At 46.5% G+C, this 135351-nt stretch overlaps 1 protein-coding gene, 1 long non-coding RNA gene, 1 other non-coding gene and 1 pseudogene across 4 annotated transcripts; 3 read left to right on the forward strand and 1 right to left on the reverse strand.

Moving 5' to 3' along the window:
- The first annotated feature begins 14005 nt into the window (after positions 1-14005).
- On the forward strand, positions 14006-15211 carry LOC133257071 (E3 ubiquitin-protein ligase makorin-1-like; annotated as a pseudogene).
- A 9637-nt stretch (positions 15212-24848) lies between these two features.
- Positions 24849-54916, reverse strand: LOC133257073 (uncharacterized). Its single transcript, XR_009739393.1, has 3 exons — positions 53810-54916; positions 25579-25759; positions 24849-24985 (listed from the first exon to the last, which is right to left on the reverse strand). It is a non-coding gene; the product is annotated as an uncharacterized LOC133257073 (long non-coding RNA).
- A 60-nt stretch (positions 54917-54976) lies between these two features.
- On the forward strand, positions 54977-111559 carry UXS1 (UDP-glucuronate decarboxylase 1). Of its 2 annotated transcripts, none has more exons than XM_061432551.1 (15): positions 54977-55137; positions 68810-68837; positions 70043-70091; positions 71065-71108; positions 75056-75116; positions 88047-88227; positions 94729-94833; positions 97069-97128; positions 98694-98815; positions 101899-102018; positions 102518-102561; positions 105896-105956; positions 107568-107625; positions 109306-109409; positions 111355-111559. In XM_061432551.1, exons 1-15 carry the CDS (start codon positions 55044-55046, stop codon positions 111484-111486), a joined length of 1263 nt encoding a protein of 420 aa, XP_061288535.1. In that variant the 5' UTR covers positions 54977-55043; the 3' UTR covers positions 111487-111559. The 2 variants fall into 2 exon arrangements, with proteins under 2 accessions (XP_061288535.1, XP_061288534.1); XM_061432550.1 differs by having other exon boundaries at positions 54982-55137; positions 70028-70091.
- Positions 111560-112181: 622 nt separating this feature from the next.
- Positions 112182-112293, forward strand: LOC133257914 (U5 spliceosomal RNA). The gene has a single exon (XR_009739762.1). It is a non-coding gene; the product is annotated as a U5 spliceosomal RNA (small nuclear RNA).
- Positions 112294-135351: the final 23058 nt, after the last annotated feature.

Here is a 135351-nt window from a genome sequence, read left to right on the forward strand (position 1 = left end):
TCTGTGCTGTACAGTAGGTGCTTGTTGGTGACCCACTTTGAATACAGCACACACTGGCCCTTCTTGACCTGCTACCCAACCCCTCTCCACCTTCTGCTCCTGGAGACCAGGCTCTTCTTCATCACAGCATGGAGTCTGCTGCAACTCCACGTTGACCGAGGTTATTAGCTGAGTCATGGGTGACTTTGCCCTGAGACTAGTGGTTCCATGAAGTCAGCAAGTGCCTGTTTTCACCCACCAGCCTGTGTCCACAGCCTGCAATGTAACACATCCTCTACTGAAAATGCTGGTTTTAAAAAACACGTCTCTCTGGTTCGACATGCAGTAAAACACCAATTATTTCTAACAGGCTCATCAGAATGACAGCTCACATTATGTTAGAGCAATCATGTAACATCAGTAGCACACACTGTTTCATCGTGCAATTTTCTTAGAAAGATTATTGAAGCCTTCTAAAATAGCCTTTAAAAAGCCTTTAAAAGCTATGAGCTTTCATATCTTGTGGACACACTGATAAAAAGAGCAAAGAGGGGCCTTCCCTGGTAGTCCAGTGGTTAAGAATCTACCTTGCAACGCAGGGACATCAGTTCAATCCCTAGTATGGGAAGATCCCACATGCCAGAGGAGGGGGCAAAGGGAGGGAGAGGAGGCAATTAAGCCCATGTTCCACAACTACTGAGCCTGTGCACTATAGCTCAGGAGCTTCAACAACTGAGGCCCACCTGCCAAAGTTACTGAAGCCCGTGCACTCTAGAGCCTGTGCTCGGCAACAAGAGAAGTCACTGCAATGAGAAGCCCAAGCACCAAAACTGGAGAGCGCCCCTACTCATTGCAACCAGAGAGAAGTCCACTCACAGCAACAAAGACCCAGCACAGCCAAAAATACATACATAAATAAATACATTGGTGTGACTTAAAAAAATAGAATTGTCAGAAAAAAGAGCAAAGACTAAAAAACTGTATCTTTCCATTACAGGAAATCCTGAAGTGCTTACCTGGGCCCAGATGTCCATGATCACCTCACAGTCTCAACCCACACACTGATGGGTCAGCACCCTCTTCAGGGCGAGGGGTCACCCCTCTTCAGGGCCACAAGTGATACTTGGGCTGCAAAGTTCTTGGTCATGGGGGCTTCTCTGTGCGTTGTGGGTGTTTAGCATCATCCCTGACCTCTATCCACTAGATACCAGCACTGCCCTCCCCTCAAATCAAACAAAAGTGTTTCTAGGCATTGTCATATATCACGTGATGGGGAAGAGGTGAGACTATCTCTAGTTGAGAACTACTGTGATGACCCAGGAACACTGATGCAGACCTGATGTCAGGCACAGGCTAGAGGCTCAGTAAGCACCCCCAGGGGAGCATCTGGCTTCCAGCATAACCATCATCATCATCCTTACTATCAACATCACCATCATCACCATTATCACCATCAGCAGCATCCACATTACCATCAGCACCATCATCACGACAACTACCGTCACCATCATCGCTCTCAGTAATCATCACCATCATCCCCTCCATCACCATCATCTCCATTATCACCATCAGCAGCATCCACATTACCATCAGCGCCATCATCACGACAACTACCGTCACCATCATCGCTCTCAGTAATCATCACCATCATCCCCTCCATCACCATCATCTCCATTATCACCATCAGCAGCATCCACATTACCATCAGCGCCATCATCACGACAACTACCGTCACCATCATCGCTCTCAGTAATCATCACCATCATCCCCTCCATCACCATCATCTCCATTATCACCATCAGCAGCATCCACATTACCATCAGCACCATCATCACGACAACTACCGTCACCATCATCACTATCAGTAATCATCACCATCATCCCCTCCTTCACCATCATCCCCAGTATCATCACCATCATCCTCACCACCACCATCACCATCATGACTTCTCTGTACCTTAGTGACACAGCTCCCTGCCCCTCCTTTCATAACAAAGGATTCCATCTTCCTATCCCAGTTACTTAGGGTGCCTGGGCTTCTCAGCACTTTTGTCACACTGGCAAGAAAGCACCTTCTGAACTCTTTGTGACCCCGTGGACAGTAGCCTGCACCAGGCTCCTCTGTCCATGGGATTTTCTAGGCAAGAGTACTGGAGTGGATTGCCATTTCCTTCTCCAGGGAATCTTCCCGACCCAGGGATCAAACCCAGGTCTCCCACATTGATAGACGCATTACTGTCTGAGCCACCAGGCAAGTCCCTTTTGAGCTCAAGGTTTCACTATTTCAAATCATATGCTTTAGAGGGAAAAAAGATATCAGTCTATCTGAGAGCAAACAGGGAGAATCACCTAGAGCATGAAAGGAAAAAAGTATGAGACCGAGAATTTAGAAAAAGTAGAAAGAGTGTGTTTTCTTCTGTATGACAGTGAGAAGACTCACCTCTTTCACAGGCACTGCTTCTAGGAGCCATCAATATATATACATATCTATATATACATACATCCAAACACATATAAATGAAACAATAGTCTAAACAAAACTTGAAAAATTAGAAAGATGGTAACAATAACCCGGTGTACGAGACAGCAAAAGAGACACTGATGTATAGAACAGTCTTATGGACTCTGTGGGAGAGGGAGAGGGTGGGAAGATTTGGGAGAATGGCAATGAAACATGTAAAATATCATGTAGGAAACGAGTTGCCAGTCCAGGTTCAATGCATGATGCTGGATGCTTGGGGCTGGTGCACTGGGACGGTCCAGAGGGATGGTATGGGGAGGGAGGAGGGAGGAGGGTTCAGGATGGGGAACACATGTATACCTGTGGCGGATTCACTTTGATATTTGGCAAAACTAACACAATTATGTAAAGTTTAAAAATAAAATAAAATTGGAAGAATAAAAAAAAGAAAAAAAAAAAGAAAAATCTAACAAAATTTAAATTCATATATGAAACAAAGTTTCACTTTTTTTAGTCACTTTGATGAATATTGTGTAGCACCATAGATTCTAGCATCCTTTCATCTTTACCTGTTCAATCAAAGTAAATGGAAATGATTTATGCTCACCTAGACTTTACATCTCGGAGAAGCCAATGGCAACCCACTCCAGTACTCTTGTCTGGAAAATCCCATGGATGGAGGGGCCTGTTAGGCTTCAGTCCATGGGGTCACTAGGAGTCGGACACGACTGAGCGACTTCACTTTCACTTTTCACTTTCATGCATTGGAGAAGGAAACGGCAACCCACTCCAGTGTTCTTGCCTGGAGAATCCCAGGGACAGGGGAGCCTGGTGGGCTGCCGTCTCTGGGGTCGCACAGAGTCGGATACGACTGAAGCGACTTAGCGGCAGCAGACTTTACATCTTGGAGAAGGCAATGGCACCCCTCTCCAGTACTCTTGCTGGGAAAATCCCATGGACGGAGGAGCCTGGTGAGCTGCAGTTCATGGGGTCGTGAAGAGTCGGACACAACTGAGCGACTTCACTTCCACTTTTCACTTTCATGCATTGGAGAAGGAAACGGCAACCCACTCCAGTGTTCTTGCCTGGAGAATCCCAGGGATAGGGGAGCCTGGTGGGCTGCCGTCTATGGGGTCACACAGAGTTGGACACGACTGAAGTGACTTAGCAGCAGCAACAGCAGACTTTACATCTAAACATTAAATAAGTCTGGGAAATCAAATAAAAACCAAATTTTCACATTTATATTCATATTCTTTCTCTTGAGAATTTCTGAATATCTAAGTCAGAGCAGTTTTAGAAACACTTATTATAGGATTAAGTTGCTTATAGAGTCACATATTGGCACTTCACACACTGGCAGTTTTCATTGGTTTGTTTTGCTCTTTATTTGTGGAGGAGAGATTCACTTGGGTTTTTAAAGGACAAGGACTCATTTTGAATGTAAAACAACTTTTGTATTTGCAATAAGAAATAGGGAAAGATATAAGCATTCATTAAATTAAAATACAGTTGTGATCGTTTTTAGAGTCTGAGTTGGCTTTTGACATCTATACCTCACTTGCCCAGTCACTCAAGTTAGGTGAACTTATGGTCATTCTTGATCAACCTTTAGGAAAAAAGCAGAACAACGATAGTCACTACTAGGTCCCAAGTGCTGTACTTTACTCTTTTTTAATCCTCATTTACTGAGTTCTCACAGCAGTCCTAAGAGATGGGAATTCCCTTTTAGTAGATAAATCTAAATACGGAAGGCCTGGTTCAGTTCAGTTCAGTTCAGCTGCTCAGTTGTGTCAGACTCTTTGTGACCCTATGGACTGCAGCACGCCTGGCCTCCCTATCCATCACCAACTCCCGGAGTTTACTCAAATTCATTTCCATTGAGTCGGTGATGCCATCCGACCATCTCATTCTCTGTCATCGCTTTCTCCTCCCACCTTTAATCCTTCCCAGCATCAAGGTCTTTTCAAATGAGTCAGTTCTTCGAATAAGGTGGCCAAAGTATTGGAGTTTCAGCTTCAGCATCAGTCTTTCCAATGAATATTCATAACTGATTTCCTTTAGGATGGACTGGTTGGATCTCCTTGCTGACCCTAGCTTTGAAGCCAGCATGGTGCACCATAAATATCCTCCCAAATTCTACTATTCTAACTACTGCACAACTGCACTCATCTCATGTAATGTTCAAAATTTTCCAGTCCATGGGGTTGCAAAGAGTCAGACAAGACTGAGGGACTGAACTGACTGAAGGCAATGTCCTTCCACAACTCTGGCTGCTGTGTGTTTAACAGTAACTAAAGACTCATGACTTAAATGACAGAGCAAAAAAGATTAGCACCGCCTCATCCACCCTCCTTCCATCTGCCCAGTGTCAACACAACAGAGCTTGTAGAAAACCGATCTCAGATCATGAACTCACAAATGACTTCTCTAAATTAACAATTTTGAGAGTCTGTATCTGTGGATACTCATCATACTCTTTGTTGCTGGTGTTCAGTCGCTCAGTCGTGTCCAACTCTCTGCAACCCGATGAACCACAGCCTACCAGGCTCCTCTGTCCTCCACTGTCTCCCAGAATTTGTTCAAACTCTTGTCCACTGAGTCAGTGATGCCATCCAACCATCTCATACTCTGCCATTTCATCATACCCTTGGTCTCATGTAATTCTCTTTCTTTCTGGCACTCACCATCTTTCTAGTAAGCAATACCCTGGTTAATTGTTCTCAAAGAGTTATCTCTCAGATAGATTTATGTCCTTCTTTCTCCCAAATCATAAGGATATAATGACCCCAAATCTTCTTTGCTTCTTAGAATTGCATTTTTTTTTCCCACTGAAAACAGATATACTAAAAAACAAACAAACACACGGCTAATCCTAGGTTTGGCACACACTTCCATAAGAATAAGAACATCTCTGCTGATTCACAAAATACTGTCAGCATAAATTCTCAATTCCCTTTTAAGGGAAAATTCAAATTCCTGTTTCACCTTTGGATAGATTTTAATTTAATTTACTTCCATATTGGGATTGTTATCTTGAAGAACAACAACAAACATCAACTCCTAAGAATTAAGGGTTCTTGTTGCATTTGAAATGATAAGGAAATATGATTCCAAAATGAGCTAAAATTGGAAACTTAATTATTATTCTTAACTAGCACCTCACCCATCACTGATTGCCTCTTAAAAAAAAAAAAAAAGATTTTAAAAATACAACATCGCCACCTAGTGCTGTGGATAAAAATTATGAAAGTTGAAGGCTGGCAGAAATTCCACCTTAAATCCTATCTTCACTGGGAGAATCTAATAACTACATGTACACATAAATAAATAGGAGGAAATCAGCAAACGGTAATACCACGTACAGCATCAAGGTATAGGCCAGACTGAATCAACCAGTAAGTCTTTGCAGGCGACAAATGGCATTTTTGCTGATAGGTTTGCAAATTTCAAAATGTACTTATTGCCTCCCAAATAGACTTCCTGCCCACGTTCCCTCCAAAAATAGTCCAAGCTGCCTATGTTCACAGAGTAGAATATAAAACAGTAACATTGTGGAGCTTAGGAGAGCCTTGGAGGACAGCTCGCCCATTTATACTTTTATGGATGAGGACACTCAGTTCCAGCAAGACGTTGTTGCTGTCATTTAGTCACTTAGTCATGTCCTACTCTTTGCGACTCCGTGGACTGCAGCATCCCAGGCTCCTCTGTCCTTCACTATCTCCCAGAGTTTGTTCAAACTCAAGTCCATTGAGTTGGTGATACCATCCAACCATCTCATCGTCTGTTGATTCCTTCTGCACCCCCTTCTCCTCCTGCCTTCAGTCTTTCCCAACATCAGGGTCTTTTTCAGCAGGTAAACCCACACCTTCAGCCTTGATGGTTGGGCCACTGATCCTGTCTCAGGGATGTCCGTTTACTCAGCTTTCACCCTTTTTTGCCAAGATCAGTCACTGAGTCAAAATGGATGAGATTTGAATCAAGTCCTTATTTTGTTAACTGTATTATGCTAACATTGATGCCTTAGTTTTCATAATTGTTCTAACAGTAGGCAAGATGTTCACATTTAGGGGAGTGGGGTTAAAGGATATACAGAAACCCTTTTCTGCAAGCTTAAAAGTAGATCAAAATGTAAAGATTCTTTAAAAGGAAGTTTAAGCACCATTGAGTGAATAGCTGGAAGGAATGACCCTGTGCCCAGTCCAGGGTCATTCTTGCTTTGTTTATTTTAAAACCTGGTACTGTGTAGGATCCTGTGGGCACAAAAGCCTTTCTCAGTCCCCCACTTCCCCCCGACCCTGCTTTCTTGATTACAGGAAATAGGCTGCATTCAGCCTCTAGGACCTTCCCTGAGTTCCAAAGAGCCAGTTCAAACAGTTGCTAATTAGAGAAGAGAGGGGATGCAGAGACAAGGGAAGAGCAGTCAAGAAACTATAGTGCAGCCTTGGGGGCAGGTCCTGGTTCCCTGTCAAGGGACACACACAACAGTACCTTAGAGCTGCTCTGCAGACACTGAAACCCCCACCAGGTGGGAGAGGTTAATTGTCTGCTGCCCACAAGCAAGGAGACGCCAGACCTGTTGGAACCAGAAGGCTGACGATGCTGACTCCCACTTACCTCACCACCTGCCAATCAGAAGAATGTCCAGAGCTGACCACCCTCTCTGAACCTTGACTATGACACTCCTCACTACCCATCCAGGGCAAGACACAGTTTTGTAGGGCTTTAGCCAGCCATGGCCCCCTTTGCCTGGCAAAGCAATAAAGTTATTCTTTTCGACTTCATCCAAAACTCTGTCTCCGAGAATTAAATCTGTATTGGGGTACAGAGACTGGATTCAGCTTCAAACCTAGCTTGAAAACTTGACTTTGAAGCATGTTGGGTGCGTTAGTTGCTCAGTAATGCCCAACTCTTCTGTGGCCCTATGGACTGTAGCCCACCAGGCTCCTTCCTCTGTCCATGAGATTTCCTGGGCAAGAATACTGGAAGAGGTAGACATTCCCTTCTCCAGGGGAATCTTTCCAACCCAGGCATCCCACATTGTGGGCAGATTCTTTACCACCTGAGCCACCAGGGAAGCCCTTGAACCACATAGTCCTAAAGAAAACACACTTCCAGGTACAGTCTGAGTCCTGAATTAGGAGACACTCTCACAATTTCTGTTCTCAGGCTGTTGCATCCACCAGTCATCCCATTACCATCCGCTCACATCCATCTTTCCCTTCTGTGAGTTGTGTTCTCTGCTCTCTGTTTTATTGGTCTCCTAATTTCACAATAGATTGAGGGGCCAAATCCCATTTTATGTCTTGCCATGCAGGCTACTAATGTCTTCTTTTCTTCTGCCTAATTCTAGCCAACCACAAAACAACAATTTCCTCCCAGAAGGGGAGACTAGTGCAAAGGTAATTCTCTCCTCCTGTGTCAGAGATGCAAGGAGTTAAGGGGTGTGAGTTACCACAATTCAGACACTAACACTACAGGAAGAAGAATATTGTATGGCACACCTGCAGTGTTTACCCCGGGGAGCTGACTCCTCTAAGAGGCCTTCCAGAGAGAATCACCTTCACCTAACATTTCTTTTCATTCTTTTTTTTTTTTTTCGGTAGTGTCTCAGTTATGTTTCTATTAGGTAGTTAGAAAAGAAGTCCAGAATGGCGGTGGCTAAAAGGCAAGGAAGGGAAAAGCCCACGAAAACTGAACAAAGGAAGGTCCAAGGACTGGAGTGAGGACCTCAGGAAAAACAAACAGCACTCCTGGCTGGCCCAATTTACATAGGGCAGGCCCAGAGGGAGGAGAAAAAACATAAAAAGAGGAACCAAAATTGGGCCGGGGCCTCTCTTCTCTTTGCGTCTTTTGGGTCGTCATGCCCTCATGCCTCGAGAATGCACTTTCCTTTACTTTCTAAATAAAACTGGTCTGTAACACAGAGCTGTAACACAGGTCCATCTGAAAGCTGTAACGCTGGTCTGTCCGAGGGCTGTAATGCTGGTCCGTAGCTTCAAATTTTTGTTTCAATGAGACAGAATCGAGGAAATTACAAACTCCCCGACATGACATTTCCATTCTAGAGTATGGAATTACCCCGTTATGAAACATGATGCCATTAGCACCTTATTATTCTTTTTGTTTTCTCTTCCCAGCCTTGTAAATTTTTATTTTTATGTTGTCAAGATTTAGAACTTGTTGCCTAACATTTCTGAAGGAACTCCACAGCGCACCTGGGGAAGGAGGGTGAAAAGTCTCAGTGCAGAGGCAAGAGGATATAAGATTTAGGGAAGCAGATACCTACACACCAGCTTGCACACAGATTTTATTTTACCAAGCATTTTCCACTAATTGGGCTTCCCAGGTGGCTCAGTGGTAAAGAATCTGCCTGCCAAAGCAGGAGACACAAGAGACGAAGGTTCAATACTTGGGTCAGGAAGGTGCCCTGGAGAAGGAAACAGCAACCCACTCCAGTATTCTTGCCTGGGAAATCCCATGGACAGAGGAGCCTGGTGGGCTACAGTCCATGGGGTTGCAAAGAGTTGGACACAACTGAGTACACACACATTTCCCGCTTATTATCTCATTTGATACAGAAAAACTTTGCAATGTATCAGACTTTTTATCCCTGTTGTTCAGATAAGAAGACAGACCTTGAGAGAATCTTCAGTGCATTTAAGAAGGTTCCTCAAAACAAAAAGCAAATTAATGTGGAGCCAGGATCAGCCTCTGTTATGACACAGTCTAGACTTTTCCTACCACTAATTTCTGTTGTTTTCTTTCTTAAAGAGGCCATCTCCATCTGCCCACAATAAGATCCAGGTGCCCACAACGCCAGCCCTCTGCTGAGTGGAAGCCGCCTCCAACCGCCCTCCACTTTCTGCAGGCCCAGTGGCCAGAGCCCCTTGGGCCACAGTGAGCATGGCTGGCCACGTGCTCAGAGATGCTACACACCTGAAAGTGAGCTGAATGAAACTAGATCTGAATCCTGGCAACAGAGATTCCTGCCCGACTAGCTTTCCAACTGATGCTGACTAAGGTTGCTGTCTCATACAAAGATGAATTGCAGGGGCTTTCCTGGCAGTCCAGTGGTTAAGACTCTGTGCTTCCAATGCGTGGGGTGCAGGTTTGATCCCTGGTCGGGGAGCTAAGATCCCACCTACTATGCAGTGCTGCAAAAAAAATAAGAATTTTTTTTAAATCATCATATAATGATTTTTTTTTAAAGATGAATTGCAAATCACATCATTTTTACCAGTCAAATATATGCAGCCCCACGAGATGAAAAGCTCCACACCCACTTCATCCCCATCCTTGGACTGTGCCACTGAGTAGGTAAAAGGGGTCCTTTGGATGGAGGTGTAAATCTGTGCAATTTAAAGAAACCCATTGAAGGCACAGCACCACCCCAGCCACCAAGGAAAGAGCATCAGAATTAAGGTGTTGCCCCTGGATCTCAGATGAGAAATGAGACAGACTTTCTGGTGTCACAAGGGGGAGAACCCTGGGTTTAAAGAGAATCCTGGGTTTAAGTCCAACTACAAATCCACAGGCTCTCCTGGGCTCAACTCTGTCTCCTCCAAGGCGCCCTCTTACCCCAAGAGACTGGTGGCAAGGCTGAACGGAGACCATTTCCAAAGACAGAAGACAAAAAACACTGTTTGGGCTAAAACCGTTAACATACGCTCATCCTTACTGGAGCCTGTCTCCCCAGATCACGTATCTTGCCGTGTTTGTGTAGATACCAGTGCCAAAGCATGAGAGCAAGGAACGACTTGGAGATGCACAAAAGACAAGAGCTGCCCTTATTCCCTCCATGGCAGACGGTAAATGGCATTTCTCACCTACAATTCTTTAGGCAAGCCGAAGGCTGAGGCAATGACTGTCTCACACATCTGGCCTGCACTGCTCCGGGGCTCACTATAAACGCCTTTCAATTTGAACGCACCAGTGAAAGCAGGTGCGCAGAAAGAGAAATGGGTGCTTTTATGGGGCTTTTAAAGTGCTGTGCTCTTTGTTTCTAGAGTTATTGTCTCTGTTCCAACTCTTCCTGCAGGTTGGGCATCTTGATGTTTCATGATGAAGATCGTGGTGGTTCTGGTATGAATACTAATGATGTCTGATCGAACACTGGTTCATTTTTGAGATAACCAGCTAGTGATTTTCATTTGAAAATGGGTATGCAAATAATTTTGGGCTTCCCAAGTGTCGCTAGTGGTAAAGAACCCGCCTGCCAATGCAAGAGACATAAGAGACTTGTGTTTGATCCCTGGCTCAGGAAGATCCCCTGGAGGATAGCAACTCACTCCAGTATTCTCACCTGGAGAATCCCACGGACAGAGGGGCCTGGAGGGCTACAGTCCATGGGGTCACACAGAGTCGGACACAACTGAAGTGACTTAGCACGCACTCACACATACAAATAATTGTATACATCACAGGGAAAGGAACACAATTGTGTTTTTAATTTTTTATGTTAACAATCACTGAACAAAAGCAAAGTGAGAAGTACTTTCTCCGTGCCTTATAGATACGCAAGCTTACCTATTTGAGGACAAGTGGGACACTATGAGCAAACTTGAAATCAGAAAACACAGGAAACTACCCATAAAATTAGCAGATGTTTTCAGGTAATTCTCAGTGATAAAGAGGGAAATTAAAGAAACAGGATTGCCTTGTGGTGGCAGAACTGAAAATTGGCAGAACCTTTCAGGAGGGTGGTTTGGCAGGATGTCTCGGTACCCTTATAACTGCTCTTCCTCTGCAGTGAGTCATGTCTGTTTGAAGAAATAATCTAGATAAATAATCCTGGATGTAGGGAAAGGCTTTAGACACAGTAGTGCTCATCTCAGCATTCTTTATCCTAAGGGGAATATTAGAAATGACTGAGCAGGTATGGGAGACAGACATCATCAAAATGGTGGAATGGGTATTTTCTAAAAATCTTCTCCACAAAGGATACCAATTAAAAACACACACACACACACACTTTTTATTTTGTATTGGGGTATAGCTGATTAACAATGCTGTGATAGTTTCAGGTGAACAGCAAAAGGACTAGCCATACATGTGTATGTATCCACTCTCCCCAAACTCCCCTCCCCTCCAGACCGCCACATAACATTGAGCAGAATTCCATGTGCTATACAGTAGGTCCTTGTTGGTTACCCATTTTAAATATAAAGTGTTGAACACCAATTTTAATAATTACCCACCAGTGAGAGAACCTTTGTGGAAGTGCAGAAGGGTTCCAACATGGCACTGGCACAAACATTGAGCCTTGGGCACACTAGTAAGAGGAACAGCACCACTTTACCAAGTCACCTCTTCCCCGAGGGTCACAGTTCACGGCCAGGACTGAGGTCCACGATCTTTCTCAGGAGAAAAGCGAGAGGAGATGAGTGAATGCCTTTCTTCCAGGTCAGTGCACAGCACTGCCAGGGAGGCCCGTTTCATCCGCGTCCCTTGCAGAACACCGCAGCGTGTGGCATGATGGGGGTGAGGAGCGGTTGGGAGGACAGCAGCCAGAGCTCTCAGACAGCGCCAGAGGGAAGCAGACCCTGCTCTTCACCTCATCATCTCCAACAGGAAGACTCCCACGAGCCACAAGGGACACCCTGCCTGCAACCTCCCCCAACCCCCGCTGGTCCACAAGCACCTCCACGTGCCACACCCTATGCCTGGCTCCCTGGGCGTGCCTCCAGGGGAGGAAAGTGTGAGCCTCTGCAGATGGCTGGTGAGCACATGTAGAAAGCCAGTCAGACTCTGCAAGACTGGGAGAAACACACACACGCTTGAACAGTTGGCACCACCAGAGGGGAAGCATGAAGTTCAGTTTTGCAAGATCTAAAGATACAGGTGTGCTAAATCGTTCAGTGATGTCCGATTCTTTGCAACTCCATGGACTATAGCCCACCAGGTTCCTCTGTCCATGGGATTTCCCAGGCAAGAATCCTGGATTGGGTCGCCATTTCCTTCTCCAAGGGATCTTCCCCACCCAGAGATTGAACCCAGGTCTCCTGCATTGGCAGGCAGCTTCTTTACCACTGTGTCACCTGGAAAGCCCAAAGAACACAATTCTAAGAATTCCTTCCAAAAGGAAACAAGAAGTGTGAAGCAAGGATATCCATAGAAAAGACTGAGAAATCTCAGAATCCTGAGCAAAACCGATGGAAGGTGTTAGTCTTCTGAAGCCAGTGAGTAAAGACTGGAGGAGGTGACTCTTCAAATGCAAAGACAGCAACGCAAGACTTTAAGGAGCATGGAAAAACAAGGAAACATGACACCACCAAAGAAACGGAGATCTGTGATTTGCCAGATAAATAATTCAAAATAGTTGTTTTAAGAAAGCTCAGGGTGCTGCAAGAAAACACAAAAAGACAGTCCAAAATCAAGGAACTGATACACACACAAAATGAGAAACTTAACTGAAAGATAGAAATTATAAAAAAGAAGTAAACAAATTCTGGAGCTTGGAAACTACAGGGAATAAAGTGAAAAATGCCCTAGAGAGCAACAGCAGACTTGACCGAGTAGAAGAAAAAGACCTTGAGAAGTCAAAAACAGGTCACTGGAAGTTTGACCTGTTTTCAGGAGAAAACAAAGGAAATAAAAGAATGGACAGAGGGGGAGAAAGTATACATGAACCATGGGAGACAATTAAAGGAAACATCTACAGTAACTGAAGTCCCAGAAAGAGAAGAGAGGAAGTGCATTTAAAATATTAATTCTTGAGAACTTCCCAAAGCTGTGGAGAGATTTGGACATTCAAGTTCATGAAATTCATAGTTCCCAAAAAAGTCTATTCCAAGATAGCACTGGATTCCCAGATGACTCAGTCGTAAAAGAATCCACCTGCCAATGCAGGAGACTCAGGTTCAATCCCTGGGTTGGGAAGATCCCTTGGAGAAGGAAATGGTAATCCACTCTAGTATTCTTGTCTGGAAAATCCCATGGACAGAGGAGCCTTGTGGGCTGTAGTTCATGGAGTCACAAAGAGTCAGACACAACTGAGCATGCATGTCGGGGGGAAGAGAGCATTAATAAAAATCAAAGAAAGAATTTTAGAAGCAGCAAAAGAAAAATTCCTCATATGTAAGGAAAATGTGATAAGGCTCCAATTAGATTTCTCAGCTGAAACTCTGCAATCTGGAGACGGCAAAATAACATACTCAAAATGAAGAAAGGGAAGACAGTCCAACCAAGAATACTTTACCCAGAAGATGTGTACTTCAGAAAAAAAGGAGAAAGAAAGACTTTCCCAGACAAACAAAAGCTGAGGGAGTTCATCACCACTGGTCCTGCTTCACAAGAAGCGTTGAAAGAGTTCTTCAAGCTGAAGTGAACAGAGGCTAATTACTAACATGAAAATGCAAAGTAAAGGTAAAGGTGAGTATACAATTAAATTCTAAAACTGCAATACCGAGTATGAAAACACAGCTGGATTAAAGGTAAAGGAATAGGCAGTGACAACGGCTGGACTAAGCAGTTCACCTGCAGATGTAGAGATGGGCTGGCAAGGAGGGATATCATGTGAAGACTGAGAGACAAAAGGCATGACAAACAAACCAGAAACCCTGATGGTATTTCAGGCATGGGGTTTGTAAGGAAGGAGACAACTGTCGCTACTCACACGACCTCTCTGACAGTCCATATGGTATAGTGGGCAAGCATTTTCAGTGAGGGTACTGTATTTACAGAGACCGCTCCAGATATGAACATAGCAAGCCACTGAAACAGGAAAAAGCAACTGCTACAGATCTAACTGCAAAGTCATCCCTTGCTGCTTCCTGGAGTCTCTCATCAGTTGGACCAACCGTTGAAATGAATACGGGCAAGGCTGAGTCAAGAAATTCAAATTTTGCAACTGTAGGAACTGGTTCAGAAGACTGAGTGAACACCATCGAGTTTGTTCCAGGGCAGCCCTACTGTGACCAGACTGCCCCTTCCTCCACTGAAGCCCCCCTGCAGGGCTCAGTGACCAAGGAAGACTTGGAGAAGGAGCAAAGTGCAGTGGAGACCAAGAAGCAGCTCTCGCCCTACGCCGCAGTGGGGGATTGCCACTATGGGGAGAACTCTGCGTATCTGCATGGAGACACGTGTGATATGTGTGAGCTGCAGGTCCTCCATCCTGTGGATGCTGCCCAGAGGTCACAGCATATAAAATCCTGCATCGAGGCCAATGAGAAGGACATGGAGCTTTTGTTCACGGTGCAGAGCAGCAAAGACATGGTGTGTGGCATCTGCATGGAGGTAGTCTACAAGAAAGCCAACCCCAGCGAGTGCCACTTCGGGATTCTCTCCAACTGCAACCACACCTACTGTCTCAAGTGTATTTGCAAGTGGGGGAGTGCTAAGCAATTTGAGAGCAAGATCGTAAAGTCCTGCCCAGAAAGCTGGATCACATCTAACTTTGTCATTTCAAGTGAGTACTGGGTGGAGGAGAAAGAAGAGAAGCAGAAACTCATTCAGAAATGCAAGGAGCAACAAGGCAATGAGCAACAAGGTGGGCAGGTATTTTGATGAAGGCCCTGGGAGCTGCCCATTTGGAGCAAACTGTTTTTACAAGCATGTGTACCCTGATGTGGAGAAGGAAATGGCAACCCACTCCAGTATTCTTGCCTGGAGAATCCCAGGAACAGAGGAGCCTGGTGGGCTGCCGTCTATGGGCTCGCACAGAGTCGGACACGACTGACGCGACTTAGCAGCAGCAGCAGTACCCTGATGGCCCTAGAGAGAAGTCACAGAGACAGAAAGTAGCAACAGCAAGCAGATACCGGGCCCAGTGAAGGAACCACTTCTGGGAGCTCATCGAGGAATGAGAGAACGGCAACCCTTTTAACAATGAAGAGGAGGTTGTCACCTTTGAGCTGGGCAAGATGCTGCTTATGCTTTTAGCTGCAGGTGGGGACGATGACCTGACAGACTCTGAAGATAAGTGGGACTTGTTTCACAATGAGCTGGAAGATTTTTATGACTTGGATCTATAGCAGCTCAGCGGGGTGCATGAACTGATCTGCCGAACCTCAGATGGTAGTGGGCCTCCAGGGTGGTGGTCGAGCCCAGGGCCGCTTTCCTAGGCAGGCCTCTCAACTCCAGGTGCTGTAGTAGTCATCTTTACCCAAGGCCTGTCTTCTCAACCCCTCACCTTTCCCCGAGGAGTATGTTGTTTTCTCTGTTTAAAAAAGTTACAAAAATAAATCTGCAAGTTAGTTTTTTTGTAACATGAATTTAACTGTCTAGACAGTTAGTGTAGGTTTGTCCCGTCATATTTTCCACCAGGTCCACACAGTTCGAGGGGAGCGTTTCTGGATTTCCAGGACTCGTTGTTGAGGACCCTGGGTTCAGAAGTAACAGCACTGGCTCCTGCTTTGGGGGTCCAGGAATCGGGTTGATGGGTAAAGGATCTGAACTGTAGCAAGGAACTGCCTTCTGCTCTAAACTTGGGAGGTGGGTACTTGGTTTCTGATGAAATCTGCACATCTGTGTTTTCTATCTGGTCCCTGTCCTGCCTTCCACCCCCTATCCGCTCCCCCACCCCCGCCCCCGTGCACTCACCCTGTGGTGTTGGTCTCTTGTTTCATTGCACACAAGTAATACTACTGGGTAACCAGAACCAGGTGTGAATGTATTTGAGATTTCTACCATGTCTAGGGTGAAAGGAAAATTGTAAAAGAACATGTATGAAAGACGGGAGTGGAAGAAAATAATGCAGAGTTGGAAACTGACTCCCCAAGGCTGATGGACTTGGGATGTGCGAGTGTGACTGCGTGACAAGCTTCGCATTCGCATAGGTGCAGTGTTTGCAGCCTTAGCGAGAAATCTCAGTTTAGTGGTTTCAGCCTCACGGGGCAAATAGATCTTAAAAAACAAAGCAGTTTATTGTTAGCTGTTAATAGAGCAGAGCTAGCTCTGTCTGTATAAACAGAGGAACGGGCTTAGCCATAGAAGTGAACACTATCTGGTATCCCATGTATTAATACAATCTAGGGCTTGGGTCCACAGTTGTGTTTAATGTTGTATGATCTCCAAGACTTCCCAGTCCAAGCACTTTTTGACAAGCCTTTGTCCTCATTTGAGGGTTTTTGTGTTCCTTTTTTTGCGGATATTTGCCTCATTGCATCCCCAACCTTTTCTGCTAGACAGTGTGATTCAAATCTATGTTCTAAGGTGTTTCCTGTAGTGGAGTCATTGGTTGGCAGTATAGTAAGTCAGGCTTGTCCACTAAAAGGGAAAACAGAGGGTGGTAATCCACAAGATAAGCTAATGTTAGATTGTTAGGAGAATCCCTTGATCAGAAATTTTAGCTTTGCATTTTGTTGCTCTCTTTCCCAAAAATAACTTGGAGGTGCCCTGGATGTGTCCATCTACTGCTCTGATGCCTCGGATATCACTCATTCTTTTCATGTTAAGACAAAAAAAAAAAACTGTAATTGTTGCAGAGGTCTTTGTATTTTGCAGCTACCCTTTTGTAAGGGGCACTTTTCCCAAATAAAACAATTTCTAACCCTCCCCCCGCCCCTGCCCCAAAAAGCAAAGGAAGAGAGAAAAACATGCTACACTAAGTGAAAGAAAGAGGAGTGGGTAATTCAGTTTAGGACAGAGTGGACCTCAGAGCAAAGAAAGAAGATTATTAGCTTAGACAGAGGGATTACAATGGCAAAAGGGGTCAATTCTTCCAGAAAATATGACAGTATTTCAGTTCAGTTCAGTCGCTCAGTCGTGTCCGACTCTGTGACCCCAGGCCTCCCTGTCCACCACCAACACACAGAGCTTGCTCAAACTCATGTCCATCGAGTCGGTGATGCCATCCAACCATCTCATCCTCTGTCGTATTCTCCTCTTCCTGCCTTTAATCTTTCTCAGCATCAGAGTCTTTTCCAATGAGTCAGTTCTTCGCATCAGGTGGCCAAAGTATTGGAGTTTCAGCTTCAGCATCAGTCTTTTCAAAGAATATTCAGGACAGATTTCCTTTAGGATTGACTAGCTTGATCTCCTCCTTGCAGTCCAAGGGACTCTCAAGACTCTTCTCCAACACCACAGTTCAAAAGCAGCAATTCTTCAGCACTCAGCTTTCTTTATAGTCCAACTCTCACATCCATACATGTCTACTGGAAAAACCATGGCTTTGACTAGACGGACCTTCGTTGGCAAAGTAATGTCTCTTCTTTTTAACATGCTGTCTAGGTTGGTCATAGCTTTTCTTCCAAGGAGTAAGCATCTTTTAATTTCATGCCTGCAGTCACCATCTGCAGTGATTTTGGAGTCCAAGAAAATAAAATCTGTCTCTGTTTCCATTGTTTCCCCATCTATTTGCCATGAAGTGATGGGACCGATGCCACGATCTTTGTTTTTTGAATGTTGAGTTTTAAGCCAACTTTTTCAATCTCCTCTTTCACTTTCATCAAGAGACTCTTTAGTTCCTATTCACTTTCTGCCATAAGGGTGGTGTTATCTGCGTATCCAAGGTTACTGATATTTCTCCCAGCAATCTTGATTCCAGCTTGGGCTTCATCCAGTCCAGCATTTCACATGATGTACTCTACCCATAAGTTAAATAAGCAGGGTGACAATACACAGCCTTGACATACTCCTTTCCCAATTTGGAACCAGTCTTTTGTTCCACATCTGATTCTAACTTTCGCTTCTTGACCTGCATACAGATTTCTCAGGAGGCAGTTAAGGTGGTCTGGTATTCCCATCTCTTTCAGAATTTTCCACAGTTTGTTGTGATCCACACAGTCAAAGGCTTTGGCATAGTCAATAAAGCAGAAGTAGATGTTTTTCTGGAATTCTCTTGCTTTTTCTATGATCCAAGGGATGTTGGCAATTTGATCTCTGGTTCCTCTGCCTTTTCTAAATCCAGCTCAAACATCTGGAATTTCATAGTTCACATACTGTTGAAGCCTGTCTTGGGGAATTCTGAGCATTACTTTACTAGTGTGTGAGATGAGTGCAATTGTGAGGTAGTTTGAACATTCTTAGGCATTGCTCTTCTTTAAGATTGGAATGAAAACTGACCTTTTCCAGTCCTGTGGCCACTGCTGAGTTTTCCAAATTTGCTGGCATATTGAGTGCAGCACTTTCACACCATTATCTTTTAGGATTTGAAATAGCTCAGCTGGAATTCCATCACCTCCGCCAGCTTTGTTCAGAGTGATGCTTCCTAAGGCCCACTTGATTTCACATTCCAGGATGTCTGGCTCTGAGTGAGTGATCACACTACCATCGTTATCTGGGTCATGAAGATCTTTTTTGTACAGTTCTTATGTGTATTCTTGCTACCTCTTTTTAATATCTTCTGCTTCTGTTAGGTCTACACCATTGCTGTCCTTTATTGAGCCCATCTTTGCATGAAATGTTCCCTTGCTATCTCTAATTTTCTTGAAGAGATCTCTAGTCTTTCCCATTCTATTGTTTTCCTCTATTTCTTTGCACTGATCACTGAGGAAGACTTTCTTATCTCTCCTTGCTATTCTTTGGAACTCTGCATTCAAATGGGTGTATCTTTCCTTTTCTCCTTTACCTTTAGCTTCTCTTCTTTTCTCAGCTATTCGTAAGGCCTCCTCAGACAACCATTTTGCCATCCTGCATTTCTTTTAGGGGGGGGTGGTTTTGATCACTGCCTCCTGTACAGTGTATGAACATCCGTCCATAGTTCTTCAAGAACTCTGTCTATCAGATCTAATCCCTTGATCTATTTGTCACTTCCACTGTATAATCATAAGGGATTTGATTTAGGTCATACCTGAATGGTCTAGTGGTTTTCCCTACTTTCTTCAATTTAAGTCTGAATTTGGCAATAAGGAGTTCATGATCTGAGCCACAGTCAGCTCCCCGTCTTGTTTTTGCTGACTGTGTGGAGCCTCTCCATCTTTGGCTGCAAAGAATATAATCCATCTGATTATATTTAATCAATCTGGTGATGTCCATGTGTAGAATCTTCTCTTGTGCTGTTGGAAGAGGGTGTTTGCTATCACCAGTGTATTCTCTTGGCAAAACTCTTAGCCTTTTCCCTGCTTCATTTTGTACTCCAAGGCCAAATTTGCCTGTTACTCCAGGTATCTCTTGACTTCCTACTTTTGCATTGCAGTCCCCTATAATGAAAAAGACATCTTTTGGGGGTGTTAGCTCTAGAAGGTCTTGTAGGTCTTCATAGAACTGTTCAGTTTCAGCTTCTTCAGCATTAGTGGTTGGGGCATAGACTTGGATTACTATGATATTGAATGGTTTGCCTTGGACACAAGCAGAGATCATTCTGTTATTTTTGAGATTGCACCCAAGTACTACATTTCAGACTCTTGTTGACTATGAGGGCTACTCCATTTCTTCTAAGGGATTCTCTTCACCATGACTCATCCATCTTTGCTGGTCCTACATGGCATGGCTCAGTTTCATTGAGTTAGACAAGGCTGTGGTCCATGTGATCAGTTTGATTAGTCTTTTGTGACTGTGGTTTTCATTCTGCTCACCCAATGACAGACAAGGATAAGAGGCTTGTGGAAGCTTCCTGATGGGGAAGACTGACTGTGGGGGAAACTGGGTCTTGTTCTGATGGGTGGAGCCATGCTCAGTAAACCTTTAATACAATTTTCTGTTGACAGGCAGGGCTCTGTTCCCTCCCTGTTGTTTGACCTGAAGCCAAATTATGGTGGAGGTAATGAAAATAATGGTGACCTCCTTCAAAGGTTCTGTGCATGCACTTTCACCCTTAATGCCCCTAACCCTGCAGCAGGCCACCACCAACCCACACCTCTGCCAAAGACTCCTGGACACTCACAGGCAAGTCTGAGTCAGTCTCTTGTGGGATCACTGCTCCGTTCTTCTGGGCCCTGGTGCACACAGGGTTTTTTTGTGCCCTCCAAGAGTCTGTTTCCCCTGTCCTGTGTAAGTTCTATAAGTTTTGTAATCAAATTCCACCAGCCTCCAGAGTCAAATTCTCAGGGAGTTTTCAGTCCCTTTGCCAGATCCCCAGGTTGGGAAATCTGCTGTGGCTCCTAGAACTTTCTTAACAGTGAGAGAATTTCTTTGGTATAATTGTTCTGCAGTTTGTGGGCCATCTGCTCGGCGACTCTATGATGGGGTTAATAGCAACCTCATCCCAAGGGCTTATGCCACAGGCTGTGTGACCCAGGTAGCTGCACCCAGAGCCCCTGCCTCTATGGCAGGCCACTGCTGACCCATACCTCCACAGAAGACTCAAACACAGATCTGCCTCAGTCTCTGTGGGGTCTCTGGGTCCTGGGATGCACAAGGGTTTGTTTGAAGCCAAACACGGCACCTTTGTTTGTGTCTGACTCTTTGCCATCCCTTGGACTGTAGCCCATCAGGTTCCTCTGTCCATGGGATTTTCCAGGCAAGAATACTGGAGTAGGTTACCATTCCCTTCTCCAGGGGATATTCCTGACCCAGGGATCAAACCCAGGTCCCCTGTATTGCAGGCAGATTCTTTACCATCTGAGCCACTAGGGAAGCCCTTGACAATATTTAATATGTGTGTATCCAAAAGAAAGCACCCAAATCCATGAGGCTAGAACTGCAAGAAGAAACAGGTGAATCCACTGTTACAGGCCAGAGAATTTAACTCCCTGCTAGCAGGCAGAAAATCAGGAAGGATCTGCACAGCACCATATATAATCTGGACCAAACTGACATTTATAAAATACCTCATCCAACAGCAGCATCATGAACATTCTTCTCAAGTTCACATGGGACATTCACCAATGCATACCACGTTCTGGGCCATAAAACTGACCTTAACAGATTTAAAAGAATATATATCATACAAAGTGTGCTCTCGGACCATAATGGAACTAAAAGTCAATGACAGAATGAAAATCCCAAAATATTTGGAAATTAAACAACACACTCCTAAATAACAGAAGAATTTCAACAGAAATTCAAATACATTTTGAACTAAATGAGACTGAAACCACAGTCTATCAAAATTTGTGGGCTGTAATGACAGAAGTGCTTAGAGGAAAACTTATAACATTGAATGCATACATCAGCAGAGAAGGAAGATCTAAACTCAGTAATTGAAGCTTTCACCTTAGGAAACTATTCAAATCAGAAGAGATTCGATGCAAATTTATGTGGAAGAAAATAAATTTTTAAAATCGGAGCAGAAATCAATGATATTGAAAAGAAGAAAATAATGAAGATATCAATAAAAACAGAAGGTGTCTCTTTGTAAAGGTGAATAAGCTGAATAGACCTCTAGCCAAGTTAACCAAGGAAAAAGAGAAGACATAAGTTACTGGTATCAAAAATGAAAGAGATGTCATTTCTACCAATTTGATGGACATTAAAATGATAATATTATACATAACTCTGTATCCACAAATTTGGTAACTTAAATGACATAGACTGAGTTCTTAAAAGATATAATCTACCAAACTCACACAGTAAAAATAGATAATCCAAACATTTAATAAATTTTCAGCATAGAAAGCTCCAGGTCCAGATGGGTTCACTGGTAAATTCTACCAAATATTTAAGAATTTATACAAACTACTATGCGGAAAATACTGCTGCTGCTGCCGCTACTAAGTCGCTTCAGTCGTGTCCGACTCTGTGCAACCCCATAGACAGCAGCCCACCAGGCTCCCCGTCCCTGGGATTCTCCAATCAAGAACACTGGAGTGGGGTGCCATTGCCTTCTCCATGTGGGAAATACTACCAGGATATATTCTACAACACAGGGAATAGGGGAATACAGCCAGCATTATAAGAACTATCAATAGAACATAAACTTTAAGAACTGTGAACCACTTACTGCACACCTGTGATTTAAATAATATTGAACATCAACCATGCATCAATTTTTTAATAAATGAAACTTAAAAATCATTCCAATGGGGCGGGGGCTGTATGATACTATAACGGTCGATACATGACATTATGCACTTGTCACAAATCTATAGAATGTACAACACAGAGAGTGAACCCTGATGTAAACTCTGGACTTACGTTAATAATGTGTCAGTGCTGGGCCATCCACTTTAACAAACGCACCGCACCTGTGCCGGGTGTTAACTGGGGCTCCTGAGGGACTGTGCATGGTACCTATGGGAAATAGCTCTACTTTCTGCCCGATTGTCCATCAACTTAAAACCACTCTTAAAAATAGTCTATTAATTTTTCCTTTTAAAACTGGAAAGGTGACCAAGTCCCATCTGAACAGTAACCAGATGGCCAAATACAGTATTTATTCCATAGGGCAAGGCCCACCAGGTGACACCAGCTCTCTGCAGGGTAACCAGGTAGCTTGGGCTCCAAGTGGTCTCCAGCCCCTCTCCCCACCAGGTGACAGCCCAAGAACATCCCTGCCCCCTGAAGGAGCCCCAAGTCAGCAGCATCTGCAAGCCTGGCAGCTGCTGGAATTTCAGGTTCGGCTTCCTTCTAGGTAGGGGCTGGGAGGCAGTCAGTGCCAAGCCCACAGGCGGCCATGCAGGGCTTGGGATCCGAGGGGAGACCTTCCTGTGGTCCTCAGTGCCCACCGGCCTACTGGCTTCCTCCCAGCAGCTTCTCCTCCCACCCGTCTCAGCGTACCTGGCTGCTCCACTTTCTCTAAAAGGAGGAGAATGACTCATCTTCTCCTGCTCCAGTGCCTTTCACGCTCAACAGTGATGCATCCATCCTTTCGTCTTACAGAGAAAATGGCACTCAGGCATGGCAGCATCATCCCCTGACTCCTCACAGAGGAGCACAGCAGCACCTCACACACCCCGGCTTTGTCCCCTGAGCTGACAGTGAGGATACTGTCCATCTTCCTACCTGCGAGCAGTGACCCCCCTGGCCATTCACCCCATCAGCCAGTCTCCAGGGCCTTGTCCTCTACAGGACGATCATGTGTGGGTATATGTAATAACTGTCTCTGCTGCAATTCACCCGCTTTAATCAGACACATCTATTGGCTTTAAATTAACCACCTCCTACTTTTCTGAGATCCTTTCTACTGCTTTTGAGTAAGTTTCTGCTTCTTGTATTTTAAAGCACACTGGGATGACTGGGTGGTGCTACTGGAAAAGAATCTGTCTCCATCAATGCAAGAGATGCAGGAGATAAGGATTTGATCCCTGGGTCAGGAAGATCCCCTGGAGGACAAAATAGCAACCCACTCCAGTATTCTTGCCTGGGAAATCCCATGGACAGAGGAACCTGGCGAGCTATAGTCCATGGGATTGCAAAGAGTCAGACATCACTGAGTATTTGAGCATAGCACAGGGATGACCTTCACTTGACCTTAGCTGCTACCGTATGTCCTTTTGGACCCTCATAAGTCTCTTTAAAAGTTATTTAGAGGGTCTAGATGGAGTAATAAATTCATGTTCTTGTCCACTCCCTCTGCTACCAGCCATGATACTTGAAATAGAGAGGAAATCAAAGTGAAATGACTTGTCTCAAACAACAAAACCAAAAAGGATAAACCATAAAGGAAGACATTTATAAGTCTAAGGACATTGAAATTAAAAACATCTGTTCAAAGAAAGACACCAAAACAAACTGAAGGGTAAGGCACAGATTGAAAAAATATTTTATAATGCACATTCCTGAGAAAAGATTTGGGTACAGAAAACATAAGAAATTCCCAGATGTTAATAAGGAAAAATAGAAATCTCCAGAGAGTAATGGGCCAAAAGATGAGGTGACACAGAAGAGGAAGCCAAACTTCCCATAAATGAAATAAACACATTCACCTCCGTTCAGGCTCACGACCTTACATCCCAGGATCCCACTTCTAACAGTCCTCTGACATATATACAAAGAGACAGATGATGGTGAGTTCAGGACAACAGTATAGCAGTAAAAACCTGAAACAGTTTAAATGTCCATTACACATGAGCATCACATATATACACACGTTCATGCATGCATGCATTATACACATATGTCACAAACACACGTGTTTATGTTACATGCATGCACACATGTGCACTCACGTTACATGCATACGGACATCACATACATGAATGCACGAACACATACATACACATTCCGTTACATGTGTGTGCACCTAGTGCACACATATACACACTGCATGCACACATGCACATGTGCACACGTATGCATGCACGCATGTGCCCAGAAGCCTGTACTCTGTTCCACTCCACAATGCCCCCCTCTCGCAGCTACCAATAACTCCCTTAGAGGCAGTGGCTCATGAGCTATATTAAATGACATCCTCCCGTGTTTTTAATTGACTCAAACACTAAAAGGTAAATTAAAAATCTAAAACAATCAATATGTAACAGTGGAATGACAAGTAAATGCTCTTGTTTTATGTGAGAGCATCATGTCCTTCCTCTTTCATCCTCAGTTTAAACCCCATCTGCTCCTAAACCTGGCCAAATTGCATGACAAGTCAGGAAATAAAGCAAGTATGTTGGAACCAAAAAAGCCTCCAGCCATTTCTGTGGACAAAGTGCCAGCTTATTAGCGTTCATTTTATTTCCTGAAGTTTAATTTACTAGACTTAAAAACCTTTAGTGATAGAAAAGAGGAAATTTCGGAGGTTCTTGAAGCTTTAAAGCATGCATGTGATATTCTAGGAGATATCTGTGAAGAGAAAATTAGAAAATTAGATTGCAAAATAGAAACATTTAACCCCATCTGAGTCACCTGAGCCTCAACTGAGCCATCCCTGGTGGCTCAGATGGTAAAGAATCTGGTGTGTCAGGTGTAACTGTTGAATATAATAACCTGTGAAGTGCTAGTGAAATAACTAATTTTGGGCCAGCCAAAATAAACATTGCCATCACAGGCATTAGTTTCTGGGGGGGGGGGGGTGGAAAGCCGGCATTTTAAATGCACCTAACCAATGACCCAGTAATTATCCTTCTTAAATTCTATTTCACAGAGAAATTCATCCCTTTATAGTCATTAATTTGATGGGTCTCCATAGGTCACAGTTTAATCGACATAAGAATATTTATTCCCTATTTGCATTTAGAGAATTTCTGGAAGGGGAAGGTCACACGCAGGGCAGAGGTGTGAATAAATATCAACCAGAGGGCTGAGAACAGAGGTCCTCTGGGATCCTTTGATCCGCTCCTGCGGTTCCTGCCAGGGCAGTGCAGATTACAAGGTGGGTGATGAGTGAGAAGAGAAGCAAATTCTCAGATCTCGGTGGTTGGATTTGGCTGTCTTACCTCGTGTGGACGCCAGGTGGCAGCACAACCTGCCTCTTTCTCTGTTCGGGCCACGGAGCCTACGCAGCAGTTGTGCGGATGCAAATGAGGGGTTCCGCGCTGTCCTCGTAGGCGTGTGTGCAGCCGGCCAGGGTGAGAGGGGGTCTCCTCATTGCACACAGCTGGCCCATTCCCTCAATACCTGCAAACTCAAGTCACAACGCACTTTCAAGGTCAGAGAGGGAGCTGTGGTCTCTTTGATTTGGGGGTTTGCACCAACCCAACGGGCATCCCTGGGCTTCCCTGGTGGCTCTATTTGTAAAGAATCCGCCTGCAGTGACGGAGACTGGGTTCAATCCCTGGGTTGGGAAGTTCCCCTGGAGGAGGAAATGGCAACCCACTCCAGTATTCCTGCCTGGAGAGTCCCATGGACTGAGGAGCCTGGCAGGCTACAGTCCATGGGGTCACAGAGAGTTGGACATGACTGAGCGACTAACATTTTCACTTCAGTGGGCTCCCCAACCTTTCATGAGGTGACCCCAAAGCTGCTCCACTGTGCCTGGCCCAGCTGGGTCCCAGGACTGCACAGCCTGTGTGGTGTTCACAGGCCCCTTGGGACCACCCGGGCTAAGGCCCATAAGGTCTCCTTCCAGCTGTTCTGTGCAGGAGGAACAGAGGACCAGAGGCCACACCTGCAGTGCTGGGCCCTCCGCTCTTTCTGTTCACCCAGAGGGACAGCCTAAAAAACACACTTACAGACGAAAAGGGAAGGAAAGCAGTGATGAGAGAGAGGGCCAAGCAGGCCAGGAGTCAGGGAGCGGAAACAGAAGAGATAAACAAGCAGCACAGCGTTATCCTGAGGCGCGGATGCTGTGGTTCTGAAATGAGGTGGTGAGGGGACGTGCTCTCTCTGGGTCTCTCTGTCCTTGTCTGTCTCTGTCTTTGACACACACTTCATGTAAAATGTGGGAAAGGAGAGTTGGATAAGATGAGCGCACAGATGTGAGATGGGAGTGGGGCAGATTGACAGGCAGGAACGGCTGAAGAGAAACCCTGCCAGCCTGTCTCGCCAGCAAATATGTCACTCGAGTCTCTCATCTCGTTAGGGAAGTGGAACGAACAGAAGGCCCGGCTTCTGCTGGCGGGGGAGGCGGGTGAGGGGATTGTGAGCGAGTAGTTCCACTTGATAGAACAGGTGGGGCAGGGGGGGTGGGTAGGGGGTGAAGAGACGCTGCAGGAGTCCACAGCCCACAGCTGGCAGACACATGGCAGACAGGACAGGGTGTCCCGAGCAGGTCGACCTGAAGGTGGCAACAGTGAAGCATCTGAAAAGGCCAGGGACCCAGACTGAGGTTGAAGCTGCAGTTGAAACTGGGCTTCCCTGGTGGTCCAGTGGTTAAGAATGCAGCCTGCATTGCAGTTCCATCCCCATCCAGGAAGATCCCACATCCCTCAGTGCAAATAAGCCCCTGTGCCACAATTACTGAAGCTCACGTGCTCGAGAGCCCCTGCTTCACAAGAGAAGCCACTGCAATGAGAAATCCACACACCACAGCTAGAGTGTAGCCCCCTTTCATGGCAACCAGAGAGAAGCTCAAGCAGCAAGCAAGACCAGCACAGACAAATAAATAAGCCAATTTTGTTAAAAGTTGCAGAACAGAGAACATTTGGGGGAAAAAAAGGATGCAAAACAGAAGAGAAAAAACCCAGCAGCTTTGTTGACATAAATCAGTGCAGAGATCTAAAGAGCCCTGGTGATGACAGCAACCTCCAGGCCACTCACCAAGGAAATTAGATGAAGATCCAAAACATTCCCTCCCTGGAGTGAAGTGTTGACAGAAGCAGGGAAGCATGAGTTTAGCAGCCAACTCGGGAGGGGTGAGCATTGGCCTTGAAAATCTCAGTTCTGTTCCATTCTTTCCTCCCTCCCCCATCGTGGCCCTGGAGCAGGGCAGTGAGTTTCTGCCAGCCTCGCTCCTCGGGCTTAAGTGACAACACCCATCGGGTCAGAATCCACAAGGTGAACAACAGAGAGAAGGGGCGGGAAGTCCCTGCGGTGATGGGAGAGCTGAAAGGACATCACCCTCAGATGAGCAGTGGCAGAGGGGTGGGGGGTCCTGGAAAAGCTGGTTATTTGGGGAAATCAGGAGCTAGGATTACGAGTATTTACGTTTAAATATAACCTGTATGCTCAGCAGAGTGAGGATGAGATAACGCCATTTGCAGCAACATGGATGGGCCTAGAGATCATCGTACTGAGTGAAGTAAGTCAGACAGGGAGAGAGAAATATGTGATGTCACTTATATGCAGAACCTTTGAAAAGATGACACAGATGAACTTATCTATAAAATAGAAACAGACTCACAGACTTAGAGAATGAAATTATGGTTGCCGGGGGGAAGGGAGGGAAGGACGGGGGGAAGGGATAGTTAGGGAGTCTGGGATGGACACATACACACTGCTATATTTAAAATGGATAAACCACAAGGACCTACTGTATAGCACAGGGAACTCTGCTCAATGTTATATAACAACCTAATTGGGGAAAGAATTTTAAAAAGAATAGATACATGTATATGTGTAAATATACATATATTTACTGGATATGGATACTGGATAAGAATACTGGAGTGGGTTGCCATTCCCTTCTCCAGGGGATCTTCCTGACCCAGGGATTGAACCCGGGTCTCCTGCATTGCAGGCTCAGATGGTAGCCATCTGAGCCACCAGGGAAACTCCACACATATGTGTAAATATATATGTATACATATATATGCATGATATATATTAAATTTAAAAATAAGCATATACATACCATACTGGTATATATAAAATATGTATATTATATACATGTATAAAACTTATATGGGATAAATTAAACTTGATATTACAGGTACCGTATTTTTAAGGGAAAAAATGAATATATGGCTGGACAAAAAAAAAAGTTTCTGATTTGTGAATTCTTATGTGAAAATCTATAAACATATCTGAAAATGAAGCCCATTTGAAGCAATCCATAGAATGTGTGCTCAAGAGCAGGCCCCTTGATGGGGCCTGGTGCACCCCCTGATGCGCTCCTACCAGCCCAGGGGGACAGCCTCCTTCCTCCTGAGGGGCCGGGGAACCAACATTTCAGCCTCAGTTCTCATCAGCATGGCTGAAGGCTAGTCCTGCTGGTGTCATCTCCTGGGTGCTTCTGGAATGTTCTGAGCAAGCCGGGCCTGGCAAAGAAACCTCTCAGTGGAGAACCCCAGGTGCTTGCAATAGAAGCTTACAGAACAGCTGGGGAGGGCCACACCTGAGGGACCTCTGGCACCATCAGCATCCTCTGCATGCAGGTGGGAGGCAGCCGGCAGACCTCGATACAGCCTGTAGACGTGGCCCCTGGGGCTGCTGCCCCGGAAGACACAGACCACTGCCCGGCCTCCCCTGGCTCCTAGGGAGCAGCTGTTCAGTCTCAGGAACAGCCAGTCAGGTCTGTTCACACAGTTCCTCCCTGCTCGTGGGGCAGCAGACATCCTCCAGGGCAGTTCTGACCCCGAGTCACCAAGTTCACCAGGCCCCGAGGTGAAGACGAGAAAGTGTCCTCTGGGAGCCACCCTGGCCAGCTGTGCCCGTCAGCGAGGGCTTTGACCCTGGGCACTGGGCAGGAGGTGACCCCTGGGATGTGAAGGGGTGCCTTCTTTATTTTGCTGGCTGCCTGGGAGTTTTCATACATCCAAGCTGACAGGAAACCCTGGACATGATGTGAAGAATGGAAAAAAAAAAAAAAAGACCATTGACAACTTAGTTTGTGGTTTCTGCAGACATTTCACTTTCCTGATTTAGTCTGAATTCAGATCTGCCCCAACGTTCGTGTCCCCGTCGAGCTAACAATATTTAAACGTCTAAATTGGCCAATAGTGTAACTGGATGAATTTTTGTCGTGTGCTCCAACCTGAGTCAGTTTCTCACCCACCTTTGAAGGTACAAGACTCATTTCTCTGATTGTTTGCCTTCTGAAGTTTGAATAGAGCATCTCTAAACAGAGTTTATGACATAATCAGCTTGAGATTAAAATGAGATAAAAATATCCATCTCATTTTTTTTTGGTTTCACAGCCACTGCTGCTTCAAAAACCCATCGCTTTGCTGTTTATTGTCGTATCATTTATAATATGTCCATAAATCCAGAGCCAATTATTCCAGTTTCTCATTTGCTGCCAATAAAAAGTCCTCCACCATCTCAGCTTCTCCACTGATGGATCCCTTCCATAAGAAAATTAGAAAGCTTCCAACAATGCGTCTGATGTACAACTTCTGATTTTTTCTCCTTTCCAAATGACACAGGGGCTTCCCAGAAGGTGCTAGTGGTGAAGAACCTGCCCGCCAATGCAGGAGGTTGAGCAACTAAAAACGAACAAACACCATGGACCCAGGGAAAGAGGGTTGAAGATGATGCCTGCGCCCACCTGTGGGGCGGGGAGGAGCAGGGCAGGGGAGTGGTCAGAATGTACCAGTGAGGCGGAAAGCCTGTGCCCATCATCCAGCCTCACCCCTCCTCCGGAAGGGATCAATCCGAGTACCGCAGCTTGGCTGCTGTCTCTCCTGGATTCCCTGGACACAAATCCCTGGCTTCGCGAAGTGCTTTGTCCCTAAACATCTGCATGTACAGCTGCCAAGGAGGAGGTATTGTGGCCTCTGAAATGATGGTTTTTTTCCTCCTACTGTCCATTTCTTACAACAATGTTGGGAGGTTTAACCATGATTCATCTTGGTTTCTTGTAGTAGTATTATTATTGTCATTGTTGTTATCTTAGCAGAGAGTCTCCGCGCGTTTGGGCAGGAACAGGGAGCCAGTCTCTCCTGCTTCTGTGATTTGCAGAGACAGAGGGGCCAATGCTTTTCCCACTCTGCGTCCCTCCCCCGACTTCAGTCTGCCCTTCTTCCTCCTTTGTCACTATGACCCCTTCTCCCTCTAGAGAGAGTCTACTGGCAATTTTCCCTGTGGGAATCTCTGTTTGGGAGAAAGTTTCCTTTCCAGGTTTGGGGCCTTCCTGTGCCTGACCCCAACCTCTCAGCACCTCACACAGCCCTGCTGACACCCCAGGGCCCCCTCCAGCTCAGCCTGCCCCACCGGTGCCCGCCCTCCCCCCAGGGTTGTCCTGCCTTCTCTCTGCTCCCTCCGGAGGAGGACCAAGGCCCCCCCTGGTCCTGGGCACAGGCGCTGGGGTGAGTAGGGATCCCTCGGCACCCAGTTCTCCTGGAGATGCTGGATGCAGGTTTCTGCCTGAGCTGTCCGGTGCCACAGGCTGCCCCACCACCCAGAGCTCTGTCTAGAACAGAATCTGCAGAAGAGAGGGGACATGCTGAGAGAATCTGGCAAGACCAGCACTGACATGAGCTCTTTCTTTGCAGCTAAGATGTGTTTATTGTTGAATATCTATGACCCGCCCCTCACATCTGTCTATGAACTTGTTGAGGAAAGCTATCCTGTTTATCCATCTTCCTACCCCCAGGGCCTGCAATGGTGTCCATTATGGAAGAGACACAATCAATCATGGTTGCACTGAATTAAAGTCATGTTTCTTGCTGGAAACTGTGGTTCCTACCAGGGCTAGACAACTGCTGGGAAGTAAGAGATGTGTGCAGTCCATACAGTTTTGAATACCCAAACACATTTTCTTTTCTTGAAGGGACAGCAGGAGAATAAATAAACCAAGGAGACCTGAGGTCAAAGTGCTAAAATCTGAGCCCCTCGTTGATAAACCTCACAGATGGACACTCCCTTGTTTAGAAAAATAATTGGTGTAAAATTTTCAAAATTGCATTCTTAAAAAGTCAATGTGGGACATCCATGGTGGCACGGTGGATAAGAATCCACCTGCCCATGCAGAGGACACAGGTTCCATCCCTAGTCTGGAGGATCCCTCATGCTGTGGGGCAACTAAGTCCATGTGCCACAACTACTGGGCCTGTGCCCGGGAGCTGCAACGGCTGAGCCGACACACTGCAACTACCAAAACCCCTGCCCCTAGAGCCCGTGCTCCACAACAAGAGAAGCCACTTCAATGCGAAGCCCGAGCACCACAGCTGGAGAGTAGCCCCCGCTTGCCACAACCAGAAAAACACCCACACAGCAACTAACACCCAGTGCAGCCAAAATAAATGAATAAATAAAATTATTTTTTAAAGGTCAATGTAAAAACGGTAGCAGTTGTAATCATGCATTTTGTTGATTTGCTGCCTTGTAAGATACATCCCCGTTCAGGCAATTTTCAGAGAAATTTTGCAAAGGAAATAACTTTTATTTCCCTCTTCAAATGTCAATAACACCTCCATATCCCCTGCTCACTACAAAATTGGAGTCTTATTAGCAGAGGAGGACAGGAAAGACTAGTGTGCAAAGGACAATATTTGCCATCTTTGTTATCAGAAAAAAAAAAGTGGGTGCAGTTTCCTCAAGGAGCAGCAGAGGGCAGCACTGGGCCCACATCTCACAACAGTAGGACCCTAAACAAACCTTGAGCATCTGCCTCTGACTTTGCTATTTGAGCATCACTGAATGGGCTGCCTAAGTAGACAGCAGTGACACATGTGTGATGTACCCAATAGCAACACTTCCAGAATTTAAATGTCTTGATGCCAAAATGATAAAAAAAAATCTTAGTACTACTCTCGCCTGGAAAATCCCATGGACGGAGGAGCCTGGTAGGCTGCAGTCCATGGGGTCGCTAAGAGTCGGACACGACTGAGCGACTTCACTCTCACTTTTCCTTTCATGTACTGGAGAAGGAAATTGCAACCCACTCCAGTGTTCTTGCCTAGAGTATCCCAGGGACGGAAGAGTCTGGTGGGCTGCCATCTATGGGGTCGCACAGAGTCGGACACGACTGAAGCGACTTAGCAGCAGCAGCAGAGTATAATAACATAAAGTGTAAGGTATGTAAGAAATCAATAAGTCAAATTGTATTTAATATAAATGTTACATGATTCCAAATGAAAGTGTAAATGATGAAAGTTTAGCATTTTCTGAAAACCAAACATATCCACTGGGACTTAGAAAACAAAATCTTGGTTACCAAAAAGGAATGTGTTAGTCACTCAGTGGTGTTTGACTCTTCTGCGAACCCATGGACTGTAGCCCGCCAGGCTTTTCTGTCCATGGAATTCTTCAGGCAAGAATACTGGAGTGGGTTGCCATTCCCTTCTCCAGGGGATTGTCCAGATCCAGGGATCAAACCCAGGTCTCCTGCATTTCAGGCAGATTCTTTACCCTCTGAGCCACTGCTCATTTTATGATGGATAAGAGGTGGCCAAAATGACCTCACGGGATTTCAGAAATGAGGTCATGAAAAGCAATAGGGCTTCCTCCTACCTGCCCACCCTCCTCACCCTGAGAGCCGTAGGCCACAAGGAGAGGCCCCAAGGTCCGGCAGCAGCCCCAGCTGGGGTCTCAGCCCCCACACTGCCCAGCTGCTAACTGGAAAGGAGTCAGAACCTGCCACCCCACCCCAGTCCCTTCTCAAACTGCAGATTCATGAGCAAAATACATATTGTGTGTTGTTTGAATCCACTCAGCATTGGGGTGGGTTGTTTTACAGCAAAAACCTAAAACAGATATCAAAAGAGAAGAGCATTGTTATCTTGAAAAGAAAATGTTTGGTAAAGAGTTTTTTTCTACAACAGATGGGTCTATGGAGTTAAGCATGTTTATATTTAAATGTTAAAACATTTAGATACAACTAAAAGTGTGCTGTTCTAATTTTACAGGCATTCTCCTTAATAATTCAGATATCCATTTTACGGCAAATGGTCAGAAAGTCACAGAATTTAGAGCTGAAGTGACACTGATGGTCCCCAGCCTTTCTTATGCAGCACAGAAGCCAGGAGCCAGCGTTGTTCCTGTTTATTCTGCAGAAACTGAAACATAGAGATGGACTTTCCTGCTTGGCATGACTTCTCCATTGAGGATGAAGTATACTAAATTTGATAAGGAAATATTCTTTCTTTCCTGATACAAAAACAACAACAAAAAAAAACCACTTCTGTTTAAGAAGTTAAATTTGTCTCCAGTGTTATTAAAATTCCAATTTGTTCACCCTCCAGCAAAAGTCCTACAGGCCCCACAGATATAATTTAGGGTTCCCCAAAACCCAGATGGTAATTGCAGCCATGAAATTAAAAGACGCTTACTCCTTGGAAGGAAAGTTATGACCAACCTATACAGCACATTAAAAAGCAGAGACATTACTTTGCCAACAAAGGTCCGTCTAGTCAAGGCTATGGTTTTTCCAGTAGTCATGTATGGATGTGAGAGTTGGACTATAAAGAAAGCTGAGCACCAAAGAATTGATGCTTTTGAACTGTGGTGTTGGAGAAGACTCTTGAGAGTCCCTTGGACTGCAAGGAGATCCAACCAGTCCATCCTAAAGGAGATCAGTCCTTGGTGTTCATTGGAAGGACTGATGTTGAAGCTGAAACTCCAGCACTTTGGCCACCTCATGCGAAGAGCTGACTCACTTGAAAAGACCCTGATGCTGGGAAAATTGAGGGCAGGAGGAGAAGGGGATGACAGAGGATGAGATGGTTGGATGGCATCACTGACTTGATGGACATGGGTTTGGGTGGACTCCGGGAGTTGGTGATGGACAGGGAGGCCTGGCATGCTGCGGTTCATTGGGTCGCAAAGAGTCAGACACAACTGAGCGACTGAACTGAACTGAAAACCCAGATGTCCCCCAAAGGCAAGAGGGCAAAGGTCCAGATGAACTGAACATTTACTTTCTGTTACCCCAAAGAAGTGTTGCCAGATGAAACACAGATCACTCAGTTCAATAGAAATTTCAGGTAAACAGTTTTTTCTTTTCCGTTTTTAACTGTAGGTATGTTCCTTTTTTTTTTTTTTTTTTGGCTACATTGAGAGGTTTGCAGGATCTTAATTCCCTGCTCAGAGATTGAAATAGGGCCTCTGGCAGCAAACACACCTAGTCCTAACCACTGGACCACCAGGGAACACATGTCTTGCATTTTATTGGCTGAATCTGGCAATAATACCCCACAGAGACTCTTTCAAATTCAATCAGTCCAAGGCACCCAGAATGGATATGTTTAAAATTCTTCTGGAAGAATGGGGTCGGAATATCATGCTCTGGAAGTTTTATTTTATTAGTATCATTTTTATTACTGAATAGAAATAGAGACCCCAGAATAAAAGGAGCTCAGTATTTAAGATGAAGCAACGTTTGCTACGTATCAGAGTGTCACATTTTACCTAACTCTGGTGATCTGTGCACAGTGGACAGCATGCGTGAGGAAGGCTAAAGGCAAAACGTTCTCATTTTCATCAGAGACGGCTGTGGAGCTGCCATCTGACTGAGTCAGATGCAGAGATCTCAGTGTGTCCAAAAGCAGGGAGTAATCACAGCCCTACACGCACAGGACAAAACTTTAACTCACCCGCACGCAGAAAACGAAACACAGGCGTCCCGAATCCCACAGTGAGAGTTATCTTGTCAGGGGGTCACCTTTGGAGAAGTCAACTACTGACATTGTTATTTTCTGCTGCTTTTCACCAGAGGGCTGTCCTAAGTAGCACACAGTGGTCTGAGAGGTGTGACTCACACCCCAAAGTGCGGTTGCTTCTCCTCTGTGGAACTCAAGTCCCCTGCAGAACCCTGGTGACCAGAGCATGAAAATGTGGCTCTCAGCCTCTTACTCTCTGCAGGAAACGAGCTACGAGGGAGCAAGGGTGGTTTGGCCATCTCCATTGTCTGCCTGTCAACAGACTTAAACGTCTAAAATGTACGTAGCAGAACTCTAGTGAATGACACTGAGAGCCTGAATGAATGGAAATACACACCTATTTCCTTAGTGGAAATAATTAATAGTGCAAAGATGCCAGCTGTCCCTAAGTCACTGCCAATCAAATTTCAGAGCAAGATTTTTTGAGGTGAAATATTCTAGAAACTCTGAGTTTCCTATAACCCAGTGACAGCTCCACTCCAGCAGTCAGAGCACACACCAGGTGAGGAGAGGGCGGTGGTGGAGCCAGGGGCGGGACCCAGCTCTCAGTCTGGTCTCAGGGAAATCTCAATCATTCCCAGACCGTCTCCCCCAGCATGGACTATATCTCTGTATCACATTTGCTCACAAGCTCTAAGGAAAGCAGTTTGAGAAGCCCTACATTAAAGTCACCGTTTGACCCTTCTTGCTTTTCATCTGGCAACAACCACACCCTAACCTGCTAACCCCATCTTCAAAGTCTGCAAAGTGTCCTAAACTGCAGAGTCACTGAATCACCCCGATGGCGTCATAGGTTCAGATACAGGGAAAAGCACAATATTTTGTTCAGTCTTTTCAAAATAGCAGCACAGTCACTCCCCCATATAACTGCCTTTCATAATGCCTTAAAGGGACCACGGGGTTTAACGTGAGTTGCTACCCTCTGGGCAACCCCTGAAAACAGCACAACATGCGTAATGTGCAGGATTTCTTTTCCTCCCAGGTCCCCAGGTCTCACTCGATCCCACTCCAGGCATCCAGTGAGTGATGTCAGGTGGATGGAGAGTTCCTAGCAGTTAAGGGCTGGAGCGATGAGTGAGGCTGGAACAGTGCACAGCATTTGAGGTCTTCCAAGAAAATCAGCATAAAAGACCAGTTAGTGACTCGCTTGGCAACCAGAGAAGCTCACAGGACGCCTGGCAGCTCCTCCCGCTCAGAAGTCACTGGGCAGCTGGTGTGACTGGCACTCAGCCCCTCGGGGACTCTCCTGGGCTCACTCTTCCCTCCCCACCCCATCCGGGGAGCTTTTCCCAAGTTCAGCGTGTACAGCAGTTTAGAACCAGCGCCAACAACTAGAGGGATATAAGAGACCCTGAAATCAGTAAAGGAAAGCAGCATTTCTCATAAATGGAGTGACTTACCTAAGCCCCACATCATCAAAGCGAGACTTCACTACTATTCCCCTCTCCCAGAAACAGAATCTGAACCTGGTTCATCAGGCATCCCCTGACCCGCACTGGTGAGGACACCCACCTGGCAGACCCCCCCTGTCCGTCCCCCACAGGAAAGTGACCTTAATAACCAACCCGTTCTGTCCAGCGTAACCTCCTGCTCCCCACTCCCTTTCGCCCATAAAGTCCTTCATTCTGTCCAGCTCCTGGGCCTCCTCTCTGTCTGCTGATGGGATGCTGCCTGATGCATGAATAGTTGAATAAAGCCAATAAGATCACTAACAGTTGAATTTTATTTTTTACCATTCAATATAGACAGATATCTAGACAGGTAAAGGATGGATGGATCGATCGATTGATGGATGTAGAGATGATAGATAAATAGATAGGTAGACAGACAAGCAGGATATACTTGTGAATCTTCAGATCACCGCAGGCTGGGGAGGAGTAAGGAAGGGAGTGGAAGGCACTGGAGAAATGTGGGGAGGAGGTGGAAAACCACTGGGTGTGAGGCAGGTCCTGTGAACTGTTGAGCTGCCAGATTCAGCAAAAACACTGAGGTCAACTTCAATCATCAGAGGTTAAATTTTTCTTAACAACACAGCTTTCTTTAGTTAATATTAAATATCTCTCTTCTACACAATGTACAAACACAAAGGACCAATAGAATAAACCTACAACTTGAGTTTATGAAATAAAACAGCACAAACACAGCTGGCTCTGGACCATCCATGCTGCCTTCGCCTCCTGCCCCGGCCCCTTGCAGCTCCCACTCTTGCTGCCTGGGATCTGGTGTTTATAACAGAATGTTCTCACTCTGCGGCACTTTCCTATGTGTCCGTGGACAATGTAGATTATCTTTCTGCATGTTTTCAGTCTTTGACATGAATGATGTACTTCATGTCTTCTTCTGCAACTTTTCTTCTTACTTCAACACATAACTGGGACTTATTGATGCTTCTTATGTCTGTTGTTCGTTATTTTCAGTGATGTGTAGCATCACAAATATGAATGAACCATAGTTATTTATTCTCCTGCTGACGGCCACTTAGGTCATTTCTGCGTGTTAAGCTCTTGTAAACAGTGTCGAAATAAACATTCTTCCATACACTTCTGTTAGCACATGTGTGAACATTTCTCCAGGGTATAAAAGCAGGATTGGAATTTCTAGATCTAATAACAACATAATTTTTCAATTATCTTCTTATGACAGTTCTCTTGATTGATCTCTATATCAATGAAAAGAAGATTTTTATGGAACAGAGATAAAAAAATGTCTGATTCAACATTTCATTCATTCATTACAGTGACTGTCCATCCTTGTTTTCAAGAATGAGATTGAAAATCTTGTGACTTATATAAAGTCTTCTCAGACTTGAACTATATTGAGTTTCTTAGATACAGAGTAAAACACGAAATCCTGCTACCCCTTCTTATTGTCTGACACACCCAAGCTAATCATTGTTTTTCCAGCCAAGCTGTCATTCAAATATCAAGTTTACAAGGCACACTCAGAATTTATGCACCATCCTTGGTGCCCTGAGGCTGGAACTCAGACCCTGTAGTTCACTACTGGGTGACCGTGAGCTCAACTTACATTAACTTTCAAGTCACTTTGTCTATAAAAGTAAGAAATGCTTAATTTAGTGATGAAAGGTCAGAGATTTGACATGCAATAGGTTTCCTGACAGAAAAGAAAAAAGAAATATGAGAATTGCATCCGATGATGAGAATAAGTAACTTTCCGTCTGGAAGGAAACTTCACCCCTCAACACACACACACTGCCTGTGGTCACAAACAGTCTCTGTTGATGGATTAGTAACTGGTCCATGCCCCTTTCTTGACCACGTGATAAATACCCAGTTTCTTTTTTTTTAATTTTATTGAAGTTTAGTTGATTTACAATGTTGTGTTAATTTCTATTGTACAGCAAAGTGATTCAGTTATACATATATATTCTTTTTCATATTCTTTTCTATTATGGCTTATCACAGGATAACATAGCTCCCTGAGTTATGCAGTGGGACTGTTCTATTAATAGATATAATAGATTGGATCTGCTAATCCCAAACTCCCGATCTACCTCCCCACACCCCTCTCCCTTGGCAACCACAGATCTGTTCTCTGTGTCTGTGAATCTGTTTCTGTTCTGAAGATAAGTTCATTTGTATCATTTTTTTTTTAGATTCCACATCTAAGTGACATTATATATTTGCCTTTCTCTGTCTTAGTATGATAATATAAATATACATACATTTTCTTAGTATGATAATCTCTAGGTCCATCTGTGTTCCAGCAAATGGAATTATTTTATTCCCTTTATGGCTGAGTAATATCCCACTGGATATATGTGCTGCATCTTCTTTATCCACTCATCTGTCAGTGGATACAGGTTGCTTCCATGTCTTGGCTGTTTTAAGTAGTGTGCTGCTGTGAACATAGGGGTGCATGTGTCTTTTAAAATAATAGTTTCGTCTGAATACCCCCAGTTTCTTGAGGAAGACAGTGACTTGCAGTGGTCTCCCTTGACTTTCTTGGCTCACATAACTCGTAAAGCAGCTAGCTGAGGCACCTGTGAGACCCTCTGCCCCGCAAAAGCCATCTAGACCAGCACCTGACCTCGACTGACCTCCAGCCGGGCTCCTGCCAGTTGGCAGTTACTCTGCTGCTGCCGTCCTGACCAAAGCCCCAGTGTCCTTTTGAGGCATCTGCAAGTATGTGTCTTTTCCACACAGAAATCATTTTTATTCAAGGAGACTTCCCCCAGCACAATCACTGGACTGCAAACAATCAAATGCCTTCCTAGCTCTAACACTCCTCCATGTGATCAGCAGCACTTCTCTATTCTATCTCTGTGTACTTCCCTTGTCTTTTTTGGGTTTAATGTATGTTTTGAATCTTACAGCCTGTTTTGATTTCTTCTATACAAAAGAAAGTATTTCATAAATTCCTAATAACTAATACATTGTCAAATAAGATTAGATGTTAAATGATTTCTGAGGCAAACTGTACTATTCTAGGTTTATATCTGCCTTTTGTATTCTGACGCCTTTTTACCACCAGTGACATCTGTGCTAAGACAAAACAAACCCTGAACAAACCCTGAACCCTGTGTTACCGATGAAACGAATGCTGAACACTGAGCAAAGTGTATCAAGCTGAAAATTTGCCTGGCATTTACTGGAGGCTCATGCCTTGCCTTTTAAAAATTTATTTGCCTGTCTTTTCTGTTGGAGCCTCACAAAGAGGGGCCCAGACAAAGCATCAGGCTGGTAATATGAGCTACGTGACAAGCGTTCCATATGGACCTATATGAGCTGCTAATAAGCTCTGAAAAAGATGAGGTCAGTACAGAGCACTTGGGTCAGTCCATCCCTCTGGTTTATGGCTGTGCTGACCCTCATGCAGATAATGGTACAGCTTCTGCCTCTAGGCTTCCTCCAAGGAGCCCAAAGTGCTTTGCAAATGTCTTCTTATTGATTTTCACGTCTCTGATGCAGAGTTTTAAAGGCAGCAGACAGAAGAGGTGAGTAGGCAAGCCAACCTGTTCAAAGTCAATAAGAGACGCAGCTCTGCATCCCACAGCCCAGCCTTGGTGGGCTCCTCCCTGGCGGTGGGTCTGCCCCTCTTCACATCTTCCTCTAAACAAGCGAGGAGCTTGCACGGGGGGTGGGGGGGGGTGTTTCTCTGTGCCTGCAGTTTGCTCATTTAGATAGCTATTACTTCCTTTGGAGGCTTATCCCAGTGAAGTGTTTCTCTACTGGAAAAAAGACTTCCCACTGTCCCAACCTGTTTTCTTTTATCTATAACACAATGGACAATGGCAGACACTAAGAAATTTGTTTAAAAAGAAAAAGAAGGAAAAAAGGACAGGAAATTTCTTAAAACTCCCAAAGGAAATACTTCCTTGACTTTAAATCAGCTTAAATATATATTTATATATAACATTTACATCTATTTATTATTTAAAATTTAATATACAAATTAATTTTACATATTTTAATAAAATTATACATGTATACATACATATTTGACCTTTCAGAACTAATTAAAAGCAAACAACCCTAAAGCATTTAACTTTCTGACCTGGTTTCCTGGAGACTGGAACACAGCCCAGTAAGGATGTCCAGGTGGGGCCGCGTGGAGGAGCAAAGCAGACGCCAGTGGGAACTGCCGTTTCCACACACCAGCTGCTGTGCTGTATTCACCTGGCTTCTGGGAGGCTGGGCAGTGTGGACCTGAGAGGCCCGTGCAGCCTCCAAGAAAGCAAAAAGCACTGCATCCAACTCAGTTCCCAGCATCAGGACCAGAAATTCTCTGTTGTGTTGGGATGGGAGGGGGGTATGCTGGGCTCTGTAGAGGACTCAGTGGCATCTCTGGTGTCTGCTCACAGATGCCAGCTGACCCCTTCTGACTCTGCCAGGGAAAGATGTCTCCAGAACCAGTGTCCTTGATCAGGCACCCTGAAGGGTCAAAAACTAAACGCCCCCGAAGCTGGCTGTTGTCAAATGTCACCAAGAACACTGTCATTCCATGGAGGCTGACCCAGCAGCACCTCAGCACATGTGTGCTAAGTCACTTCAGTCATGTCTGACTTCTTGGGACCCCATGGACTGTAGCATGCCAGGCTCCGCTGTTCATGGCATTCTCCAGGCAAGAAGACTGGAGCAGGTTGCCATGCCCTCCTCCAGGGAATCTTCCCCCATCCAGGTATCAAACCCACATTTCCTGCAGCTCTTGCATTACAGGCGTATTCTTTACCGTCTGAGCCACCAGGGAAACCGAAAGATGAAACACATGGTCCCCTAATCACAGGCAGAGGGAAGAAAAACTTTGCCCTCTTCCCTTCTTGGTTCATTGGCTGGTCTAATAATGAAATTGACAGAAGACAGACTAACAGAACAAAAAACAAATTTAATTTTGTCCATACGTGCATGCTGAGTTGCTCAGCCATGTCTGACTCTTATGTGACCCCCATGGACTATAGTCCCTTAGGCTCTTCCGTCCCTGGAATTCTCCAGGCAAGAATAGTGGAATGGGTTGCCATTTCTTACTCCAGGGGATCTCATAAAATAGGGGATTCAAAGAAGTGACCAAAGCAGGCAGCTTTGATACTTTTCAGACAAAGAAACTGCACATTTTTGAAGAACTGACCCGACAAAAGGGGTTTGGGCTGGGTTAGTGAATTAGAGAGGAAGTAACAAGGTCTGTTTGTACAACCTTCTCGGCCCTTAAAGTCTGGTCTCCGGGAGTAAGGAGGCTTCTTCCTCCTGTCCAAGGAGGGCACCTTCACCCAAGAGATTTATCTTCTGTGTTCAGGGGGACAGAGGGAGATCAGAATGTATCAGCTGTTTCTTAAGTAACTTTAATTCAAAATAATCAATATGCCAAAATGGCATATTTGGGGTGGCATAGTCTGTTCCCTTTCACAGGTGTTAAGAATTCACTGAGGGCTTCTCTGGTGGCTCAGTGGTAAAGAATCATCTGCCAATCCAGGAGACAGGGGTTTGATCCCTGGTCTGGGAAGATCCCACGTGCTGCCAAGCAACTAAGCCTGGGCACTGCAACCACAGAAGCCTGCCCACCTTAGAACCATGCTTTTCAACAAGAGAAGCCACCACAATGAGAAGCCCGCACACCAACCACATAGTCCCCTCTCACCTCAACTACAGAAAAGCCCACGCAGCAGTAAAGACCTAGCACAGCCAAAAATAAACTTAAAAATGAAAAAAAAAAAAAGAATTCACTGAAAGACTACAGTTAGCAATCAACTTTAAGATGAACTGCTTTGCCCTTAAAAATGCATTCTGATTGTAGGAAAACTTTAGTAATTAGCCAAGCAAATTGACACACGTTATAATCATGCTATCACACTGAATTTTTACCTGTTGATGACTAAATTATAGATTTCCACAAGAGTAAACAAATTCCCTTGCATTATAATATCTTTGACTGTTGGGAGTTTTTAGAAAGATAAGTAATCAATCATTAAGAGTTTTTTCAAAGTGACTTATTTACTGGTTTACAAGCAGTACTATTACCACTAATTTGACTGTTAACAAGTATTAATTAAGTTATCTACCATTTCCTTTTCTTTGAAATGTTCAGCTTGGACAAAGTGCAACCCCAATGAATTGAGTCCAGTGGCTGCAGACAGATCTCATTTATAGCAAAAACAACAAAGGCAGTATTTTCCAAGGGAAGTCCCCCGGCAGGACCCTGCTGGTACAAGCATTTCGATGCTGCATCAGTAAGAATACGCCACCATGCACAGTGGATCAAACATAGCCAAGCAGGAAACAATGGGACTGCAGGAAACATTTTTTAAATGGGATCAAAGAAAAGCTAGATGAGGCCAGGAGCTGAAGCCCAGAGCCTTAAAAGGAAGCCCACAGCGAGTGAAGTAGCAGTTATATGGCATCAGCAGGGAGAAATCAGGAATTAACCAACAGAGAGGGCTGCGGTGTGTGCTTCTAATGAACTACAAGGAGAGACTCAGAGACCAGACAGGACGGCTTTATGCTACCTGACAATTATGGATTGGGTTGTAGCATTTGTTCTGAGAGTTGCCGCACTGTAGCAAAAACAGGGTAGTAAGGTAGACATGCCAGAGCCCTCACTTGCCTTTTAACTAATAAATGCTACAGCGGCTACTTTCCAAAAAGAGACAGAGCATGCTCGGGGGCTGGAAGCATCAGTACCGTTCGAATGAAAATTCTTCCCAAATTGATCTAGAGACTCAGTATCATCCCAACCCATCTCCCGGCAGGCTTTTCCTGGATGTATAGACGTGTATGTGTATGGTGTGTTTATGTGTGTTTACCTGTGTATATATATGTAGATGTGTGTATGTATATTGTGTTTATGTGTGTGTTTAAGTGTATATGTATATTTGTATATACCGAAGACTCTTGAGAGTCCCTTGGACTGCAAGGAAATCCAACCAGTCCATTCTGAAGGAGATCAGCCCTGGGATTTCTTTGGAAGGAATGATGCTAAAGCTGAAACTCCAGTCCTTTGGCCGCCTCATGCGAAGAGTTGACTCATTGGAAAAGACTCTGATGCTGGGAGGGATTGGGGGCAGGAGGAGAAGGGGACGACAGAGGATGAGATGGCTGGATGGCGTCACTGACTCGATGGACGTGAGTCTGAGTGAACTCCAGGAGTTGGTGACGGACAGGGAGGCCTGGCGAGCTGGGATTCATGGGGTCGCAAAGAGTCGGACACGACTGAGCTACTCAACTGAAGTGATAGACCTGTATGTATATTGTGTGTTTATGTGTGTATGTATATTTGTGTAGATCTGTGTGTATGTATTTTGTATGTGTGTGTACATACATGTGTAGGTGTATGTGTATAGTGTTTGTGTGTGAATATGAGTGTTTATGTGTGTGTATGTTTACATGTGTACGCACATATGTGCTTGTGTGTGTGTGTGTGTGTGTGTGTAGAGGTGGATTTGGGAAGAGAAATGTCAGAGGACCTGACCTGTCTGGGTCTGATGAGGAAACAGTCTCCACTCTCTACATTCTGTGTTCACAGCATTAGCGGGGCTTCCTGACTCTGGGAAGAGCAGGAGAAGAGCATGTCAGGAGGCTGCCAGTGAAGGTCAGAGAAGCTGAAGGTGGAAACATCAGTGAAAGTGTCAGGGGCAGGTGTCAGGGGGAGAACCAGAATTCTACTGCCTCCATCAGGCGGGAGCTTCTGCAGGGCTGTGTGCCCACCACGTCAGCACCCAGGGAGAGACCCACAAACAGTCCCGTCCTACCAGCAGCCCTCCTCGAGTGGGGTCTTCCCCTCCCACACCTCACACATACCCTCATTCTCTGACTGTGACCCAGAGTCACACAGGTAGGGCAGCATCCCGACCTCAGGTGGGTAGATGACAGTGCCAGGGGCCGCCCACAGCCCCACCAGGCACCTGTCCGGATTCACCCAGTACCTTCATAAGGTCAGAATCTGAACGTGTGGCCCCTACTTACAAATGCTGTCACCACCTGGATCACTCCTGGGGTTCATCCAATCCCCCACACGGCACATCCACTGGGGAGACATTGCCTTTAACACAACCACTGAGAATATGACCACAGTTCCTGTTAATTAGCCTCTCTTTATTTTCATTTGAACAGAAATAGATTCTAGCAAAGTGATGGGCATCTATTCAAATGAGTCATTAAAAGCCCACTGACAGCTGCTCACAGGCGATGATAAGTGCCTCTTGTAGAGATTTATGATGGAGAAAAGCAATGCACCTCATTTGCCATTTTCTCTCCAAGAAAGATGCACAGGGGTTCACCTTCAGGTTACCATATGTCTCACTCTTCTATCTCTTGCTTCTGAATCCAGAACATGGAGGCAGGCAGATTTACTGCCTGTAATGCCACTTCCCCCTCCCAGGATGGCAGAGACCAGTTTGTTGTTGTTGTTTAAATTATTTGTTTATTGGCCACAAGAGCAGCATGTGGGGCCTCAGTCCCCCAACCAGGGACTGAACATTGGAAGTCAGGAGCTTTAACCAGTGGACCACCAGGGAAGTCTCATAGCAGAGCCCAGCTTTGCTCTAAGACTTGGGTGAATTTGACTGAGCTAAGGTATTCTCTCTTCAGGAATCATTCCAGGCGGCCCAAGGAACCTTGAGGGACTTGAAGGAGGTTGTGGGTTCCTCTCAGAAAGGTTTCCCTCAGTCATCCAAGGAGCCAGGCAGGACAGCATCTCACGTCTCAGCAGATCTCGTCCTACCTGGATGTGGCACCCAGACAGCCATCTTCATGGTGAAGCAGTGTGGGAAGCAGCCAGGCTGAGGGCAGCGCAGGGGGGACAAGGCTCCTGGTGCCTAAAGTTAGAATGGAGTGCCGCGCTTGCCCTTCTCTGCAGGACAGTGGACATTTGATGTCTGCTGCTTTCCATTAATGGACCTGGGATTACTGGCATCCCAAACTGTCTTACTTGATAGCAGCTGCTCTTATTAGAATCCTTAATTATGACCCTGGGCATCCTCACATGCTCAGTTGCTTCAGTCGAGTCCAACTCTTTGCGACCCCATGACTGTAGGCTGCCAGGCTCCTCTGTCCATGGGATTCTTCAGGCAAGAATACTGGAGTGCATTGCCATTCCCTCCTCCAGGGGATCTTCCCCACCCAAGGACTGAATCCGAGCCACTTGCATCTCCTGCATTGCAGGTGGATTCTTTATTGCTGATCACCAGGGAAGCCCCTTCCTCTCCTCAGAAGTGAAATTTAATGGGAGCATGAGGTCACATTAAAATCTAGACTTGCCGCCTTCTTAAGCTCATCTCTGTTCCTCAGTTAAATCATCATGATAACCGATATTTCCATTCTGTCATATTAGGACTAGTCGCTAACTTTAATCCATCCTCAATGGATTTGAAAAGAAGCCGGTAATGAAATCAGGGAATCAGCCACGTTGGGTCCATAAGGAATTTCATGACTGGCGGGGCACATTTACAAGGCTTGGGTCACTAGGATCTTCCCAGAGCAAGCTGGAAAAGCAGGTACTCTTTGAACAGATGGACATATTTTATTAGTTTTTATTGATCTTATTGATTTTTTTTTTTTTTTGCTTTTATGCTTCCACAATTATAGGCTGCTTCAGCAATAAATATGTGAGAGTTTTGTTTGAAAAGGTTAGACCAATTTATTAACAGCCATGCTTTCTTTTATATTTTGGGCAGTGAATCTGATGGAATTTGTCACAAAATGTTTCAAGCTGAAATAGATGTTACCAATCACATTACTGTTTTCTTTCACTCTTTATACTGTTAATAGGGGCCTTACCTGATGGCTCAGCAGTAAAGAATCTGACTGCAATGTGGGAGACACTGGTTCAGTCCCTGGGTTGGAAAGATCCTCTGGAGAAGGAAATGGCAACCCACTCCAGTATTCTTGCCTGAAAAATTGCATGGACAGAAGGGTCTGGGGGGCCACAGTCCATGGAGTCACAAAAGAGTTGGACATGACTGAGCAACTAAGCATGAGCACTGTTAACACTGCTGGTTGATTGGTTGTTGGTTAATTCTAAGAAATCTTCAAAAGTGGATGAAAACTCTGCAAAGCATTCTATCAACACATTTAATCACACAATACTTTTCCTTGAGCAGAGAGAAATAACTTAGATTTATGATGATATAAAGAGATTCATGTTAATATGGTAAGCATAATAATAACGGGGCTTCCCTGGTGGTTCTAGTGATAAAGAACTCATCTGTCAATGCAGGAGACAAAAGAAATGCGGGTTCAATCCCTGGATTGGGAGGATCTCTTGGAGGAGGGCATGGCACCCCACTCTAGTATTCTTGCCTGGAGAATCCCATAGACAGAGCAGCCTGGTGGGCTACAGTCCATGGGATCACAAAGAGTCAGATATGACTGAACTGACTTAGCATGCATGCAATAATAATATTGTAGTGATTTAAGACCTTTATATTTGAAGATAATTTCTGAAATATTTATAAGTGAAATGCTAGTGTCTGAAATTTGTTCAAAAATTCAGGGTGGAAACAGTGGGTGGAATAAAAATGAAATCAGATCAGCTGTGACTTGATAATTAATGAAGCTGATGGCAATGAACTTTTGCATATGTTTGAAATTTTCAATAACAAAAAGTACTTTTGAAAACTTTCAGGACAATCCAAAAATAAAATTTTAAAATACACTTTCATCTGCAATAACATCAAAAAGAATAACAGAAAGAAAACATAGGAGTAAATTTTTTAAAAGAAGTACAATCTTAAACCTCAAAACTATGAAACAAATAATTTCATCTACATAACCGGGGAAGGATCACATGATCATGGATCTAAAGATTTACTGCTATGATGGCAATATTCCCCAGACTGATTTACAGATTAAATCAATTCCTATTGGTTGGATGGCATCACTGACTCAATGGACATGAGGCTGCTACTGCTGCTAAGTCACTTCAGTCGTGTCCGACTCTGTGCGACCCCATAGACGGCAGCCCACTAGGCTCCCCCATCCCTGGGATTCTCCAGGCAAGAACACTGGAGTGGGTTGCCATTTCCTTCTCCAATGCATGAAATGGAAAAGTGAAAGTGAAGTTGCTCAGTCGTGTCCGACTCTTAGCGACCCCATGGACTGCAGCCTACCAGGCTCCTCCGTCCATGGGATTTTCCAGGCAAGAGTACTGAGTGGGTCAATGGACATCAGTTAGAGCTAACCCCAGGAGAAAGTGAAGGACAGGGAAGGCTGGCATGCTGCAGTCCATGGGGTCACAAAGAGTCAGAGATGACTGAGCAACAGAACAACAACAATCAGAATCTTGGCCAACTTCTTTGTAGAAATTGATAAACTGATTCTAAAATTCTTATGAAATTGCAATTGATCCAGAATAGTCAAAATAATCTTTTAAAAGAAGAGCAAAGTAGGAGGACTTACATTTCTCAGTACAAAGCAAGTATTACCGACGTGGGTTCTTGGACCCTTTAATCCATAAGAATTGAGGCCAGATGAGAAATTCATGCTTTATTGGGACTTGTGCTGGAGCAGGAGGAGGGAGCAAAAACAAGTAACAAGTTAACAACTAACCCTAACCCTACCTACTCCCTTAAATGGAGTATGGGTGCAGTGGTGTGCTGATCCCTTAAGTGAAGGGAGGGTGGGGGAAGATCAGTGGTGCTCAGACACAGAACAACTAGACAGCAAAATGAGAAACCCACAGAAAACATTTACAACAAAACTAGGAGACAAGGTACCTCTGCGTGCCCCAAGATACAAACATCCGCACAGGAGAACTGAGAAAGAAGCTGACAGAACAAGTAAAGGGGTCCTCCTGGAAGTTGATGGATGACTCCTGAGCAGAATTGTTTCAAAGGATTTGGTTTAAAGGTCTAACATTATCTGCAAATTTTCTTTAACAGAGGTCCTAGGCAAACAAAAGCCAGCCTGCATTCCAGCTCTGTGTAGCTTTGTATTGGGCTAGTGGTATAGAACCCTCTTGTCAATGCTGGAGATGAAAGAGGCATGGGTTCGATCCCTGGGTCAGGAAGATCCTCTGAAGGAGGGCAACCCACTCCAGTATTCTTGCCTGGAGAATCCCATGGACAGAGGAGCCTGGGGGGCTACATGGGGTCGCAAAGAGACACAACTGAAGCGACTTAATGTGCGTGCATACATAGCATGCATTGTATCCCTAAAGTCCCCATGGAACTTCCTAGTGGTCCAGTGGTTAGGACTCCACGCTTTCACCGCTGAGTGTCCAGGTTCAAACGCTGGTTGGGGAACTGGGTTCCTGAAAGCAGCACCGCTCAGCCACAATAACTAACCAACCAAACAAAAAGACTCTGATGCTGGGAGGGATTGGGGGCAGAAGGAGAAGAGGACGACAGAGGATGAGATGGCTGGATGGCATCACTGACTCGATGGACAAGAGTTTGAGTGAACTCCGGGAGTTGGTGATGGACAGGGAGGCCTGGTGTGCTGCAATTCATGGGGTCGCAAAGAGTTGGACACGACTGAGTGACTGAACTGAACTGAACTGAACCAAACAAAAAAGTTAAAGTGGCTCTTCTTTCCTCCCCTTGTTCTTTCAGTCAGACTGTGTCCTGTAATATTTTTAAAAATTCCAACTCAAAATTCATCTCCTAAAGAAACCTTATAGGATTGGTCCTTTCAGGTTAATCCCTACTTGAGGATGACCCCCTCCAGTTCTCAGATGCCTAGTTTACAGGATACATTTCCTTGTGTTGAGGTTTTGTGCTTTTTCCAGGTGGGCCTGCCCAGTGAGTGCAGGTTTTCCTGGATAGGAGGCTGCTTTCCCTGCATCACCCCAGGGTGACCAGGATGGGTTAAGTAGGACACAACAGGAAAGCCATTCTGATGCCAGTTCCTGCACAATCATGGGCAAGTGGGGACCATTCATATTCCACTTTAAGCAGTCTGCTTACGGATGTGTGATCTCTGATGGCTCATCAAAGTGCTCTGTCTTGTTTTAAAATGCTGAGAGGATCATTAAAGAAAACCACAGTGTCCTTTTTACCTACTCCTGAGGGAAGTATTGAAAGTATTGCACTAGTAAACTTCCCAACTGCATTTCTGTTTGAAAACTTGTTTATAATTTAGAGAGCAAACTTACATCTAGGTGAGCCAAAGTGACGTCCTGTGGTACATTTTCAGCAGCCCACTCAGAACATCATTGGTATTCCGCCAAAGGAATGAAGAGAGTTGGATATTACGCAAACCCACTTGACCAAGCATATTTTACAAGGCTGTCCTCCCCCGTAAAGGGTGATATAGGATACTAATTTGCGATTTAGATACTAATTAAGCAGTTGGGAATGGATCATCTTTTCCAAACAGTTAGGAGATCTCCTTTCCATTTCAAACAGGTTTCACCTCTTCTGGGAAAGAAAAAAACAAAGATGGGTTTTTAAACCCCACCCTTTTTTTGCAAGGCTTTTGAATTTTCACTCAAAATCATCTGGTATCACTATATAACCATGTAGTTAGAGTGCTTAAAAATTAATTGGACTTCTAATAGTGAACAGATTCACAGTAGATAAGGTGCCTGTTGAAAAGGCAAGGTATCTGCCTCTCAACGGCACATAATTATCGTCAAAAGCGGACTTTATGAATTGTGATGTATGTTTGATGACTGCTTTTTATCTTCGCTGATGGGAAGTTAATTACTTAACACACCCCAGAGAAATCATCTTCTTTAATAGCCAATGCAAACTTCAGAAAATAACAAGTAAAAAATGTAATTTGCCTGTATCTGGCACTTCCCCCAAGTCCATTGGTTGGTAAGTATTCACTGGGCATTCACACTACAGCTGGCACGCACATTAACAACCAGAATTTATTACTTGCTCATCAGAAACCTGGCTCTAGTGGAGAGACGATATTACCAGTCAGATATACAAATCACAGTTTATGTTTCCCAAAGGACGCAGAGGGAGAACCTTAAGGAGACCCCAAAGGCAGTGTCTTTCTTCCCTCCCCTCAGCAACAAGAGCTCAGTAGTTCCTTCAGCAGGTCCTTCACGTTCTACAGAAGTTTACAATTAAGCACTTTAAAAATGACTAGTCCCAGCAGCATTATCTACTTCTCAACCTGATCTTGGCTGATTGTTGGCAAAACCCTCTGCTCAGATGCTCTGGGGCACATAAGCCAGATGGAGAAGGGAGGTGCAGAGGGGAAAAGCTGTCACATTGTAACAGGAAGAACACATCTGACTCCCTTTCAGATCTGTTTCTTTTACCTTAACCTTTGTATCCTTTTACCTTAACCTTTGTATCTGTTTGCAACAACCAATCTTTTGGATATAAAAAGAAAAAAAAAGTGTTACTGGCTCAGTTGTGTCTGAGTCTGTGACCCCATGGACTGTAGCCTACCAGGCCCCTTTGTCCATGGAATTTCCCAGGTAAGTGGAAAACCGACTGGAGTGGGTTTCCATTTCCTACTCTAGGGGATCTTCCCAACCCAGGGATGGAACCCACATCTCCTGCATTGGCAGGCGGGTTCTTCACCACTCATTGAGCCATCAGGGAAGCATTGGCTTAATAAGAAAAGTAGCAGGAAGAAAAAGCAGGTGAAGTGCACAAGGGTTGGAGGCCTGGCTTCTGCACTCTCAGATACATTGCTAGAGGCTTTCTTATCCAACATTATCTGCACCTTTTTTTCCTGTTCCTCCGGCCAAACAGGTTCCACTATGTCCTATAGAGTCCTTTCCCTCCCCAACGCCCCTGCCTGATGTGTGTGAGCAAAAACCTTACATGGGATTTCAAATTCAGCCCATGTAGCCCTGGCTCTGCACAGCCTCCCTCTTGCTGTTCTCACCTGGAAGGGGAGGTGCGCTGGTCAAAAAACAGGAAAAGCCCTGATCTGTAGCAATTGCTCATTCACATGGGAATGAGCACACCACAGAAGAGTTGTGAACACTCAGCTTTTGGAGCCGGGAAGCTGTTCAGCCAATTAACTGGGCAAACCACACTCCCAGGGAGTGATGTCTCTTTCTTGTGAATGCCTTGGCCATTCATCTGCATTGTCCTGGTCCTCACCACTTTCTACCATGAAGTATGATGGATTCTGCATGCCTTCGCTCTCCTCCCCAAAAGCATCCCCCTGCCCCCCTCCCACCCCAGCTGTGTGGACACTGACAACTTTCAGAGCCTGTTTTCTGTCTATTAAGCACAGTCCCATCAGCAACCCTGTGTCTTGGGGCTGTTACAGAACTCGGGTGAGGTGACACGTGTGAGCATCTCACATCACAGTCCCTGCCTGGCTCCTGGTGGACACAGAATAGACGGAGGTTTTCTACTCTTCTTGAAAAGTGTTGGTTGCTCAGTCATGTCCAACTTTGCGATCCCATGAGCTATAGCCTGCCAGGTTCCTCTGTCCATGGATTTCCCAGGCAAGAATACTAGAGTGGGTAGCCATTCCCTTCTCCAGGGTTTCTTCCTGACTCAGGGATCAAACCTGGGTCTCCTGCGTTACAGGCAGATTCTTTACCATCTGAGCCACCAGGGAAGCCCTACTCTTCTTAGTGTTTTTTTTTTTTTTTTTTTTTGCTGCACTGGATCTTCCTTGCTTTGTACAGGCTTTCTCTGGTTGCAGTGAGCAAGGGTTACTCTCTAGTTCCAGTGTGCAGGCTTCTCATTTTGAGCATCACCAGCTCTAGGTACATAGGCTCAGGAGTCGTGGTGCATGGGCTGAGTTGCTCTGAGGCATGTTTAATCTTCCTGCAAAAGGAATCAAATGCATGCCGCTCACCTTTACCACTGAGCCACCAGGGAAGTCCCCTCTTCTTAGGCCCTTAACACTCTAGGACAGGAGTCCTATTACGATTCATTTTTTAATCATCCCAAGTGTCAAGAACACTGCCTTGTAACTAAGTAGTCACCGTCAAAATATTCTTGTTGATGTATCCACTGAAAAAAAGGAGTAGCTGATAGCAAGGTTGAGGCAGGAAGGGGACCTGAGCACAGAACTCACTGGGGCAGAGGGCGTGGGCAGCCAGAAGAGGGAAGAGAAGCTCAGGGAAGTGACCTGCCCAAGCCCACAGTTTCCCTGAAGAGTCCGAGGTGGCACCTCCTTCCCTGGAGCCTTCTCATATCTGCTGGGCAAGCACTTACTGCTGCTTACTCCCAAATTCTGGCTTTGGTTGAGCTGAAAATCAGGGTCAGGGCCACCCACAACCTCCTGAGGGGTCATAAGGACAGCGGTGGCTCATCTACATGTAGTTGTTGATGGTGTTCCCATACACTTCATCCCTTGGGGCAGGAGACCTTGGCAGCAGTGTCTGGTGGTAGAAAGGAGGCTTAGGTAAGAAAGCTGGATTTAGGGACTTTTGTGCATAGGTAGCATGTGTTTCACAATTTCTGGCCTGCTTGAACAGATAAATATATATCAATGAAATACCACCTACACCCAAAAAGCTTGAAATCCACCTACAGCTTCTATCTAATCTTGCCTTAGGGCAAATGTTAATCTTTTCTCATATCTCTGCTGCTCATCTTTTATCTAAAAATCATGGAATTCCTACTGCTTAGGACAGGGAACTCTACTCAATATTCTTAATAATCTAAATGGGAAAAGAATCTGAAAAAGAATGGATATATGTCTGGTGGTGGTTTAGTTACTTAGTTGTGTCTGACTCTTTGCGACCTCATGGACTGTACCCTGCCAGGCTTCTCTGTCTATGAGCTTTTCCAGACAAGAATACTGGAGTGGGTTGCCATTTCCTCCTCCAGGAGATCCTCCTGACTCAGGGATTGAACCCATGTCTCCTGCATTGCAAGTGGATTCTTCACCACTGAGCCACCAGGAAGCCCTAGATACATGTCTATGTATAGCTAAATCTTGGCTGTACACCTGAAACTAAAACAGCATCGTAAGTCAACTATACTCCAATACAAAATAAAAAATTAGAAGAATAAAGTGATCATGGTAAATAAAAAAAGTAAAATAAAAATCATGAAATCATAGGATCAGAGGAGCTCAGGGCACTACATGTTCTAGATACATCTTTTCAAAAATTAGAGGTTTAACCCAAACTTAAAATGTTAACGATGAGGAAATAAAGTTGCTGTTGTTGTTGTTTAGGCACTAAGTTGCATTGTACTCTTTTGACCCCATGGACTGGAGCCTGCCAGGCTCCTCAGTCCATGGGATTTCCCAGGCAAGAACACTGGAGTGGGTTGCCATTTCCTTCTCCAGGGGATCTTCCCCACTCAGGGACGAATTGGGGTTTTCTACTTGGCAGGTGGATTCATTATTATGGAGTCAACAAGGAAAAAAGACTCCCAGACAAAGAGAAATTTGTCCTTGGCTGGTGTGCTTACCTGGAAGCCCACCCAGGGGGGGTCTCTGTCTGGCTCCAAAGAAAGTGTCACCTGGCAGCCTTCTTGGATACTGGAATGGGTTGCGAGCGTGTTGAGGAGTGGGCGTCCTGACAGGAGGCCGCTTCAGATGTGAGAATCCTCCTCTGGGAAAGGGCTTAACGATTTTCCTCTTGTTCCACATTTCTCAAGGTTAATGGGGAGGCCTGGAACGGGGAAGGTTGTCTTACAATCACAGAGTCATGGCATTTGTGCTGAGTAGCTAGAAAGATGTAACCAATTACTGCTTTGATTTATTGCTAATTGTGATGGTTATTTTTCTCGGAGGTTTATAACAAAGTTGAAGAAGGGCATTCGACTGTTTAGCAAAACAGCCCGGCGTTCACAGAGGTTAGAAGCGCTGCGGGCCGCTCTGAAAGGCCTATAAGGTCAGCCTGCAGCCCCCGCACTTTGGGTCTCCCTCCGGGTCGCTCCAGTCCAGGTTTGGCTAAGGTCCGAGCGCACCTGTCTTCCCCCGCCAGGGGCCCAGCTCCCCGCGGGTCCAGGACTCCTTCGGCATCTGTGCTTCCTTGGGCACAGCTCCTCGCCGGGAGCAGACATGCAATACCCGCTTATGGAAGAATTGAGCCGGGACAGCGCGTGCAACCGTGTGCTCTCGGCGCATAGCTATGGCTAGTGCACTCACTCTCCTGTAACGAGGCATCCGTTTTTCTGCAGGCAGACAGCGCGGTCCACCCTTTCCTTCCTAGTCTGTCCTCACTGTACAACACTAGCACTACTTTTTAAAATAATAATAAACGCCTTATTTTTAAAAGAAAGACGTCCTAGCTGATCAGAGGGTAAAACGCACGGAGTCTGGACATCAGTGATATGTAGGGCACTAATCGTTGCCGCTGTTTCAGCTAAACAAGCCGGGAAAACAGGTAACTTTCAGAGTGAGCTGGTAAAGAACTCCAAACACCTGCCCAAATATAGCACAAATCAGCCCGGCAACCGCCTGGCGCGCTGGTACCCAGGTCTGAGGCGCACCGCCCACCGCGGCGTCCACGCTTTCGCTTGCGCATGCGCACGCGCCGCCAGCTGGGGCCACCTCACTGCGCCTGCGGAGTGGGGCGGGGCGAACGCGGAGCATGCGCGCGGCCCCCGCCGGCAGGAAGCGCGCGTGGGGCGGGGCGGGGCCTCCGGGCCGCCCCCGCCGCCGCGCTCGGAGTCGGGCGGCCGCAGCGCGCGGCCCGGGATGCTGAGCCAGCCGCTGCTTCGCCTAGTGTCCGCCGTCAGCCGCAGGAGGATGAAGCTGCTGTTGGGCATCGCGCTGCTCGCCTACGTGGCCTGTGAGTGCTTCGGCCATTCATTCCCGCCCGCGGCCTTCTCCCTCCCGCTCCGCGCGCGGCCGCCAGCCGAACAGCGGACCCTCGGCCCTCGGCCCCGCCGCACACCGGGCTGCGGTCCACGGCTCCCGAGCGTGCGGCGCCGCCGGGCGGGACGCGGGGCTGTGAGGACTGTCTCCTGGCAGAGCCCCCATCGCGGCTGTCTGCTCCCAGGAAAATTACTGAGCGTTTGGCTTCTGGGAGCCCAGTGTGTCGCCCGACCCCGCCGGCCCGCGGCCGAGCCCAGGGGTCCTGGAGCCCACGGGTCTGATGCCCCGGGGTCCTGGCGCCCAAGTGTCTGTACGCCCGGGGGGGTCTCTTGGCGGGGGGGTGTCCTGGCGCCAAGGGGGGTCCCCGCGCCGAGTTGTCCGCTCCAGGGCTACTGGCGTCAAGTGGGGGAGTCCCGGAGCCCAGGTCTCCGCACGCCCCAGGGGTTCCCCGCGCCTGTGTTTTGAGGGTGCGGGTCGACCCAGAGCCGAGGCGCACCGCGGGGGGTGGGGGTGTCTCGGTGCCGCTCCATTTTGTGTGGTTCCCCTGTCATCATTCCCGGAGGCTGCGGGACAGAGGGCAGGAGGGGACACTTTGTTGGCAGGTGGTACACCCTGTGTCTTAGAGGCAGAAGCCGTCCCTTTAAAAAAAAAAAAAAAAAGAAACCTATTGGATGGGAATGTGTTTTCCTTGATGCTATTAATATTTCCCCAAGTACCAAAATTGGACCAAGTGTGAGCTCGTTTGAATCCTAGCCACGAGGCCGATCCACGCTGAGACGAAACACCTGCTCACCGGTTAAGTTACTGAGGTCTGACTTCCTAGTTGAGGGGGACCTCCAGACATGGCTTCAGTTGAGCTCTAGGCAGATGCGCAGTCACTGAGACCTGGCCTGTCTGCAGCCCAGCTGGGGGCTGTTAGATGCAAGTATGCGGAGGAGGAAGATGGCTTCTGAAGTGTATGCCAGTCTTGAGTTGGGAAGCGGAGACCCCCAGGGGGAAGACTGCTTCAAGTTGTGTAATTCCTGTTAGGACTATAGTAACAATGTTCAAACTTGCTTCCAGTTTCCCCATGTGTGGTGAGTCTGTTTCCTTGTCTCATTTAAGTATCTCAGCAGTCCTAGGAAATAGTTCCCATCATTATTCCCATTCTAGAGGTGAGTCTGTTAAGACCAAGAGAAATTAGGCAAATGATGATCACACAGGTGAGAAGCTACAAAGACCAAAATTTTGAGCCCAGAAGGGCTGGGGACCTGGGACTGGAACCCAGGTCTGCCCGCAGGCTCCATGTAGATTTTGAGGCTTCTGCAGGTCAGAGGTCGTGGAATGTCATTCACCATTCTGCAGATAAGGAAATCCTCCTGCGTCCTTACTTTTGTCTGCCAAGCCCTTGTCTTTGTCCCTGTGCTAGGTCCCAGGGATCCCCAAGGCTTGCAGAACACCTGGGCAGTGGTTCTCAACCTGCTGTGTGCATCGGAATCACCTGGAGGGCTTTCCAAACACAGGCTGCTGCCTCCCATCTCAAGCTTCTGATTCAGTAGGTCTGGGCTGTGGCCCAACTAATAGTTTCACCTCACATACTGTTGGTGTGTTCTGGGGACCCCCCACTTGAGAACCACTGGCTTAGATTGTGAGTTGGCCACAAATTAGGTTCTCACCTAAATGAGGGTGGAACTACAAACTGGTAGGAAGGAAGGGAAGGAATGCATGAGGGCTCCTGACAGGGGCAACCAGCATGTTTTCTCGAGGAAGTGAGGCTTGAGCTGAGAAGTGAGGCATGTGTGGGAGTTAATGGGCTTCCGAGGTCTCGCTAGTGGTAAAGAACCCACCTGCCAGTGCTGGAGACTTGGCTTCCATCCCTGGGTCAGGAAGATTCCCTGGAGGAGGCCATGGCAACCCACACCAGTATTCTTGCCTGGAGAATCCCATGGACAGAGGAGCCTGGCGGGCTACAGTCCATGGGGTCGCAAAGAGTGGGACGCCCTGTGGCATCCCGAGCAGGGCGTGTTCTAGGAATGCAGAGAATGGTGGTGGGGGGGGGTGGGGCGCGGGGGTTGGAGCGTAAACATGAAGCGGTGATCTGGCTGACAGGCTGCAGCAGGCGGGCCTTGTGCCAGCTCACTCTTTGGGTGAATTTAGCTGTGAGGTTTAAGATAGGTGTGCAGGCAGTGTCACTAATGGGCATGGATGGTAACTCCAAGACGCTTTACAGGAAAAGCAAGATGGCGACTCCTGACTGTCCAAGAGCGGTGATTTCTAGCCTTGGCTCTCCTTGTTAATGTAATAATCTTGTCTCCTTGTTTGAGAAAACTGTCCTGGCTGCCAAATGACACACAGCCCCTTCTGGAAAGTCTCTCCCTGGTCCTCTCAGGCTCTCTCCCATCTTCTTCTGTTTCTTGAGCTCATGAGGGCCCATCATCCTCCCTCCTGGCGTGTAACTCTTTGGTCCAGGGCCCAGGGCCTGAGCACGGCCAGCTTGTGCTGCCCTGGGTTCTTTGCCTACACATGTTTTCTCCTATGGGGTTCCAGTCCTTGTAGCCCTCAGGTCAGTGCTGGTCACTGGTCGGAGGAGCTCAGAGGCCTGATTGTCTGAGAGTCACACCAACCTGCTCCTAGGAATCCCTAGGCAGAGACTCAGCTGGAATTACCTGTAGTGTTTTTGACATGAGTACAGTTTAGAAAGTCAGATTGCCTTTGCCTGGTTTCTTGGTGTCCCCAGGCATCTCTTCCCTGCCCAGGGGCAGGCGCTTCTCTTCTCTGAACTGATGATCTTGGTGTTTGTGCCATAGCATCCTATGCTTCCTAGTTTTTCATTTGTAGATACTGTTGTATACCTCGTGACTTTCCCCTTTAGAAGGTGACTATTCTCTTTACTTTCCCCCCACCCATGCTCACCCCCACATAGACTTAGTGTGATTTTGAGGAGGTCAGCATTTCATGTTTACACGTATGACTAAATGTTGGAGGAGGAAATGACAGTACTCTTGCCTGGAGAATCCTGTGGACGGAGGAGCCTGGCAGGCTACATCCATGGGTTCACAAAGAGTCGGGCACGACTGAGGGACTGAGTGCAGCATGATGTTCACAGTACGACTAAATGTAATCAACATGAGCCAGGTTGTATGTCCATCACCTTTTATTCTTCCTGGAGCTGATGACTCTGCTCTGTTAACTCATTGGACTCCAGCGCTTGTCACCTGTGTCATCTCCCCCAAGATTTCCCCAAGGAGAGGCCCCTGGCCTCAGCTGCCCGGCTCTGTTGGCCTGGAGATCGCCTGTCCCCTGACTTACCTCACCTGATGTCAGGGAGGAGGATTGGCAGGTGTTGGCCGTGCCTTCTCCGTCTTCACATTTAAGTGATGGGCGGGTGGTGCAGAATTCTAGAAAAGGCCCCTCAAAGCCTCTCAGGCAAGTCTCCGTCCCTCCTGGGTCCAGGCTCCAGCCGGCACCCCTCTCTCTCTGCGACTTGATTTCTCCTGGGAGATCCTAGGTGCTGCTTCTCCCCTGGTGCCATCCTCCCCCCACACACCTCGGCTTGGGCTTGGTCCCTCCTCACTCCGGTGGCCTCTCTTGGCCCGTGTGCCCAGAGTGTGTCCTTGTGGACGGTATCCCTGTGGTGGATCACTGGCCTCCTTCAGGACCGCAGTGCTCACATGCAGAGCTCCTTCCAGAGTGAGGCCTCAGTGCTGGGGCCGGGGTGGGGGGTGGCAGGGAACCAGGGGCACCTGCCAGTCCACGGATGCTGGTGACATGTGCCAGGCACCTCCAAGCCCTGGCCACCAAGGTCCTTGCTTTGCAGTTCTGAAAACTTGTGAACTGCCCTTTGGCGAGCCCCCTCCCTGGAACATTCTCCCACAGGTGTGGGGTTGCCAGGTGTCATCCATTTTGTTTCTTCACATCTATCATTTTAGACTTTTGCTCAACTTTTCGGGAACTTTGTCATCTTTATAACCGAACTCTTTCAGTGATGTAAAACATTTGTTTTTGCTGTTATTTTTTGCTCATGAGACTTTTTTTTTTTTCCTCTTAATTTAAAAAACTAAAGCATGTGGTCTTTGTTTCAGAGTCTTCTGCCTGGTGGTCCTTTGCTCCCTTTTCTTCCCATGGAGGGTCTCTTCCCTTTGGGGGGTTCCTTTTTCCTGGGAGGGACCCTGGGCCATCTGCTCCATTTAAGCGGATCCTAGATGAGTGGAGGGCCGCCCACTGCCCCAGACCCTCAGCTGCCTCCCTTGTTGGTGGATCACTCAGCATCCCCTAGGGGCAGTGCCAGCTTGCCTGGACATCTCAGGGGCCCCAAGGGAGAGCTGTGGGGCTGAGTGGTACCCTAGTCATCTCCCCAGCTGACAGGGGCTCGCCTGCTGCAGATCCTCCATCCTACCCTCTGCAGAGATGGGACTGGGCAGGGCTGCAGCTGGCAGGTGCCCCATGTCCAGGTGTACCAGGCAGGCTCCTTCCGCACCCTCCACAGGCTGCAGGTGCTCCACTCTTCTGTGCTGGTCCCAGGGCTCCTCCCCTTCTCCCTGTCTTGTCTCCCCTGTCCCTTATAAGGACACTGATCAGGGGATGGAGGGCCCAACAGGATAATTTAGGGTTATCTTTTGGTCTCAAGATGCTTAATTACACCTGCTGCTGCTGCTAAGTCACTTCAGTCGTGTCTGACTCTGTGAGACCCCATAGATGGCAGCCCACCAGGCTCTCCCGTCCCTAGGATTCTCCAGGCAAGAACACTGGAGTGGGTTGCCATTTCCTTCTCCAATGCATGAAAGTGAAAAGTGAAAGTGAAGTCGGTCAGTCATGTCCAACCCTCAGCGACCCCATGGACTGCAGCCTTCCAGGCTCCTCCATAGGATTTTCCAGGCAAGAGTACTGGAGTGGGGTGCATTGCCTTCTCCGTAATTACACCTGCTAAGACCCTTTTTCCAAATCACATCCCCAGGTTCTAGGAATTAGGTTGTGGACATGTTTTGAGGACATCATCAATTTACACCCATCTTTTTTTTTTTTAAATCACGGAGGACTCAGAGGTTCTCCCAGTCTTTGAGCACTCCCTTGATCTGCAGATGCTCTGTGCTCCTCCTGTGTTTTCTGTGCCCAGACCTGCAATCAGCCACTCCTCCAAGGTGCCCTGCTTCCTTCCAGTGGAGAGTGTGGACTCAAACTCAGAGTCTCAGCGCTGACTGAAGTGCCCTTAGTGGATGGAGCAGCCACTCTTCCAAGGCATTCTGCTTCCTTCCAGTGGAGAGTGTGGAGCAGAACTTGAGGTCTCAGCACTGGCTGAGGTGCCCTTAGTGGACGGAGCCAGGTACAGATTTTTTCCCACCATGAGTTTATGCTGCTACCCCCAATTTAAGTCATGACGAGGTTCTTCCTCCTCCTCCTCATCTTGCTAGTTCCTTCTTCCCACAGTAAAAATTGTTTCTGACATCAGTCCAAACTCATTTGATGCGTACCACCAGGCAAAACAGTTTCAGAATTACTGCATCATTACCAGTACCAAGAAAATTCAGAATTCCTCTGTCATTCCTTTTGTCCTTAGACTCTGTCTTGCTCGGGGTGTGCTGTTACTGTGTCGAAAGAGCTCCGTGAAATGTGTTTTTCTGTGCCTGATACAAGTCATGTTCCTTTTTTTGGTTTGTGTTCCGTTCGGTTTATTTTAGGATTTGCTTTTTTCTTTCCAATTGTTAAAATGTATAAGCCGTTTACATGGTTCAAAAGTCAAACTGAATGAAAAGTTATGTGCAGACGTGTCTTGCTGCAATTGCTGGCCCCACCCTCTTTCCCATTGTTACTAGTCCGTTTCATGCATCTTAGGTTTCTCTTTGCAAATGCAGGCATTCATCTGCGTGTGTAGAAGCACATGCTATTCATCATTCCCGGAAGGTATCAACCCACCTGGACCATTTTGTTCTCTTTTTTTCCTGCATTGTGTTTCCTGGAAAGCTCTGGCATCAGTAAATGGAGCGCACCCTTGCTCTGTCTGTCACTCGCACGTACATGCCCTGAACTCTCCACGACCACCTCCTGTGCAGGACACTTTGCTTATTTCAGATGCCCTGCTCTTAGAAATAACCACCGCAGTGAGCAAGCTTGTGCCTGCTGTCCCCTAGCCATGTCCCAGATCAGCTGTGCCCACCCCCCCACACACATACCATCAGAGCTTGTGGATGGCATACCAGGCAGAAATGGTCCCTCCTAAAAAAAAAAAAAGAAATGGTCCCTCCTGCTTCAAGGGGCCTCTTTCTTCAGGAGTGATGTTGAGCATCTTTGCAAGCGTTAAAGGACTGTTAACAACCTCTTCTTCTGAAAACTGTTCCGTTTTTACCCACTTTTCTGTTGAACTTTGGGTCGCCTTTCGCCTCGTTTTTAAGAACTCTTCATCTAGTGGGGATGTCAGCTGGCCTCTGTGAAGTGAATCGCAACTGTTTTCTCACGCCTTGGGTGGAACAGAGGAAAAATGTCTGTGGTCTCGGTCCCTTTGTGGCACAGATCTCCCAGAACCTCAGGGTTTCCCAAACCATAGGGGCATCTTCTATTGTTCCTAAGAAGCCCCCTTTGATCACTCTGAATTTTTGCCTAGGGGGTGACTCAGGGTGGGCCCTAGGTTGGCCTGGGATGGAGGCAGGTCACTGTCAGCCTTACCCACCCACCTCCAGGAAGGGGTTGGAGCTGGAGGTGGAGCTTTGTGGAAAATAAACTCCTCAACAATGACATCTGATGGCTTCCCAGTAGGTGAGGCTTGGGTTCGCCCCCCGAGACCTTCTGTTCCTGAGCTGTAGCTTTCACGATGAACTGGTCGTTGTAAGGAAGCTGTTTCTCTGAGTCATCTAGCAAATGATCAAACCCAAGAAGGTGGTAGTGGGTGCCCTGACTTAGAGCTGGCCGGTAAGTCAGAAGCACAGGTGACCCTGGGCCTGGAGGCAGGCATCTGAAGTGAGGTGTCCTGTGGGCCTGGGCCCCTCACCTGTGGGGTCTGCACTCAGGGCAGGTCGTTAGTGTCCAAAGGGCTGGAGGGCTGGTCGGTAGTGTGGAAAACCCACACTCTGGGAGTCAGCTGTATCCTGGGAGTGGAAACAGACCTTAGCACAGTTTTCCGGTTTTCCCTCATGGTTCTTAAGAAACGTCCAGGTGTCCAGCGGGATTCCTCAAATAACCGTTGGGTTTGGGGTTTGCTAACTGGCCAGTTGGGGGATTTCATTGGTCACCCTGTACTTTGCAAGTGAGGCACTCCCCTACCTGGATGGACAGAACCCCTCAGCTCCTCAGCAGACCTCAAGGGACCATCCTTTGAGCTCTCTCACTGCAAGCTATGGGAATTGCAGTAATGCCAGAGCCCAGAAAGTTCTTCCTTGTGTTCCCCAGCTCCTCTGAGCAGCTATACCCACTTGGCATTTTAAACGTGTGTCTCATGTGACAGCAGAGATGGCTTCTAGGAGATTTCCCTTCTGGGTTTCCCATCTCACTTGGTGACATTTTACACGTGAAGACTTTTTAGAGGAACAGATGTCATCTACAAAGCCCACGGTTTCTTGCATTCTTAACCATTTTGTTTAAAAAAGGGGAACATCTTCGGGCAAAAAAAATTTCCCCATGGGAATGTTAGTGTGATTTTCTTAGGAAAGTCTGTGAGTCACTCAAAGGTGTTTTATCACCAGAGCTCGGACCTGCCAGTGGGGACTGCTGGGGCTACAGAGCAGAGAACTGCGGAGCCTGTTCTGGGGCTCATCCTGGAGGCCAGCCTGGGGGCGGGGATAGTGCAGGGTTCTCTCAGGGCCCCACAAACAGCGCCCCACATGCGGCCTGTGAAGGATGTCAGCTGGTAGGTAGCCTGCTGGGCTCCCCAGGTCACCTTCTCACCTGGGCAGCTTCCTCCTGTGTAACCACACGGGTGAACGCAGGCCTGGCCAGCTAGGCACAGGTGTGCGGTTTGGGGCCAGCTCTCTCCAGGTCGGGGAGCAGAAAGGCTCCCCGCTCTTCTGTGTGTGATGCTGTCTGAGCCTGAGCACCTGATTCTTTCAGGGGAGCTGAGGGGGAGGTTCCCTCCTCTGATAACCTCATTTTGTAGTTGGAGAATTTTAGAAGAGTATCTTCGACTTGAACCTTCTGATCTGTTTAAACAGCTCTTCTGATGCTTCTCTTGTGACACTAACGATGCTTTGTGCCACTGTGGAGTTTATTCAGGGCGGGCAGGTGTCTGCTTCTCTGGGGCCGGGGTTGTCAGGGTTCATGGGGTGAGTAGGGCACCACTGTCCTGGGCATGTTTAATGCTTTGATCACAAGGCAGGCAGCCTGTGTGGTTGGGGTGCAGGGTCCCCCAGAACTTCAGTCTGGAGCCAGGTGTTCTGCCCAGATGGGCACCCGGGGCCTGCGACGTGGGCGCTGGGCACTGGGAGGAGTGTAGCCCAGATCCAGGGTCGACAGGGAATTAAAGGCCAGGTTCCTGTCCGTGCTCTGGTTCTGGTGGTTGTGCTGCGTAAGTGACCACCTCAGGACCTGGTGGGATGGAGTGGCAGTGGTTCACCATGCTCACAGCTCTGTGGGGGTGGGAGTTTGAAGAGTCTGTTCTCTTTTTGGTGTTATCTGGGATGATGGCTGGGACTCAGACAGCAGGACTGGAAGGTCCACTTCCAGAGGCTCTGCGAGCAGGTCTGCTCTGACCTTCTTTTCCCATACAGGTCGCTACAAAGTATTGAGTAGACTTCCGTGTGCTGTGCACTGAGTCCTTAGTAGTTTTCTGTTGGGTATACAGTAGTGTGTGGGTAAGTTCCTAGGATTTGTTTTAACTGCATTAACCTATTTCACCCACTTCACCCACCTCCACCTCTGGCAACCGGTAGTCTGTTCTCTGTATCTGTGAGCTTGGGTTTTTGTTGTTTGTCTTTAGATTCTACATGTAAGTGAGACCCCCTGGAGGAGGGCATGGCAACCCTCTGCAGTATGATTGCCTGGAGAATCCCAGGAACAGAGGAGCCTGGCAGGCCGCAGTCCATGGGGCTGCAAAGACTTGCACACGACTGTGCGACTTAGTATGCACGCACCTAAGTGAGATCGTGCATTTGTCTTTCCCTGACTTACTTCACTTAGCGCAGTGTCCTGAAGATCCATCTATGTTACTGCAGTTGTCAGGATTTCCTTCTTGTGACAGCTGAAACCTATTGCATTGCATATATTCACCACATCTTCTTTATCCACCCTTATTTCTTGAACACTTGGGTTGCTTCCATGTCCTGGCTATTGTATAGTGCTGCTAAGAGCACAGAGGTGCATGTATCCTTTTGAATTAGTGTTTTCATTGCCTTTGGATAAATGCCCAGAATTGGATTTCCTGGGTTGTATGGTAGTCCTATATTTATTTTTTTGAGGAACCTCCATACTATTTTACATAGTACACCACTTTGTATTCCCATTCATGGTGAGTGAACTAGGGTTCCCTTTTCTCTACATCCTGGCCAACACTTGTTATCTCTTATCTTTTTGATAATAGTTATAGTCATACTTAATGACTTTATGATTTCATTAAATGAATGGCTATATCATATTCTCAGCTATTTGTAAGGTCTCCTCAGACAACCATTTGCCTTTTTGCATTTCTTTTTCTTGGCAATGGTCGTAATCACTGCCTCCTGTATAATGTCATGAACGTCTGTCCATAGTTGTTCAGGCACTCTGTCTATCAGATCTAATCCCTTGAATCTATTAGTCATTTCCACTTTATAATCATAAGGGATTTGATTTAGGTCATACCTAAATGGTCTAGTGATTTTCCCTACTTTCTTCGATTTCAGTCTGCATTTTGCAGTAAGGAGTTCATGATCTGAGCCACAGTCAGCTCCTGGTCTTGTTTTTGCAGACAGTATAGAGCTTCTCCCGGAGAAGGCAATGGCACCCCACTCCAGTACTCTTGCCTGGAAAATCCCATGGACGGAGGAGCCTGGTAGGCTGCAGTCCATGGGGTCGATAGAGTCGGACATGACTGAGCGACTTCACTTTCACTTTTCACTTTCATGCATTGGAGAAGGAAATGGCAAGCCACTCCAGTGTTCTTCCTGGAGAATCCCAGGGACGGGAAGCCTAGTGGGCTGCCGTCAATGGGGTCACACAGAGTCGGACACAACTGAAGCAATGTAGCAGCAGCATAGAGCTTCTCCATCTGATTTTGGTATTGACCATCTGGTCATGTCCATGTGTAGAGTCTTGTCTTGTGTTGTTGGAAGAGGGTGTTTACTATGACCAGTGTGTTCTCTTGGCAAAACTCTGTTAGCCTTTGCCCTGCTTCATTCTGTACTCTTCATTTCATTCTGAAATACCAAGGGAACATTTCCTACAAAGATGGGCACAATAAAGGACAGAAATGGTATGGACCTAACAGAAGCAGAAGATATTAAGAAGAGGTGGCAAAAATACACAGAAGAACTATACAAAAAAGATCTTTATGACCCAGATAACCACAATGGTGTGATCACTCACCTAGAGCCAGACATCCTGGAGTGCAAAGTCAAGTGGGCCTTAGGAAGCATCACTCTGAACAAAGCTAGTGGAGGTGATGGAATTCCAGTTGAGCTCTTTCAAATCCTAAAAGATGATGCTGTGAAAATGCTGCACTCAATATGCCAGCAACTTTGGAAAACTCAGCAGTGGCCACAGGACTGGAAAAGGTCAGTTTTCATTCCAGTCCCAAAGAAAGGCAATGCCAAAGGATGTTCAAACTACTGCACAATTGCCCTCATCTCACAAGCAAGCTAGTAAAGTAATGCTCAAAATCCTCCAAGCCAGGCTTCGACAGTATGTGAACCGTGAACTTCCAGATGTTCAAGCTGGATTTAGAAAAGGCAGAGGAACCAGAGATCAAATTGCCAACATCCCTTGGATCATCAAAAAAGCAAGAGAGTTCCAGAAAAACATCTACTTATGCTTTATTGACTATGCCAAAGCCTTTGACTGTGTGGATCACAACACACTGTGGAAAATTCTGAAAGAGATGGAAATACCAGACCACCTGACCTGCCTCCTGAGAAATCTGTGTAAAGGTCAAAAATCAACAGTTAGAACTGGATGTGGAACAGCAGACTACTTCCAAATTGGGAAAGGAGTACGTCAAGGCTGTATATTGTCACCCTGCTTATTTAACTCATGTGCAGAGTACATCATGAGAAATGCTGGGCTGGATGAAGCACAAGCTGGAATCAAGATTGCTGGGAGAAATATCAATAACCTTAGATACGCAGATCCCACCCTTATGGCAGAAAGCGAAGAAGAACTAAAGAGCCTCTTGATGAAAGTGAAAGAGGAGAGTGAAAAAGTTGGCTTAAAGCTCAACATTCAGAAAATGAAGATCATGGCATCTGGTCCCATCACTTCATGGAAAATAGAAGGGGGAACAATGAAAACAGTGACAGACTTTATTTTTCTAGGCTCCAAAATCACTGCAGATGGTGACTGCAGCCATGAAATTAAAAAACGCTCCTTGGAAGAAAAGCTATGACCAACCTAGACAGCATATTAAAAAGCAGAGACATTACTGTGCCAGCAAAGGTCTGTCTAGTCAAAGGTGTGGTTTTTCCAGTAGTCATGTATGAATGTGAGAGTTGGACTGTAAAGAAAGCTGTGTGCCTAAGAATTGATGCTTTTGAACTCTGGTGCTGGAGAAGACTCTTGAGAGTCCTTTGGACTGCAGGGAGATCCAACCAGTCTGTCATAAAGGATATCAGTCCTGAATATTCATTGGAAGGACTGATGTTGAAGCTGAAGCTCCAATCCTTTGGCCACCTGCTGTGAAGAACTGACTTATTTGAAAAGACCCTGATGCTGGGAAAGATTGAAGGCAGGAGGAAAAGGGGACTACAGAGGATGAGATGGTTGGATGGCATGAGTCAATGGACATGAGTTTGACTAAACTCCGGGAGTTGGTGGTAGACAGGGAAGCCTGGCGTGCTGCAGTCATGAGGTCACAAAGAGTCGTACATGACTGAGTGACTGAACTGAGATGAACTGATATCGTACTTTATATGATAGTTCTCTAATTGTAAGATACTTTGATTTATGCCATTTTTTACATTATAAATAAAGCCGTCATTTGTGAAGGTAGTTTTCTTATATGTATACTTATTTCCTGAGGATAATACTCAAAAGTAAGGTCACATGGTCCAAAAGTATAAAAAAATATATATATACTTTTTTTTTAGTGAATAGTGAAAAATATATGCTGCGTGCTCAGTCGCTCAGTCGTGTCTGACTCTTTGCAACACCGTAGGCTGTAGGCTTCTCTGTCCATTGAATATTCCAGGGAAGAATATACTGGAGTGGGTTGCCGTGCCCTCCTCCAGGGGATCTTCCTGACTCAGGGCTCAAACCCAGGTCTCCCGCACTGCAGGTGGATTCTTCACCAGATCTGTGCCACCAGGGAAGCCCAAATAGTGAATATAGTTCAGTTCTATTTTAAAATCCTCCCATTTCATGCTTACTTGCCACTTTTTAGTTATTTATTGCTGATCTTATACTATCATAGTTTCTTCTGTTTGAACAAGGGCTGTGCTTTTATACTTTCAACACCCCTTTGTTAACAGTGGGAATTTCTTGTGGGGGGATGTTATTTTGGACCCTGAGAGCTATCCATTGAACATGTTATCCCTGCTGTGTACCTGAGGATGCAGCGAGAACATGCCTGGGGTCTCCCCTCACCTCGCCCCCCGCCCAGACTCACAGAATCGCTAGTCCTGGACTCCAGGGTGTGTGTGTTTGCTCTGTGCCTCTCCCAGCACCTGGCAGCACCTAGGGGCACCTGGTCCCTGAAGGTGAGCAGCATTGGAACGGCCATATGGGGCCCGCATCGGGATGTGGACAGAGTGGGAGCCACACCCTTCTCTGTGAAGGTTTCTCTGTGAAGTAACCCTCTGATTGGGAGCTTCAGCGGGTGTCACGGTCTCCTGTGTCGGTGGTCACCCCTGGTGAGATATTTATAACTGGTTCACAGTTATTCAGGTGTCTGTCGTCCAGGAGGTAGCCCTGCAGGGGAAACTGATGTAGGGGAGATGAGTGAGGGCCAGCCACAGAGTCAGGCCACCTGTAGCTTCTCTGGGTCTCATTGACGTTTGATGGATGCGGTGGGACTGAGCCCTGGCATCTCTTTTATTCACATGGTTCTTTAATTTCTGTGACTGGCTCATCCCCAAAGGCTGGACATACTGTGTATCACAATGCCTGCCCCGGGACTTCCCTGGTGGTCCAGTGGTTGGGACTTCACCTTCCAATGCAGGGGGTGTGGGTTTGAACCCTGGTCAGGGAGCTAGGATCCCAGATGTCTTGTGGCCAAAAAAACAACAAAACCAATATTATAACATTCAAATTTCAATAAAGACTTTAAAAATGGTCCAGATACCCCTTCTCCCCAAAAAAAGAACCTTAAAAAAAACACACGTGCACCATTGCACTCCAGATCCCAAAATGTTATTCTAAATTAGGAGATATATAGGATCATCTTCCCACTTAAGTTTAGTAAGGCTTATTATTTTAAAAGTGTGCATTTTACTGTCTTCGTGAGCTATAGTTTTCTTAGTGTACTTTAAGATATAGGTTAAAAATTAATGTTGTATTAGTTGGAGTCCTTGAATGTTGCAAACTTAAATATTGACTTTTCCTTTTTCTTTCTCTTACAGCTGTTTGGGGCAACTTGATTAACATGAGGTAATTGATTTTTAATAACTTGGCTGTTCTGTTTGGGCTGAAATGACACACCACTGTTACACACATACCTCGGCGGCACAGGCCGATTTGAGGACAGTGTAAAAGTGAACTGAGCTCCTTGCTGCTCACACACCCGTGTACATCTCTCTCCTGGATGCTCCGGAGGACGCAGCTAGTGTTCAGGCTGCCCCAGGTCAGCCCAGATGAGAAGAGGGGTCTCTGGGCAGCAGTGGTGGCTCCTTGGGTTGTCCGCACCCGTCTTCCTGGCTCCTGAGATGTAAATGGCATTTCTGGGTGGTTAGAGTGAGTGCTGGGGTGCCTTTCCTAAGCCCATTAGGGAAACCGAGACTGCCCACCGCCCCAGGAGCAGACCAGTGGATGCTGAGACCACCTTCCATCACAGGGGAGGGAAGGCCCGAGGACCTTCCACTCTGGGTGGGCATCGTTTGTGCTGCTCAACAGAGAACGAGGGGCCCTTGTAAAAATCAAATCCTGTGTCAACTGTTGTTTTAAAATTTAAAAAAAAAAGATCAGTCAAAGTAATAGGCATTCACTGTAAAACCAGATTTGGTGCCATGAGTACTATTTCATATTTAAAGAACAGCCCTCTCCACTTCGTATTTCTTGTGTGACAGTCAAAGAACAGCAGTCACATTGTGGTGACAGCGGGGGCTGCAGGGCTGTGGGGAGGGTAGCTCTGCCCCACCCGCTCGGCATGCCCAGTGGGGTTTGCAGGGCGGGTGGGGCCGTGGGGACCGACTCCTCCCCCTTGGCGGATGTGTGTCTGCCAACAGAGGCCTCTGTGTGTGGCTGGAGGGCTGCTCAGGTCTCATTAAAGGAGCTCAGTCTTTTCAGTTGGAAAAATTCCACTTTGCCTTAAATCCCAGGACAGCCCAGCAGGAACTTGTGCTGCTGTAGACACACTTCCTGCCTCTGATTTAAAATCGCACGTTGGGCATCACAGGACAGTGAGGCGATCTTAGTTTAGCAGAAACACCCTGGAGGTGTTTGCGATCCCTGGAGACCCACCCCCAGCAGTTGTCTGGTCCCCTGGCCTCCCCTCGGGGTGGGGCTGGGCTGATTGCTTGGGAGGAGGTGATGGTCTGCACTGGTGTGCTGCATGTTGCGGTGGTTTGTTCAGAAGTAGACCTCGCAGTCACAGAGCCTTTCAGTCTATCTCAGTCTTGCAGTGTTCTACTCAACAGGTCCATCCAGGAGAACAGGGAGCTCAGAATTGAGAGCAGGATTGAAGAGGTGAGTCTCCTCTCTGTGTTTTGTTCCCACTGTCTGCTTCTCTCCACTTAGTTCCTTTGTCTATGCTGGTACCTTTATTGTGGCCACATCATGCCAGCCGTGATCCACTTGCTGTCTGTGAGGCTGTGGATGCACCTCTGTGTCAGCTTTGCCCATTTATAACGGTGCGACATGCTAAATTCTGTCCCACAGGCAAGATAGGTTCACGCTTTTATGTGACTTTTCAGGAGAGCCTTTCCACGGTTCTGAAGAGAGAGGGCAGTGAGGATCTTTACCTGGATGGAGACAGGGGTCCGCCTCTGCTCACCTGAGCCAGTGTAGATGGAAACACAGCTGGACTCAGATGCCAGGACCCTGGGAGCTCACAGGGCAGTGGGGACACATGGGTCGGGGACGGGCCTCGACGAGAGCCGGGAAGTCTGGCCTGCTCCACAACTTCTGTTTAGAACAATTGCTTGTGTTTGAGTCCAATGTCTGTGTAGACAGACTGTTGTAACACGGACTTGGTGAGGGGGTCGCTCACTGGGATTTGGAGCCACATGCTGGTCGTTCATGCAGTCCCAGCCCTGACATGTGGGTGCGGTGGACCGTGTGCTGGGCTGACAGCAGGTGACACGCAGGCGGCTCCTGGCGGTTCTCGGTCTCACGTGAAGAGAGGCAGGGGTGGAGATTCACCTGCTTTTGTGGGCCTGCACCACCTCAAACGGTGCCCGTGTGGTCTGGAAGGAAGAAGGTGAATTTCCTCAGAGTTCAGGCATCTCTGGAGTCAGAGATTCTAGCACGCAGTTCAGCATCTTGGTTCTGGAATTGTGACTTAGGGGCTCTGACTTAATTTCAAGCTGGAGGTAGATCGCAGAAGTAATTGGAAATCTGTTTTGTGTCACGTCCCATCCTCCTGGAACATCAGAGTGGGTGGAAGTACTGGAGGACTGTGTTTCTGCTTCAAAACTGATTCTGGTTATTTTTGTTTCAGATCATTGAACCACTAAGGGAGAAAATCAGAGATTTGGAAAAGAGGTATGTGTACCTGTTACTTGTGGTTTAATCTTTCTTGCCACCATTTGGTGCTGAAGTTATACTGCCTATAACATTTCAGTGGGTGGGATCCAGAAATTCTGCCTTTGACAGGACTGCTGTAGTTTGAGCAATTTTAATTGAAGCTTTAAAATAAATAGTTTAAGAAGAAACCCACCACAAGTTTTAGGTTGGCGGAAAGAGAACAAAATCTGCCCACCAGTGATCATTTTCACATTAACTTTTTTGAAAAAAAAAAGTGAATCATTTGCATAACTTTTCTAAGACAGTGGCTTTGCACACAGAATCTCCTGAAATATGAGAATCGCATGACTCCTTTCGGTACCACACGTATGACCGTCATCCTAAAGAATTTTCTGGTAACTCGTTCCTATCAAACAGGAGAGTCACCTGTAACTTGGGGCTGCTTCCCTGGTGACTCATCCTGAAGGGTTCTGTCCCTCAGGTAGTTGAGCCAGGCAGGTGGCATCTCACTGACCAGGTTACTGTTGGAGTCAGAAAGTCAGATGTGGATGAGACCTTGTGTTGGAAACTGATGGAGCTCTGTCTAGTTTCACGTTTCCTGACTTTGTGTTAGGAATGTTCACACAGCCATCCTGACCCTGGCAGCATAAGAACGTCCCTGAGGGGAACATGAACTCATTACGTAGAGGCACTGGGCCCACAAGAAGAAAGGATACACTTGAGAGGTCAGGGCCAGTTTACACAGGGAGACTCAGGGATCAGTGCTATCTCAGAAGCCTGGGTTGTGGACTCTATGGACCTTTTTTTCTTTCAAGAAAAGAGTACTGACCCCCTGGGCCCTACTCCCTGAAATTATGGTGTAACTGAGCATGCAGACTGGGCTTTAGGGGTTTGCAAATTTCCCCGAGTCATTCTCATATGCAGGCAAGTTTTATTTCTTTTTTAAATTTTACTGAAGTATAGTTGATCCACAGTGTTGTGACACTGCAGTCTTTCTGTCTTCTTGATCACACGCCCTAATAACTTGATTATGTGCTTGATTCCATCTCCTCATCTTTTAATATTCTTTGGATAGATAGCAGGTAATAAAGCTAATTAGGGCTTCTCTGGTAGCTCAAACGATAAAGAATCCATCTATAGTGCAGAAGACCTGGGTTCAATCCCTGGTCTGTAAGATACCCTGGAAAAGGAAATGGCAACCCACTCCAGTATTCTTGCCTGAGAAATCGCATGGACAGAGGCGCCTGGTGGGCTACAGTCTGTGGGGTTGTAAAGAGTCATACAAAGGCTGAGCAACTAACACTTTCACTTTCAATGCTAATTAAAATTCTAGGGACTTGCCTGGTGGTCCAGTGGTTAAGACTCAGAGCTTCTGCTGCAGGAGGCATGGGTTTGATCCCTGGTTGAAGAACTGAGATCCTACATGCTGTGCAGCACAGGCAAAAAAATAAAACCTTTGATTTAAAAAAAAAAATTCTAAGTACTGAGGCTGTGCTAATAAACAGGAAGGTTCGAGTCTGAAATGGGGTAAGTAATGACTGCAGGATTGATTTGGGGGTGAGGGAAGGTCCATTTTTACTGAATTCACAACTCCTGTCTTCTCGCTGCTTCTCACTCAGAAACGTAGGCTCTGGTGGGCGGGCTCCCACGTCTGCCCTGTGGCCACTGTGTCCCTAGGACAGAGCGTGGCCTAGAATAGGTACTCAGGAGAAGGTGCTTGAATACACAGATACGTGGCTGAGCCAACACCTGAGCAGAGTTTTAAAGGGTCTCCAGGCTTAGAAGAAGCCCAAACCTTGCCCTTGCCCTGCCCTGCCAGCATGGGGCCCCGGGCCTAGCCATCTTGGTCACCCAGCTCTGTCACTGTGGCCTGGGCGGGCCATTGCTTAGCTCCTGGAGCTCTGTGCCCTGGGTCCTGAAAGCAAGAAATGAGGGCTGTGAGATCATTTTTTCAAAGTTGAGTAACACAATCACACACGTGGAGTCTGAAACTCAGTCGCTACACATGGAAGAGAAGCAAGGCACGAAACCCAGCTAGTGTCGTGTTTTGTAAACCAGAGGCGTAGCACACACTCTTTGAAGCAGTTTTCAAGTATATTTCCTGCAAAAAAATGTTTGCTGTTTCTGCCTGGGTTAAATTATTGTTGCTCAGTCGTGTCCAACTCTTTGTAACCCCCATGGACTGTAGCCCACCAGGCTTATCTGTCCATGGGATTCTCCGGGCAAGAATACTGGAGTGGGTTGCTGTTTCCTCCTCTAGGGGATCTTCCAAGCCCAGGGATTGAACCCACATCTTCTGTGTCTCCTGCATTGGCAGGATTTGAAATTTGTTTACCACTGAGCCACCAAGGAAGCCGCATGTATAGATAGCATATCTAATTTCATGTTAAGTTTTTACTCAGGTACTGTTCTAAGCTCTTCACTTGGATGAACGTCAATTTCAGTGTCCACGTTTGGGCCGACCCCCACCCCTGCCTTACCCTCTGTTCCTCCTGCCCCTTCTGCCCCAAGTGCAGCCCTGGTCTGCTCCCGGTGACACTGTCTATAAACCCTGCAGGGGATGAACCTCAATGGGTGAGGGAAGGGAGGCGCCAGGAGGATCTGGAGAAGGCGCCTACAGGCAGGCCTGGGAAGTGGGCGGAGTCGGGTCAGCTGTGCCTGAAGCTGCTGGGAGCTCAGACTGGGACTTGAGCAAGGGGTGTGGGGTCCTCGGAGAAGGGGGCCGGACAGGTGTGAGGGTGCCCTGGCCAGTGCTGGGCTTGGCTTTGCTGTCCTCCCCACCTCCACTGCATCAAGCACTTACATGGCAGCCAGAGCTCAGGTGGCCAGTGGATTGCCCTTGGCTCCACGGAGCAGGAAGCCCCCGTGTGCCTGGAGCACCTGGGGGGTCTTTCTCCAGGAGGGGGAGTGGGGGTCACAGAACTAACAGTGTGGAATTCTCATCCACCCCCTGGGCATCTCCCACTGGCCTGCCTGTGTTTGGTGTTTGCAAAGGGAACTGACGTCTTGAGAGTCTGGAAGTGCTTATGGGAGAATCATGTGCCCTGTCAGAAGCCTCCCGCCCCCTGCCATGCCCAACTCCCAGCCCCAGGGTCTGTCCGAGGACCTGTCCTGCTGTGTCCAATTCCACCAGCACAGGGAAGATGTGTTCCATATCTTGGGTGTGCTGGGGAGGTAGAGGGGATGGAGACTGGGCCCCCGCCCAGCGTCTTTCCAATTAAAATAATGACTCCAGAGCTGGTCTGTCCACGTTTCTTTAAAGTGCTTTTGTTTCTGACCGAGTCACTTTAAGGGGATATTTCCAATCTGCATGTATTGACTCTCATTTGATACTTTCTGTGCTCTTTGTGCTGTACAGGTCCTGGGACATCCGTATGGGTTGGGGGATCAGTGGTGCCTTCACGGGGGTGGGAGGCATTCAAAGATAAGACGAGACTCAAGACCGGATCATATGGACCCCAGGGGGTAGGAAGGACTGATTCCCAGTCACTTTGTCCCGGGGCCTCTGGGCAGGGGAGGCTGGAATCGTGAAGCTGCCCAGTCAGGGGATAGGCAGACAGAGTTGTGGTCAGCACCTTCCTCTCTTCCTCTCAGAGGCACAGTCGGCCGGGCTGCGTCTGTGACCCCCCACAGCCAGCATCTCCCTCCCTGTCCTGGGCCCAGCATCTCAATGCCATGATCTCCAGTTTGTGTTTAGCTCTGGCTGCCAGTGGCTGGTTCATCCTTCAATTTTCCCCGCCCAGGGATAACATCTCTTGTTACACCTATTTGATCCTAGACAGGGAGCAGGTTCATCTTGAACTCAAATTAGTCAGTGAGAGCTTAGTTCCTACAGCACTCATTTGGAAAGGAGAGGGGAGCAAACAGTAGCAGTTCTCACGTCCGCGTTTGTTTTGGGGCCAGGTGAAGAAAAGACTCAAATAGATGTTTGACTTTTTCTTTTATAATCTCTTTATGCTCTACAGCTTCACTCAGAAATACCCACCAGTAAAATTTTTATCAGAAAAGGACCGTAAAAGAATTTTGGTAAGTTTACACATCTGATTTATGTTTGTGATATCAAGGAATTTGCTTTTTAAATGGAAGTGTAATTTGTAACCCATGAAAGTCACTGGTACAGTGTATACAGTTCAGTGGTTTATGGTTTGTTTGCATCCTGATTTCAGAGAAACCCCACACCCATCAGCAGTCATCTCCTAACCCACCCCCCTGTCCCCAAAGCTCCTAGCAAGCACGGGAATGACTTTCTGTCTCTTTGGATTTGCCTGTTTTGTGTATTTCAAATGTTGCAATATGTGGTCTTTTTCTTAAGCTGAATAATGTTTCCGGAGTTCATCCATACTGTAGACAGTCCAGGCTCCATTCCTCTTTCTGGCTGAATAGTATTCCATCGTGAGGCTGGGCCACGTTTTGGTTATCCAGTCATCATTTGATGGGCATTTAGGATTGTTTCTGCTTTAAGGTTACTGTGAACATAAGATAACAAGGCTCTGTGGACATAGCTTTCTTGTTCCTCTAGGCATATATACACCTGGGAAAGGATTTACCGGGTTGTGTGGTGACCCTGTGTTTAACTTTTTGAAGAAATGTGAAACGGCTCCCAGAACAGTGGTCTTAAAAAACCTTTTCTGGTTCACAGACCACCTTGCTGAATATGTCGGGGGCTTTCCCAGCTAGTGGTTGCCTTGTTAAACATGAACACGAATTCACCAGTGAAAGAACCCCATGTGGGTGTTGTGTAGGAAAGTGTGTTCCCAGAGACTGGCACCTTTGCCTTTTGAGCCAGTGCCAGCCGTGTTGAGATGTGATATGCCCTGAGGTGTATATTTCAGTAGTTCAAGCATGTCCACAGTTGTGCAGCCATCACCGGCTTCGGAACATCTTGTCCCCAAAGACACCCCAAGCCCATGAGCAGTCACTCCCCGTTCCCCCAGCCCTGCCACCCCAAGGCAACCACTGGGTTACTTTCTGTCTGTGGACATTTGTCAACTCTTGGTGCTTTATACAGGTGGAATAATGCACAATTTGGCCTTTTGTGACTGATTTCTTTCACTTAGTGTGTTTTTAAGATTTATTCATGTTGCAGTGGGCTTCCGAGGTGGCTCAGTTTTAAAGATTCCGCCTGCCAATGCAGGAGACACAGGTTCAATCCCTGGGTTGATTGAAAAGATCCCTTGGAGAAGGAAACGCCAACCCACTCCAGTGTTCTTGTCTTGGAAATCCCATGGACAGAGGAGCGTGGTGGGCTACCGTCCATGGGGCTGCAAAGAGTCAGACACGACTGAGCACATGCAGACATTGCAGTATTTATCTGTACTTCATACCTTTTTATTACAAGTAATATTTCATTGTATGGATAGACCACACTTTATCCATTTATCCTACGAGTCACATGGCAGCTCTGTTTAACCTTTGGAGGAACTGCCAGACCTTTTTGTGAAGTGACTGCACCGTTTCACATCCTATTACAGACTTCAGTGTGTGCGGGGTCCGATCTTTCCTTGTCCCTGCCAGCATTTGTCATTATATGTCTCTGTTGGTAGCCCTCCTCGTCATGTCACGTGGTGTCTAATTGTGTGTCTGTTTCACATAATGTCTCTTCATTTATTTATATTGGCTCTCTGTGCAGCGCGCGAGATCTTAGTTCCCCACCCAGGAATCAAACCGGGGCCCCTTGCATTGGGAGCGCAGTCTTCACCACCACACCACCAGGGACATCCCTCTCATTGTGGTTTTGATTTGAGTTTCTTGGTGGCTTATGATGTTGAGCATCTTTTAATGGGCCTGTTGGCCATTTCTTTTATTTCCATGGAGAAATGTCTTTTCAGACCCTTAGCCCATTTTAAAATTGGGTTCTCTTTCTTTTCATTTTTGTGTTATAAGAGTTCTTTATCTAGATACAAGTTTCTTATCAGATACACGATATACAGTTATCTTTTTTTACCATTCTGTTTGTTGTCTTTTGTTGATGGTATTCTTCGAAGCTCTAAAGATTTAAATATTGATGAAGTTTATTTTTTCTTGTGTTCCTTGTGCTTTGATGTCACATTGAAGCAGACATAGTCTAATCCAAGGTCACTGATTTGCCTGTTTTTTCCTAAGAGTTTTATAGGTTTAGTTCTTACATTTAGGTATTTTGTGTTCATTTCTATATGTGGATTTAGATAAGGGTCTCCCATCCTTTTGCATCTGGACTGCCCAGTGGTCCAGTGCCCGTCAAATTGTCTTGCCACCCTTATAAAAAATGAACTGTCCATAAACCCAAATGTTTATTTCTGAACTCTCAGTTCTGTCCATTCTGATGTCTGTCTTTGTGCCAGGACCACACTGTTTTGATTACTGTTGCTTTGTAGTAAGTTTTAAAATTGGGAGTTGTGAGTTCTTCAACTTTGTTCTTCTTTTTCAAGATAGTTTTGACTGTTCTGGACCCCTTTGAGTTCCTTGTGAATTCTAAGATCAGCCTGTCATTTTCCACAAAGAAGCTGGCTGAGATTCTGATAGAGGTGAATTGAATCTGTAGGTCAGTTTGGGGCATATAGCCATATTAATGGTATTCCAGTTCTTGAACATGGGGTGTCTTTATATTTATTCAGGTCTTCATTACTTTCTTTTAATTTTTTCTTTTGTAGTTTTTCAGAATATAAGTTTTGTACTTCCTTCATTGAATTTATTCTAAAGTGTCTTATCCTTTTTGATGCTAGTATAAATTGAATTGTCAGTTTCATTTTTATATTGTGTATTCTCTTGTTGCTTTCCTGGTGGCTCAGTGGTGAAAAATCCACCTGTCATGCAGGGGACGTGGATTCCATTCCTGGGTTGGAAAGATCCCATGGAAAAGGAAATGGCAATTCACTCCAGTATTTTTGCATGGAAAAGCCCATGGACAGAGGAGCCTGGTGGGCTACACTCCATTGGTTTACAAAGAGTTGGACACAACTTAATGAGTAAAGAAACCAAAAAAGAAATTCTCTTGGTGAATAGAAACACAATTAATTTTTGTATTTTCTTAATGTCTTGCAGCCATGCTGAATTCACTGATGAGTCTAATAGTTTTAAGTGGATTCCTTAGTATTTTCATGCAGGTCATGTTACCTGTAAACACGGGTGGCTTAGCTTCCGCCTTTTCAATATAGATGCATTGTATTTCACTTTCTTGCCTAATTGTCCTTGCTGGAATCTCTAACACTTGATGCTGAATAGAAGTGAGAGGAGCAAACCTCCTTGTCTTGTTCCTGATCTCAGGGGAGAGGTTTCAGCCTTTCACCATTGAATATGGTGTTACCTGTGGGTTTTCAGAGGTACCTTTATCAGACTAAGAAATTTCCCTTCTCTTCCTAGTTTATTTGTTTTGCAATCCATCTTGCATACCCAGGATAATTACCATGTATAATCTTTTTTCATATCTTGCTGGATTTGATTTGCTAGTATTTTGAGAATTCTTATGTCTATGTTTATAAGAGCTATTGGTCTGTAACTTTCTTGTGATGTCTCTTCCTAGTTTTTGTCTCAGAGGTGTAATGGCCTTGTATGATAAGTGGGGTAGTGTTTCTTCCTCTTCTACTTTTTGGGAAGACTTTGTGTAGATTTGATGTTAAATTGACCTTTGAACAACATGGGTTTGAGCCGCACTGGTGGATTTTTTTTTCAGTAGATACACACTACAGTACTTGACTTACTAGGTGGCTCAGGGATAAAGAATCCGCCAGGATTGCAGGAGATGTGGGTTTGATTCCTGAGTGAGGAAGATCCCTTGGAGAAGGAAATGGGCAACCCACTTCAGTATTCTTGCCTGGGAAACCCCATGGACAGAAGAGCCTGGTGGGCTACAGTCCATGGGGTTGCAAAAGAGTTGGACACAACTTAGTGACTAAACAACAAATACAAGACTGTAGCCCACCAGACTCCTCTGTCCTTGGGATTTTCCAAGCAAGAATACTGGAGTGGGCTGCCATTTCCTTCTACAGGCTGCAGTCTACAGGCTACTGTCTATGGGGTCACAGAGTTGGACTTGACTTAGTGACTGAACAATAACAGTACTTACTACACGGTCCGTGGTTAACTGAATCTGCAGATGTGGAACCACAGATGTGGACGGCCCACTGTAAAGTTGCCTTGGATTTTCCAGTATGTGGTAGTTTGGCACCCCTGAATGTTGAGTTGTTTGAGGGTCAACTGTGATTCTTCTTTAAATGTTTGGTGAAGTTCACCAGAGAAGCCATCTGCACTTGGGCGTAATTCAATCTCTTGTTATAAATCTGTGCAGTTTCCTGTTTCTTCTTGAGTTAGTTTTGGTAGTTTCTGTCTTTCTAGGAATTCTCCACTTTGGCTGCATACCCTAAGTTTTGGCCGTGCTGTTTCTTCTTTGTCATTCATGTCAAAGTATTTTCTAATTTACCTTACAATTTACTGTTTGATCCATTAACCTAAACACTTGGGGATTTCTCAGATTTGTTACTGAAGTCTAATTTCATTCCCTTATACTCAGAGAACATGCTTTGTATGATTTGAATCCCTTTAAATTTATTGAGGCTTGTTTAGTGGCCTAGAATATGGTCTGTCCTGGAGAATATTTCCTATTCTCTTAACAACTTATTGACCAGAGATGTATTAATATGTCTTTTGTTACCCAAATGGTATTGATCTGAGATATATCAATATTCACTTATATAACAAATTATTGGATACTGGATGCTTGGGGCTGGTGCACTGGGACGACCCAGAGGGAGGGTATGGGGAGGGAGGGAGGAGGGTTCAGGATGGGGAACACAGGTATACTTGTGACGGATTCATTTCGATATTTGGCAAAACTAATACAATATTGTAAAGTTTAAAAATAAAATAAGCAGGGTGACAATAAAAAAAATAAAAATAAAAAAAAAAACAAATTACTGACACAGGTGTTGGTTTCTACAAAGATCCCCTGGTCAGTAATGTGTTAGAAGAACTGTGTATTATACTGCGGTTGAATGGAGTGTTGCAGAGGCATCTGGCAGGTCCAGTGGGCTTGTGCTTTTTGAGTGTTTATTTCCTTTATTTCTGCTGCGTAGTTCTGTGCAGTGTTGAGAATGAGTTATTGATGTTTCTGGTTATTGTAGAAGTCTCTGTTTCTCTCTTCAGTTCTTTCAGCTCTGCTTTACATATTTTGTATCTCTGCCGTTAGGTGTGTAAATGTTTATACCTGTTGTATTCACTTGATAGATTGACTCTCTTGTCCTTACACAATGCCCCCTCTTTGTCTGTGAACATTTTTTGTTTTATCTCTATTTGTCTGGTAGCATTACAGCCACTCCCTCTTTCTTATTGCTATTTCTGTGATACTGCATCTTACGTTCAGTGTCTTATGCCTTTGAGTCTACAGTGACCCCTTTAGACCATGTGCGCCGCTGCCGCTGCTGCTCAGTTGCTAGTTGTATCCGACTCTTTGTGACCCCGTGGACCGTAGTCTGCCAGGCTCCTCTGTCCATGGCATTTCCCAGGCAAGAGTACTGGCATGGGTTGCCATTTCTTTATAGAATGTTAATCTTTTTATCACCAAGTCCACTTTGCCTTTTTTGTTCCTATGGATTTGAATTAACTTTGGTGTCATTTCTTTACTGCAAACAACTTTGCTCTCACCTACCTTCTTTGTTTTATTGTTGTCAAATATGTTTCTATATTTTATAAGGATAAGTAGCACAGTTTTTTAAGGATAATACATTTTTATAGGGATACATAATACAATTATATACATACTGTTTTCAACTGGCTTTTTCTTTTTTGTTGTAGTGCTAAAACATAACATAACATTTTTATTTTAACCAGTAGGTGTTTAGTTCTTTGGCTTTAAGTGTGTCCACAATGCTGTGCTAAGTAGTTTGGTCTTTAAATTGAAAGGATTTCAGAAGAGAAGAAAAAAGTACGATTATATTGCCTTTTATAGTTAGTTACTCAATTACTTTGTTCTCCCCCTGCCTTCTAGAATCATTTGCCTTCAGCCTGAAGAATTTAGTGTTTCTTGTATGGCCGGTCTGCTAGCAATGAATGTTTCTTATCTTATTTTTGTTTTTTATCTCTAGAAGTTATCTTTGGTGTTTGTAATTCTTGGCTGCAGTTTCTCTCTACTGCTTCCTCTGTCATTTGTTATGAAACGTCAGCAGTGAGTCACGGGGTTCCCTGTGCTTCAGGCGTCATTTTCTTTTCCTCCTGTTCGGTTTCCTGTGGCTGCAGTAACAATTCCACCGACTCTGTAACTTACACCAGCAGATGCTCCCAGTTCTGGAAGCTGGATGTCTACACCCGCGTTGTTGGCAGGGCTGTCCTCTCTGATGGTTCTGGGGGGGATCGTTCCAGGCCTTTCTCTCCACTGTACTTTGGCCAGGAGTCCCTGAGCCCCCTGCTCTATGGGGCTTCACCCCAGTCTCTGCCTCCACTGTCACATGTTGCTCTCCCTGTGTCTCATGCTGGACTTGTGGTCCACCCTACTCCATAGTGACCTCACTGTAACTGATCACACCCGCAGTGACCCTGTTTCCAAATGACGTCACGTTCTGAGGCTCACAGGACATACACTTTGCTGGACAGTATTCAGCCCCACGCAGCTGCTTTCAGAGTTCACCTTTGTCTCTGGTTGTCATCATTTTTAACGTGACATGTCTGCCTGTGACGTGTCTACCCATGTTTACATTTTCCTGCTTGGAGCTCGTAGAGCTTCTTGAATGTGTGGATTACCATGTTGCATCAGTTTCGGGGAGTTTCAGCTTTCTTTCCTTGGTATTTTCCCATTACCTGCATGTTGGGGTGGTCATCAGCACTTCATGTTTGTTAGAAGCTCTGCTCATGTTCCCTTACAAGTTCTCTCTGTTCTGCATGTTGCCTAAACCCCCTCTGGTCTGGCTTCACATTTGCACGTTCGTTCTTCTGCTGGATCCACATTGTTGACTCTGGTGCCTTCTCCTCTTTGGTTACTGCACTTGATGACAGAATCTCCATCTGTTTCTGTCTTACAGCTTTCTTCTCTTTAGTCTCTCTCCACTTCTTCAGCTGGCTTCCTCCAGTGCTTTGCGTATACTTGTGGTGGCTACTTCGCCGACCACTGAATCTGACGTTTGGGTCCCACGGGCGGGTGTGTCGCCTGGTTGCTGTCCTATGCTGATTCCCACACAGCTGTTTCTTTGTGCATCTTGACTTTTTTGGTAGAAAACTGGCCACTTTGGGTGGGCCCTGTGGCAGCTGTGGATCCTGTTCACCCCTCCCCACCAGGCCTGTTGTATTTTGGTTTGTTGGTGTGTTTGTGTCTGTTCAGTGGCCTGGCTGGTCTGTGTTGCTGACATGTTTCCCCTGGAGTGTAAGAGTGGTGGCTGCAGCTTCAGGCGTGGACAGGGTCACCCTGGAAGGTGGTCCCAGCACAGTCTTTGCACTGTTTCTTTCCCTGATGGCCCTGTTGAGCCATTCCCCTTGTGTGGGGTCACAGCAACTGTTAGGCTCCTATAACTGGCCTGTGCTGTGGTCTGTCCTTTCATCAGGACCTAATAAATTGTCCCTTGGTCCTACCCAGTTAAATTCTCGCCCCTTTACAGAGGGCGCTTTGAGCCAAGCTGTGGAGGTTTGTCCTGACCCTGGGGGCTCCAGGGTCTCTCCCGGGTCTGCCTGCTGAACCAGCTGTCTCGTGGGGCACCAGCCCCTCTTCGCTGCTCTCCATCCCAGTCCCCCTTACTCTCGAACTTTTCCCCCTTTATTCCAAATAAAGTCAGCTCCTTAAAGGAGAGCTTTGTTCTCTTTTTGAATTGACTCCTTCTGTCCCCAGGGAGCAGTCTCTGAGCCACCTGACAGGAAACCTCTGGAGCTGGAGGAGGGGGTGGGGCAGGAGGAGTAGCCTCTGATCTTCTTGCCTCGCCCCTAGGCCACATGGGGGCTGAGCAGGGGTGACCAGGGTCCCACAGTCACACCCTTTCATGGGGGTGGGGAGGAGCTTCTGCTCTAAGGCGCAGGTGGGAGCTGGGTGGGGAAAGGGGGCACTTGACCACCAGGCTCAGGGGTCAGGAGTCCAGACCAAAGGGGACCAGAAATGAGAAATGCTGGGGGCAGGGTTTGCCCTCCCCGGTGAGATGCCAAATCCTGTCACTGGGAGCCCCTGTTTTTGGCCATTCCTGACAATCTCACCTTCTCACCTGCTTTGAACTGGTGGAGGTAGGGATTGAGGGTGGGGGTGGACGGTGAGGCAGTGAGCGGGCTGGGGCTCCTATGTCCAGACTGAACTTCCATGGATTTTCTTGGATAAGGGTTTCTTCATCTCCCATTACCTTAGGACAAAATCCAAAGACTTAAATATTGGGTTCTATGTGGAGCGTCTGATTGACCTGTGACCTTGATGTATGAAAGGTTAGGATGCCGGGGGGTCTATTCATAGCCAACATCTCTGTTGAGGAACCATGCGTCCTGGACACCAGAGTTGACACTTGTGACTCGGAGTTAAACTGCTTCCCCCACACAACCTCCCTTTTCTTTTAGAAGTTACAGAAGGTCCCTGCCTGTTCGAGTGGCTCCTTAAATCTCACCGCGAGCAGACTCTGAAGCCTGTGTATACTTGTGTTCTGGGTATTTTCTGTCAAAAACGTGCAAGCCTTTAGGTACAGATCAGGAGAGACATCAGTGAAGAGGGCTTCCCAGGTAGTGTTAGTGGTAAAGAATCCACCTGCCAATTCAGGTTAGACATAAGAGACATTCGATCTAAGACAGTAAGAGGGTCCAGTCCCTGGGTGAGGGCCTGGCAACCCACTCCAGTATTCGTGCCTGGAGAATCCCATGAACAGAGGAGCCTGGCAGGTTACAGTCCATGGGGTCTCAAAGAGTCAGACATAACAGAAGTGACTTAGCCATACACATCAGTGAAAAGCTGATTTTCCTAATCTTCCTGTTACCACCCGTCAGAGTGATCAGAAAATCTGACACTCTGTGCTGATATATGAACCCTGCATAGCCTCTCGAGGGTTCTTGTCACTGCCAGTGGGGGGTGGTTTTCCTGTCAACGCTGAGCCCTGTGGAATTAATTTCACTTTCTGTACAATTACAGTCAATAGGCTTAGTGTTTTTCACTCTTTACCACCTCATTGGTTAAGCCACATTTCAGAGTCATTTGGTACCTAAGGCTGGCATATGGCTGCTAAAACTTAAAGCCTTCTCAGTAATTGTTGAAGCCTCAGCACAAAGAAGAGATTTGCTCCAACAGACTTTTTTTTTCTTTTTGCTGATGAACTGTGAGGCATAAGTTTGGGTGCTGACCTGAGCTGGACCCTGCTGGCTCCCACAGGAGCATGTGGGACTGAGATCACGGACCACAGGGGCAAGCGGAGCTGTGCAGGGCCTGATCCGTTCCATGGGCGAGGCCTGAGAAAGCTGTCTGAGTGCCAAGCTTCTGCCCATTCTGTTTCCATTTAAAATGCTTGCCTGAGGGGATGAAGCTGAGTAGAAGAAACATTTTATAAACACCCAGTTATGTTACATGGTGGCACTAGTGGTAAAGAATCTGCCTGCCAGTTTAGGAGATGTAAGAGACGTGGGTTTAGTCCCTGAGTTGGGAAGATCCCCTGGAGAACGAAATGGCAACCCACTCCAGTATTCTTGCCTGGAGAATCCCATGGACAGAGGAGCATGGCAGGCTACAGTCCATGAGATCACAAAGTGTCAGACATGACTGAAGCAACCTAGCATGCACACATGTAGCTGTGTTACGTAAACCTAAATACTTTAGATAGAAAGGAACTATTCCAGAAAAAATCTTTAATCTATTTTAAGACAGGCTAAGGTACTTCCTTCCCCAGGGGATCTTCCTGATCCAGGGACTGAACCCACATCTCCTGCTTTGGCAGGTGTTTTGTTTTTTGTTTTTTGTTTTTTTTTTTACCACTCCTGAAGCCATGAAATTAAAATCACTTGCTGCTTGGAAGAAAAACTATGACCAACCTAGACAGCATATTAAAAAGCATAGATATTACCAACAAAGGTCCGTCTAGTCAAAGCTATCATTTTTCCATTAATCATGAATGTATGTTGGACCACAAAGAAAGCTGGACCATAAAGAAAGCTGAGCACCGAAGAATTGATTGTTTTGACCTGTGGTGTTGGAGAAGACTCTTGAGAGTCCCTTGGACAGTAAGGAGGTCAAACTAGTCAGTCCTAAAGGAAATCAGTCCTGAATATTCATTGGAAGGACTGAAGCTGAAGCTCCAATACTTTGGCTACCTAATGTGAAGAACTGACTCATGGAAAAGATGCTGGGAAAGATTGAAGGCAGGAGGAGGAGGGGACAACAAAGTATGAGATGGTTGGATGGCATCACCGACTCGATGGACGTGAGTTTGAGCAGGCCCCGAGAGTTGGTGATGGGCAGGGTTGCTGGCCTGCTGCAGTCCATGGGGTCGCAAAGAGTCAGACCGGACTGAGCAACTGAACTGTAACCGTATTCTTGCCTGGGAAATCCCATGCACAAAGGAGTCTGGTGGGCTACAGTCCATGTGGTTGCAAAGAGTCGGACATGACTTAGCAACTACAGAGTAACAGGTGCTTTACGCAGTTTTTCGTCGCCACTGAGGCTAGTGAAATGTTGGCGGCTGTCCTGTATGACTTAATACCCTGCTTTTCTGCTGGCTCCCGGGTCTCACCCGGTTATTTAGGTGCAGAGATAAAGTTGGCATGCTATGGGACATTTTATTTTTGGAAGTGTTTGCATATCAATATAGAGTTACATTAAGAGGGGTTAAATTTCTTCTGAAAAGATGTAATTTTACTGATGTAGAAACTGTGGGAAAATGCGATTAAACAAAGGTAAGACACAGTGAAATCTCACCTGAGGCAAGCACTAGGGGTGAGCCAGATTGGAGGTTAGTTATTTTTCCAAAAAACTATTCTTTCAAATCACTGTCCAGGTGTATAGATGAAAATGTAGGAGCACGGAAGATAAAACGCACCCCAGACAAGTGGACAGGTGGTAGACAGACTATGGAATCAGGAGGACAGGCTGATGTGTCTTTCTCAGGGATCCAGGGATCCTGGCCCAAAACTCCAGCCCCCAGATGTCGGTTCTCATCCCTGAAGCAAAGGGGAGTAGAATAACAGGGTTCCCGACAGAGAACAGATGCAGCTGATGGGAGACTGAGGGACATCAGGGCTTCTTGGTTGTGCGTGTTCTAAACCTTCGTGTTTGTATTTTCATCTGAGCACACCCTCCGATGGTGGACAGGTGTGTTGTCCCCCGCGCCCCCGCCCCTGCCGCAGTCAGCCTTCTCCCCTGCTCCCCAGGCAACTTTGCTCACACCTGGGTTAAACACTGGAAAGACGCATCAGGCTTTCTATGAACAGAGGGCTTCATGCAGAGTAAATGTTTTACAACCATAGACCTAGAGGTCATGGTGCTTTCTCCTTAGGTGAAAAGAGTGCATGTTTTCTTTACTGTTAATTCTTTCACTTTGGAACAGGAGGGTGACAGGAATGTGAGTTTTGAAGGAGAAGGTGAGATGGGTCGCCAGGATGAGTAGAGAATGTATTTTCCATCGGTTTATTATTTTTGCTCCTACCCTCCAAAAACAAGATGCACTTTATCTAGCCCCCTCTGCGTAGATTATCTGGATCAAGTCTTTTTATTAGTTAAAATTTTTTCAGTCATAATTGCCTTTTCACATTTGCTGGGTGTCTGTTTTAGAAGCACATTCCTGGTGATCTCTGGCCTCTGGTGGTCATTCAAAGCTGCCCCACTTCTGCTCGGCCGGGTCTCTGACCGTGCACAGCTGAACAGTGCCGTTACTCACGCAGGGCCTTGATCTGCACACAGTGTCTGCTGCTGCTTATTTTGTTCTTAGGAACAGCTTGAAAGGTCATAGCTTTTTATGAGGTTTCTGAGTCCAGTTTAAACATGACATCCTTCTTTTCGGTAGTTCACCAAATAGACGCATGTTCTGGTACTTTTTACAAAAGTGATTCTAAAAGATTTAGAATCCCATCAGTGATGCTCAGCGTCCCACCCATATAGAACAAGGATCTTTTAGTAATGTAAGGTTCGCCGTCGAAGAGTGCCCTATGAACTCATAACTGCTACTTTCCATATCACTTCCTGGTGGCAGTTTGGATTTCCAGGCTGCCTAGACGTATACAGGTCCAACTCCCTGCTGTAGAGTCAGAGGACCCGCACATACCTGCCTGCACATACCCTCCCCTGCCCACACATACACCCCCTTGCTCTCACACACCCTCCCCTGCCTGCACACACCCTCCCCACCTGCACATACACCTCCTTGCTCTCACACACCTTCCCTTGCCTGCACACACACCCCCTTGCCCTCACACACCCTCCCCTGCCCGCATACACAACCCCTTCCCCACACACACCTTCCCTTACCCACACACAACCTTCCCTGCCCCTACACACCTCCCCTGCCCGCACACACCCCGCTGCCTGCCCACACATGGCCCTGCCTGCACAGACCACCACCAACCCCCCACCACCCCCCGCCCACACACAACCTTCCCTGCCCGCACATACACCCCTGCCTGCACATACACCCCTGCCTGCACACACACACCCCCGCCCACACACAACCTTCCCTGCCCGCGCACACCCTCCCCTGCCCGCGCACACCCTCCCCTGCCCTCACACACCCTCCCCTGCCCGCATACACAACCCCTTCCCCACACACACCTTCCCCTACCCACACATACCCCCCTGCCCGCACACACATACACCCCTGCCTGCACACACACACCCCCGCCCACACACAACCTTCCCTGCCCCTACACACCTCCCCTGCCCGCACACACCCCGCTGCCCGCCCACACATGGCCCTGCCTGCACAGACCACCCCCCCTCCACCCCCGCCCACACACAACCTTCCCTGCCCGCACACACCTCCCCTGTTCAGTAGGGGCTGCACTGGTACACATCCCTGGTACAGAGTGATTACTGTGCTCTCCCCTGCTGTCCCCACACAGGTAACCGGGGGCGCAGGCTTTGTGGGTTCCCATCTCACAGACAAACTCATGATGGACGGTCACGAAGTGACCGTGGTAGACAACTTCTTCACCGGCAGGAAGAGGAACGTGGAGCACTGGATCGGCCACGAGAACTTTGAGCTGATCAACCACGACGTGGTGGAGCCACTGTACATCGAAGGTGAGCGAGGGCTGCTGTGCTGGTTGGTGTCTGGTGGGTGTGTGGGCTCGATGGGGCCCCCGGATGGGTGGCTGACTCGGTCACGTTGAGTCCCTGTCTGGTTTTGGAAACAGTCTCACCACATCTCGGGCACTACCCTGGCGTCTGTGGTGGAGACTGGATTGGGGAACGGTCTAGATTCACTGTTACGTGGCTGTCGATCTGATATTTACAGCAGGGCAGGAATGTTCTCCTGTTTTAACAAGCATTTTGTGGGACTGTGTTGGTCTGTTTGTCTCCCGGGCTGGCATGCTGTGTGGGTTTTAACAGGGTCCCAATGGTACCACTTGATCTTCATCTCCCCAGCAGAGCTCTACCAGCTTCTTCTCAGCACACATCGTATATTTTCAAAGTGTGACCACTGTGGTTTATTCTGATATCCTATTTCCAGTGGGAAAGTAGCTGTTGTCTGGACTCAGGAGTGGGTGGTCCGTGTGGTGGAGGAGCTTATAACTAGGTTGGCTCGGGTCTGGGCGGGCACAGTGGCCTCAGGGCCCCCTTGTGGTGATGAATTATGAAATGGTCAGACAGGAAGCCTTATTGTCACAGGGGTTGTGACAGAGGCCTCTGCATTGTCGGGGTTAGAGGATTGGGAAAGAAAGTTGTTGCTTTGGAACAAATTGTAATCACGGAAATAACTTAATAGATTGTCTATGGCTTTAAAAGAATTCTGGATTTTACCCACCACAGTGGTTAAGTTTCTGATGTTGAATCTACCCTGCAGACTAGCTCTGGAAGCAGTAAAGTGAATTATTCTCCCCCTACCCCACCCCACAACCCATTCAGGACATGGGAAGTTTCTAAGAAGCCAGGGCCAGTAGAGGGTGTGTGTGGTTTGTGGGATGGATGCCAGGCCATCAGGATGGTGGTCGCTGAGCTGTGGCCTGGAACGGCACTTTGGACACAGGCAGGTGTCTGTCCCAGGAGACGGCCCTAGGGACAGGACAGCAGGCGGTGACCAAGCTCTCAGAGCTGATCAGATGCTCCTGAAGGGAGGGGGAGCCCCTTGGAAGATGAGCTGGAAGAGGAAGGAGCTATCTTCATGGGTGGGTGGACTTCAGGTTTCTGATCTGACCAATTGGGAGCCTGGAGTAGCCCCTCCTGTCCTTACAGCTGGGTGATGAGCAGACTGATGGCCGGCAGCCATCTCTGCTCCTGCAGGGGACAGAAGGCCCAGGGCACACTGCCCCCTGGGATCCTGAGATGGTGCTGGGCACACCTGGTGTGCCTGACTGGGCGGAAGTGAGTGGGAGCTGCCCAGGGGCTGGGACAGTGTGGATGGGTTGTAAGTCCCAGCTCAGCTCTGGGGGTCGGGGGCCCTTGTGTTAAGTTTCCCCTCCAGGAGCCCCATGAGGGGTTCTCAGTGACAGGTTTCCAGCAAGGGGCAAGAGGGTTGGGGGAATGAACCCTCCTAAAAATCCACACAGAGCACCCAGTTCTCCCCTGAAGGCTCCTCAGGGGCGACCTCCCCCCACAGCCTGACCAGCATGGAGGGATGCCCCCAGCCTAGGCTCACAGCAAGGAGACCCCATCCTGGGACCCCCTCTCCCCTCACTTCACTCCCCCCTCCCCTCAAGGAGACTCCGAGGACAACAGGTGCACCAGAGGAATCCCAGGGCCCCGGGTAAGGAAGAGTCTCTAGGGAAACCCAGGGACAACCAGGGAGACCACACCGAGGTCCCAGGGGGTCAGCTCTGACCTCGAGGGCTACAGGGCAGCGAGCGCAGCTTGTGTCCAGCCTGTTCATCCCCACTGTGCCTGGTGTATGGTGCGCGTCCACAGTACGGACTCGGTCTGAAGAGGCAAAGCCAACATCAGACCTGGAGCAGACGTAGCAGGGACATGGAGTTACCAGAATGACTGTTTAAATACCTCTGATCCATGTGCAGAGGACACGGGTGGGTAAAGTGGAGTCTGCAGAGATGGGAGGGTCACGGGGGCTGAGAGATAGAATGTGGTGGTCAAGGGTTAAGAGTCTGGCTTTCTATGCAGCGGACACAGGTTTGAGCCCTGATCTGGGGAGCTCCCACATGCTGCAGAGCAACTAAGTCCGAGCAGCCACAAAGACCAGAAATAATTAACTAACTAAAAGGCCAGAAATAATAAAAAATAAACAAAATTTTAAAAGTTACATAGAAGAGAATCTTAATTATTTCTCTCCTTTCAAAAGATGATTCTTTCCTAGTGATAAAACTAATACACAGATGCTACAGAAAATTTGGAAAAGTATAAAAAAGAAAATAGAAAATTAATCCTCATATCCAAAAATGCTCTCTCTGTTCTTGTTAATATCTAATAATTTCTTTAAATGTGATCTTTTTAGATTAAATGTATGGTTAATAGGCAATATAAATTATATGGTTCAATTTTTTTTTTTTTTAATTAAAAAGAAATGCCTTAAAAAGTCTTCCTCTTGCCTCTGTCTGCCACCTCACTCTAGGAGACTGCTCTTAACATTCGCTCATCTGCAGTTCCCTTCTGTGACCCAGTTAACACAAGCAGGTATTCATGATTCTTCCCCACGGTAGAGAAAGTAGCATTTTTTTGTGTTGCTCTGAATTTTTTCCCCCTTGCTTTTTGTATCCTGATGATCGTTCTGTATCATTCATGCAGTGCTACTTCATTATTATTTTATCATTATTTTCTTTTTTGGCACTTAGTCGTGTTCTTTTGTGCGGCTGCACCAGATCTTTTTACAGAGACACATCTCCCCCACTCCATGCTGTTAGCATCTCCCCATGGCGTGAACATAGCACAGCTTCGTTACCCCATGCTGCTGGGGGCGGGACTTGTGTGCTGCACCTGGCCGTCCAGGAAGTGGACGTGGCTTGGGAAGTGCCCAGATGGATGTGAGGTCACTGCTGTCGTCACCCTGGGTTGTGTCTGAGCTCCTGATGTGTGTAGCCTGTGACTCCCCAGAGCTTCCCTGAGAGCTTGTCCCCCCGCTTCATGGGCAGCGTGTCTGCAGAGAAGGAAACAGGCAGAGAGGCCCTCGTGTTTGGGGAGCTGGGTCCTGGCCCTGACGGTGCCCTGGGAGGACATCCAGGAGCCTGGAGCCACGGGCAGCCTGACCACTGCCAGTAGCGACCCCGAGGTGCACTGCCATGTCCCGGGCACTGTTGTCACCTCTCTGTGGTGGACACGGTTAGTTCTCTGAACACGTGTCGGGTGAGCTGTTAGCCCTGGGTGCTGGGCCCTTTCTGTTAGTGCCTTGTACCAGGCAGAGGAATCCAAGGGGAGACCTGGGTGGGGGGAGTTGTCAACACCTGACCCTACGCCCCCACCCCGCAACCCTGCCAGGTGCTGGTAAGAGGTGGGACTGAAAATGGCATTTGCTGAGAGCTTGGGGCCCGTGTTTCTGTGGGCATTTGAAGAGTGCCCCTCAGATTGGAATGTTTCTGTAGAATTATATTCAGTAATTTAAAATTTTTCCCACTTACAGTGATGGTACAAGTGTAAGCATCGAACGCAGAGGCTGTGGGGCTGAGACCCTCCATGTAACGTGGAATTCCTCCAGGGAAGCCAGCACGTTGGCTTGTTATCGTGGGGGTCGGGCAGGCATGCCAGCTGGTGGCTGATCCGGTGCTGGGCCAGACCTGAAGCAGGCAGCCTCCCCTTGGCATTAAGTCAGTATTATTTGATATGAAGTCAAGGCACAATCCCAATCTTAATTTTCCGTGCCAAGGGAAATTTGGTCTTTACACTTTGAAAAGTTCTGTATCTTTAAGCCCTGTTTTCCATCATAGATGCTGGTGTCGGGGAGCAGTGGTCAGGCTGTGTGTGCCGTGTGGCCACGAGTGGCCGTGACACAGCAGAGGTTTGACACAGGTCACGTGGGGAACTTGGTTAAAAAAACACGGTATAAAGAAAAATACTGCAGGAAGATGTAAATATTCCGCCTGTTTCTCTGTGGATTTCCCCTTTGGTAGGAGATAGCACTTGATTTTTTTTTTTTTTTTTGTATGGATTCTGAGCAGTAATTTTGAATTATCTCACGAGCTGTTAGTTTTGAGCGCTTTTTCTTTCTGTATCTATGTCTCACGTGTGCAGAATTCATTCATTTGGGGTTAGACTGCCTGGGTTTTCAGAATTCACAGGAGGGCCAGTGCACTGTGGCCACCCCACCCTGGGCCCGTCTTCCTCCCAGCATAAAAATAACATGCCCACAGCCTGCCAAGAACACTACTTTGAACCTATTTAAGGAAATTATGTGAGAAAGGAGAACTCGAGAACTTACTGTTTTAATCACTCTTTAACTTGAGCTCTTTCGGGCTCATTTCTCAAGGCTCTTGTTTTCCCAGTTGTGGTTCCGGCAGGCAGCCTTGTTCTCGGGACGGGGTGGCAGGAGAGTCGCTTGGTGGCCGGCAGCCAGCATGGACAGATCGCCACGCCGGTCGCCCTCCCCCAGCTCAGCGGTTTGAACATCATGCTTGTTTTGGGTGCAGTGTGTCATGCAGTGGGCAGGCTCTGAGCACTTTTTCCTGGGTAGTGAGAGTTCACCTTGGTTATTAATGCCTTGTGGTATCTGCCTAGCACCTCTCATGACTGATTTTTTATGCTTGTTCTGAAGTTTCCCCCGCTGTCCTGCCCGTAATTCTTCCGGGAGACTGTCAGTGACTGGGAGGCCACTGGGGCCTTACTGTTACAGCCAGGACGTGTCCCTGTAGGAAGGAGACACTGCTTAAGGCAACACAAGGTCTCGTGTTACAGGGCGTGCCTTAGCCCTCCCAGGAGGGGCGAGGGGGCAGTCATTTGCTCATTGGGTCATCTGTCCAGGGACACTGCGTGACTCTCACCTCTTGGCCACTGTAATTAACGCTGCTATGCGTGTGGGAGCGCGAGCACCTCTTTGAGACTCTGCTTTTTCACTCCCTTGGCTGTAACCCCAGGAGTGAAATGTCTTACCCTGTGTCGATTCCATTTCTAGTATTCTGAGGGAATGCCCCGCTGTTCCCATGGCGGCTGCTGTGTTTGCATTCCCACCAGCAGTGCACAGGGGCCCCAGTTTCTCCACATCCTTGAAGACAGCGTTTGTTACTTTTTGGGGGGGGTTTTGGTAGTAGACATCCTGATCCATGTGAGGCAATACCTCAGTGTGGTCTTGATTTGCGTGTTTCTGATAAGTGACATTGAGCATTTTTTCATACACTTATTAGCCATTTGTGTATCATCTTTGGATGATATATTCAATATATTCAGTGTTTGCCATCTTTTAAGTTGGTTGATTTTGTGTTGTTGTTCATTTTAGGAGTTTTTTATATATTCTGAATATTAGCTTATCACATATAATTAGCAAGTATTTTTTCCCATTCTGTGGGCTGTTTTTTCACTCTGTTGATGGTGTCCTTTGATCCTGGCAAAATGTTTGATGTAGTTTCATTTGTCTATTTTTGCTCTGTTTCCTTTACTTTTGGTGTCAGATTCAAGAAATCTTTTCTAAATTCAGTGTCATGCAGCTTTTCCCATGTTTCCTTCTGGGCGTTTTCTTCCTTTAAGTCTTGTGTTTAGGCTCTTGGTCTGCTTCGAGTTGGGTTTGTGTGCTGTAAGATCAGGGTCCAGGCTTGTTCTTTTGCATGTGGATGTGCAGTTTTCCCAACACCACTTGGCAAAGAGACTGTCCTTTCCCCACCGCATGGCTCAGCACCCTTGTCAGAGATCGTGTGATCATACACAGAGGGTTCATTTGTGAGCTGTCCTCTCTGATCCTTTGGTCTCTATGTCTTGATGCCAGTAACACACCCTTCTGTTACCATAGCTTTGTATTGTGTTTTGAAATCAGAAATGTGAGTCCTTCAACTTTGCACTTTTTCAAAGTTATCATGGCTGTTTGGACACCCTTGAGTTTCCATATGAATGTTGTTTTAGATTTGTATTTATTCATTCCTTTTTGAGGTCGAGGGCACTGATATTAAAGCGTTACCTCTACCAGGGGAGTCATGTGGGATCCAGACATTTTGCTGTTCATGGCTCTAAACCCACCTCCAGATCTGGTGTTTATATGCAGGATAAGTAGAAACGGAACAAAAGCTCTCATCTCCCACACTTCCCTACCCTTTGTGTCAGATTTGTTTTTATAAACTTAAAATGTCGTTCATCTTGATATTCACACTTCTCTCTGTGTCTGAGAACTCAGTCTGCCTTCCAGTCTGAGCACTTTATCCGGATAGATCTTCTCAGAGAGCAATCCACTCGGCTATCAGACTGATTCCAGGTAGAGGGGAACAGGCCTCTTGAGGGGCCCCGGCACACTCTTGTTCCAGATGATCAGACTTAGTTTCTGTTCAAAGTTCTTCCAGTCGCATAAGTAAACTAGTTTCTAAGAAGAATGAAAGGTGATGAGTAGAATTTCGCTGAAAAATACATGAGCGCCGTTTTCACATGGTCCAGTTCTGGGAGGTCAGCGTTTTCCAGTGTATTCCCTGGAAGTAACAGGTGTGTTTTGCCTCCTGCCACCCCCCACAGTGGACCAGATCTACCACCTGGCCTCTCCTGCCTCTCCTCCCAACTACATGTACAACCCCATCAAGACACTGAAGACCAATACCATCGGGACCCTGAACATGCTGGGTGAGTCGGCCCCTCGTCCTGCAGACAGTCAGGGTGTTGGGACTAGGAGTTGGATCCTGACAGTTCTGTTCTTCAGCCCCCCTTCCCCATGCATGCTTTCGGGGTGACTGGGTTTGCCGTCACAACTCGGCATGGGGCTCCATCACTGTGGGAATCGGTCTACGTTGCCTCAGTGACATCCCCTGCTTTCCAAGTGCCGCCTGCCCCTCCTGCACTTCACCTACTTGTGGCATGTGTGCCTCAGGGCTAGAAGATTCTGATGAGAGGTGGGGCATGGTCTGGTCCCACAGAGTTGAGGGTGGGAGAGCCTCCTCGTGGGGTTGAGGAAACGAGCTCCAGACTGACTGCAGGCCTCACCCTGAAAGTGGAAGGTGAGCGTGAACACCGCCCCGGGTGGCTGCGTGTGAGCCCACAGACAAATCCAGAGAGTAGGCCACACGCATGTGGGTTGTTGAGGTCAGAGGCGCTTCTGTTTCCATGGGTTTAAAAACCAAGGGTTTTGATTAGGTGCAAAGTGAAGATGGGAACCACTTCTTTAAATGTCAAGTGAAAAGTGGATTTAATTATGGAATATTTAAAGCAGATTCTGTAATTGGGTTTGGGAAATAGCCCTGCATTTCAATTTGAGAAAAGGGCAGCAGGGAGGGGAGCACAGTCTGTTAGACAAAACCTTCGGGGCAGTGGGCTCTGTGGAAGGTGAAGGATGCTTTCTCTAACTCAGGGCACTGTGTCCTGACTGTCAGGTCACCTGGTGGAGACACCCCTGTTCTTACCACTGCACACATCTGCCCCCAACTCTCTCCAGCCCCCCCACCCCGCCTCCACGTGGAGCTGGAGGCAGTGCAGAAACAGCTACCATGCTCACGGTGTTTAGAAAGATGACCTTCCTCCCACCTGTTACAGGATGCTCCCTCCTATCCGCTGACAGGGGATAGGTCAGATGAGGGTTACAGTTGGGGACTTGGCAACCACGGAGATGGAGGGATGGAGAGGTTCCCAAAGCTGATGCCTTGAAATGCCCTTAGAGCAGGGGCTCCAGGTACTGGTCCATGACCTGTTAGGAACCGGGCCGCACAGCAGGCGGTGAGCCTCGAGTGAAGCTTCATCTGTATTTACAGCCGCTCCCCATCACTCACATTTCTGCTTGAGCTCTGCCTCCTGTCAGGTCAGGGGCAGCATTAGATTCTCGTAGGATCATGAACCCCAGTGTGAAGCGCACATGCAAGGAGCCTAGGTTGAGAGCCCTTTATGAGACTCCACTGCCTGTTGATCTCAGGTGGAGCTGAGGCGGTGACGCTAGTGCCAGGGAGTGGCTGCAGTTACAGAGTATCACGAGCAGAGAGGTATGACTGCAGAGACCCGAATAAATGAGCTGCAGACTCGTGTCAGAACCCTGCCAGTGAGTGGCAAGTGACAGCTAAGCTGCACCTGGCGAAGTGTGTCCTTATTTTACTGTATATCACAGTGTAATAATAATAGAAATAAAGTGCACAGTAAATGTAATCTGCTTGAATTGTCCCCAAACCATCCCCCAGCCCCCGCCGCGTCTTTGGAATAATTGTCTTCCATTAAGCTGGCCCCTGGTGCCGGAAGGGTTGGGGACAGCTGTCTTAGAGCTTGGCCTGAGCACTGCAGGTGACAGTAGTCCGTTCTTGCTGGGAGGGGTGAAGGCGAGAAGGGGTCAGAGCTGACACGGACACAGCCAGTTGCTTTGCAGAAGCTCCTGCGGAAGCTGGACTTCAAAGGAAAGAGGGAGTGGGGCAGAGGTGCCTGAACAGGAGACGCGCTTGGGCACAGTTGGAGGTGCCCGGGGCATGTGGGGAGCAGAGGGTAGAAGGCTGACCATCAGGGAGAGAGTGGCAGCCAGAATTTGAAGGACCTTGCCCTCTGCCTACGGGGGTGGGGGTAGTTACCTGATGGAGTGCTGGTTGCTACGTTCAGGTGAAGGAATCTTTATAAAATTCCCCAAGTCATACCTTATAATAAAGCCCACAGACCGTGCATTTGACCCTGTTCACAGTTACACATGTCCAGCTAACTGCTGTGTTTCTGGGAGTTCGTTTGTGCTTTTCTTACAGTTTGAATTTAGATTCCAAAGTAGATGCAGCAAGAGTGGATAACTTACAATGCATGGATGACCAGATACCATTTGTACTAAAACATTCCTTCAGTTGACTGTGCGCTTGTGTTTTCCGTGTCCCTTGAAGCTGACAGTGTCCTGTCATGTTTCCACAGGGCTGGCAAAGCGAGTTGGGGCCCGTCTACTCCTGGCCTCCACCTCAGAGGTGTACGGAGGTGAGTGGGTATCACTCCGTCCCCCTGGACAGCTGGCTCCTGTCACAGCAGGAGGGAAAAGGGACCAGTGAGTCTAGACTTGTTTCCAAAAGGCCCTCCCGGCTGTTCCTCTCCAGAGGGCAGCGACCAAGGTGTTCCCTCCTCCGGGTGGGATGAGCCTTTTTCTTCTGCTGCAGGACCTCCCCCACCAGGACTCAGTTATGTCACCTTGCCAACAAGCAGCAGCCACTTAAAAATCCACAGAAGTGTCTTTGCTCCAGAGGCACCTCAGGAGTCAGATCACGGAGGCTTTGCTGGTTTAGCCAGAGGATTTGCTCTTTAGTGAAAGAGCCCACCCCCACCCCCTCCACTCTCCAAACCCCGAAAGCTCAGGGGTTAGGAGACAGATGGTGGGGAGACAAACGTGTGCTGGTCGCCTCCACTGTTTTAGGGTAGGTTCTAAGAGAGCCTTAAGTAGGTGGAGCTAGAAAACCCTGGTGCCTGCTTTGCCCTCCCCGCCCCAAACCTTGAAGATGTGAGCGTTCAGAGGGGGCTGAGGGCCCTGTCCACTCAGGGGCTCCTGCCCGCAGGCACAGGGTTCTGGAGAACCAGTTAGTGGATGCAGCAGAAGCCAGTTGCTAATGCAGTGTGATTTTCTCCAGGCGTTGCTGTCACGGCCGGGAAGTGAGAGGGCAATGTGGGAAGAGATGCCTCTTAAAAAAATAAATAAGGGAACCAAGTGAAAAAAATCATAGAAGCTGCAGTTCTGGTGACGCAGCTCTGCTCTTTGCCTCCACTGGCAAGGCAGAACACCCCCACAACTCTGACGTCCAGGCAGTGCCCTCCTCCCACCAGCTCCAGGAAGGGGCATTGAGAGGTGGGGACCTTGTGTCCCTGTGCTTCCCACCTCTGGACTCTGCAGAGCTTGACAGGTCCCCACGCGGTACCAGGAGGCCCATTGTGTCACGTGTCCTAGAAGCAGCGAGGCCAGGTCCTTGTTCCTGTCTCAGTGCCCTGATAGTCCCTGTCCTGCCCCGGACGTCTTTTCCACGACCTCCTACTACCCTCACTTAGCATCTCGCCTCTGACGTCAGCTTGTGAGTGATGTTAGGGTGACTCTCAGAGGTCCCCAGGTCTGCTCCAACAGTGGTGCCTGCAGGCAACCCCGTCTGGTCTGCCGGCCCCCCATGCTGAAGGGGGGGCGGGTTTGAGATGATGTGTCCCCTGCACCCTCGCTGTTGGAGTAGCAAAGCGGCTTTGTGAGGGGTGAAGCTGGCACCCCCTCTGAACCTCTGGCATTTCCGCCCCAACGGTGCAAGCCGAGGAGCAGGTGTCTGTGTCCACCCTTTTCTGTTGGTCCTCTGCGGCATTCAGGGCCTCTCTGTGGGTGTCCAGCCTGCCCTGCCCTTAGCAGAAATCCCGAATCCCCTCTGATAGGTGTCTTTCCAGATGAGATGCTTATCCTGGTCTTTCCCAAACTCCGTTTTGCATCATTGTTATCCATTGTCTGTCAAACATGTGAACTTGAACAAAGGGAGGTTCTGAAAGTGCTTCCTCTTCCACCACCACCCCCCGCCCTCCCGCAGACCCTGAAGTCCACCCACAAACTGAGGATTACTGGGGCCACGTGAATCCCATAGGACCCCGAGCCTGCTATGACGAAGGGAAGCGAGTCGCTGAGACCATGTGCTATGCCTACATGAAGCAGGTATCGCGGGCTGGTGGTGTAGACAGGTCACTGTGCTGGATCGAGTACAGTTGACCATGGTTGACCCTGTCCAGGGTCGGGTTCCCCGGTTCCCCACTGTCGTAAATTAACGGTGCTGTCAGCAGCCTTTCCCCTGTCTCTTTTTTAAACAATGATTTCTGGGGATGAAGCCTTGGGTTTTGAAGACCCCAGCGTGGCTGGATCAGCTTTATGACTAACTGCCCACCAGCAGTTAATAATAAGTACTTCAGTTTTCCCAAGGCCTCCGGGTCGGTAGACGGTTTTTTTTTTTTAACTTTTTACTTCTCTTTCTGTTATCTAGTGGGTATACTTCATTTTTGCTTTCACATGGGCATCTTCAGGGATTGTTATTCACCCTCTGAGTCCCTGCCTCCTTAGTCACCCTGTGCTGTGGCCTGCCCATGGATCTTCTCACTCCCAGCTGAGGGGTGGGGTCTGGGTTCCCACCTGGCTTCCCGCTGTCTGCCCTGGGCCGGGAGCTATTGCTCACAGGCCCTGTGCCGCCCACCTGAAGGCTGTGCAGACACCAGTGAGATGTGCAGGCCATCTGTTGTGCTTGATCAGTTCTGGGGTCCTCACTGACATACTCTTTACTGGAGGGACATGTAGGTAAATGACTGTGGCCAGGTGTTTTCAGGGCAGGCCTCTGTGATAGGGAGATCTGTTTCTCTCGGACTGAGAGACGAGACCTCTGAGACTGAAAGCTCTGAGGACTGAAAGACTAGCAGGCATCCATCCTGGGAGCAGCCTTGGATTGAGGTTCATCATCATGGCCCAGTCGGAGCTCAGTTGTCCATGGGCTTTGTGCAAGGTGGGGTGGGCGCTGCCTGGGTACCCAGTGCTGAGAACTCAGGGCTGGGCTGGGAGGCCCTGAACACTTTGTTTCTTTTTAAGCGGGGGGTGCAATTACCAGAGACTTTTTTTCCTTATATTTTTAACTTTCACAAGTGTTGAAGACCCACTGAACAACCTTGTGCTGATGTAGGTATTTACATTTTTCTGCATATTTCATATTTCTTGGCCAAACTAATCACTTTCAAAGTTTCTCTGGGGCAAATGACTTGTATTATTCATTTATTTTAATCAGTTTTAGAAAAGACACACCTATATCATCTTTTTTTAAATTGGAGCGTAATTGCCCTACAATCTTGTGTTAGTTTCTGCTGTACAGTGACGTGACTCAGCCCTGTGTATACACATATCCCCTCCCTCTTGAGGCTCTCTCACCTCACCACCCCCCCACCCCTCCAGGTCAGCACAGAGCACCAGGCCGAGCTCCCTGTGCTGCAGAGCAGCTCCCCACGGGCCGTCTGTTTCACACGTGGTAGTGTAGTTATGTCAGTGCTACCTGCAGCATTTTTGAGCCCAGGATATTTTGACACCAAAAGTTAAACCGGTTTCCCAGGAACAGCCTCTGTGTATGTTGGTGCCTAAGAACACTAACTTGAGCACGAGAGGGTACATAATTACACTTTATCGTGTGATAGGTTTGTAGACTGTAGGCTGTTTTCTTTTGTGTTCAGACTGTGGGAGTATTTCTTGGCTTTTACGGAGCTAAATAAAGGTGGTGCACAAATAGGACATTATTGTTGAACTTTCAGTTTTTGTTAAAAAATTAGTAGCGTAACTTAATGTTGTAAGTGTACATATGAGGTATGAGCTCATAATAACTAAGGGTACTTAGTAGCAGCATAGCCAGCATTTATTGAGCACTGACTGTATGCCAGGACCTGTGGCCCATGCACAGGTCTTGAGAGAGTCACACTGTCTCAAAAATCTGTACAGTAATGTACCTAGTGGGAGTCCTTTGGGTGGTGGCCCTCAGAAGGTGTCACTCACTGCCCAGCGCGTCTGCTGCAGGTGCCGCCTGCAGGGGCTGCCCACCAAGAACCCGAGCAGATGATGTTGCCTGTGTGCAGAAGTCACGTGGTGGTCAGGGTGACAGTGGGCATCCCCCTGGGGACAGTGTACACAGGGATCAGTCATGGTGTCCAGTCTAGGAGTTGCCCGTGGACACAGGCTCAGCAGTTTTTGTGACAGTGGGATCTGGGCCAACAGTGCCAAGTAACTTGTGGGTTCTGGTCAGCACGCCTGCCCCAAGACTCATGTCTGCCGCGCCCCCACAAGGCCTGCCCTGTTGGCTTGGGGGCATGTGTGGGTCCCCACTCTCCACAGCCCTCACCTGCTCCTGGTTGGGGGAGCCCTTCGGTCCAGGAGATACATGTCTGTTGTCTGGTGGATTGCTCTAAGAGTTCACTGATTCAGAGTAGGTGATAGAAACAGTTATCACTGACAAAGCAGCCTGTGAAATTAATAGTTTGCAGAAGGTTTGGGGGGTTTAAAAAATACATTCTTTCCTGATTACGTGTTTGAAACTGTGTTTTCTGCAATTACAGAAGTAATAGATGTTTATTGTAGTGAAAACAGGAAGGTTGGAAATAATGTGCAGAAGAGAGTGAAGGTCCGCAGTCTCACCACGTGGGACTTCCATTGCTGTAATCAGTGTTAAGTGTGTATCTTCCCAGGCATTGAGCTAATCGATTGTATCAGGTGCTAGGTGGTCTGGTTTTTCACTAAACAGGTGAGTTTTTCAGCAGAACAGAAGGGGATGTAGGTACAATGTGGTCCTTCCCCAGGACAAAGTGTTGTCTTACTTTTCTTCAAATCAGCTATTAAACATTCACTGACATTTAAATCTCTGTTGAGTGATTAGTTTACACAAAACGATGTGAAAGAGATTGGGAAAGAGATGCATAACATGATGCTTGTTGAGAAAATAGATACTTATTTACTGGGGCAAAAAATGTACACCCATTATTTCCTCTTGCCCCGATTAACGGCCTCGGGTTTCTGCACTGTGTTCACGCCAGGGCCTCCTGGCAGTGGGATCCGGGGCTCCTGTGAGTTTGGGGTGACTCTGCAGACTCCAGGCTTGATTACAGAGCACATACATCCCGTGTGTGCAGGGCAAAGCCCCTGCATCTGGAAGGAGCAGCCACGAAGCACGGTGATGGTGAATCCTTCATCTGTGGGGCACAGGGCTCACATTCTCTCTGTTGCAGGAGGGCGTGGAAGTGCGCGTGGCTAGGATCTTCAACACCTTCGGGCCCCGAATGCACATGAATGATGGCCGGGTGGTCAGCAACTTCATCCTGCAGGCGCTGCAGGGGGAGCCGCTCACAGTGCGTGGCCAGCGGGCAGGCGTGGGGATGTTGTCTGTGGGGCTCGGAGTGAGGGCGTCCCATCCGGGGAAGCTGGCCCTGAGTCCCATGTCCCCGCTGCCTTCAGAGGGAGGGAGGGAGGAAGCTTATGGGAGCTGTGACTGAGGACGGGCTCAGGTCACTCTGTCCCCAGGCACAGACACCCTGTTGCCTTGGGCACAGGGTCTGCCTGTGAAGACCCCTCTCTACATGCTTTTGGCCCTGGGGCGTCTCCCTGTTCAGGGCCCCTTCCCCTGGGAGGGGTGTCTCTGTACTCAGGGCCCCTCAAGGTGCCTCTGGGGGAGGTTCCAGGTCTGGTGGAGGCCCTCCCACAGTGGAACCCTGGGGTGTCATCCATGGGGGCTGGACCCTCTCCCGCGTGACCTGGCAGGGCCTGGAGCCACAGCCTCTGGATCCCGAGGGCATCAGGGTTGAGGTCCCCGTCTGTGGTTTCAGGACCCTCACTGTCATCTCCCTGCAGGTGTACGGATCTGGATCTCAGACGAGGGCCTTCCAGTATGTCAGGTAAGACCCCGGGCTGGCCGCAGCTCCCATCTGAGTTGCTCAGCCTTGGGCGGGACAGACTGCTCTGCTCCTGCATGGGTACCTGGGAGTTCTGTGAGCGGAGGTCAGGCATGCTGGTCCCTTGCTGCCACCTAGTGTCTGGTCGGCAGACCCACCGGCCCTGCCGGTCACCCGGGGGCTCCAGATCAGGCCGGTGAGGTGCTGGCCTCTGCATCCAACAGACTCGCAGATGCTGGAATCAGACCCTGTGGACACGGCCTCCTGGGTGGACGAGATCGTCCTCATTGAGGGAAAGATAAGGCCAAGTGTCGTGTTGTCAAGGAATGTGGTGTCAAAACTACATGCAGTTAAAAGCATTTTTAATAACTGTTGAATTATCTCGCAGGTAATATTTACATTTTCTCGGTCATCCTCCTAAATCTAGGTTTTTGTCAGCCAGTTTGGTTGGTGGCAAGTTTTACAGTGCAATCTAGGTTCTAAGAGTTAGTGTGTGAGCAGTTACATCTACCAGACCGTTCTCCCACGTGCCAGGAGGTGGTGGATCCTGCATCGTTTTGTGGTGTCCTGAGTCACTGGGCACACGCTAGTTGGGTGTTTGATACGTTGTGCACTAGAATACGCCATTCCTGGAGCTCTGTGGCCACCCCAGGGGTGCTGTCGGGGGAAGTGGTGGCAGGTAGCCCCCAGCCCCACCCCGGCCCAGGGAGTCACCCTAACTTTTGCCTGGCTTAAAAGAGAGAAAAAATTAAACATGTAATCACTGTAGTTTGTTTTTTTTTTTTTCCTGCAAGTGTTTGTGAATTTTCACATTTAGTCCAGAGGAAAGTTGTGAGTAAATGTATATAATGAGCAGTGTTTTTCTCACACCTGTTAGTATGTTGGCCAGGAGGGCAGTGCCTGAGACCATCTTGTCACTGGCCCACTTTGTTGCCCAAGTATTCTGAAAAGGGATTTGAGCACAACCTAGCCGCCTGTTTCCAGGTCAGGGCACTTGACCCCAGAGCCGTGCGTGCTGAGGGAGTGGGCGAGGTCTGTGTCAGTGTGGGGACTGTGCTGGGGGAGGGGCGTGTCTCTCAGGTACTGCCTGCTTTACTGACACATCTCCATCCCACCCCTCCGCCCCGTCTGCGCACTTCTCGGGGATCTTGGTATCTTAGTCACATTGAATCTCCTCCGACAGCCTCATCAAGGCCCCCAGACTCCTCCAGCCATACCACCTCATGGAATATTCCAGAGTCTGTGCAGTAAACAAGACATCAATCAAAACACATTCTTATTTCAAAGGCATCAATCAGATATGAAATCACTTAAAGTAGCCTCTCAGATGCTTTTTTTTTTGCTGATTGTTAAAGTCTTTTAAGCATCATGTGATACATGGGTTGCGTTCTGTCCCAAGCAGGACAGGACGCACCTTGCTGCCTGCCCTGCACAGTCCATGTGCCCCTCACCAGACACCAACATGCAGCCTGAGGGACCTTGATGTGGTCACTGGAGTGTTGCTGGGGACCCTCTGGGCAGAATGTCTCTTCATGGGGCTGTGCTATCTGCTGGTCTTGCTTCCATGGTCACTGGGCCCTGATACATGAGGCTCCCCCAAACTTGGGGAACGAGCTTTCCTGGCCTCCACTCTACCTTGTTCAAGGCTCGGCCAAGATGGTCAGCTCACCAGGGCTAGGCTGTTTTAAATAAGCTGGTTTATAGACACTGAGACTCTTCTACTTCACAGTTACTAATCAAAATGCACACTGTGGGGGCCTTGCATTGCTGAACTAAGTTACCCATTTCCAAAATCCATGGTTGCCCAGGAGCAGCATGGCACAGTCTCTGGGTGACTGTTGGGGTCTCAGGGTGGCCTGTGCGCCGATGTCCTGTCCTGTCTGTGTCTGCTCCTCTCGTAGGCAGATTGCATCCTCACCCCATCACAGACGCAATGCAGTGTTGTCTTAAAAAGTAGCTTTGTCAAAATGACACTTTAAAAGAACTTCAGGTTAAATGGGTATAATCTATGCAACTCTGACCTTAGAAGTGGAAGGTCTGTTGCACAAAAGATGCATGCCCCATCTCCACCTCCTCCGAATGATTACATGATGCTATCACCTTCCAGCTTAGTATGGGGACCCCCCCCCCACCATTCAGTGTTAAAAACTCATGGATGCTACTGAACAGGAGCTTTCAGTGTCATTCAAAACAGGCAGAGACGTGTGTCATCAGAGGGGGAGTTGGGATGTGGTCATTACCGCCATAGTGATGGAGGGGCCTGTGTTCGTTTCTAGGAGAGAGGAAACATCCTGGGTCACCGAGTGTTTATCTGCATCTGTGCTTGATCTGCAAGAGCAGAGTGGACTTCAGGCATGTTCCCAAAACACCCATTGGTTATAAACAAGATCCTAGAAAACAGTGTTTGCTAAATAGCAACCCCCCCACCCCGATTTTTTTTTTTCCCCCTCAATGAAAAGGAGAGGAAACACTAAGATCCTTTTTCAGAGGTGAGCACAGCAACGTGCTCCTTGCTGGTTGTGATGGAGGAGGAAAGTTTCCCAGCGGCCACGTGTGCAGAACCCCGGCAACCTCAACAGAAACAGCTGGGGGAATGCCTTAGCCCGTGCTTACGTAGCACTGAGGTGTCATTTTTACAAGTTACTTTTTTTTTCTTGACAGAACCACCCTTTAATGGTTCTATAAATAAGAACCAAACCTTGGTTAGGGCAAGTTTGCCTCCTCACAGTCCCCATCATGGCCCAGTTGCTCACAGTCCATTGGCAGCATCTAGACACCCCAACAGTTCCCTCTGGGAGCCGCAGGCTCTGGGGGGAGGTAAGGCCCGGAGGGCCAGGGAACTCATTTTAATGCTTGGGGTTATCTGCTTTATCTGACTTGTTAGTATAGGACTCACATACTGGAGTTCTTTTTTTTTTTTTTTTTTTTTGCAGGGGAGCTTATTTTTTTAAAAACCATCTGCTTTTCTGCATGGGCCGACTACCTGGGTTCATGTTAAACATCGTCTTTCCTCAGAAACTTGCATAAACACCATCTCTTCCGAATGTGTGTCTACTTTTACTTTTTAATTGTTAAACAGTTTCAGAAATACACAGCGTAGGGAACTCAGCCCCATCTCTCAGCTCCCATCCTGTCCAGTCGTCTGTCTACACCTGCCCACAGAAGGCAGCTCCCCAACACCACCTTGTCTCCTAGAATACTTGAGCATCCTCCACGCCCTCTAGCGTGCAGGATTTTATTCTGATGTCCCATCTCTCCTCCCGGGAGGTGGCTGATGTCTGATGCACCACACCTGTGGGCATCAGCGGGCACCTGAGCGGCCTCCCCTCTTTTCCAGTGACCTGGTGAATGGCCTTGTGGCACTCATGAACAGCAACGTCAGCAGCCCCGTCAACCTGGTGAGTCCATCCCCGCCACCCACTGCCTGCTTAGCAGTCCGGTTCCTATTGTGGTTCACTTGCTGTCAGCAAGCTTAGCCCATGAACCTGTTTGCCACTTAACCAGCACTAGAGGAAAAATCACAGAACAGATTGAAACAGGAGTCCGCCAAGATGTAAGGTGTCTGCAAAGGATGGATGAACTGCATAGTAAACACTAACCTGACTCCATCCACCTGGAGGCTAGGTCTCAGAGCTCGCAAAGTCTGCTGGTAGTGGGGGTGTTTGTATGTCTTTTCTCCATCGTATATCGTGCAGTTTTGTTGTCCAGTCGTTCAGTCGTGTCTGACTCTGTGACCCCATGGCTGTGCATGCCAGGCTTCCCTGTCGTTCACCGTCTCCCAGAGTTTGCTCAAACTCATGTCCGTTGAGTCGGTGATGTCATCCAACCATGTCCTCCTCTGTCATCCCCTTCTTCTCCTGCAGCTAGTCATTATAAAGCTCGCTTTCCAGGGACATAGAAAGTAAAGGATTAGGACTGTTTCCCTCCCTTGCCAGGGCTGCGGGTGGCCCAGACCCACCTTGGGCAGCTCTGTGTCTGGCTTCCTATAGCCCCCGGCACTCCTGGCAGGGTTGGGAGGTGGTTTATCCTGCTGTCTCCTCCAGCCTTTCGACCCTTATGCTGGAGGACACACTTCTCTGCAGAGCAGCTTGTTGTTTTTGGTTCTTGCTGGCAGAAAACTCTCCATATATTTATGGTACAACCTTGGGCTTCCCCAGTGGCTCAGTGGTAAAGAACCTGCCTGCTAATGCAGGAGATGCTGGTTCAATCCCTGATTCGGAAATGTCCCCTAGAGAAGGAAATGACAACCCACTCCAGCATTCTTGCCTGCAGAATCCCGTGGACAGAGGAGCCTGGGGGGCTGCAGTCCAGGATTCGCAGAGTCGGACATGAGTTAGCAGTTAAACAAAAACAACCCTGCCTGCCTCTGTCATCATCTTGCTTCAGAGGAAATTAGGAGATTGAGAACAAAGAGTACTTAGGACATTCAGTTGCCAGACTTCATGGTGGTCTCTCATGATGGGATGAGCAGGACTGGAAAGGGAAGGGGCTGAGGCTGCTAGAAGGTGTAGGGGAGGAAGAGAAGGAGAAATTGGTTTTCCTCAAACCCCCCAGAAGTCAGCTGTCCTTTAACCACGTCCTGTCTCTCCTGTTGGCTGCCCGCAGCCCACATCTCTGAATACATTTCGTTTCTGTCGGGCTTTGTGTCTGAGCTCAGGGGTCTTCACTACCGAGGTGGTGAGCATGGTGCCCCATTGGGGTATCGAGTGTCCCGGGGGAGCCTGCTGGCAGAACCAGGCTTTCCTGCCCAGCAACACTGCGGTTACAGAACCTTTGCTCCTGGACATCATCCTGTACCTGGACCAGGGGATGTGTCCCCATTAGCTGCCCCCGACCAAGGCCAAGGCGGGGACAGGCATAGTGCAGCCCCCAGCCGTGCTGTGCCTCCTGCGGAACCCTCATGGAGGTGGGCGTCCAGTGACTTCGTGAGCCTGCAAGCACTCCGGGGGACGTGGGTGGTGGCGTCCTGTTGCATCGACACTGCTAACCAGAGACCCTCTCCTCCTCAGGGGAACCCGGAAGAACACACCATCCTAGAATTTGCTCAGCTCATCAAAAACCTCGTTGGTGAGTAGAACAGGGGCAGGGGCCTTGCTGAGCGAAGCTGGCCTGTCGGTTAGTAACACCTTGTCTGGACAGTGCATGGTTAACACTCGCTGACTGAATTGGATGGGAAGCAGAACTGGGTCAGGAGCGCCCCACTGTTTTGAGATGCTTTAAGTAATGGAAAGATGAAGGGGAAGGGGCTGGCTTGGGTCCCTGTGGTGACATCAGGTCTTTGCACAGCGGGAACGTCCAGTTGTCCCTGGTGCCTGAGATGTGACGTGGTTAGCAGTTCTCCACCGGTGACCACTGTCTGGTGCCACATGCTGGCCATGACGAGCACAGGACTTCAGGAAGCAAGAGGGCAATGCTGACCTGTGTGCTTCTGACAGAGTCTGGTGGCCAGCTTTAGGTTCCGTATGCAGTCCTGGCCATCCTGGCCGCCCTGGCCGAGGGGGCAGGTGGTGTGGACACTGGGAGTGGCTCCAGAGAGGGTGTGCTCTTAAGCCACAAGCAGTTTGTGTATTTCCAGCTGTCCGTGGGCTGCTGGTGTCCACGGGCTGTGCTCTTTGTCACAGGTGTCCTGGGGCTCCCAGGAGCCTGTCTCAGGAGTGTCTGCTTCCCACGGTCGATCAGGAAATCAGAGTTTCAGACACAACCAGATTGGAATGGGTTTGGCTAAACTGTGTGAGCAAGATGTGGGCCTGTCCAGACCCCCACTTTAGCCGGCTACAGTGCCTGGGGTGGTCTGTCCTGGCACCAAGCTGTCAGCTACCAGCCTGGACAGTCGGACAGGACAGGGGATAGTCTTCCTCAGACAGAAATCTCAGCAGCCTCTGTTTACATTCTTCCCCCGCGTCTCCACTGGGGGTCTGTCCACCCTTCCCCAGTGGGGAAGCTCACCTTGGACCCTGGGCCTTGGCACCCTGAGTGAGGCCTTTCGACCAGCAGCTTCATCACTATCTTGTGAGAAATGCAGACCCACAGACCTGCCCGCATGTCCCAGAGTGGAGCCTGCATGTGACCAGATCCTCAGGGTCGTGCTTACGCTGAAGTGGAGAAGTTTGTGTAAATCCCAGGAGGACGGCTGTGTGACACACAGCCCCAAACCCCAGTGGCTTCAGACAGCAGCTGTTTTATTCACTCCAGATCCTGGAGTGGGGCCTCCCTCTGCAGGCCTGGCCAGAGGTCACTGGGATGTCTTCATTCCGCTGACTGGCAGGGTGTGGGCCCAGCAAGGAAGCTGGACCGGCCAGGCTTCCATCCTTCTGCATGTGGTCTGTCCAGGGTGGCTGGACATCGTTGTGTAGGCTCAGGGTGGCTCTTGTAGGGTGTCGGTGGCCAGGCCTATGTAAGGTGTTGACCAGGGCTGGCCCACATTCACTCCCCTGCATGCTGCTCGTTAGGTGGCCTGACTGCAGGCGAGGGGCTCTGGTAGGGTGTTCATGCCTGGAGGATGGCTCGCCGGAGCATCTGCGGTGTGGGCAATGGGCGCAAGGCCATGCTGGCTGAGGGTGGTGGTCAGCGTGGGGCCTGCCCACTCACCCACCTCAGGGTGGCTCAGGCCTGTGGAGCCAGAGCGAGGGGACTAGGACATATCACACCATCTGCATCTGTGTTCCTGTGCAGGTGGGACTTGACGCTCATGTATAAAAATCACACCTCAGTGGTTCCTGATTCTGTTTTTTTTTTTCTTAAATTCAGGCAGTGGGAGTGAAATTCAGTTTCTTTCTGAAGCCCAGGATGACCCCCAGAAAAGGAAACCAGACATCAAGAAAGCAAAGCTGATGCTGGGGTGGGAGCCAGTGGTAAGAGGGGGTCGGGACTATCGCCACCCCTGGAGAAGGCCTTTCCCCATGTTTATCCTTCACGGGTACTGCCAAGTGGGGCAGCCCTGGCAGGGTCCTCTCCAGGCCTGTGTCCTTCCTCCTCCATTACGGGTTGTGACCTGGACTCTTGGGGCATCTGCCATCGAGGGTCTCACTTCGCTGGCTTCACTTGGAAAGCCGCACTGAGGGGGCGACGGTGCAGGCTTAGAACTGAGTAACCCTGCAGGGTCTGGCCGTCCATTCAGCCAGGGTGTCATGGGTGAGGAGAGCCAACCTTGGTGTCCATTACCTGTCTGACCTCATCCCAACTGGCCCCCACGCAGGCCAAGCAGGGTGGGTGAGTGAGAAGCCGAAGCCTGCAAACTGCAGACCTCCCAGCTTTTCCCGTCCTCTTAAAGGCCTTCGGCCTCCCAGTGTGGCTCCCCAAGCCAGGAATGCTGTCCCCTGGACCTGGTGTCCCCAGGTTCCAGAGGCTGACTCCCGCCCCCCAGGGCATGGGGCCCCCTCAGCCATCCCCCCTGGGATGAGGGTCCCCCAGGCTGACTGCCTACCTCCTGAGGCATGGGTCCCCTATCCCCCTGGCTGACTGGCCCAACCCGACTGACTGTATACCCTGTGGGCTAAATGCCCCTTCCTGTGATGAAGGTCCCACAGTCCCCAGGCTGACGGCCTACCACCCTGCAGCCTGGGTCCTCCCCAGGCTGACTGCCCCTTCCTGGGATAAGAATCCCCTGTCCCCCCACCCTGGGAATGACTGCCCCCCTTCTGGGACCTGGGTCCCCCACCCCTCTTGGGGATGACTGCTCCCTTCCTTGGGCAAAAGTCTCCTTTCCACCCCAGGGCAAAGCTCTCCTTGTCTCCTCCTGGTAGACTGCCCCTCTCCCTGGGACATGGGTTGTCCCCCCGGGACTCAGTGCCCCATCTCCGAGGTGTGCATACCCCCAGGCTGACTGCCTCCCTCCTCGGGCGAAGGTCCCCGTGTCCTCCCACGCTGACTGCCCCTTTCTTGGGGCATGGTCCCTCATCTCTCCTGGTTCACTGAGTCTACCTGGGGTGTGGGTCCCTTCTCCCCCTAAGCTGACTGGCCCCCTTAGGCCTGTGGTCCCTCTATCCCCCAGGCTGACTGTCCTACCAGGACTCACTGCTCTCCTTTCTGGGCCTGGGTCCCCCTCCCCATCCCCTTTCCCCGCAGTTGACTGCCCCCCTCCTGGTTGTGAGTCCTCTCTGGGCTGACTGGTCCTCTCCTTGGGACCTGGGTTCTCCCCAGACTCACTGCCCCGACCTGGAGCGTGGGTTCATCTGTCCCTGCCGGGTTGGTTGCCCCCCTCCCTGGGGGTGGGTCCCTTGCCCCTTGAACTGCCCTCCTCCTGGGGCAAGGGTCCCCCGTTCCCGGGGCTGACTGTCCTCCAGGTGGGCTGCCCTTGGGCTGCTGCTTTCCTGTCCTTCGTGTCTGCACGACATGGGCACCTGCTGTGATTCCTGCTCCGTACTTGCTCTGGCGGCCTCCACATTATGAGGCTGCCCAGTTGTCCCAGGTCCCTGTGCGGAGGGTGAAGACTCCCCGGGGTTGAAGGTGCAGATGGTTTCGATTCCCTGGGAGTGACAGAGCAGAGGGTGTCAGGTCCCGGGGCGGGGGGTTGGGCGGGCTGTGACAGAGCAGAGGGTGTCAGGTCCCTCGAGGGGTGGGTGATGATGCAGAGGCTTTTGGGTCCCACGGGGGTGGTGACAGAGCAGAGGGTGTCAGGTCCCCAGGGGTGAAGGTCCAAAGGGTGGGTGTCCCCAGGAGAGTCAGGTGTGTGGCTCTTACCTGGCTGCCTTCCTGAGCACCTTCCTCCGTGGAGACTTCTGAGAAGGGAGCACTGTGCTGGTCTAGTGCACCATGCAGGCGGGGGCTGCCCCTAATCCTCACCCTCTCTTTAAACAGGTCCCACTGGAGGAAGGGTTAAACAAAGCCATCCACTACTTCCGGAAAGAACTCGAGTACCAGGCAAATAATCAGTATATCCCCAAACCAAAGCCGGCAAGGATAAAAAAAGGACGGACACGCCATAACTGAAAACCTCGCCTTTCGGGACCATAGATGCCCTTTTTCAGACTTGACAGGATGTATTTTTTTTTTTTTAAAGAAAGACTAACTAAAACAGGTGTCATGAAGAAAAAAACTGGAATTCATACTGAAGCTTGCTTTAAGAAATGGATGTGCCTAAAAACTCCCCTAAAAAACTGCAGATTTTGCCTTGCACTTTTTAAAATCTTTTTATGTAAAATAGCGTCGATGCATCTCTGCATATTTTCAAGTTTTTTATCTTGCTGTGAGAGCCTATGTCGTGACTGTCGTCGACAGTTTTATTTACTGGTTTCTTTGTGAAGCTGAAAAGGAACATTAAATGAGGTGAAAATGCCGATTTATTTATGAAGTGGGTACTTATAAATGAGACGTTATTCTATGCATAGAGGAGAAAAAGCAGACCGGCAGTAATGTCAGGGGGGTGGCATACTGCATTAATTCTCAGGCAGAGAAAAGAATTCTGCTCGAGAGCTTTGTGATGTTTCTTCTAATGCAGAATTTTTCCAAGGTCTAGTTTTTAGTTGCAAACTTGACTTTGAAATGTTTCTGTTGGTTATCACGATCAAGGATATTTGAAATCACTACTGTGTCGTGCTGCATATGGGGTTGGGGTGGGTGGGACAAAATTAATATTCTTGGTTAACAGTGGTTAAATATGCTATTTTAATAAAATATTGAAACTCATACTCTGGTTTATCTTCAGACTATATAAATCTTCTGCCTTTTACTAATTTTTCTAAGAGGAACGATTCTGAGTGTGTACCCAATTTTTTGAGGCCTTGCTCTTCCAAGGCTAAAAAAAAAAAAAAGAAATTTAAGCTCACTTTAACAGTTGGCTTTCTACTTTGCATGGTGCATCTTTGAACGTTAAGAAAAATATTAGAGAATTTAATTTTAAAGATTGAATGGCTACAAAAAATAATGGTGAATTTGATTTTAAAGAAAGTTCTGTAAACATCCAGGTTGGTATAATATGTAACTTGTTGCATGGATGTGAGCTGAAACTGTGCACACAGTGTTCTCTGCTGTGTGTACCCAAGGTTAGCATCATTGTGTCGCCTTCTCTGGGAGCACAGACCAGATGGAGAAAAGGAAGTGCCATTACCGACCTGTGCTGTAGAAACTGAGAACTTCCGCTTTCACTAAGAATTCTTTCAAAGTTTAGTGTTAGGTTTTTCTAAGTTCCTCTTACAACAAATGGAAGAACATGTAGGGAGTTAAAGCGACACATTTTTGAGTCAGTTGGCACTGCATGGTGGTGACATATCCCGCACGGACACCAAAGGGATCAGAGCATGACGCAGGGGGCACTGTGCTTGTTTCCATACTTACCAGGGTGACCTAGGCTTGTCTGTCCTTCAGAATCTCCTGGGGTGTACTTTTTAATCAGACCTGTTTTTCCAGTCAGAATCTCTGGGCTCACACCAGGGAAGCTGTGGTTTTGTTGTATTTGTCGTGCAGAGTAGGAGTGTTTTGGTGTGAGAGGGAGAGGGCTGAGGATAGCTTCTTATATTCAGTTGTCATTATTTTGGCCTGAACTGAGTGACACACCACTTTGGGGGAATTACTGGTAGTGCCCGGGGTCAGCAAGGAAAGCACACAGACATGGAGTCCATGGCGTTTGGCTGTGTAGTGCGTTTGGGAGAACCCCAAAGCCCCAGGCTCCAGAATTCTCACCTTCCTTATTGCTAATATCTAGAATTCTCGGAGGTTAATTCCTTCAACTTTCTTCCCCATGATTTTCATGGAATATGTTCAAAGAACAAGGGACAGAAAAGGGGAGCTGAAAAAAATGTTCCAAGAAAAAGGGCTGACAGTTTCCTGACTTTGGCAAAGCCATGTAAAGGCTCAGATTCAAAATGCTGATAAGCGTAAGATAAAACCAAAGGAGTCCACACCAAGACCTCACAGTAAGACTCAAAACTAGAGCTGGAGGAAAAGAACCTAAAAATGGGCCAGAGAGAAGACTCGTTTCCTCCCGGTGGTGATGTCTTAAACACAGAATGGCAGCAAGTTCCTCAGAAACCAGGGGGCCTGGAAGTGAATGGCACATTTCTCGTGGACTGAAAGAACTGTCATTCCAGAATTCTAATGAAAATATCCTTCAGAAAGGGAGGGGAAATTGAGACATTCTCAGAAGTAAAACAGAAGTTTTCACCAGCAGACCTACCCTAGAAGTATGACTAAAGAAAAGCTCTCTAAACAGGAAGGAAATAATAATGGAACCTTGAGACATCAGAAAGGAAGAGCATGGAAAGTAAAAACATGGGTAAATGGAATAGGTTTTCTTTCTCTTCTCAAGTTTTCTGAGACCTTTGATGGTTGAAGCAAAAATTGTAGCAGTTTTGTGGTTTTCAATGTATGGAGACACAAAAGACCCCAAATAGCCAGAGCAATCTTGAGAAAGAAAAATGAAGTTGGAGGAACCAGGCGCTCTGACTTCACACTATGTATACTACAAAGCTACAAAGTAATCAAAACAGTATGGTACTGGCACAACAGCAGAAATATAAATCAATGGAACAGGAGAAAAAGCCCAGAAATAAACCCATGCACCTATGGTCAGTTAATCTATGACAAATGAGGCAAGAATGGACAGTGAAGAGTCTCTTCAATCAACGGTGCTGGAAAAACAGGACAGCTATATGTAAAAAAAATGAAACTATAATACTCTTTAACACAAAAATAAACTCAAAATGGATTAAAGATCTAAATGTGATATGGGGTATTGATAAAACTCTTAGAGGAAAACATAGGCAGAACACTCTGACATAAATTGCAACAGTATCTTTTTTGATCCCTCTCCTAGAGTAATGGAAATAACAAAACTAAATAAATGGAACCTAATTAAATTCAAAAGCTCTGCACAGCAAAGGAAACCATAAACAAGAGGAAAAGACATCCAACAGAATGCCAGAAACTATTTGCAAATGATGTAATTGACAAAAGTTTAATCTCCAGATTTTACAAACAGCTCATGTGGCTCAAAAAAATAAAAATTTAGGCAAAAGACTTGAAAGTTGCTCAGTCATGTCAACTCTTTGCACCCCCATGGACTGTAGCCACCAGCCTCCTCTGTCCATGGAATTCTCCAGGTCAGAATACTGGAGTGGGTTGCCATTTCCTTCTCCAGGGGATCTTCCCAACCCAGGTCTCCCACACTGTAGGTGAATTACTGTCTGAGCCACCAGAGAAGCCCCATCCAAAAAGAGGCAGAAGACCTGAGGAGACATTTTTCCAAGAAGACATACTTAGGGCCAACGGGCACATGAAAAGATGCCCAACACTGCTAATTATTAGAGAAATGTGAATAAAAACTGCAATGTATCACCTCACGTCAATCAGAATGGCTGTCATGAAAAAGTCTGCAAATAATATGAACGCCACACACAAAAATAAGCTCAGAATTATTAAAGACCTAAATGTGAGACCAAACACTATAAAACTTCTAGAGGAAAATATAGGCAGAACACTCTGACATTAATCACAGCAACATCTTTTTCGATCCATCTCATAGAAAAATAAACAAATGGGACCTACTTAAATGCTTTTGCCCAGCAAAGGAAATAATAAAACGTCTACAGATTAGGAGGAAATATTTGCAAATGATATGACTGAAAAAGGATTAGTCTCCAGAATTTACAAACAGCTCGTGATGCTTAACATCATCAAAACGACCCACTCAAAAATGGGCAGAAAACCTAAAGAGACATTTCTCCAAAGAGGACATACAGAGGGCCATGAGGCTCATGAAAAGGTGTTCTACATCACTAATTACTGGAGAAATGCAAATATAACTGCAATAAGATAGCACCTCACACCAGCCAGAATGGCTGTCATCAAAAAATCCACAAACAAATGCTGGAGAAGACAGGAACCCTCCTACACTGTTGATGAGAACGCAAATTGGTGCAGCCACTGTGGAGAATAGTATGGCGGTTCTGTAGAAAACTAAAAATAGAGCTAACATACCCTGCAGTTCCACTCCTGGGATATGTCCAGAGAAAAACATGATCTGAAAGGATACACATACCCCAGTGTTCATTACAGCACTGTTTACATTAGCCAAGACATGGAAGCAGCCTAAATGTCCATCAACAGAGGAATGGATAAAGATGTGGTACATACATACAATGGAATATTACTCAGCCATTAAAAAGAATGAAATAATGCTATTTGAAGCAACATGGATGGACCTAGAGAGAGTCATACTGAGTGAAGTAAGTACAGAAGGAGGAATATTGTATGACATCTCATATTTAGAACCTAAAAAGAGGTGATACAAATGAACTTATTTATAAAACAGAAAGACTCACAGACTTGGAAATTAATGGTTGCTGCAGGGGAAGGGTGGGGGAAGAGATAGGGAGTTTGAGATGGACATGTGCACATTGCTGTATTTAAAATGGATAACCAACAAGGATCTACTGTACAGCACAGGGAACTCAGCTCAGTGTTACGTGGCAGCCTGGATTGCAGGGGAGTTTGCAGGAGAATCAATACATGTATATGTATGGCTGAGTCCCTTCGCTGTTCACCTGAAGCTATCACAACACTGTTAATCAGCTATACCCCAATACAAAGTAAAAAGTTTAAAGTTTGGAACAAAGAAAAAGTCTACAAATAATAAATGCTGGAGAGGATGTGGAGAAAAGGGAACCCTCCTACACTGTTGTTAGTAATGTAAATAGGTTCAACCACTATGGAGAACAGTAAGGAGATTACTTAAGAAACTAAAAATAGAGCTACCATGCTGCTAAGTCGCTTCAGTCGTGTCCGACTCTGTGCGACCCTATAGACGGCAGCCCACCAGGCCCCGCCATCCCTGGGATTCTCTAGGCAAGAAGAGCTACCATATCACCCAGCAAATCCCACTCCTGGACAAATACCCAGAGAAAAACATGATTCAAAAGGACATATGCAACCCTATGTTCATTGCAGCACTGTTTACAATAGTCAAGACATGGAAGCACCCTAAATATTCATCAACAGAGGAATGGATAAAGAAGATGTGGTACAAAATATACGTGGGAATACTACTCAGCCATTAAAAAGAATGAAATAATGCCATATACAGCAACATGGATGGACCTAGATTATCATACTAAGTGAAGCAAGTTAAAGACAAATATCATGTACTATTGCTTATATGGGGAATCAAAAAAAAGGATACAAATGAAATTATTTACAAAACAGAAACTTAGAGTTAGCAAGAGGAAATGGTGGGCAGGAGGGATAGATCGGCATGTACACACTGCTATATTTAAAATAGATGACAAGGACCTACTGCATAGCATAGGGAACTTTGCTCAATAATCTGCAAAAATCTAAATGGCAAAAGTATTTGAAAAAGAATAGAAACATGTATATGTACAATAGAATCACCTTGCTGTACACCTGAAACTAACAATATTGTTAATCAACTACAATATAAAATAAAATTTTTTTAAATGAGAAAGTGAGCTCAGATGGTAGGAGACTCAGGTTCGATCCCTGGGTTGGGAAGATTCCCTGGAGAATTCCATGGACAGAGGAGCCTGGTGGGCTACAGTCCATGGGGTCAAAAAGAGTTGGACATGACTGAACAACTCAGATTTTCACTTCACTTTCACAACTATGCTATCTACAGGGCTTTGAAAATATGAAATTCAGACTTCTTACAAAATGACAGAAGCCATTAATAATCAAGATTATGAATGAAACAAGGAATACACAAACATCAAAAGGATTCTACATAGATTTGACAACATATATGAAACAGACCAACTCAGTGAAGTTGCTCAGTCGTGTCCGACTCTTTGCGACCCTGTGGACTGTAACCTACCAGGCTCCTCCATCCATGGGATTCTCCAGGCAAGAACACTGGAGTGGGTTGCCATTTCCTTCTCCAGGGGATCTTCCTGACCCAGGGATTGAACCCAGGTCTCCCGCTTTGCAGGCAGACGCTTTAACCTCTGAGCCACCAGGGAAGCCCAAAGTACAAATTCACAGCTTGTGCTCATTCAGTCGTATCTGACTCTTTGCAAATCCATGGGCTATAGCCTGCCAGGCACCTCTGTCCGTGGAATTTCCCAGGCAAGAACACTGGAGTGTGTTGCCATTTCCTCCTTCAGGGATCTTCCCAACCCAGGGATCAAACCCACGTCTCCTGTGTCTTCTGCATTGGCAGGTGGATTCTTTACCACTAGCGCCACCTGGGAAGCCAGATGAGGTTGCAGTGACGTGACATTCAAATGTAAGGAGGAAATGGTGAGGGTAGTATTTCTTTATTCCCAGAACAGAACCGGGTCTGAGTCACCTGGCTGACTAGTAGGAGGGTCACTGAGGGGCAGTTCATCACATTCTTCATCCCTAGCTCCCTTGATCCAATGGCAGAAGGTGGAGTCTGTCTGCTGTCAGTGCGGGAGTACAGGTCAGTGGTGTTCCCGGCAGCATCTGGGCTTTACTAATGGACACTCCACGTGTTCCCTTCCACAGTTCCTGGCTTGGTTTCACAAAATTTGCTTCTCAGCAAAAAGGGAAAGGAACTAGAAATCTGAAAATAGGATGAAAGAGTTTCATTAGAAGCAATAAAAATCCAGCCCTGAGTTGGCATCAGATGCTCACCACACAATGTGAGTAGCAGAGTGCATTTCCATGCCTTTTTAGACTATATATATGTATAATATATATACATGTATATTATGTATAGATGATGATGATGTTAGTCACTCTTTGTGACCCCATGGACTATAGGCTCCTCTGTCCATGGGATTTCCAGGCAAGAATACTGGAGTGGGTTGCTATTCACTTCTCTTCTCCAGAGGATCTTCCTGAACCTGGGATTGAACTGGGTCTCCTGCATTGCAGGCAGATTCTTTACCATCTGAGCTGCCAAGGAAGTCCATGTTTATATATAATATATTATACATTATTTAATTATATATTATATATATATAAATATGTTAAATATATTTAAATATATTAAACATATAATCTATATGTTAAACATTAATATATACTGTGTATCAATCAATTCAGTTCAGTTCAGTCACTCAGTCGTGTCTAACTCTGCGACCCCATGAATCGCAGCACGCCAGGCCTCCCTGTCCATCACCAACTCCCAGAGTTCACTCAGACTCATGTCCATCGAGTCGGTGATGCCATCCAGCCATCTCATCCTCTGTCGTCTCCCTCTTCCTGCCCCCAATCCCTCCCAACATCAGAGTCTTTTCCAATGAGTCAACTCTTCGCATGAGGTGGCCAAAGTACTGGAGTTTCAGCTTTAGCCTCATTCCCTCCAAAGAAATCCCAGGGCTGATCTCCTTCAGAATGGACTGGTTGGATCTCCTTGCAGTCCAAGGGACTCTCAAGAGTCTTCTCCAACACCACAGTTCAAAAGCATCTACATATAACATCCTCTTCAACAAACCCTAAAAAGGAATAAAAGTAAGCATCCTCATTATCCATAAAAATATTAGGTCAAGATGTAAACTCTGGGATGGAAAGAAATGGGCTACATTTTCTATTTTAAGAATATGGTCTCTATATGAAAATTCTTATGAACTCTAAGAACTAAAGGAGGATTTAGTGATAAGAGTTCTTAATAAGGCCATGAAGCACGCACACACCGCCTGTCATCTCCCTCAAATAATATAACAAAATACCTAAAATTATTTGTAAGTGCTGTGTGAGGGGAAACAAGTCATAACAAGGTCACATACCAGAGAGTGTGCTTGGATAAATCACAGCATAGCTTAAATAAAGCACCGTAATTTGTGAATGCCATGAACCAAATCTATCCCACTCCTTTCCCCATGATACTAGCACAACCAAATTAAACATTTACTGAAACATTCAAAGTATAGGAGATAGAAATTTGAATAATATTTGGTGCTATAGAGAAAATGCTGCAAAGGAACGATGAAAGAAAAAAGTAACAAAAAGCACAGATTATCCTTTGTACCTTCAGCAAAATGATTCAACTAGCAAAACTTTAACAAAGAGAAGTTAAATTATCCAAAACCAGATGAGTTACAAACAGTTTATCAGAACAAACTCATCTATGTGGCAAAATAGAAGTTTGTAGGTAGAGGTGACAAGCCTAACGAGCCTGCTGATAGCTGATTGTTCAGGAAATGAATTTTAATTCAACTTTTAAAAAGCCCCAAAACCCCATAAATCATAATGTATTTTTAGGAGTTAATCTTAAAAGACACAGCCTTTTACAAACAGATACAATCTTCACTAGAGAGTAAAAAATAAATACCACCACTGCTAAGTCACTTCAGTCGTGTCCGACTCTGTGCGACCCCATAGACGGCAGCCTGCCAGGCTCCCCCATCCCTGGGATTCTCCAGGCAAGAACACTGGAGTGGGTTGCCATTTCCTTCTCCAATGCATGAAAGTGAAAAATGAAAGGGAAGTCGCTCAGTGGTGTCCGACCCTCAGCGACCCCATGGACTGCACCCTTCCAGGCTCCTCCATCCATGGGATTTTCCAGGCAAGAGTACTGGAGTGGGGTGCCATTGCCTTCTCCGAAACACCACCACAGTTGGCCTAAAAGCAACTCAATTAAGAAAGCAGTAAAGCTCAAAAACATTTCCTTAATACCAATAGTAAATAAACCTACCTATTGCTCAATTACTGGACTAATCTTTTAAATAATAGAAGCAATAATGTTAATGAGTAACAAGAAGTATTTCTCCTTGCCTAAGTTTATATCATCAACTGTTATTATTTAACAATAAATAAATGTAACTTAGCATTACATTGGGAGAAGGCAATGGCACCCCACTCCAGTACTGTTGCCCAGAAAATCCCATGGATGGAGAAGCCTGGTAGGCTGCAGTCCATGGGGTCGCTAAGAGTCAGACACGACTGGGCGACTTCACTTTCACGCATTGGAGAAGGAAATGACAACCCACTCCAGTGTTCTTGCCTGGAGAATCCCATGGACGGAGAAGCCTGGTAGGCTGCAGTCCATGGGGTCGCACAGAGTTGGACACGACTGAAGCGCCTTAGCAGCAGCAGCATTACATTGGGCTTCCGTGGTATCTCAGATGGTTAAGAATCCACCTTGCCAATGCAGGAGACCCAGGTTTGATCCCTGGGTCGGGAAGCTCCCCTGGAGAAAGGAATGGAAACCCACTCCAGTATTCTTGCCTGGACACTTCCATGGACAGAGGAGCTTCAGGGCTACAGTCCACAGGGTCCCAAAGTGTCAGACGTGACTGAGCAACTTAACACTTTCACTACTTCAGCATGAAATTATTTATGAACGATACTGTTAACCCAACACAGGTATGCACCCAGGAAAGGTTAAAAGAGTAAAAGGAGCTCTGCAATGACAAACTCCACCTATTTGTCAAAAACATGACCTCTATTAATAGCATTAGTAGTAGTAGAGACACTGCCTGCCCAGTGACAATCATTCAACGGCCATAGTATCCTAACTGTCCAAAGGTAACAAAACAATTTGTTCTTTAAATAAGGACTCTAAAAACTGTGGCCATTTATATAATGACCACACAAAGGTTTTACTGTCTCCTACTTTTAATCTGTGAAATTGATCTTTTCGTGAACTGTGGGAATAAACAAATAAGATGAGAAGACCCCATGGAACTATAATTCATTAACCCCAAAATACAAGATTAAGCCATCAAGGGATACTAAAACTATGTGCGTTGTGCTAAGTCACTTCAGTCATGTTCAGACTCTTTGCAACCTCATGGACTGCAGCCCACCAGGTTCCTCTGTCCATGAAATTCTCCAGGCAAGAATACTGAAGTGGGTTGCCATGTCCTCCTTCAGGGCATCTTCCTGATCCAGGGATCGAACCCACATCTCTTATGTCTCCTGCATTGGCAGTCAGGGTCTTTACCACTAGTGCCAGCTGGGAAGCCCTGCTGCTGCTGCTAAATCGCTTCAGTCGTGTCTGACTCTGTGCAACCCCATAGACGGCAGCCCGCCAGACTCCCCCGTCCCTGGGATTCTCCAGGCAAGAACACTGGAGTGGGTTGCCATTTCCTTCTCCAATGCATGAAAGTGAAAGTGAAGCTTCTCAGTAGTGTCTGACTCTTAGCGACCCCATGGACTGCAGCCCACCAGACTGCTCGGTCCATGGGATTTTCCAGGCAAGAGTGAAGCCCTACTCCAATATAAAATGACAATGAAGAGTGGAAAAGGTAAAAAAAAAGAGAAAAAAAAAAGTGGGGCATGAAGAAATGCTGCTGCCTTGTGGCCATGTTTTGTAACTACAACTATAAAAGCTGTGTTGACAGGGTAGTTCACAAGGTCCTGCTAAGTTGCTTCAGTCATGTCTGACTCTGTGCGACCCCATAGACGGCAGCCCACGAGGCTCCCCCGTCCCTGGGATTCTCCAGGCAAGAACACTGGAGTGGGTTTCCATTTCCTTCTCCAATGCATGAAAGTGAAAAGTGACAGTGAAGTCGCTCAGTCACGTCTGACTCTTAGCAACCCCATGGACTGCAGCCCACCAGGCTCCTCCATCCATGGGATCCAGGGGGTTCTAAATAAACAACTGATCTCCTGGACTTTCCTAGGGGTGGTCATTAAAAAAGAATTCATAACTGGGTGAAAGTGAAAGTGAAGTAGCTCAGTCATCTCCAACTCTTTGCGACCCCATGGACTGTAGCCTACAGGCTCCTCCGTCCATGGGATTTTCCAGGCAAGAATACTGGAGTGGGTTGCCATTTCCTTCTCCAGGAGATCTTCCTGACCCAGGGATTGAACCCGGATCTCCCACATTGTAGGCAGACGCTTTACCATCTGAGCCACCAGGGAAGTCACCTGGGTAGACCATCACAAAACCAATTTTAATTGGTATCTTTAACTCATACATTTTTTTAAAAAATCACATGAAAAGATGTCAACAATGCTAATATTAAGGAAGTGCATTCAATCCTGCAATGAGGTATCACCTCACACCAATCAGATCAGATGAAATAACACCAGTCAGATCAGAATAAAACTATACGGGTTAATAATTTTGGTTGGGGTGACCTTGGAGAACAAAAAAATCCTCCGAGTGATTTTAAAGCCTAGACCTACCAGTCAAATCACATTATCACTTATTGATCCAAAAATGGATCAGCAGAACAAGTTACCCTAGGTATAACAACACAGTCCTATTCTAGAGTCCATACTGACAATAGGCTTTATGACCTATGTGATGGATCAGGGCACCCCAATGGTGTGACCACTATTAAAGTTTCATTTGATGATTAAAGTTCTATGTGATCTGAATTCAGACCAGTATAATCCAGGTTGGTTTCTATCTATTATATATTTATCCCAGTAGGAAAGGACAAGAGAAATAAGGCCAACTTCAAACAAGCACCTTAGAAATAATCAATGATCTCATCTTAATTAATAAGCATAAAATTTTACCCAAGAACAGGGTTTAATTAAAGTGAGAGAGACTGGTAACTGTGTAAAACTTAAACCTTTATAACCAGAGATTCAAATCCTCTCCTTGACAAAATGCTCATAATTAATATTTTAATACTTACAGTCCCTGTCCTTTTAGCCATAGCATTCTTAACACTAGTCGAACGGAAAGTTTTAGGTTATATTCAATTTTTAAAAGCCCCAAATGTCATAGGACCACATGACTATAACCCATTGCCAATGCAGTCAAGCAGTTCATTAAAGAACCATTAACACCAGGCATGCCCTCAGTATCTATATTCATTTCAGCACCAATTCTAACCTTAAGTTAGCCCAGACCTCTGAATCCCCTACCTACTTATACCTGACTCTCTCACTGACATAAACTCTATTTATACCAGCCACCATCAAGTTTAGGCATGTATTCTACTGTATGATCTGGATAGGCCTCCAATTCAGATATGCACCAACTGGAGCCTTATGAGCAGTAACACAGTCTCACATAAAGTAACACTAGCAATCATTCTCCTGTCAGTCTTTCTAATAAATGGGTTCTTGACCCTTTACACCCTCATCATCACACAAGAACAACTGTGACTAATTTTTCCATCATGGCCCCTAGTCATAATATGACCCATCTCCACTTCAGCAGAAATCAGCTGAGCCCCATTTAATCTAATAGAAGGGGAATCCGAACTCGTCCCAGGCTTTACTATAGAATACACAACAGGCCTATTTGCCTTATTATTTACAGCAGGATATGCAGATACTATTATAATAGGTATTTTCACAACAGTCATTCTTATGAGCATTCCACAACCCACATATGCTAGCATTGTATACAATTTATTTTGTTGTTAGTGAAAGTGAAGTAGCTCAGTCGTGTCCGACTCTTTTCGACCCCGTGGACTGTAGCCTATCAGGCTCCTCCCTCCATGGGATTCTCCAGGCAAGAGTACTGGAGTGGGTTGCCATTTCCTTCTCCAGGGGATCTTCCCGACCCAGGGATCGAACCCGGGTCTCCCGCATTGCAGGCAGACGCTTTAACCTCTGAGCTACCAGGGAAAGCCACTATTATTAACAATTTTCCTTCCTATAAATTTGAGCATCGTACCCCCGACTCTGGTATGATCAAGTAATACATTTACTCTGAAAAAAATTTCTAGCCCTATGCATATGACATGTTTCATTACCCATTATATTATCAAGTATTCCCTCACAAACATAAGAAATATATCTGATAAAGGAGTTACTTTGATAGAGTAAATAATAGCAGTTTAAATCCTCTTATTTCTAGAGTTACAGGAAATGAACCTACCCCAAAGAATCCAGAATTCTTGGTGCTACTACATTACACTATGTTTTATAAGTAAGGTCAGCTAATTAAGCTATCGGGCCCATACCCTGTCGAAAATGTTGGTTTATACTCTTCCTGTACTAATAAACCCCATCATTTCTATTCTCATTTTATCAACCATTATTTCAGAAACTATAATAATTATTAGTTTCCACTGACTACTAATCTGAATTGACTTTGAAATAAATATATTGGCCATTATTCCTATTGTGATAAAAAAATTTTAACACACAAGTCATAGAAGCTAAATATTTTTAACACAATCTGCTAAATCACTATTACTTATTATAGATGCTATCATTAACTTATTATTCTCCAGTCAATGAACTATTACACAAATGTTTTATCCAATAGCATGAATAATAACAACAATGGGCCTTATTGGGGCTTCCCAGGTGGCACTATTGGTAAAGAACCTGCCTGCCAGTGCAGGAGACTTAAGAGACACAGGTTTGATCTCTGAGTCAGGAAGATCCCCTGGAGAAGGAAATGGCAACCCACTCCAGTATTCTTGCCTGGAGAATCCCATGGACAGAGGAGCCTGGCAGGCTACAGTTCAGGAGATCACATAGAGTCAGACACACACGACTGAAGCAACTTAGCACAGCACAGTTAGCATCGGGCTGAATTTTATCAACATGACAAAAACTTGCACCCATATCCATACTGTATCAAATCTCACCATCATTAATTTAAGCCTAATACTAACTGTATCCAAACGATCTATCCTAACTGAGGGCTGAGGAGGACTAAACCAAACACGGCTATGAAAAATCATAGCCTATTCATCAGTTGCCCAGGATGAATAACAGCTATCTTATCACATAATCCCACTGTAACACTACTAAACTTAGTCATTTATATTTTAACTTTCACTGTATTCATGATGAAGAAGGGTAAGTGTTGGTGGTTCAGTCATATCCGACTATTTGCAACCCGATGGGCTATAGCCTGCCAGGCTCCTCTGTCCAAGGAATTCGCCAGGCAAGAATACTGGAGTGTGTTGCCATTCCCTTCTCCAGGGGATCTTCTTGACCCAGGGATCGAACCTGAGTCTCTTACATTGCAGGCAGATTCTTTACCATCTGAGCCACCAGAGAATCCCCATATTCACAATACTTACATGCAACTCAACCACTACCACATTATCATTATCACACATATGAAACAAAATATCCATCATTACAACTCACATCCTCGTTACTTTGCTATCAATAAAAGGTCTCCCTGCACCATCAGGATTCATACCTAAGTGAATAATCATTCAAGAAATAATAAAGAATAATAACATTATACTACCTACACTTATTTACAGCACTAATCAACCTGTATTTCTATATGTAACTTACATACTCCACAGCACTAACCAAGTTTCCTTCCGCAAACAGCATAAAAATAAAATGATGATTTGATCTCACAAAACAAATAATTCTTCTACCAACCATTGTAGTATCTACAATAATCCTACCCCTAACACCAGTTCTCTCAGTACTGGAATAGGAATTTAGGTTAAATAGACCAAGAGCCTTCAAAGCCCTAAGCAAGAATAATTTACTTAATTTCTGCTTAATAAGGATTGCAAGATTATATCTTACATCAATTGAATGCAAATCAAACACTTTAATTAAGCTAAATCCTCTCTAGATTTGTGGGCTAATTTTCCCACAAATTTTTAGTTAGCAGCTAAATAGTCAACTGGATTCAATTTACTCCAGCCACAGGAAATTCAAATTCAAAGCTCCTTCTTTCAGTTTGCAATTCAACATGTAAAATTCACCATAGGACTTGGTATAAAGGGGAATAGATCACTGTCTTTAGATTTACAGTCTAATGGTTACTCATTCTACTTATGTTCATTAACCACTGATTATTCTCAACTAATCATGAAGATGTAGGTACTTTCTATTTACTATTTGGAGCTTGAGCTGGAATAGTAGACACAGCCCTAAGTTTATTAATCTGTGCTGAGTTAAGTGAACCTGGAACCACGCTTGAAGATGGCCAGATCTATAATGTGATTGTAAAAGCACATGCATTTGTAATAATTTTCTTTATAGTAATGCTTATTATAACTGTGTTTTTAGGAAACTGGCTAGTTCTTCCGATAATTGGAGCTTCTGATATAGCCTTTCCCCGTGTAAATAACATTTAAGCTTCTGATTACTTCCACCCTCTTTCTTATTTCTGCTTACGTCATCAATAGTTGAAGCAGGTACTGGTACAGGGTGAACGATCTACCCACCCTTGGCTGGAAACTTAGTAGTTTCCACTGGAGCTTCAGTAGACCTTATCACTTTTTATGTATATCTAGCAGGCATTTCTTAAATTTGAGGTGCTATCAATTTTATTACTACAATCATTAATATGAAACCCCTGCCGTATCCCAGTATCAAACACCATTATTTGTATGAAAGTGAAAGTGAAGTCGCTCAGTTGTGTCCAACTCTTTGCGACCCCATGGACTGTAGCCTACAGGCTCCTCCATCCATGGGATTTTCCAGGCAAGAGTGCTGGAGTGGATTGCTATTTCCTTCTCCAGGGGATCTTTCCGACCCAGGGATCAAATCCAAGTCTCCCACATTGCAGGCAGACACTTTACCATCTAAGCCACCAGGGAAGCCCATTATTTGTATGAACAGTCCTAATTACTGCCATATTACTATTATCATTACCTATATGAGCGGCTGGTATGCCTGGTGTGCTGCAGTCCACGGGGTCACAAAGAGTCGGACAAGACTGAGTGACCAAACTGAACTGACCTGACTGATTACTAATAACTAACAGACCAAAACCTAAATACAACTTTTTTTTTGATCCTGCAGGAGGAGGTAACCCAATCCCGTACCAACATTTATTTTTATTTTTCAGGGGTTTGGAATATTTTCACATATTGTAACCTATCATTCAGGGAACAGAGAGCCTTTGGGGTATACAGGAATGGTATGAGCTATGGTATCAATTGGATTCTTAGGATTTATCTTATGGCCCCACCATATAGTCACATTGGGAATAGATGCTGACACACGAGCATATTTTACATCAGCCACTATGATTGCTGCCATTCTTACACAAGTAAGTGTCCAGTTGACTAGCCGTGTTTCATGGGGATAATATTAAACGTTCTCTGGCCATGACATGAGCCCTGGGTTTAATTTTTCTTTTTACAGTAGGAGGACTAAGAGGAACTGTCCTGGCTGACTCACCTTTAGATATTGTACTCATGATATGCATTATGTAGTTGCCCATTTCCACTATGTACTCTCAATAGGAGCTGTATTTGCCATTATCAGAGGCTTCATACACTTATTTCCTCTCTTCTCAGGATATGCTCTTAACTCCACATGAGCAAAAATTCACTTCATGATAATAAGTATCCATGATTATAAAGGACAGACTAGAGCATTAATACTATTACTCAATTTATTTATTGGATCAACAAACTTACTAGGATTATTACTTCACTCATTCACACCAGCTACATAACTATCAATAAACTTGGGAATAGCAATTCCCTTATGAGTAGGGACTGTCATTACTGGTTTTTGCAATAAAACAAAAGCATGCTTAGCTCATTTTTTACCACAAGGAATATCAGCTCCTCTGATTCCTATATTAATTATCATCGAAACTATTAGCTTATTTATTCAACCAATGGCTTTAGCCAGATGACTAACAGCCAATATCACAGCAGGTCACTTACTAATTCATTGATTGGGGGAGCCATTCTGGCACTAATGAGCATAAGCACCCTCATAACCCTCATTACATTTATTATTCTCATTTTACTTACTATTCTTGAGTTTGCTGTTGCCATAATTCAACCCTAGGTGTTTATTAGTAAGACTTCACTTACATCACAATGCATGCTGCTGCTACTGCTGCTAAGTCGCTTCAGTCGTGTCCAACTCTGTGCAATCCCATAGACAGCAACCCACCAGGCTCCTCCGTCCCTGGAATTCTCCAGGCAAGAACACTGGAGTGGATTGCCATTTCCTTCACTAAACCCACACCTATCATATACATATTAAACCCCAGCTCCTGACCCCTCACAGGAGTCCTTTCAGCTCTTTTAATAACATCTGGCCTAGTTATATGATTTCATTTTAATTTAACAGTATTATTACTACTCAGTCTACTAACTAATGTCCTCACGATATATCAATGATAACAAGACATCATTTGAGAGAGTACTGCTCAAGGTCACCACACACCAACCGAACAAAAAGGACTTTAGTATGGAATAGTTCTATTCATCATTTCAGAAGTCCTCTTTTTTTTTTTTTTTTTTACCAGCTCCTTTGGGTGGTAAAAATGACTCCCAATGACTCATTGGAAAAGACCCTGACATTGGGAAAGATTGAGGGCAAGAGGAGAAGGGGGCGACAGAGGATGAGATGGCTGGATGGCATCACCAATACAATGGAAATGAACTTGGGCAAACCTCGGGAGATGGTGAGGGACAGGGAGGCCTGGTGTGCTGCAATCCATGGGACTGCAGAGTCAGACACTGACTGAGTGACTGAGCAACAGTGGCTCAGTGGTAGAGAATCTTCCTGCAGTGCAGGAGACACAGGTTCTATCCCTGGGTTGGGAAAATCCCCTGGAGGAGGAAACGACAAGCCACTCCAGTATTCTTGCCTGAAAAGTCCCATGGACAGAGGAGTCTGAAGGGCTACAGTCCATGGGGTCACAAGGAGTTGGACACAACTGAGTACTGGGCTTTTTACCACTCTCAAGTCTTGCCCAAGCTGGGTGGATGCTGACCACCCACAGGCATCTTCCTTCTTAATCCCTCAGAAGTCCTACTCTTAAATTCTTGTGTATTATTAGCCTCCAGGGTATCTATCACCTGAGCTCATCATAGCTGTATGGAAAGAAACTGGAAACATATACTCGAAGCCCCCTTTCGTTACAATTGCCTCGTGCCTCTGCTTCTCCTACAAGCCTCAGAATATTATGAAACGTCATTTACCATTTCACATGGATTGTCTGTCTCAACCTTCTTTGTGGCCACAGGATTTTGTGGGCTTCATGTAATTCTTGGATATACCTCTCTTATTGTCTGATTTTTACATCAATTAAAATACCATTTTACATCCAACCACCCCTTTGGCTTCGAAGCTGCTGCCTCAGCTTTGACCCTAGGATCAGCTCATCTTCCTTTCTCTATAAAATTATTTTTAGTAGCCATTACATCTCTTTTCTTTGGTTTAGAAATTGCACTCCTCTTAGCACTCCCTTGAGCATCATGAACATAATTTAAACACTATACTCAATATAGCCCTTTTCCTAAGAATTTTATTCTTAGCAATTAAGCCTAGCCTACAAATGAACTCAAAAAGGACTGCTACTGCTGCTGCTAAGTCACTTCAGTCGTGTCCGACTCTGTGCAACCCCATAGACAGCAGCCCACCAGGCTCCCCCGTCCCTGGGATTCTCCAGGCAAGAACACTGCAGTGGGTTGCCATTTCCTTCTCCAATGCATGAAAGTGAAAAGTGAAAGTGAAGTCGCTCAGTCGTGTCCGATTCTTATCGACCCCATGGACTGCAGCCTTCCAGGCTCCTCCGTCCATGGGATTTTCCAGGCAAGAGTACTGGAGTGGGGTGCCATTGCCTTCTCCCAAAAAGGACTAGAATGAGCCAAATATGGCATCTAGTTTAAAATAAACTATTTCAACTCATTAGATTATGGTTAAATTGATAATTACCAAGTGTCTTTACTATATATAAATACTATTGTAGTACAGTATCCCTTATAAGACTATTAATATATCCATTTAGTTTAATATTATTATTATGCTTAAAAGGCATGATATTATCCTTATTTCATTATAGGAACCCTAATAATCCTAAATACAATACTTGGGTTATCCATACTAGTAATAGTACCAAATACTATGTACAAAAATCTCAATTTACTCCAATGCTAAAAATTGTTATTCCCACAGGAACATAAATTATATTAATACCTCTAATTTAGTTATTAAACAATAGTATAATCTGGATTAATACTACTACTCAGAAGATGGTGGAGGAGTAGGACAGGGAGAACACTTTCTCCCCCACATATTCATCAAAAGAACATTTAAACGCCGAGTAAATTCCACAAAACAACTTGTGAATGCCGGCAGAGGACATCAGGCACCCAGAAAAGCAACCCAAGTCTTCGAAAGGAGGTAGGAAAAAATATAAAAGACAAAAAAGGAGACAAAAGAGGGAGGGACGGAGTTCCGTCCCGGGAAGGGAATCTTAAAAAGAGAGAAGTTTCCAAACACCAGGAAACCTTCTCACTGCCGAATCTGTGCCGAGCCTTGGAAGCACAGAGGGCAACATAACAGGGAGGAAAAATAAATAAACAATTAAAACCTGCAGATTGCGAGCCCTATGGTAACTCCCCCAGCGGAGAAACAGCGCAGACTCCTGCACACGCCACTAGCAAGTGGGGGCTGGGCAGGGAGGCATGGCGCAGGCTGCATCGCTTAGAGTAAGGATCTGGCCTGAATACCCCGAGCGCTATCTGAGCGAAATAATTTGGGCTAGCAAACCAGACTGTGGGATATCTACCACGCAAAAAGCCAGCCCTAACCTAAGACACCGCCAGGCCCGTGCATGGAACAAAGGACTGAACAGAGATAGCCGGCTGCAGACCATCCCCCTCCAGAGACAGGCAGCCAGAGCCGGAAGGGGGCAATCGCAGCCCCAGAGAGACATTATCTATAAAACTGTAAGCAGGCTTTCTTGCTAACTAAGACTTCTTGGGGCTCTGGACGGTCAACATCCACCTGAGAAGGTGCTCCGGTTGTACACCCAGATAACCGAGCGGCGGGGAGGCAATAAGTCACAGCAATTGTGCTCGCCAAACACCTCATCACCTGAGCTGCTCGGACCTGGGAAGGGCACAAAACACAGGCCCAACCGAGTCTGCGCCTCTGAGGACTACCCTAGTGCCAGAACCTGAGCGCCTTGGACCCGGGAGGTGCAAGCAGCCCAGGGTCAGCCACGGATGGTTCCTGGCAGAGCAACCTAGAGCCTGAGCAGTGTGGGCAGGGAGGCTACACGTGCTGTGAGGGGGGCAGGCCCAGTGTGGCTCAGGCATTGCGAGCACACGCTAGTGTTATTTGTTTGCAGCGTCCCTCCCTCCCCACAGCACAACTGAACAAGTGAGCCTAAAAAAAAAAAAAAAAGTGTCCACCAACATCCCCTTTGTGTCAGGGCGGAAACCAGACACTGAAGAGACCGGCAAACAGAAGAAGCTATAACAGAGGGAACCGCCTTGGAAGTTACAGGCAATAGATTAAAACCCTGTGGTTAGTACCGACTACATAGGAAGGGGCCTATAGATCTTGAAAAATATAAGTCGGACCAAGGAACTAGCCGAAAATGAACTGACCCCACAATACTCACAACAAAACCAGAGAAAGTCCTAGATATATTTTTACTATTTTACGATCATTCTTTTTTTTTTTTAGTTTTTTAAAAAATTTTAAGTCCTCTATTATTCCTTTAATTTTCACTTTTATAACCTATTACTTTGCAAAAAAAAAAAAAAGACCCTATTTTTTTAAAGCAAACTACATATATGTATTTTTTATCATTTTTGTGACCTTGTTCTTTTTCTTTTTTCTTCTTTTCTTGAACATTGTATTTTTGAAATTCCAATCTCTACTCTAGATTTTTAATTTTAGCTTTTTGGTATTTGTTATCAATTTTGTACCTATATTTTTTTTTATAATTTTTGTGACTTTTTTTTTCTCTCTCTTTCTTTCTCTTCTTCTTTCATATAACATTGTATATCTAAAACTCCAAACCCTACTCTAGATTTTTAATTTATGCTTTTTGGTATTTGTTATTAATTTTGTACCTATATTTTCTTTATAATTTTTGTGACTTTGTTTTTGTTTGTTTTTTTTTCTCTCTTTCCTTTTCTTATTCTTTTTTTTAACATTGTATTTTTGTAATTCCAAACTCTACTCTAGATTTTTAACTTTTGCTTTTTGATATTTGTTATCAATTTTGTACCTATATTTTCTTTATAATTTTTGTGACTTTGTTTGTTTTTGTTTGGTTTTTCTTTTCTCTTTCTTTTCCTTCTTCTTTTCTTTAACATTGTATTTTTGAAATTCCAAACTCTACTCTAGATTTTTAATTTTTGCTTTTATGTATTTGTTACCAATTTTGTACCTTTAAGAACCCAATCTTCAGTACCCATTTTTCACTAGGGAACGAGATTACTGGCTTGACTGTTCTCTCTCCCTTTGAACTCTCCTTTTTCCCCACTGGGTCGCCTGTGTCTCCTCCCTAACCCCTCTCTACTCTACCCAACTCTGTGAATTTGTGTGTGTTCCAGACAGTGGAGAACACTTAAGGAACTGATTACTGGCTGGATCTGTCTCCCTCCTTTTCATTTCCCCCTTTTATCCTGGCCACCTCTGTCTCCTTCCTCCTTCTTCTCTTCTCCGTATAACTCCGTGAACATCTCTGAGTAGTCCAGTTGTGGAGTGCACATAAGGCAGTGATTACTGGCTAACCCACTCTCTCCTCTATTGATTCCACCTCATCTCATTTGGGTCACCTCTAACTCCCTCCTCCCTCTTCTCTTCTCCATGTAATGCTGTGAACCTCTCTGGGTGACCCTCATGGTGGAGAAACTTTTCATCTTTAACATCGATATTTTATCAATGGCGCTGTATAGAAGGAGAAGTTTTGAAACTACTGTAAAAATAAGACCGATAACTGGAAGAAGGAGGCTTAAGTCCAAACCCTGACTCCAGGGAACTTCTGACTCCAGGGATCATTAACTGACAGGAGCTCATCAAACGCCTCCACACCTACACTGAAACCAAGCACCACACAAGGGCCAACAAGTTCCAGGGCAAGACATACCAAGCAAATTCTCCAGCAACACAGGAATACAGCCCTGAGCTCCAAGATACAGGCTGCCCAAAGTCACCCCAAAACCATAGACATCTCATAACTCATTACTGGACACTTCATTGCACTCCAGAGAGAAAAAATCCAGCTCCACCCACCAGAACACCGACACAAGCTTCCCTAACCAAGAAACCTTGACAAGCCACCTGCACAAACCCACACACAGCGAGGAAATGCCACAATAAAGAGAACTCCACAAACTGCCAGAATACAGAAAGGACACCCCAAACTCAGCAATTTAAATGAGACGAAGAGACAGAGGAATACCCAGCAGATAAAGGAACAGGATAAATGCCCACCAAACCAAACAAAAGAGGAAGAGATAGGGAATCTACCTGATAAAGAATTCTGAATAATGATAGTGAAATTGATCCAAAATCTTGAAATCAAAATGGAATCACAGATAAATAGCCTGGAGACAAGGATTGAGAAGATGCAAGAAAGGTTTAACAAGGACCTAGAAGAAATAAAAAAGAGTCAATATATAATGAATAATGCAATAAATGAAATCAAAAACACTCTGGAGGCAACAAATAGTAGAATAACAGAGGCAGAAGATAGGATTAGTGAATTAGAAGATAGAATGGTAGAAATAAATGAATCAGAGAGGAAAAAAGAAAAACGAATTAAAAGAAATGAGGACAATCTCAGAGACCTCCAGGACAATATTAAACGCTACAACATTCAAATCATAGGGGTCCCAGAAGAAGAAGACAAAAAGAAAGACCATGAGAAAATACTTGAGGAGATAATAGTTGAAAACATCCCTAAAATGGGGAAGGAAATAATCACCCAAGTCCAAGAAACCCAGAGAGTCCCAAACAAGATAAACCCAAGGTGAAACACTCCAAGACACATATTAATCAAATTAACAAAGATCAAACAGAACAAATATTAAAAGCAGCAAGGGAAAAACAACAAATAACACACAAGGGACTTCCCATAAGGATAACAGCTGATCTTTCAATAGAAACTCTTCAAGCCAGGAGGGAATGGCAAGACATACTTAAAGTGATGAAAGAAAATAACCTACAGCCCAGATTATTGTACCCAGCAAGGATCTCATTCAAATATTAAGGAGAAATCAAAAGCTTTACAGACAAGCAAAAGCTGAGAGAATTCAGCACCACCAAACCAGCTCACCAACAAATACTAAAGGATATTCTCTAGACAGGAAACACAAAAACGGTGTATAAATTCGAACCCAAAACAATAAAGGAAATGGCAACAGGATCATACTTATCAATAATTACCTTAAATGTAAATAGGTTGAATACCCCAACCAAAAGACAAAGACTGGCTGAATGGATACAAAAACAAGACCCCTACATACGCTGTCTACAAGAGACCCACCTCAAAACAGGGGACACATACAGACTGAAAGTGAAGGGCTGGAAAAAGATTTTCCATGCAAATAGGGACCAAAAGAAAGCAGGAGTAGCAATACTCACATCAGATAAAATAGACTTTAAAACAAAGGCTGTGAAAAGAGACAAAGATGGTCACTACATAATGATCAAAGGATCAATCCAAGAAGAAGATATAACAATTATAAATATATATGCACCCAACACGGGAACACCACAATATGTAAGACAAATACTAACAAGTATGAAAGGAGAAATTAACAATAACACAATAATAGTGGGAGACTTTAATACCCCATTCACACCTATGGATAGATCAACTAAACAGAAAATTAACAAGGAAACAAAACTTTAAACGATACAAAAGACCAGTTAGACCTAATTGATATCTACAGGACATTTCATCCCAAAACAATGAATTTCACCTTTTTCTCAAGCGCACATGGAACCTTCTCCAGGACAGATCACATCCTGGGCCATAAATCTAGCCTTGGTAAATTCAAAAACATTGGAATCATTCCAAGCATCTTTTCTGACCACAATGCAGTAATATTAGATCTCAATTACAGGAGAAAAACTATTAAAAATTCCAACATATGGAGGCTGAACAACACGCTGCTGAATAACCAACAAATCACAGAAGAAATCAAAAAAGAAATCAAAATTTGCATAGAAACAAATGAAAATGAAAACACAACAACCCAAAACTTGTGGGACACTGTAAAAGCAGTCCTAAGGGGAAAGTTCATAGCAATACAGGCATACCTCAAGAAACAAGAAAAAAGTCAAATAAATAACCTAACTCTA

Source organism: Bos javanicus, chromosome 11 (assembly GCF_032452875.1).
Source record: "Bos javanicus breed banteng chromosome 11, ARS-OSU_banteng_1.0, whole genome shotgun sequence".
Lineage (NCBI taxonomy): Eukaryota > Metazoa > Chordata > Mammalia > Artiodactyla > Bovidae > Bos > Bos javanicus.

Bases quoted from the DNA above. Each gene is read 5' to 3' on its own strand.
- UXS1 (XM_061432550.1), top strand. From the start codon at position 55,044: ATGCTGAGCCAGCCGCTGCTTCGCCTAGTGTCCGCCGTCAGCCGCAGG. The intron at 55,138-68,809 runs GTGAGTGCTTCG...TTTCTCTTACAG, and splicing joins GCTGCTCGCCTACGTGGCCT to CTGTTTGGGGCAACTTGATT. The intron at 107,626-109,305 runs GTGAGTAGAACA...TCTTAAATTCAG, and splicing joins GCTCATCAAAAACCTCGTTG to GCAGTGGGAGTGAAATTCAG.